A 136,629-nucleotide genomic window follows, 5' to 3' on the forward strand; every position below is an offset into this window, starting at 1 on the left:
ACATGAGAGATATACAGAGATACAGAAGACAGATATGTAGATACACAAAGATAGATAGATACGTGCATACATTTAAGGCATTTGCATAATTTAGAATATATTCTCTGCCCATAACAGAATTAAATTGAAAAGCATGGCCAGGCGCGGTGGCTTAAGCCTGTAATCCCAGCACTTTGGGAGGCCAAGGCGGGTGGATCACGAGGTCAAGAGATTGAGACCATCCTGGTCAACAAAGTGAAATCCCGTCCCTACTAAAAATACAAAAATTAGCTGGGCATGGTGGCACGGGCCTGTAGTCCCAGCTACGCGGGAGGCTGAGGCAGGAGAATTGCTTGAACCCAAGAGGTAGAGGTTACAGTGAGCTGAGATCTTGCCATTGCACTCCAGACTGGATAACAAGAGTGAAACTCCATCTCAAAAAAAAAAAGAAAGAAAGAAAAGAAAAGCAGTCAACAATTGAATATTTCTGGAAAATCTTCAAGTGTTTAACATAAATAATCCACTTCCAAGTAATCCATGAGTCAGAGAAGAAATGACCAGGAAGACTGAATAAGAATGAAAACACAGTATGTCAAAATTTGTGGGATCTAAAAATGAATGACACAGCTAAAGAATACAATCAGTGGACCGAAAAGGTGGCTACAGGGTCTGCTTAAACAGACCTGATTAAGCAGAAAAGTCAGCAAACTCCAAGACAGCTCATTTAAAATTATCTGGTTAGAGGAGCAAATAATAATAATAATAATAGTAACAGAAAGGACTGAAGAGGGCCAGGCGCATGGCTCACGCCTGTAATTCCAGCACTTGTGGGAGGCCGAGGTGGGAGGATTGCCTGAGATCAGGAGTTCAAGACCAGCCTGGTCAACATGGTGAAACCCTGTCTCTACTAAAAAAAAATGGAAAATTAGCCCAGAGCGGTGGCAGGCACCTGTAATTGCGGCTACTCAGGAGGCTGAGACTGGAGAATCGCTTGAACCCGGGAGGCAGAGGTTGCAGTGACCCCAGATGGTACCACTGCACTCCAGCCTGGGGAACAAGAGTGAAACTCCGTCTCAAAAAAAAAAAAAAAAAAAAAGAAAAAGAAAAATTAAACAGGTATAAAGAAAGCCTAAGAGAATCCTAGAACAGAGACAGAAAGGGGCAGAATGCTTAAAGAAATACTGCCCTTAAAAAAAAAAAAAGAAAGAAAGAATACCTTAAAACTCCCCAAATCTGGGGAGGCAAATGAACATCTAGATTTGTGAAGTGTAGACGGCCCCCAGGAAGCTAAAGCAGCGACGTCTACACTGAGACAGGTTAGGATCAGATTGTCAAAGGCAGAGGGAATTCTGTAAGCAGCATGAGGACAGTGACGAACGTGGGAGCTCCAATCGCATTGTCGGGGGCTTCTCAGCAGAAACCTTGCAGGCCAAGAGAGAGCGGGATAGTATTTTCAACGTGCTGAAGGAAGAAGAACTGCTAACCAAGAATCTTATTCCTAGCAAAGCTTTCATTTAAAACAAAGGCAAGATGGAGACTCCCAGACAAAAGCTGAGGGAGTTCGTCACCAACAGACCTTCTTTACAAGAAATGCGAATGGCATTTTCCCACCTAACAGCAGAGCAAACACGAGCAGAACTAAAGGAAGAAATAACAACACGAGAATAGTAAGAGATTTCAATACCCCACGCTCAATAATGAACAGAACAACCAGACAGAAGATCAATAAGGAAACAGGAAACCTAAACATTAGACACCAATGACAACTAACACACGGACAGCCATTCCACCTAACGACAGCAGAGGACACACTCTTCTCAAGCACGTACGGAGCATTCTCAAGACCACGCTGGGCCACAAACAAGCCTTAATAAGTTTAAGAAGATTGGAATTGCCTCACAAACATGCACACACCTTACTACAGAGTCTCAAAATCCAAGAGGCAAAAGCTGTCAGAACTAAAGGGAAAATGGACAATTCAACAAGGGCTAATGATTCCAACAGCACTTCCTCAATAATGAACAAAATAGCTAGAAAAAATGAGCAAGAATATAGAAGAGTCACAAAACACTATCAGACAATTCCGCGAAACTGACACCTATAAATGTTCTGTTTGCTTTTTTTTTGAGATGGACTCAGCTCACGCCACTACACTCCTGCCTGGAGGACAGAGCAAGACTCCATGTCAAAAAAAAAAAAAAGAAAAGAAAAAAGAAAAACAGAAAGCAGAAAAAGGCTGGGCGCAGTGGCTGGTGCCTGTAATCCCAGTGCTTTCGGAGGCTGAGGTGGGAGGATTGCTTGAACCCAGCAGATCGAAGTTGCAGTGAGCTATGATCATTGAGACTCCAGCCTAGACAACAGAAAGAGACCCTGTTTCACACAAGAGAGTCTGGGCACAGTGGCTCACACCTGTAATGCCGACATTTTGGGGAGGCTGAGAAGGGAGGGTTACGTGAGTCCAGGAATTTGAGACCAGCCTGGGCAACATAGAAAGACCTTGTCTCTACGAAAAATTTAAAAACTAGCTGGGTGTGGTGGTGCACACCTGTGGTCCTAGCTACCAGGAGGCTGAGGTGGGAAGACTGCTTGAGCCCACACAGTGAGACTACCTGCAGTGAGCTGAGATGGCACCCCTGCACTCCAGCCTGGGCAGCAGAAGGAGATGCTGTCTCAAAAAAAAAAAAAAAAAAAAAAAAAGGCCGGGCGCAGTGGCTCATGCCTGTAATCCCAGCACTTTGGGAGGCTGAGGCGGGTGGTCACGAGGTTGAGAGATCGAGACCAACCTGGTCAACATGGTGAAACCCTGTCTCTACTAAAAATACAAAAAATTAGCTGGGCATGGTGGCGCGTGCCTGTAATCCCAGCTACTCGGGAGGCTGAGGCAGGAGAATTGCCTGAACCCAGGAGGCGGAGGTTGCAGTGAGCCAAGATCATGCCATTGCACTCCAGCCTTGGCGATAAGAGCAAAACTCCGTCTCAAAAAAAACTGTTACAAAAAGGGTGGTCGGGGGAGCCGACTCTGGGCTGGGAAGGGCAGGGCAAGCACAGGGGCCTGGGGCACAGCAGGCACAGAGCTCCAGGCTGGTGCCAGGAGGCCCACTCAGGCTCACAAGTGGCTCTGCACCGCCTCCCCAAGACGCCAGGGTTGCCCCAGTGACCATGGGCACCTAGGAAGGGCGAGGGCGCAGGAGGGAAGAAAGCAAACGGGGCGTGAGGGGCCTCTCTGGATGCCTGGAGTGCATGGGGCATGGGTGTGGGGTGGCCAGAGGCTCCAGGCACTGCTAACACAGAGGCACTGGGCTCCGTGGCCACCAAGGGAGTAAGGGGATGTGGAGCTCGGGCGACCCATGGGCCCTGGTGGGGTCTGAGTTCGCTGGGAGGCTACAGGTGCAGGGGGCACTGGATGCACAGAAGGAGCATGCGGTGGGAGAGGGCAAGACGGGGACGGTGTGGGGTGAGTTGAGCATTGGGGTGCAGGGAACTCCAGGGGCACTGGAATGGTTGGGTGCTGCACAGGTGGGGCTGGGCCCCCTGCACCCAGCTCTCAGGACACTGTGGGCACTCCAAGGGTGGCCAGCTACCGTCGGGTCGGCACGGCAGATGCAGAGGAGGACATGGACACGTGGCCTGGACGACGACTGGCTTTGGACCATGCCAGATGGTGCAGGGGCAATGTACTGCTGGGGTTCAGGGGAGCCCTTGGCTCCCCTGAGAGGACTTTTCTCCAAGGTTCTTGGTCCCTTGTGCTCTCAAGAACGAGAGAGGAGACTACGGTGCAGTGCGCTCATAAATACCGAACCCCAAAGTGTTTGCAGAAAGTGATTGCAGAGAGAGAGAGAGAGACAGAGAGACAGGGAGAGAGACAGCAAGAGAGAGAGGGAGGAAGGGGACCCAAACATGGAGTCCGAAGGGGTGTGGAAGAAGGGGACTTTTAACCTGGGAGGAACCCCCACCTTCTCCAAGACCCCTGGCTAATGAAAGAGTTCCTTACAGCTTCCGCTGGAGTGACTGACTTTTGATTCTTCCCGCGCCCGAGAAAATTAAAACGAAGACCATTAAATCTCCCGGATGGAGACGGGAAGGGAGCCTGGTGCTGGGAGGTTCTTGCCCTTAAAACTACGCCCCCTTGTGGACCCGGAAAGACAACACCATCCCTCAGTATGCACAGCCGCCCAGAGCTGGCCCCACTGATGCACTGATGAGGGTCTCATCTCACTCATGACCTAATTACATCCGCAAAGCCCCATGTCCTCGTAACATGAACTTGTGGTGAGGATTTCAACATAGGAATTTGTGGGGACCTAAATATTCGGTCAACTGCATTCAGGAGACTACTCACTAAAGCACGATGGAACACAGGAATCATTTACCAGGTCATCTAAAAAAATTCCTGCAATAGCTCCACATAAGAAACGTGCACGCACACACATACACACACACACACACGCACACACACATACGCACACGCACACACACTTTTTAAAATTGAGTTTCACTCGTCACCCGGGCTGAAGCGCAATCTTGGCTCACTGCAACCTCTGCCTCCCGGGTTCAAGTGATTCTCCTGCCTCAGCCTCCTGAGTAGCTGGGATAACGCACCCGCCACCACGCCTGGCTAAATTTTTGTATTTTTAGTAGAGATGGGGTTTCACCATGTTGGCCAGGCTGGTCTTGAACGCCTGATCTGAGGTGATCTGCCCACCTCTACCTCCCAGAGTGCTGGGATTACAGGCGTGAGCCTCCACGCCCGGCCAGAACATGTATATTGGGGCAAAGAAAGCAGACAGCCCATCTGTGACTCCTCAGTGCCTGGGCGTGGGAAGCAGCTGCCTGTCCCAGCCCCCACGCTGCCCAAGCTTCCTGCCTGCCCCATCAGCAGCCTCCCTGGGGCCCTGCCCTCTGCTGGGTACAGTGGGCACCCGCTGTTGTCCTAGGCTAAGCAGGCACCGTCAGGATGACTTGCAGATAACAGCCGAAGTTTATTTAATGTGGGGACGCTGACAATAGAGCAGTACCATGAGGACAAGGAAACCCCAACCCAACACGAAACCCGGCTCCTGGCATGCTCTGTATGCTCCAGACTCTGGGTCCCTCCTGCTCCTCCCAGGGTAAGGGGACTACGAGGCTAGCGGCCAGAAGTGCATATCCGAAAGCAGCAGCTGGGATCCTGGGTCCTCAGGGGCCACCAGAGACCAGGGAAGATTTTGCAAGGGCAAAACCCAATGGTGACAGGCCCATGGAAGCTTCAAGTCACAACGTGGGCCTGCAGATGACATTTCTGACTCTGCTCTCTCCTCCAGGCCCACACACCTGCTCAACAGGCATCTGTGCCCGGGCACCTCCCAGAAGCCCCTTTATTCTGGGACATCTACTCTTGGTTCCTGTCCTCACTGGCTCCACCCACCATCTCTCTGAAAACTCACTGGGGCCGCCCCCTAATTGTTCTGAAGCAGCCCCACCCAGGACTGACGGGCTCTCAACCACTATGGGGCCACAGACAGGGATGGGCTGGCTCCCATCCCAGCTGCCTCCCCCAGCATCTTCAGAGGTGGGGTGCACAGGACTTTTGGGGGTTGGCCAGGCTGCAGGAGCTGTGCTGCTTAGGTGGACCCTGGATTCTGCAAGCTCTGGGGGAGCTTTTGCAGCTTCTGGAACCATAGGCCAGAGCCACGGAGGCCATGGGTTCCCAGCTTTGGTGAGGGCTGTTGGCACTAAGTGGCACCCGGTGGCTGGAAGGGTCTTCCGGGGAGGGCGAGTCTGCCCCACACTCTCTCATGGGTTCCAGGAGTGCTAGAATTGGGGTTCTCCCACACAGGCTCAGAAAGGCACCAGGAGTTCCTCCTCTTATTCAAAGGGCACACACTCCCTCCTCCCAGGTCCTCCAAGTGGCCAGAACACTCCGTGGCCTAGAGGGCAGGAGGCGACAGGACTTCTCCAGGAGTCACTGGGGAGCCAGGGCATCCCCAGACCCACCTTTCGGCCGGCAGATAGTCATCGGGGTTGGGCTGCTGGATAGGGGCGAGAAAAGGGGCCGCAGCGTCCCCGAGAAGGGGATCTCGGGGAAAATGAAGAGCAGCGACCCGTCAGCGGCACTGTAGAAGGAGAGATGTCCGGCCTCATAGTCCAGAAAGATCCCCACGCGCTTGGGCGGGTCCCGGAGTGGAGCCAAGGCCCGTTCTGGGGAGTTGTAGTAGCTCCCCAGGAAGACCAGGATCCAGAAGCCGTTGCCCGCGGATAGCTCGCCCTTCTCCTTCCGGTTCACGTTCTCCCTGCACACACCCAGGGCCCAGCTGCTGCGGTCCCCGACCTCCACCTCCCAGTAGTGGCGGCCTGAGGTGAAGCGCTCCCGGCCCAGCACGCAGGGGCCAGGGTCGAAGCGCTCCGGGCTGTCCGGCAGGGCCTGGCGCAGGTCACCGCGCTGCACGCTCCGCCTGTCTTCAGACAGGACCAGCTCAGGGTTGGCGGTGTCCGGGTCCAGGGTCACGTCCCCTGCAGAGAGAGGCCCAAGGTCACCCAGGCACAGCCAAGGGCCAGCTGGGGCCACCTGCCCGGGTCCTGGGTGTGTGCGTAGGGTCGTCCCAGCCGGACAGCCTCGGCTGTCTGCCCCAGGGTCCTGTATCCTCACCACTTCTGGAGCAACTTACTGTCCAGGCAGACACCCCCTCCCCAGAAAAAACCCACCTAACCACGTCCAGTTGCAACTTACAATGTCCTAGAAATTGGACCATGTTTTGCCTCCAGAGGTCAAGAGGAAATCTTGGTTGCTTTTTTTTCTGAGATGGAGTTTTGCTCTTGTTACCCAGGCTGGAGTGCAGTGCTACGATCTCGGCTCACCACAACCTCCACCTCCCGGGTTCAAGCCATTCTCCTGCCTCAGCCTCCCGAGTAGCTGGGATTACAGGCATGCGCTACCACGCCCAGCTAATTTTGTATATTTTTAGTAGAGACGGGGTTTCTCCACTTTGGTCAGGCTGGTCTCAAACTCCTGACCTCAGGTGATCTGCCCGTCTCAGCCTCAGCCCTGAAAGTGCTGGGATTACAGGTGTGAGCCACTGCACCTGGCCGGTTGCTTTCTTTTGTTTTTTTAAAGAGGCATGGTCTTGCTCTATGACCCCAGGCTGCAGTGCAGTGGTGAAATCATGGCTCACTGCAGCCTCGACCTCCTGCGCTCCAACGATCCTCCTGCCTCAGCCTCCCCAGTTGCTGGGATTACAGGTGTGTGCCACCATGGCTGGCTCATTTTTTAGTTTTTTATTTGTAGAGATGGGAGTCTTGCTATGTTTCCTAGGCTGGTCTTGAACTGCTGGCCTCAAGCAATCCTCCCACATGAGCCTCTCAAAGTGCTGGGATTACAGATGTGAGCTATTGCACCCAGCCCGTTCTTTCTTTCAATCCCCAAGTGAAGGACGTGAATTAGGGTGGCTGTCCAACCCTGACCATGCCCAGATTTCAGGTCTCTCCACCTCTGGAGGCCTGCACACAGCTCCCACGACAGGCAAGGGCTGAGGACAGGACTTTCTCTGGGCAACTGGGATACAAGAAACAGATGCGCGTTTTGTCCCCAATTCCTGGCCCGGAGCTCACAGAACCCTGAGTGACAGGAGCACCTCCTGTTATTGTAAGACGCTCCTTTCCATCACACCTGAGGAGTTGACACCACTACAGTGGCTGAGGTGGGGACCCAAGAAAACCCAGCAGAGGGCCAGCCACCAGAAGGACCGATCCTGTGAGCAGAGGGCGGGAACGCTGAGCCCTCGCTGAGCCCTCGCTGAGCCCCAGCCCCGACCTCAGGAAGGGGAAAGGGGCCTGAGGTTGAGCCCCATCACCAATGACAATGATTTAATCAATCCTAACCCTGCCATGGACCCTCCATGAAGACACTAAACAGCTCTTGGGGCTCTGGGAGCTTCCGGCTGAAAACGTGGAGGTGCTGGGAGGCTCTGTGCCCCTTTCCGGGTGGAGGTGCTGGGAGGCTCTGTGGCCCTTTCTGAGAGGAGGTGCTGGGAGGCTCTGTGCCCCTTTCTGAGTGCTGTCCTTCACAACAAACCCCCGACGGTGAGTCAAGTGCTGTCCCAAGCTCCGCAGGCTGTACCAGCCACTGCTCACACCTGCAGAGGGGCCGGGGGCAGAGGCAGGGGCAGCCCCAAGAAGCTGTGACGGGCATCTCAAGTGGGCAGTCCCATGGGACTGAGCCCTTAATCAGCAGGGTCTGTAGTAACTCCTGTAGTGCCAGCTTTGGCAATCCCGCTCAATGCGGAATGGAAGCCTTGGATACCCACTTAGTGCCCAGGAAGTTGTGAGCCGAGGACATTCTCCCAATGACCCACCAGCACGACACTATGAGTCTGGAGCTGGCAGCGGCAGGGCACAGAACACATGACTGGCTGCTTGGGGGGGGCCCAAGGTCCTTGGGGGGATCCCCTCCTGGAGTCATCTCCCCACCTGGGGCCTCCGCACCCACCTCGAAACCTCTGCAGTGTCTCCACCAGTCCCGAGACCCTGCACACAGTCCTCAGCTCCATGGGCACAACTTCTGGGGGCTGTAGCTTCACATCCTGGACCCTAGAGGGGACAGCCCAGGTGTTATCCCCATGGCCAACAGCCAGGCCCCCACCCCACTCCCTCCCACCCCCCATCCCTCCCGCCCCAACCCCTGCGAGAGGCTGGGCTCGTACCTGCGCAGGGCGTCCTTGATGTCCTATGTGGGGAGGAAACAGCACACTCGGTGTCAGTGACCATCACCTGCTCCTGGAGCCCACCTCCACCCCAGGAGCCCCACATTTGAGTCTCAGGCAGCAAAAAACACAAACAAGGGGCCAGAAACCACCCGCAGCAAGGCTGAGTCCCAGGAATGCTGGAGGCGGCTTGGGCATGCGTGCCAGGAGGCCATCACCAACAGGCGCAGCCCAGCTTTGTGGACCAAGCCCCACTTCTGCCTGACAGCTGGACGCAGGGCATCTGGCTGTTGGCTCACTACCCAGAGCCCCAAGGGGCACCCCAGGTGCTAAGGCAGGACAGGCACGAATCCCAGCCTCCAGCTAGGGGTGCCTCCACCCAGGGGTGCCTCCACCCCAGCTGGAGCCCAGTCCCACGGCTGCACTGCTCCCTCGGCCAGCTCCACCGGGCCCGCAGGTTCTCTGCTCTGCCCTGCCCTGCCCTGCCGTATGCCCTGGCTGCCTCCTTCCTGTGTCGATGCCTGATCCGTGACAGCATCTGACTCCGTGTTAGGGCCTGAGTTGTGTCCACCCCACCAAATCTGTATGTTGAAGCTGGAAACTTCAGGACCTCAGAACTAGACCATTGGGAAAAACGGCCTTTAAAGAGGAAATGATAGTAAAATGAAGCCATCAGGGTGGCTGTAACGCAACAGAACTTAGGTTTCATAAGAAGGGGTGACGGGCAGACACCCACAGAGGGCTGACCCTGTGAGGATACAGGAAGAGATGGCGTCTACAGGCCCAGGAGACCCCAGGAGGAGCCGGCCTTGACCTCAGCTTTCCAGTGTCCAGGACTGGGAGATAATGTCTCAGCTGGGGAGGCCCCCCCCGCCCGCCACCGGTGGTAGTCCAGGTGGTAGCCGGGGCTGGCGTGACACACCCAGAACTGGAACATCAGCTCCTGGGAGGTACATTCTTGTGCCTCTACAACAGTCTTCCGTGCACTGCAGGGATTTAACCCACACTGTCACACAGATGACCCCACACCCTGTTCGTTCTGACACACGTCGTGCCAGATATCAGGGCAGGTGCAGAAGTGAGTAAGACACACGCCCAGACAAGGTTTCCTTGCATACGGGAGAATGGGCAAAGAAGATTTCCACACATACTAGTAGCTAATTCTGTCTGCAACAGTGTGTTGAAAACAACACACTCTAGCCCCCCCAAAATTTTACTTTTTCATTATTATTATTTTTTTGAGATAGAGTCTCGCTCTGTCACCAGGCTGGAGTGCAGTGGCACAATCTCAGCTCACTGCAACCTCTGCCACCCGGGTTCAAGTGATTCTTCTGCCTCAGCCTCCCGAGTAGCTGGGACTACAGGCGCCCCACTACATCCGGCTAATTTTTGTATTTTTAGTAGAGATGGGGTTTCGCCACGCAGGCCAGCACTTTGGAGGCCGAGGCAGGCAGATCACTTCAGTCCAGGAGTTCAAGACCAGGCTGACCAACATGGTGAAACCCCATCTCTAAAAAAATTGTTTAAATTAGTTGGACTTGGTGGTGGTAGTCCTCGTGCCTGTAGTCCCAGCTACTCGGAAGGCTGAGGCAGAAGAACAGCTTGAACCCGGGTCCCAGCTACTCAGGAGGCTGAGGTGGGAGGGTGGCTGGCACCCAGGATGTTGAGGCTGCAGCGGGTCATAATCACGCCACTGTACTCCAGTGTAGGCGACAGAATGAGACCCTGTCTCAATAATTCATACATAAATGAATAAAGAGAAGACTCTTGGTAGAGTTCTGAAGCCCAAGGAGAGTTGCTGGTAGACACGGGAGTGTGCAGGACAAGGGAGGGGCGGGCACAGGCCACCACTGAGTACCTGGGACTACAGTGAGCAAGGCAGCTGGGAGCAGCACCACCTTGGCTATTCTACCTGGTGGGGGGGGCCGCCCTGGGGTCATCTGGAAACAGGCGGTGGCTATCACAAGGCGGGAGGCAGGGTGGCAGGAGAGGGGCGTGGGGGTGGAGGACAACCTTGACCTCCAGGAGGGGGATGGTTTCTGCGCAGCATTGATGAACAAAACCACTCCACGGCTACGAGCAGGGCCTGCCGCAAGCCAGGACCCAGGGTCTGAAGCAGCCCGGGAGCCACTCAAGCCTTGTCCAGCGGGCCCGGGTGCTGGGAGCGTGGGCTGGGCCTCCCCAACCCAACTGGTGGCAAAGGGTGCAAACCCACCCCACCTCTCCCTCTCAGACGGGCACACAGCCCACGCCAACACAGAGCCCTGGGGCTGTTCTCCTGTGACCCCCATGTGGGGACCCCACCGCACATGCCAGGGCAGCTCTGGGCCGGCAGGCTGGGGGGACAGGAGGGACCTCCTGAAGCCTCGTAGCCAGGCCAAACCTGGGCAGGCAGCTTGGCCAAGGCATGGACAGGCAGGCCGCTCAGTAAGGTGAATGCAGGCAGGCATGAGACCAAGACCCACCCACATGCCACAACGTTGCAGCCAAGAGCCCAAACCCCTCTTCACACAAACTGTGGGTCCCGATTTCCAGGTCAACTCCTTCCTTGAAACCCTCCCTAGCTTCCCCGACACCTGCTCTCCCTGCCTCCCTGACGGCGTCTCCTCAGTCCCCTGGGTACCTCCCCGCCCCATGATTTACGGACCCCAGGACCCTCTCCTTAAGTGTCCCTCCCTCTTCCCAGGCTCAAGGCCAGTTAATGTCCAAGCGGGTGCATGCAGAGTGGAGGGCAGACGCTGCACCCTCGGAGGTGGGTACAGCGTGCAGCTTCAGGTGACGGTTACACTCCGGCTGCACTCGCACCCCTAAATCCACAAAATCATATACAGAAAACAGCTCACGACAGAAATGACAAACGAAACCAGGAGCCTGGTCTGACGCTCTGCTCGCCCAGAGGCTGGCGACGGGTCACCTCCTGTGCAAAGCCGCCCAGCCACATCTGCAGCGTTGTGGGCTCCGCCTGGGTCCGGTAGCCCTGCCCCACCAGTGGCCGAATTCACTCACACGGCCTCTCTCCTCTGGAAGAGCGGGAACTGCCCAGGGCCCCCGTTTCCTGGGAATCTTCGGGCCCCTTGGGTCTACACATGCTGGGTGCGGAACACGTTCTCCGTTTTGTGGGACCAATGTCTGGCTGAACCCCACAGGAGGGCGTCAGCAGATACCCCCAGCCCACACGGGGCCTGTCAGCACGGGAGTGTCAGAGCACACTTGCCAAGCAGGGAGAGCTGACGCCAGGCCAGAGGGCAGGGCACTGCTGGTTCTGGTTTGGGGCCGCACCTAGGGAGGCCCAGGCCCAGGAGGACCGGCTCTCGGAGTGGAGTCTCCCGGAAGCAGAGGAGGATGAGACCCCTCGGCTGGCGGAGTGGAGCCCCACGTGGGGAAGGAGTCTCCTGAAGCAGAGGAGGACGAGACCCCTCGTGATGGAGATGCATGGGGCGTGCGGTGGGGACAGAGAGAAGGGTGAGGACTTCCTGCTGGGGACGCCTGTGGGAGGCCTACGGGAGGCCCCAGGTGGTCCCAGGCAGGGAGGGCAGGTCAGAGCCTGTGGGAAGGGGGGTCAGCAGCACCAGCTTGCGCGTCCTGCCCCAGGCGGGCTGGCAAGCACACACTCTCTCTCGGCTGTGCCCACAGGGAGCAGCGACATTGGTCAGGCCAAGATGGCGTGACTTCACGTAAGCACTTAAGAGATACCACCTGTGTACGTCTACAGAGGAAAATCGATAGTGCCTTTCTTGGCACATGGGTTTTGGGGGTGGGATGGCTGTCCTGCTGCTGACTCAGCATTTCAAGGGCAAGAGCCGGGCACATCCAGCCAGGCCATGCATGTCTCCACCCAGACAACCTCCATCCCGGCTTCTTGCGCTTTCTGGTTCTCCCTCCTCCGGCAAGGCCAGACTGAGCCCCAGTGGCCACTGAGGCTGCCTCCCAGCCGCCCCATCCAGCTCACCTGCAGCAGGCCCAGCGCAGGCAGCCGGCAGCGGCCCTCAAGCTCGGCGATGAGCTCAGCCAGGTGAGCGCTCTGCTGGCCCAGGCGGGCCGCGCCCTCCCGCAGACGGGGCAGCACCTCCAGCTCCTCCTCCTCCAGCCTCTGCAGCAGCTGCTGCTCCTCCTCGGCCAGCAAGCGGCGAAGACGCTCAAACTCCCCCAGCACGTTCTGCCGCTGGCTTTCCACCATCTTCTGCAGGGCCCAGAGAGGACAGCTAAGGCCAGACCCCAGATCCACCTGTGGCACCTCCCAAACCCCAAACCCACCCCTCTGGGACAGTCAAATCCTATTTTACCACAAGCTGAAACCTGCCAGACCCCAACTCTAATACCACAAACCACCTAGTCCTCCCCAACTCCCGAACCTAGCCCTTGCTTTGGGAGAACCCTGTATCCACACCTGGAGCCAGCTGGACCCCGAATCTACCACCCAGGGTCCCTCCTGACCTCCAGATTCTCCCCTGGGACTGCCCAGACCCCAAATCTACTCCTAGGGATAGCTGAATCCCATCATCTACTGCCTAATCACTCAAAACCTCCAAATTCACCTCCAGGTCCACCTCAGAGTTGCCACACAAGCATGCTGGAACCACAGGGCAGGGCCCTTGGGGTGTGGTATCCCACGCCCGCCCGAAGCGGGCAGGCCCAGCCTCAGTGGGCTCGGTGGGGCTAGGCTGAAGCAGTAACTGGTCATGGGGCACTGAGGGCAAGTGTGCCCGGCCAGCACCGCCCCCGGGGTCCCTCGTGCAGGACCCTCACCCCCTGCCCCACCACCCAGGACCCTGGGCGCCCCAGCACCTGCCTGCCACAAGGCGCAGGTCTCATCCGCCTGGGCTTGGAACAGCAGCGCATCCTGCATCTGCTTCCGGAGGTGCTCCAGTGACTTCTCCAGCTTTACCTGCGGGAGAGGCCAGGCAGGGCCATGAGACCTCAGTCCCTGGGCACACCGGACCTTCTGTCCCACGTTCCTCCTCAGAGACAATGGGCACAAAGTGAAATCTGCCCGGAGCATGAGCGAGCTTGATGCCCTCCAACGAGTGTGCCCTCGTGGTGGGTGGGCAGGCCCACCTCTTGCCAGAGGCTGACAGCCCCGGCCGGCCGCCTTCTTTCCTTTTTCTCAGACGGGGCATCTTTCTAGTTCTTGATCTTGCTACCCTACCCCAGGCCTCTTCCTGCTTTGCAAAGCTGCCTCAGGGACTCCGGCTGCCTACCCTGTCCATCCCCAAGACAGCGCCCTTCCTCCTCACCTGCCAGCTCACACAAGCACACAAGGTCCTGGGCCAAGCCTACGCTGGGGTCCAAAAATTCTGCCCCCCCCCCCCCCCAGCAAATTCACAGCTTGAAATCCCAACCCCCAGGAAGATGATGCAGCAGGCAGGGCCTTTGGGAGCTGATTAGATCAGGAAGGTGGAGCCATCGCGATAGAATTAGTGTTCTTTTAAAGGAACCCTCACCGCTTTCACCTGAAGCCACAGTGAGAAGGCGCCCTCAGCACACACTGAACCTGAAGGCCTTGATCTTGGACTTCCAGCGGCCAGAGCTGCAAGTAGGACACATCTGCCACGTGCAAGCCACGGTGTTTTGGTAGGACCGTCGGCATCGACAGACACCTAGCTGCCCGCCCCATCTTTCCTCCAAGCCACCCAGGACCCTGTGCATTTTCAGCTTCACCCGCTGTCACTGTAATAAGCCCCCAGCTGGGCACACTTGCATTCTGCTTTCTCGGTCCTCAGTTCTCATTCCCACGGTTCTCCAGGCTGTGCATACCGGGAAGCAGTCAGAATCCTACACACAAGCCCGCAGCACCTCATGTGCTTGGGGTGCCGGCACCCCACTCCTAGAAGGGTCTGTTCACTTCCACCCCATCCCCATCTGACAGCCTCATCGGCAACGGGCCTTGTGCTGGCCACACCTCTTGGCTTCTCAGCCACCCGAGGCTATCACCTCTCTGTCCATGCTCTGGAAGGACAGAGGTGCTGGGAGGGTCCAGAAGTCTGCCCAGGTAGCGGAGCCAGGGCATGAGCTCAGTTGCCCAGCTCCCGGTGCTCACTTTGGTTCCACACCCGACCTCACGATTTGCGGATTCGAGGAGACTGCCTGGCACCTCTGGAGCACCACCAACATGTCCAGCTGCTTGTTGGCTCTGCCTGGCTCAGCTCCCCAGAAGCTACAAGAACCCCAGATGGGTGTCCCTGTCCCCAGGCCTCCCTCCTCACCGCTGTCGGCCTGCCACAGAAAACTCAGGCCTGGCCCCTGTAACCCAACCCCACCTCAAACACTTGGCCCAGCGCCTCTTAGCTTCTCCCTCGATGCTTCAGTCCCTCTGATATTTTGCTTTCTCTTTTTTCTTTTTTTTTTTGATATGGAGTCTCGCTCTGTCCCTCAGGCTGTCAGTCAGTCAATCTTGGCTGACTGCAACCTCCACTTACTGAGTTCAAGCGACTCTCCTGCCTCAGCCTCCCAAGTAGCTGGGATTACAGGTGCCCGTCACCACACCCAGCTAATCTTTGTATTTTTAGTTGAGACAGGTTTTTGCTATGTTGGCCAGGGTGGTCTTGAACTCCTGACCTCAGGTGATCCACCCACCTCAGCCTCCAAAAGTGCTGGGATTATGGGCATGAGCCACTGCGCCCAGCTAACATTTTCAGGTTTCAACACTAAGGTTACAAACAGCATTTGAACAGATGGAATGGGCTGTCAAGCAGCACAATGCACCCAGCATGGCAAAGATCTCGCATTTCAAGTACACACATCTTTGTGTCTCTTGCCAGATGAGAATGGAAGCCTCTTACCCTGCATGTAGTCAGAACTGGGATGCTGGGGCTTGGTGCGGGCCTGGGATCTTCCCCGGCCTCCTCCCTCCTGTGGCAAACCCCTCCCCCCACAAGTACCATCGGATACACAAACCCAGAGAGAACTGGGGCTATGTTCTCTTTCCCATGTGCTGATTCCTGGAACTGGAACTTGCTGGGACTTCCCTGTCTACCAACTACGGGCAAACCAGCCTGGGGCTGTTCAGCTGTTATGACTGCAGGTCAGCGCCAGGTGAGGAGTTAACTTGTCACGGAGCTCGTGGGCCGCAGCTCTGGACACACAGCCGCCCCATGGGGAGGACGGAGCTTTCTAGGGCCATGGGGCAGGTAAAAGCAGTTTGCTATGGTTAACATCACACAGGCCCTCATGCAGTGGAGAGGAACAGGACATGTCACCCCCCATATGCTGCTGTGGCAGGAGGGATTCTGGGTAAAAGCAGGTACAGAAGAGCTCTCTGTAGTCCTGTCTGCCTAAAAGCAGGGTATTCATTCTCCATGAGAAAGGCAACCCCTCTACCAGGAACAAGAGAGCACTCTAAGCCCAGGAGAGAGTCTGTGAAACAGACCTCACTACAAGGACCATTATCTTGTGTTGCTTCTTCCCATCTATTTCCTAGTCACTTTCCCACCACTTATCGGCCCTAGAAGCCCAATGTCCTTTTTCTGTGTCCAGTCACTTCTCCACAATTTACAGTCCTTTGCTGAAATGGTACAAATATAACCCCCAGAATCTAAGAGCTCTTGTTTGCTTCTTTTCTATAAAGTTCTTGTGCAATGAAACTTAAAATATGAATAAAATTGTATGCTTTCTTTTCCTGTTGATCTGTCTTATGCCAGTTTAATCTGCAGCCCACAGCCACTGAACCTAACAGGGTAGAGGGAAAATTTTTTCTTCATCTACAAAAGAAAGGGCTAAGTGTTAGCCCATGAAACTTCATCAGGTCAACTCTGTAGAGCTACTGGGTGCACTCTGCACCCATCAGGGTAATTGGTGTCAGGAGGGTAATCCTGCTGGGCTAATATGTCTGAGGTGTAGACATTCCTGCACAGATAAAGAAAACAAAACCCACAGGAATCCGTGTCTAGACAAGCCCAGGGATATGGCTCTAAGCCACTTTTCTGCTAAAATCCAGAGCAGAAGGGGACAGATTCAGATTTATTCTAGTGTCCCATAAATTTGCTCTGTGACAGGGACAGATTGACTCAGTACTGATTCTAACACTGGCTTAACTGCTAGTCTGGCACACACAGGTGACCGTGATGCCACACGAAAGGTACAATCGAGGAAGCTCCAAAGATGCTGCCATTTGCCCCATACCTGGGCTCCCAGGAGCACAGTGCAGCAGGTCAGCGAGGAAGATGACAGTGGGAGGGAGGGCAGGGCAGGGAAGCGTGTGCCCCAGGCCCTGAAGCTCCGGGTTTGTTTGGGTTTTAAGCAACAAGACAAGGAGAGAGAAGGCGGGCTGGGCCCTGGCATCTCAGATAGCAGAGGCGGCTCCCAGTACCCCACCCAGAAAGGCAGGGTGGCCTGGAGGGGAGGTGAAAGAGGAGATGAGTCTGCCCCACTCATCCTGCCCAGCCGCCACCTCTGAGCTTCTCCCACTTTCCTCTGATCCCGGCCCCTTCCTGGCCAGTGTACGCTCACACAGTGCACGGTCAGTGCGTGCTCACATGGTGTACGCTGAGTGCACGCTTACATAGTGTACACCCACATAGTGCACGCTCAGTGTACACCCATAGTGCACGCTCACATAGTGTACACCCACATAGTGCACGCTCACATAGTGTACGCTGTGTACACCCACAGTGCACGCTCACATAGTGTACGCTGAGTGCACGCTCAGAGTCCATGCTCACATAGTGCACGCTCACAGTGCACTCAGTGTACACCCACATCGTCCACGCTCACATAGTGTACACCCACATAGTGTATGCTGAGTGCACGCTCACATAGTGTATGCTCAGTGTACGCTCAGAGTGCACGCTCACAGTGTACGCCCACATAGTGTACACCCACATAGTGCACGCTCACATTTGCCTTGCCTCCACGCCACCACCTTCCACCTTACCCTCTTAGCCTCTATCTACGGGAGGTACGCCCCTCACCCCCGAGAGCAGGGTCGCATTGGCAGCCATTGCCCCAAGGGACCTGCCTGAAACAGGCTGTCATAAGCCCCCACGGCCATCCTGCGCGACACCGCCCTCACAGGCCCAGGGCAGGCTGCATCTTGAGCTACCCGCCCTAGACAGAGACAGATTAGGCCGGGAGCAACCAACCCCCCAATCCCCCCACCCGCCCAGGCCTCCCCAGCTCCCGGCTCCCCGACGCCCCTGCTCGCTGCCCCCGCCCGGGCGCACCTTGAGGTCTTCGGCCGCGTCCTGCAGCGGCCGCACGCGGTGCGCCCAGTGCTCCCCCGAGCGCTCGCAGGCCGCGCACAGCAGGCGCAGCTCGTCCCCGCAGAAGGCGGCCAGGGGCTCGCGGTGCGCGGGACACACGCCCTGCGGGACGGGCGACGGTGGGTGCAGGCGCCGCGCCATCTCGGCCATCTTGGCAAGCGGGCGGTTGGGCCGTAGGTTCCTCTGCGGGGACAGCTCGCGGCACTCGGGGCACGCGTACGGGCCCTCGGGCTGGCCCCAGCAGCGCCGGATGCACTCGCGGCAGAAGTTGTGACCGCAGTCGGTCATCACCGGGTCCGTGAAGTAGTCAAGGCAGATGGCGCAGGTGGCCTCCTCCTGGAGGTTGGTGGACAGGTCGGGGGCGGCCATGGCGCGGGCCGGGGGCGGAACGCTGTACTGTCCGCGGGGTGGCGGCGGGGAGACGCGGGGGATCCGGCTGCGGGGGCGCGGGCACTCTGGGCGGGGCTCGGACTCGCGGGGGCTCAGGCTCCGAGGCGCGGGGACTCCGGGGCGCAGGATATTGCGCTTGGGTAGCGCTGGGCGCGGAGGCTCCGGGCGCTCGGGGGACGCGGGACGTAGGGCACCCGGACGCCGGCAGGAAGAGGAGCGCGAGCCGAGGCGGAAGCAGGAAGCGACTGGGTGGGTTTTTTTTTTTTTTTTTTTTTTTTTTTTTTGGAAGAACGCGCTTTTGCCTCCGATTGGCCGCTGCCCGTCACGCGGCCCGCGGGCAGGACGGAATTAGAGAACATTCACTCACTGACCCGGCGTCCCCGCCGCTCGAGTTGGTATGGCGTAGTCTTTACCTTGGCCCTAGGAAGGAATGAAGCGCCGGGGAGGGATGGGGGAAGAGGGCGGGGCGCAGGGGAGGGATAAGGGCAGGGGGCGGGGCGCAGGGGAGGGATGGGGGAAGAGGGCGGGACGCAGGGGAGGGATGGGGGAAGAGGGCGGGACGCAGGGGAGGGATGGGGGAAGAGGGCGGGACGCAGGGGAGGGATGGGGGAAGAGGGCGGGACGCAGGGGAGGGATGGGGAAGAGGGCGGGGCGCAGGGGAGGGATGGGGGCAGGGGGCGGGGCGCAGGGGAGAGATGGGGGAAGAGGGCGGGACGCTGGGGAGGGATGGGGGAAGAGGGCGGCGCGCAGGGGGAGTGTGGGGGAAGGGGGCGGAGGCTCGGGGAGGGCGGGGGCGCACGGAATGGGTTAGCGGGGAGAGGTGGGGCGAGGCTTGGAGAGATGGGCAGAGGGCCGGGCACACAGTAGCAACTGCAGGGACTCAGGGAACCCGCAGCCTGGGGCAATGGAGCCTCTCGGCCTACCCCGAGTGCGTCCTCACCCCTCAGCCCGTGCGTCCCAGGGCGGGCACCCTCGGGAAGGCCGGGCCCACACGGCCTCAGCAGGCCAAGGTCAGAATCACCAGAGTTGGGGGATGGGACCGGATTGTCCCTCCAGGCCCAGCTCTGCAAGAGGCGCACATTCTCTCTGCGGGAACCACTCCGAAGGGCGCGTTGTTCCTGGCAGCCCGTAGCGCAGACTCCGGCTTCGTCGGAGTAGGAGTGCGCTGACTCCGGAATTCTGTCGCGCTGGTGATTGACTCGGGCTGTTAAAGTGCTTGAGGCTGCAGGGGTGGGTGGGGGTCCTTGGAAAAGGGAAGGGCGCTGTGGAAAGGAGGTCCCTAGATAAAACCTAACCTCTTTGGGATTTTGCACCTGCTCGTGCAACTTTGAGGGTCGAACGGGATGGGAGTGGGCAGCTCTGAGGCTCTTTAGGGGTTCGGCCTGTCGCATTTTCCCTTTCGAAGGACCCGATAGGATGCATACGGCATTTCCGCGGGTAGCCTGGGACCATCCCTGGCAGAGCAACTCACCACCCGCCCCCCACCCCGCAATAGGATGCATACGGCATTTCCGCGGGTAGCCTGGGACCATCCCTGGCAGAGCAACTCACCATCCGCCCCCCACCCCGCAATAGGATGCATAGGGTATTTCTGCTTCTTTGACAGAGTAACCTAAACCGCTGGGGGGGGGGGGCGGCGGGAGCCACGGATTCGTGTCATTCCAAAGTGAGGGTGGGGGCACGTGTTCCTGCTGTGCAGGTATGGATTTAGAAGTCAGTCAACTCAGAATGCGGGGGCTTTCAAGTTTCCTCTAGGAAGCATCTGGCAATACAGCCTCTTAATGTTTGACGGTTTTAATCATGGTTGTAGACTTTGAGAACCCCCCCTGCATGGCTATTGGCTGCCAGCGTGATGCCAGAGATCCCTGGCAGGTGGCCTGCAGTGAGCAGAAGGCCCCGCCTTCTCCAGAGCCGGGGGCAGTGCCAGAGTCCCCCGGCCTGGTATCTATTCCTTCACCCACATGGTGACTGTGGAGATGACCATCTGACCAGACTTCGGCGCCCCCAGGCAGAAGAAAGGCTGCAGGGGGCCCAGGAAGGTGGCCTGGGAGTAGGTGTGCAGGTGGGACCCATCGCTCACACTGTAGAACGACACCTCCCCGGCCTCAAAGTCCAGGAAGACGCCCATGTGGCTGGGAGGCTCCCTCAGCATGACAGGGGTGGGGGTGGGGGTGGACATGGCAGGCAAGTACTTGGTCCCCTTGGACAGCTGCACCACCCAGAAGCCGTTTTCGGGGCACTTGGTGACCCTGTCTTTCCGGCTCACGTCATCTCTGCACACACCCAGGGCCCACAGCGCATCCCCAGTGAGGTTCAGGCCCACTTCCCAGTAATGCCTCCCCGAGGAGAAGGTCGCCTGGCCCACAGCACAGGGGTAAGCGACGAATCTGTCTTTGGTGCAGAAGCCGTGTTCCTCTGGCGGAGAGCCCAGGTAGCACCTCTGGCGGCCCTCATACAGGAGCAGGTAGGGGTATGCGGAGCTGGGGTCCGGCACCACCTCCTCTGTAGATGGGCGTAGCCAGAGAGAGAGGAGAGGTGTGGGTGTTCAGGGTCAAAGGTGGGAGCGCCCGGGCCCTAGCGGTGCATGAGACCAAATGGTCCCCTAACTCCCTAGAGGTCTCTCCTGCCATGAATCTGGGCTTACTTGATGCTCCCACGCCCTAAATGTGTGTGGGTATTGGGGGCGATGAGGAACCAGGGCCCAGGTGGAAGGGTCACTTAAGCTTCATCCCATGAATTAAAACCCCCAGTAACGCTGCCCTTCGAGGGCACAGTGAATAACCCCTGACTGTCAACAGGCAGTGCACTCGCAGACCCCCCAGTGGTGGCTTCCAAGACTGGGGGGTACAGTGGGTTGCTGCCAAGAGATCCTGGGTGAGGGGTCCCGTCCCTGGGTGCCCACTTACCTAGGAAGCCTCTGAGCACTTCGATCTGTCCGGGAACCCTGCACACAGTCCTGGGTCTGGCTGGGAGGGCGACCTCTGGGCACTGCACACTCGCATTGTTCTTCCTCCAAGGGGGTGCAGTTTTACTGTCCTCCTGCTCCACCATCTTATTGTCCCCCACCTCCCCTCCGCTGCCACCGCCTCCACCTTCGGGGACCACATACCTGCTCAAGGGTTCCTTCATGTCCTGTAAAAGACAAGGATGGAGGCAGGGACTGGGCCAAGCTCCCAGCTCACCTCAGTGTCCCCGCTCCCTTCTTGTCCATGTCTTAGGGCAAGACCCGTCCTGTCCCCTGGGCATTGCTTCCTGCAGATGACCTCACAGCACTCCTGAGCTGTCCCCACTGCCTCGGCTCCCACTCCCACCAGAGCCCCCAGTGCCTCAGCGAAGCTGAGCTACCCTGTCAGCCCACAGTCAGCAGAGGCAGAGGGAGCCCTTCTGGGCAAGTGGCCACTCGACACTGACCCTTCCGTCCCATTTTAGGTGGGTGCAGCCCACCCAGCAGGAATGGGGTGGGGGTGCAGTTTGGGAAGGGAGGGGGCGGGGAACAGACTGAGCCACCTGGGGATTTTCTGTAGCCTCTAGGGGTTCAGAGTTCCCTGAAGAGATCACTGTTCACTTCTCTGGCCCAGAAGCTACAAGGGACTTCTGTTTTCCAAAGGCCACTTTTCTGTTTTCTAGAGTCCAGGGCGTGAGCCTAGCTCTTGGCAGGGACTCCCATGCAGGTGGCGTGCTTGGCCCCCTGCTCCCAGGAGCACCTTCTCCCGGCTGCTGGGGCTCCTCCCCTCAGTGGGGCGCAAAACAACGTAGTGGGTTGTGAACAGGCAGCTTTGCTTTCCTTTTTGTTTTTTTTTGAGATGTGATCTCACCAACACCCCCGCTGGAGTGCAGGCACAACAGCTCGCTGTGGCCTTGAGCACACAGGCTCTAGAGATCTTCCTGCCTCAGCCTCCTGAGTCCTGGGAGCACGGGCACACACATGCCCTGCTTGTATTTGTAAATTTTGGTAGAGATGAGGTCTCGTCAGCCATCATCAAGCCTCCTCTCCAGGGCCATGGCAGGCTGGCCTGGTCACCTCCCCACTGCCATTGCGATCAGGTGCTGCCACGAGACTCACTCCTGGTACAGTGCACCTCCCACACACTGAGACATGGAGTCCCTGTCCCAAAGCTGCACCTGGCTGCCAGGTGTCCCAGGCCACCTCTCTGGACTTGGAAGGAAATGGGGATACTGTCTCAGGTTGGAACCTGTTAGGGACTGACTTGTGTCCCCACAAATTCACAGGCTGAAGCCCAAACCCGCAGGACCTCAGAGTGTGACTGTGTTTGGTGATAGTTTCTTTAAGGAGCAGGTGTTACTGGGGTGGCCCTAATCCAGTCTAACTGGCATCTTCATAGACGGAAATGATGCCATGAGGACACGGGAGGAGACAGCGTCTTCAGGCCCAGGAGAGAGGTTCAGGAGGGATCAGCCCTGCCCACCTTGGCCTCGGCCACCCAGCCTCCGGGACTGGGAGCTAACAGCCATTCCCTGTCTGCTGCCCCTTCCCCAAGTCTAGTGGCCCCTGCCCATGCCTGTCCAAGCTCACGTCCCACCCCAGCTATGAAGCCCACTGGCTCACCTGCAGCATCTGGAGGGGCCCCTGTGTACTCCGCTCCTCCAGCTGCAGTAGCAGCAGCTCCAGGGAGTGGCCCTGCTGGTCCAGGTAGGCCACGCTGTCCTGGAGCCTGCTGGTAGTCTCCTCCTCCTCCCTCTCCAGAGCCCAGAGGAGCCTCTGCTCTTCCTCTGCCAGGTAGAGGTTCATCTTCTCAAACTCCAGCAGAATGCGTTCTCTCCGCTCCTTCACCTTGCCCTGCAGGAGTGGAGAAGCCCAGCGTGTTGCCAGCAGGTGGCTTGGCCCCAGGAATGCTGGCAACTGTCCCCAGGGCCCCGGCAACCCACAGATCACCAGTGACTGGAGATTTAGTTGGGGACCAGGAACTGTGACAGAGACCCCCACCCCCATTACGCTGTCAGTGAGTGTAACCCTCTGAGCCCCAAACTGCAACTTCCACACATCCAAACACACATGCACCCTTGCTCTGAGGAGGTTCAGAATGTCCACCCCGAAATAAGCCTCTTGGGCATGTCAAACAAAATTTGTGGATGGCTGTTGTTTTTTTGTTTTGTTTTGAGACAGGGTCTTGCTCTGTTGGCCAGGCTGGAATGCAACCTTGCCCTCCTGGCCCCAAGTGACCCTCCCACCTCAGCCTTCCAGGTAAGTGGGACTACAGACATGCGCCACCACCACCATGCTCAGCTAATCTTAAAATGTTTTTTAGAGACAGGGTCTTGCTATATTGCCCAGGCTGGAGTTCAGTGGCATGATCATGGTTCACTGCCGCCTCAGACTCCTGGACTCAAGTGACCCTCAGGGGCCATTGTTTTGAACTGGAACACTGTGCTAGGTCCCAGAAGAACAGACCCCACCAGAATCGAGTCACTGGTGCTAATGCAACCCAGCAATTCATTGATCAGGTCAGCCTGCCATGATTGCTTTTTATTATTTTTTCCTTTTTCCATGAAGCCAAAGGCTGTGCCCCTCACTGCTGACGCTCGGCCTTCACTGGCTGCTCTACAGATGATACGCAGAGATCACATGCGACTGGTTGCTTCGGGAGCGTGGGGCAGCTCCTGTCATGACGGAACTGGCTGAGACCATCTGCCCTTCAACTGGACCTATGCCAGTGCCCGAGGTGGCCTTTTGATGTCGGAGGGCCAAAACCTCCAACCTCAGACCATGCTAACACTGCCACTCCCGGTGCCTGTGTCCTGTGAAATGCCAAGAACCCGACGACACCTGCACAGAATGGGCCTGCTGGACCACCTGCTCTCTAGCCCATAAATACTCCTAAGCTGAATCACTAGGGAGGCGGGTTTAAGAACTGTTCTCCCTCCTCCTCACTCAGCGGCCTCGAAAATAAATCTCTTCTCTTGGCTGGACACAGTGGCTCACACCTGTAATCCCAGTGCTTTGGGAGGCTGAAGTGGGAAGACAGTTTGAGCTCATGAGCTTGAGGCCAGCCTGGGCAATATAGCAAGACCCCGTATTTCTACCAAAAAAAAAAAAAAATTAGCCAGTCATGGTAGCAAATGCCTGTAGTCCCAGCTCCTCAGGAGGTTGAGGCAGGAGGGTCACTTGAGTCCAGGAGTTTGAGGCTGCGGTGAGCTGTGATCACACCACTGCACTCCAGCCTGGCCACAGAGCAAGAAGACTCAGACTCAAGAAAAAAACAAAAAGTAACAAAATTAGGGTGAACTAAAGGCCATTGAGAACCTGCAGAAGCAGGAAAACCTGTTTACTTCTCCCATTAGCTGCCTTAAAAAATAAAGTGCTTGGCCAGGCGCAGGCACTCAGACCTGTAATCCCAGCACTTTGGAAGGCCAAGGCAGGCAGCTCCCCTGAGGTCAGGAGTTCAAGACCAGCCTGACCAACAATAATGAAACCCCATCTCTACTAAAAATACAAAAGTTAGCTGGGCATGGCGGCAGGCACCTGTAGTCCTTGCTGCTTGGGAGGCTGAGGCAGGAGAATTGCTTGAATCCAGGAGGCTGAGGTTGCAGTGAGCTGAGACCACACTATTGCACTCCAGCCTGGGCAACAAGAGCGAAACTCCACCTCAAATTTTAAAAAAAATTAGAAGAATAAAAATAAAGTGCTCTTTCACGAAGGAAATTTCCAATGGTGACGGAATCTATGCCAGGAAGAGCATTCCAGAAACAACTCTTTTCACCTGAGACACTTAACCAGCATCACCTGCCTCCCAGCCCAGAGGCCGGCCCCAAGCCCTCTTCCCACTCTCTGGCTGCCCCCTTTGTGGCACTGAGCCCTCACCCACCGTCTGCCTCTCTGACTCTCATTTTTGAGGTCCCTTCTCTCCAGCCTATGAGTACATCTGTAATTTAAAATTGCCTTTGTTTGTTTGTTTGTTTTGAGACAGAGTCTTGTTCTGTTGCCCAGCCTGGAGTGCAGTGATGCAATCTCAGCTCACCACAACCTCCGCCTCCCAGGTTCAAGCAATTCTCCTTCCTCAGCCTCTTGGGTAGCTGGGACTACAGGGTCGAGCCACCATGCCTGGCTAATTTTTTGCATTTTTAGTATAGACGGGGGTTCACCGTGTTAGCCAGGATGGTCAATCTCCGGACCTCATGATCCGCCCGCCTCGGCCTCCCAAAGTGCTGGGATTACAGGTGTGAGCCACTGCACCCGGCTAAAATTGCCTTTTTATCTTTTTCTCTGCTGTTCATCTGTCTTAAGTCAGTTTCATTCAAGGCCCAGCCATGGAACCTAGAAGGGTAGAGGCAACTTTCTTCTTCCCCTGCTGCTGAGGCAGCATACCCCCACGAACAGACACAGACGTGTAAATGCAGAAAGATGGAGCAGCAGCAGGAAAAGGGACCGGACGGCCCTGGGCACCCACCTGCCACTTGGCTAAACTCTGCTCCTCCCTGGCCTGCAGCTTCCCCATCCTGGTGATCTTCTCCCGTAGGTACTCCATGTTCTCCTCCAGCTTCAACTGCAGGACACAAACTGCAGGATTTGGAGTCAGCAGTCCCACCACCTCCCGCCCAGAGTCCAACTGTGCTGACTGAAACTGCACCCCCACTGACGACCCTCCTCAGGAGGGGCAGGGCATCACAATACAACACCAGAATGTGCTGCTGTGGATTATTTTCAGCTTAAGGCACTTAAAGAAGGGCAGGTGCAAGAATCACTCTGACCCTCGGCCTTCCTAAGAGCCGGAGGCACAGCCCACCATGCCAGAGAGGCCTGCCCTAGGCCAGGAGGAAAGCCACGTTCTTACCAGGGCCGGGAAGCCAAAACCAGGAGAATCTGTGCAAAGGGACCCTGCTAAGCTAACCCTCCTCCTCAGCTACGTGGGCCTCCGGATCCTCGGGAGGGACTCCCCGGTCATGAGAAGCTTATGGTGAATGAATTTCAGTCATTTGGTTCTGCTCATCCGCCTCAAATCAGTTCAGTTCTCAGGGCCACCCAGAATAAGAGAGTGGAGGTCTGTAGGGCTGTGGGGGCCCCACAGGGTGGTGGGGTGTCCCTTGTGTTGAGATGCAGAATCCAAGAGGTAAAGAGACAGGACACTGAAGAACTGGTGAAGAGCATCTGGACTTGGGGGGTCACACCACCTGTGAGTGGAGATCAGCGACGGCCCCCAAATGCCCCAGAGCATCTGTATTTATTAGGTTCAAGCAGGGGCAGGGTCATGAGTAACGTCATCATCTATAGGCTTAGTAATAGGGCATATATAATCATGTGAGTCACAAGCGAGGGGACCACCCCATTATGTCACCTGGACAGAGAGGTGGGCCGTGTGCGGCAGGGGACCGTGCCGTGCACAGTAGTAGAGGGTCGTGTACAGAAAAGCGGTCCACCCCCATTAGGTCACCAAGGCAAGGAGGTGGGCTGTGTGCAACAGGTGTTGTGTACAATACTTCTTATCCAGGGGCTGGAGACTACAAAGGGTTTCTAACAGAAAGATACTGTAAGCTTAATGCAGTGGGAGCTGACAGACTTGTGCTCTCAAGATATTTATGGGAGGATTCTTTGAGCTAGCACAGAAGTGAGAAAAGACTGATGGGGTGTACAGCTGCTGTGACTGGTCATACCAGAGGGGTTCTTCTCCCTCAGTTATTTGAGGGATCTCAGGCCTGAGGCCTACTTTCCACAGAAACTGGATGCAAGGTACCACAACTCCTTTATCAGGAGAAGAGGCTCCTGCTCCAAGCCTGCCATACAGCGTGTGCCCTTTCAGGCAGGGACGCCACCGCTTGGGTCTTTGGTTCTCGTCCTGGTCTGGCTGTTTTCCCATGTGCTGCTTCTGTTCTGTGACTGCTCTAGGCATTCCTCCTACTACAAACTACTATATGGTTATATAGAAGGATTCTATAAATCAGCACTAAATGTGTCCGTACAGCTCCAACTACAATACCTATATGATTATATAGAAAGATTATATAGAACTAAGTATGCTAGATACTAAGTATTAAGTATGATTGTATAAGCTAGATATATGTAAGTAGTAAGTTACACTTCAGGCACTATTTCTATAAACTAATATATGATTATATATGAAGGATTACATAAAGAAAACAGCTGAGCAATGACACTATCAACTAAGATATTCTTCAGGCACCAATTGTGCCTGGGTCTGGACAGTTCTTCCTCAGTGCCCCTGGAGGTGTTAACCACAGAGGTCAGATTTTCCGATGCCTGCATCATACAGCGTAGGTCCACCTTCTCCCCGTGGACACCCCTCCCCAGCCCCAGACCTGGGCCACCTTGTCCCCCTGACACCTCCTCCCTCCCCCAGACCTGGGCCACCTTGTCCCCCTGACACCTCCTCCCTCCCCCAGACCTGGGCCACCTTGTCCCCCTGACACCTCCTCCCTCCCCCAGACCTGGGCCACCTTGTCCCCCTGACACCTCCTCCCCAGCCCCAGACCTGGGCCACCTTGTCCCCCTGACACCTCCTCCCTCCCCCATGACCTGGGCCACCTTGTCCCCCTGACACCTCCTCCCCAGCCCCAGACCTGGGCCACCTTGTCCCCCTGACACCTCCTCCCCGGCCCCTGACTTGAGATACTTTGTCCCTGGACACCTTCTCCCTCCCCATGACCTGGGCTACCTTGTCCCCTGGATGCCTCCTCCCCAGCCCCTGACCCCGCCCCTGATGTGGCCCACCTTGTACCCCTGCACTGCCTCCTCGACAGGCAGCACCCGGTGCAGCTGGTGCTCCCGGGACTCCCTGCACACCACGCAGATGGGGCTCCGGTCCTCCTGGCAGAAAAGCTTGAGGGGCTCCTGGTGCTCCTGGCACAGGTCCCGCTTCTCTAGGCCAGGGTGCTGCCGCGCCATCTCAGCCACCTTGGTCAGCAGCCGATTGGGCCGCAGGCTCTTCTGCAGGGACATCTCTCTGCACTCGGGGCAGGGGAAGGAGCCCTTCCGCTTGCGCCTCCTCTTCTTGCCCTGCGCCTCCTCCCAGCTCAGCTGGATGCAGGCGCGGCAGAAGTTGTGGCCACATGCGGTCATCACAGGGTCCGTGAAGTAGTCCAGGCAGATGGAGCACGTAGCTTCCTCCTGCAACTTTCTGGCGAGTTCCACAACCTCCATGGCTCCTGGGAGACACGATGGGGGGTACCCGAGTTGAGGGACTCTGGAGAGAGGTGGCAGGGAGTGGCCCGATGCTCTGGGTGCTGGCAGTGTGCAAGCTTCCTGTGCAGCCTCCCTTTACGGGAGGGCTAGGACTGCGGTCCAGTTAGAGGGTCCAGAGCCGTCATTTTTAGTCTCGTCAATAACACATCCTCCCTGACCATTGCTGGCCAGGCCCCTCTGTCCCTCCTCTCCACTGGGCCTGGACCCTGCTGTCCCCTTACGCCTGCTGCTGGCCACCCCAGCTCCACACCTCAGCAGCTCCTCCTCCCCCACCTTTGCTTGCTAAGCCTCCAACCTGCCTTCCCGGAGAAGCCCCTAAGCTTGGAGCCTTCCCTTAATCACTTTCTACCTACCGGCCCCACCCAGACCCCCACTCCATTCTCCTCTCCTCCCTGGCGGTCTTTGCTGGGATTTGCGCCCCATCTCCCCTGGGACAAGCAGCTTGACTAAGGAGCCTTTCAACAAGCATCAGAAGAATTTTTTCTTTAACAAAACTCGGAAAACCAAAGGAAAAAGGGACGCACTATCAGAAGAAAAAAGCTCTGTTCCATTCGGCAGTGAGGTGCAGCTGGGGAAACCATACATGCACAGACGAACATACACACCCATGCATGCATACAAAAGTGCCCAGGCACACACAAACACAGGTGCATACACGCACAGACGAACATACACACCCATGCATGCATACAGAAGCGCCCGGGCACACACAAACACACGCACACACAAACAGGTGCATACACGCACAGACGAACATACACACCCATGCATGCATACAAAAGTGCCCGGGCACGCACAAACACGCACACTCACGCATACGCACCACACACAAATGCACACGCACAAACACGTACGCACAGAAACACGCATCCACAGACACAGCACACACAGGCACAGATGCACAGACCTGTAAACATGCATGCGTGTACACAGGGACACATGCGCCCACACACGCGCAGGCACGCGAGCGTCAGCGCACAACATACACAGACGCCCCTGCAGTCTGAACACTCGCGACCCCAAGCAGCGGAGATCCATAGTCTTCCGCTAACGCCACGGGGTTGCTATGGGGACGGAGGTGCAGAGGGATTTGAAAATCACGCCTATACTGCAAGCAGGATCCTCCCCTTCCGTTCTGCCACTCCCTAAAGCGAGGGCGTTGACAGGTCTCAGAAGTCCCCGGTCGCGTCCCACGTCCATTTTCTAGCAACTTTCTACACCCCCTGGTGCCAGCCCCGCCTCGCCCCAGGAACCCTAAGGGAGGCAGCCTGGCCCACCCGGACCGAAGCGAGGCCTGGGCAACAGCCTCCTTACAGCTCTGGTCCGCTAGGGCGCCGGGAGAGTTCCCTAGTGGCAGCGCGCTGGCCCTGGGCTCTGGACTCCCACCTGGAACCCTCTCCAGGGACGCGGCGGAGGCGGGAAGGCGGGCGATGGAGAGCGGGGAAGACCAGGTTGGGCTCAGGTCGTGACCCAGGCCTGCGGACGGGTACTCAAGCGGAGGGGCCCCGCACCGCGCCTGGCGCAGCCGGCAGAGGCTGGGTCTGCCCCACGAAGCACAGGAGACCGCGGCCTGGCCCGGGCGTGGGGGCAGACGGCCGAGGGGCTTTGTGGCGTCAGCGGGGGGAGTGCTGGGCGAGGGGACGGGCGGTGGTCGGGGCGGGGATGGGGCGGCGCCTCTTAGAAGAGGTTGGGGGTGGTTGTGGGGGCGGAAGGAAGGCGGCAGCGGATGGGAGGATCTGGACTGGCCAGGGGCGGGCGTAGCGGGGAGCTCGCTGGGCGGCGGGGAGGATGTGGTCCGCAGCCCAGAGAGGACAGGAGTCTCAGTGGCCTGGAGTGGGACTATTAGGGAAGATTAAAGGAGTGTGGCGGGTGGGGAGTTGGGGGTTACTTGGGAGTGAGGAGGTGGGGAGCGGAATGGGGACGGCTGGCGGGGCAAGGGGCGAGCGGACGGGCAGGTGAGCCTGGGTGGGGAGTGGGATTTGAAGAGGTTTCTCAACCCGGGTTTGGAGCTGCAGGAGGGCAGCTAAGCCTCAGGCTGGAGGGTTGGGGTAGGGAATGGAGAGGCGTTTGCTGGGGCTGCAGTGGGAGTGAGGCAGCAGGGACCATTGTGGTTGATGGAGCTTGAAGGGGGTCCCGGGGAGCAGCGAGCCCTAAGATCTCTAGTGGGCGGTCAGCATCAGGATGAGGGTCCAAAGAGGGGCATCCCAATCCTGGGGCGTCAGGTTGGAGGGACCGACTGGAGGGTCAGGTCCCCTGGTGGGGGGCAGGCTGGGTCTTGCCGCCAGCCCAGGTGGTTTCATTGCCAGGAACAGGTCCTGATCCAGACCCCCAAGAGGGGGTTTTGGATCTTGGGCAAGAAGGAATACGGGGCAAATCCATAAAGTGGAAGCAAGTAAAGGAATAGGCCAGGTGCAGGGGCTCACGCCTGTAATCCCAGCACTTTGGGAGGCCGAGGCAGGCAGATCACAAGGTCAGGAGATTGAGATCATCCCAGTCAACATGGTGAAATCCCATCCTTACAAAAAATACAAAAATTGGCTGGGCGTGGTAGTGTGTGCCTGTAGTCCCAGCTACTTGGGAGGCTGAGGCAGGAGAATCGCTTGAACCCGGGAGGCGGAGGTTTCGTTAAGCCGAGATTGCACTCTAGCCTTCCTGAATAGGATTAGTCCCTTAGAAAAGGGACCCCAGAGAACTCCCTTGCCCCTTGTACCACGTAAGAACACAGTGAGAAGGCCCCGTCTGTGAACCACAAAGCAGGATCTCACCAGAAGCTGAATCTGTTCACAACATGACCTTGGGCTTGCCGGCCATCAGATCCGTGAACCATAAATTCCTGTTGCTTATAAACCACCAAGTCCATGGCACTTTGTCCTAGCAGCCTGTATGGGCTGAGACAAAAGAAGACAGATTAATGGGAGAAAGCAGACACGTTCCATTTTTACATGAACACGGCAAAATGATGACCTGGAGTGGTCAGGCGTAAGTGCTCATCCCCTGGACTGAACAAAGGGTAGCTAATTGTGAGAAAGCAACTGGAATACCTGGGGAGGCTGGAGGAAGATAAGAGCTATTTATTGTTTGTTTGATACAGAGTCTCACTCTGTCACCCAGGCTGGAGTGCAGTGGCATGATCTCGGCTCACTGCAACCTACACCTCCTTGGGTTCAAGAGATTCTCCTGCCTCTGCCGCCCAAGTAGCTGGGACTACAGGTGCACACCACCACACCCAGCTAATTTTTTTGTATGTTTGTTTTAGTAGAGATGGGGTTTCACCACGTTGGCCAGGCTGGTCTGGAGCTCCTGACCTCAGGTGATCCACCTGCCTGGGTCTCCCAAAGTGCTGGGATTACAGGCAGGAGCCACTGCCCCTGGCAATAAGAGCTATTTTAACAAAGTCTGTTTGTACACATTTCTGCTGTGCTTCAGTCCACATGCCATCATGCTGTATCACCCCCCTGGTAGAGGGAAGCACCTTTCCCAGGGAGGGTTCACCTCCTGCTTTCAGGAAAAGGGGTCAAAGGGCCCTTCTTGCACCTGCTGCTCTTCAAGTGCCTTCAGCTCAAAATAATTCTTATATCAAACATGCATATTTTGGGGAGGTATATTCTTCTATCTCTTAATGCCTAGCTCTCCTTTCTATTGTTGATTTCTGGGATTTTAACCTTTGGTTATTTAGAACCACTCATTCCACTTCTATAAACACTGCACACTCAGGCTGCCTCCATAGTGTATGTGCGCTCAGAGTTGAGTACAAGTTGAACAGATGTCCATGTTGCAGTTAATATCCCACATCGTTAGGAGCCGCAGGACACAGAAGCAAAGGCTCTGGCTCTGTCGCCCAGACTGGAGTGCAGCGGTGGTGTGATCACACACAGCACTGCCATTGTAACCTGGAACTCTTGGGCTCAAGCAATCCTCGAACCTCAGCCTTCTGAGTAGCTAGGACCACAGGCACACGCCACCACGCCCAGCTAATTTCTATATTTTCTGTAGAGACAGGGTCTTGCCATGTTGTCCAGGCTGGTCTTGAACTCCTGGCCTCAAGAAATCTTCCCATCTCAGCTTCCCAAAAAGCTGGGATTACAGGCATGAGCCACCACACCTGGCTGGAAAGGCTTCCGTGAGTACCCACTTACTCAACCCAGAGAGACTCGGGTTAGTTTCTTCCTAGGTCCTCAGCTGTCAGCTCTGAGATCTGTGTAGCCTTGTTCTGTCTTTATAGGACATGAATTGGTACACTATTCACCCCATTAAACAGTTAAAACAAGGAACATATGAAGCCAACCTCTGGGTCTTTGTTTCTTTTTCTGACAGGGTCTGTTGCTCAGATTGGCCTCAGAAACTCCTGGGCTGAAGCTATCTCGCCTCCCGAGTAGCTGGGATCACAGGCACGTGCCACACTGCCCAACTTAAACTCTGTCCTTTTTACAAAGACCGAATGACAGGGAGCTGCTCAGGTGGCTTGGTCTCCTACGGAAGGCAAAGCGTGATCATGATCCTGTCAAGAATGAGTTATCTGCATCCAGTTCCCCCAAATGTAGCTAACTGCCCAAATTCCTGCTCCCTCCAGGCTACCGAGCAAGATCATCAGCAAGGTTACACAGGGTTAGCTCTCCGCCCCTGAGCAAGACTTTGTCAGGACAAGGGCTTCGTAAAGCACAGAAGACTTGAATTTTACCTGCGTGGGGAGGCCGAGGCAGGAAGATGGCTTGAGCCCAGGATTTTGAGGCTGGCGCTATGCTCATGTCTGTGAATAGCCACTGCACTCCAGCCTGGGCAGCATGTCAAGACCCCATCTCTGGGGGGGGGAGGGGGAAGAGAGAAGACATAAATTTACCCCAAGGGAGTCTAGTATTGAAAGTCGGAGCTGACTTTAAAAACCAAAACACAGTTGTCCCTGAATATTCTAGGCTTTTTGGATAGCTCTCCAAGAATCTGTCACTCGTAAGTTTAAATACATGCTGAGAGTTAAAAGCTATGATGTTCGGTTGTGTGTGTACTAGTGAATTGATAAAGCTTTTCACTCGAGTCAGTAGGCTATAAATTAGGTCCAAAGAGACTTACAAAATCCACTGTTGTCTGTTGACAGCATTTCATGCATACCCCTTGCTATGCCTAAGAATGCCCGTTACTGTCGTTGCTTCTACACACAATACAGGCTCCCTCCACTCGAGCAGAGTGGGCAGTGGCCACAGGACATGGATTTTATTCCCTCCATGATCAGAGCATCCGGTAGTGCTTGGCTTCTTTCAGTTTAATGAAGCCTTTAACAAGTGGTTGCAAGCTGTACCAGAGGGAGACAATCCTCACAGCCGTCCTCAGGTGTTCCTGACGTAAGTCTGCCGTTGCGTCTGTGGCCTGCTGCCCTAGCTGTAGGGTTTCTCAGCAGGTTGTTGTGTCTTGTCCCCAGAGCACTACTAGTCTACTCTGCAGCGCTGGGAAGCCTGCTTCAGTGGGCTGCCCATGTCTGCTAAACTGGAACAGTGCCCTCCTTGGGGTTTACCAGTACTGATTTCACTCAGGCTGTTACAATACACACGCCTCGTGGGCCCCTCACACACAACTAGCCGAACAGTAGACTGAGTTCTAACTAAATGGGAGATTGGGTATATTAACACCTACGATGATGTGCACCTCTAACCTAACCGGAGATGGGCCAACACCACAGCTACACACGGGCGCACTCACATGCACTCCTAGCCAGCCTTCTAACCTAACAGGAGACAGTCCAAGTTAACATTTACAACTAGCCAGCCTCCTAAGGTAGGCCAAGTTCACATGCAAGTAACTGGACTTTCTGTTTTAAGATGGAGTCTCACTCTATCACCCAGGCTGGAGTGCAGTGACACGATCTTGGCTCATGGTAACCTCTGCCTCCTGGGTTCAAGCAATTCTGCCTCAGCCTCCTGAGTAGCTGGGATCACAGGTCCGTCACCACATCCGGCTAATTTTTGTATTTTTAGTAGAGATGGGGTTTCACCATGTTAGCTGGTCTGAACTCCTGACCTCAGGTGATCCTTGCTGTCCTTTTAACCTAACAGATGGGCTGCCATTGGTAACCTCACTTGAAAGCAACTGCCATGTATACACACACACACACACACACACACACACACACACACACACGACTTGTAACCTAATTTGAAAGCAGCTGAGCTGAGAACACCCAAGACCAGCCAGCCTTCCAGCCTAACTGTAGATAGGTTAACACACACAACTAGCTTAGCTAAGCTTGTTACCTAACTGGAGATAGGGTTTTCTGGCAGATGGTTATCCCCCAAACCCTGTTCCCCGAATTCATTCCCCCATCCCCCCAAACCCTCTTCCCCCATTTCACACCCCCATTCCCACAGACCCTCTTCCCCCAACCCCAAAACCACCCCCGATTCTTTTGTAAAGGGATAGGCCAAGAGCACCACCACTAGCTGGTACTTGTATCTGGAGACAGGATGGGCGGTAGCGGGTGAGCTGACCTAAAGGGACAGGGAGAACTGCACAGGACTCGCTAGCCTCCCACCCTACTCAGAGGTGGGCGAGCCGGCACCGGCCAGCGGAAGGAATCCCGCAAAGTCCAAGAACGCCGCTTGCTGCAGCCACTTTTCCGACCAGATGGGTGGCTCTTAACAGAGCCTTTGAGGCGAGTCGCGCAGCCTCAGGTGGTGTGACGGCCCTCCCAGGCCCGCTCCCCGCGGATACGGCGCACCAGCTGGATGTCCCTGGGCATCATGGTGATCCGCTGGGCGTGAATGGCACACAGGTTGGTGTCCCCGAGCAGCCCCACCGGGTAGGCCTCGCAGGCCTGCAGCGCCATCACGGCCGAGCTCTGGAAGCGTGGATCAGCCGCTGGAAGGGCAGCTTGTGGAGCAGCAGCTCAGTGGACTTCGGGAAGCAGCGGATCTCGCACAGCGCCACTGTCCCGGGTCGGTAGCGGTGCTTGGTTCGGGCCATGGAGCCAACACCTCCCTGCGGCCGCTTCTACCCAGACTGCCCAGCCCTCAGCGAGTTGCCTTTTATATAGCTTACCACATTCCCATTGGCCGGCCTCAGGCGGCGTGATGGCCCGCTGCTCTCTGATTGGCCCACAGGGTGCTCCCACCGACCGCCTCTCCCTTATATTTGCACCTGTTGGTCGCAGCCACCAGACCTGGCACCCGGCTTTTGAAGGGCAGATGTGGGTAGGCCAGGTGATGAGGATCGTCTCTCTTCAGCACAAGCGTCCTCGTGTTTTCTCTGCGCCCCTCTTCTCCCTTCCCCATCACCTGGTAGGAAGAGACTTCCAGAAGCCAGCACGTGGCATTCCACTTTATTTTGTATTTATTTATTTATTTTTTCTTGGAGACAGAGTCTCATTCTTGTTGCCCAGGCTGGAGTGCAATGGCGTGATCTCTGCTCACTTGCAACCTCTGCCTCCTGGGTTCAAGCAGTTCTCCTGTCTCAGCCTCCTGAGTAGCTGGGATTACAGGCACCCGCCACCACACTGGGCTAATTTTTTGTATTTTTATTAGAGACGGGGTTTCACCATGTTGACCAGGCTGGTTTCAAACTCCTGAGCTCAGGTGACACACCCACCTTGGCCTCCCATAGAGCTGGGATTACAGAGGTGAGCCAGCACGCCCACCACCATGCTTCTTGTACAGCCTGGAAGACCATAAGCCAAATAAACCCTTTTTGTTTTTTAAATAAATCATCCAGCCCCAGACTAAGACAGAAGCCAAGGGAAATCTATACAAACAAACTTGCAAGGCCTGTGGTCTTATCAAATCTCAGAACTAACTAGTGTTTGTCCACCTCTGTATATAAGTGGCTCTAACTGCCTATTTGCATCATTTTCTTACAAGGGCTCCCATGCCACATTAAATTTGTATTAAATAAATGTGTGTTTTTCTCCTGCTTATCTGTCTAATGCCAGTCTAATTCTTGGGCCCAGCCTGGACCCTAAACGATGAAGGTGGAATTCTGCCTTCCCTACAGCACCCATTGTCTTGGTCTGTTTTGCGTTGCTGTAAAGGAATACCAGAGGCTGGGTAATTTGTCAAAACATTTTTGGCTTATGGTTCTGCAGGCTGTGCAAGAGGCAAGTGAGGGATCTGTGAGGATCACTCCCGTGTGAGGTCCCTAGGAAATGGGCCTTGCCATACGGTGAGCTTGAACCTGGACACAGATCCCCAGTTGGGGGAGTCGAGCTGAGGGAAAGCAGGAACCGAGAAAGGGAATATGCTATTCAAAATAGTTAACAGACATTACTTTATGGATATGAGGACTTGGGAGGCATTATGTCCACTTTCAGCTTCTTATGGTTTTATTGCTTGATTGTGTTCATTTTGGACCCTTGTTACCTTCATTGTAAAATATTAACTTAAGTATTTACACTTGGTAACTTACCGTAACTTACTGGGTGTAACTGTAATTTACCGTAACTTACTGGGCGTAACTGTAACTTGCTTACAATTGTTAAGTACTTACTGGGCGTAATTTACCGTAACTTACTGGGCGTAACTGACTTACTGGGCTTAACTTACTTACTGGGCGTAACTTAGTGGGCGCCCAGTTACAAGCAAGTAAGTAACTTGCTTACTGTAACTTAAGTATGTTGATCTGGCGTAAACAACATCAACTTCAGAAAAGTATATAATGAAACGTATTGCAAAAATAAAATTGCTGCTTGGACATAGCCTAAGCCAGCCCTCCAGACTCCGCTTTTCTATTTTCTTTCACTTCCGCACTCTCTCCCTCGGGTTGAATGAGACATCTACGTTGGCGGTCTCGGGGACTCCTGCAGGTCGGTAGTCCCCCCCTCCCCCCAGACCCCAACATCTGCGGGAAGGTAGAATCCTGTCTTTGGGCCTGGCTGGCTAGCAAAGCCAGATGGCCTCATCCGATTGGTCTGGAGCCCCCGCGGGCCCCCTCTCCTTCCTCTAAGACGCCCGCCACCCCTGCGCAAATTAGAACGGGGCTGCTCTTTCCTGACTGCAGCCGGCTCGGAATGGAAATGTTTTCACCGCCTTAATGTCCCGCTTTATCTTCGTGTTAACTGAAAAATCACAGGATCTATAAATTGGAAAAGCAGATTCCATTTCTGGTAAAGGGTTACAGCCTGCAAGGTGGCGGTCCCTGGGACAGGGAAGCGCAGCCTCGGCCAAGCCCAGGGGCGGGCACTTCGGGGTAGGGAGGGGTTGGGGCAGGGGCTCTGCGCTGCCGGCTTTGCCACACACGCATATTCCACAGGCCACGGGAGGGCTGGGAGACCTGTGAGGGCGGCCCTCACACGTGTGCCGGGAACACACACACACGTGACCAGTGACGGACGCTCACCTTGGGCTGAGGCTTCACACGTGACTGTATCCAGCTGAGTCTTTCCAGGACGCAAAGGTGCGCAGGCCCACAGCCTGGGTGGCTCGGCCAGGACCAGCCCACGGCCGCGGTCTCTCATCGGGAGGAAGCTCCGGAAGTCAGTGCCCTGTCAAGTGAAGGCTGCCGCCGCGGCTGGTGAAGCAGCGGGTGGGAGAGGTCGCCTCTGTGAGCTAGGGAGCGATGGTCTGAACTGCTTGGCTGGAGGCCGGAGCTTGTTTAGCTGCTGGAGAAAAAGGCTGGTTTATTCTTTAAGTGTAGGGTGCTGACTTCACTCTTAGATCTGCTTTGTAATTTGTCACTTTATTGCCACAAGACTCCATCCTGTCTCTGTGTTTTTAAAAAAATTCTCTAAACCTCACCTGGACTGTCTGTGTTAACACGAATGCTGTCAGTTGTGTCTAAACCTCAACAGAAAGGGGTCTATGAGATGTGTCTGATTCCCACCCTATCATGGCCAGAAATTGTTTTTAAGGTTCTGCGGGGTCCCCTGTACCAAGAGGGTGTCTGTGCGGTTGGTTGGGGGTGCTTAGGATTTTATTTTTGGTTTACAGTCTGTAAATCAGGAGACACAGACAGGCCGGCCTATTTGTAGATCTGCCAGTTAGCTTGCAGTGGAGGCTGGCCCCGGGTTTATGTGAAATGAGGAGGGTGGGGGCTGGCCCTGGGTTTATGTGAAATGAGGAGGGTGCGGGCTGGCCCTGGGTTTATGTGAAATGAGGAGGGTGCGGGCTGGCCCTGGGTTTATGTGAAATGAGGAGGGTTCGGGCTGGCCCTGGGTTTATGTGAAATGAGGAGGGTGCGGGCTGGCCCTGGGTTTATGTGAAATGAGGAGGGTGCGGGCTGGCCCTGGGTTTATGTGAAATGAGGAGGGTGAAACCCCAGCCTGCAAGGCCTTGGCCCAGCCTGCAGTAGCAACAACGTGAAATTGCTGCACTTTACATAAACAACTCGTGTGGATTACTTTCCTCCAACTGCTTGTCATAGCAAGTGTGGAAGACCCACCAGTACCTGTGGGCAGAACCACACTTCTGTTTTCAGAAATGTCTCTCCTTTCTTTCCACAATAAATGTTTGTGTCAGAGAAGTGTGAACCAAAGGAACTCCACCTTGAATAGGGGCTGAGATGTGCTGGGCTGCATTCCCAGGAGGTTAAGGAGGTTAGGCATTCTAAGACACAGGACCAGATACAGGTTATAAAGGCCCTGGGGTGAAACAGATTGCAGTAAAGAAGCCGGCCCAACCCCATCAAAACCAAGATGGCCATTAGAGCGACCTCTGGTCATTCTCACCGCTACACTCCCACCAGTGCTATGACAGTTTACAAATGCCATGGCAACATCTGGAAGTTACCCTATATGGTCTAAAAGGGGAGGAACCTTCAGGTCTGGAAATCACCACACCTTTCCTGGGAAACTCATGAATAATCCCCACCTTGTTTAGCATATAATCAAAAAATAAACATAAAAACGGACAACTGATGGACCATGCCACTACTCTGCCTATTGAGTAGTCATTTTTTATTCTTTTACTTTTTTTTTTTTTTTTTTTTGAGACAGATTTTGACTCTGTTGTCCAGGCTGGAGTGCAATGGCGTGATCTCGGCTCACTGCAACCTCTGCCTCCTGGGTTCAAGTGATTCTCCTGCCTCAGCCTCCTGAATAGCTGGGATTACAGTCGCATGCCACCATGCCTGGCTAATTTTTGTATTTTTAGTAGAGATGGGGTTTCACCATGTTGGCCAGGCTGGTCTCGAACTCTTGACCTCGGGATCCACCCGCCTCCGCTTCCCAAAGTGCTGAGATTACAAGCATGAGTCACCACCGCACCCAGCGACATCAACTTCTTTAGTTTCCACACAGAGTGAGATTATGTGGTGCCTTGTCTTTCTACATCTGGCTTATTTCACTTAACATAATGTTCTCATTTCACCATGTTGTCCCAAAGGAGGGAATTTCGTTGTTTTAAGGCTGGAATAGTATTTCATTGTGCACCACATTTTCTTTGCCCATTCATCGGACAATGGATACCTAGGTGAGCTCTATGTCTTGGTTACTGTAAACGGTGCGGCAGTGAACATGGTGCAGCCCTCTCTTCTGGATACGGATTTCATTTCCGTTAGCTGTATCCCAGCAGTGGGGTTGCTGTATCGTTTGGGGGTTCATCTGGAATGTAATAATGTGTTTCATAATAACTGTACTACCACTGTGATTCTGAAGATCAATATATTTCCACAGGGTAGACACCTACATTATCATTAAAAAAAAGAGAACAGTGAACATGCAAGACAAGCGTAGCTCACCCCAGCTTTTCAATTTTGTCTGCAATGCTAATTTTCACGGAGAGCCACGTGAGCTCCCTGGAGTGCAGTTAAGTCCATATCTTGAGTCAAAAAGGCAAAAATTAAAAACAAAAGAAGACAAAATCCCATGCTAGATCTGAAATTTTGTCAGAAAGCAAAGATGGGCTGGGCGCAGTGGCTCATGCCTGTAATCCCAGCACTTTGGGAGACTGAGGTTGGAGGATGGCTTGAGCCCAGGAGTTCAAGGCCATCCTGGGCAATATAGAGAGACCCAGTCTCTAAAAACAAACAACAACAAAACTAGGTAGGCACCGTGATGCTCACCATAGTACAGCTACTTGGGAGGCTGAGGCAGGAGGATCGCTTGAGCCAGGAGTTGAGGCCACGGTGAGCCTGATGACGCAGCAGAGCTAGACCCCGTCTCAGCAAAACAAAAACAAAAGCAAAGATGCTTTCAAGAATCAGGGTGACCCTAAAAGGATACAGCAACGTTTTGCAAACACCGCCCCGGGGCTGCAGTGTGGCCATTTCAGCATGAAAAGCAACCGTACAAATGGTTAATGAGAATATGCCTCATTTATAAACGGAGAGAAGTTAACATACACATTCCTAATAATATAACAGCAAAATGATGGAAGTAACATTGCGTTGAATTTTTATTGATTTTGGTAAAAAGGAGCGCGTTGACACGCATGGGGGTTTTGTTTCTTTAAGCTCATGTCTGTCTACATAACGTTTAGGTCTGGGTGTGTGTGTGTCTGTCTGTGTAGGCAGGAGAGAGTGAACAAAATCAAGAGCCCGGGACAAACGCACTTGAGAAGGGACGATGGGAGGGCCAGGCTCGGCGGGCTAGTGCTGAGGATGGGGCGCGTCCCACCCAGGCGCGCCCGGAACAAAGGCGCCTGTCACCAGTCTCTCCCCACGCGGGCTGGCTCTGGAAAGCCCACGGGAAACAAGCCTCACTTTGGGAAGAGGAAGCCGCAGCCCTTGGATCTAGGGGACACGCGATGCTGCGAGAAACCAGTGGCGTGTGTGAAACCAGGAGCCCGAGGAGGTTCTGACCCGGGGGAGGAGCAGACCCCCGCGCGGTGTCAGCGTGCGGACACCCGGAGGGCGGAGTCTGTCCCCAAGGCAACCAGACCCAGAGCTTTTGAATTGACCAATTGGGAGACGTCCCCGAGCTTGAAACTGGGCCTCAAAGGCTTAGCGTTTCACGCAGAGTCGCAGCCACCCAGCGCTGGGAACCGCAGCCACCCAGCGCTGGGAACCGGAGCCTGCACAGCCCACGCTACCCTGGCCCCCCAAAGGCGCGCGCGAGAGAGCGCCCGCGACCGTCCCCTGCGCCCCGCACCTCAGTATCCCCGCTCCTCCGCAGCGGTACACCCCCCAGCCCCGCCGTCCGCTCCATCGCGCAGGTCTCCGGGACAGACCCCGGCTTGGAAGGGCTCTGCGGCCCTGGACCCGTGCGCCATGGAGGCCGGGCGCATCGTCTTCCTGCCTAAGGACCCCGCCCCCTACACGCAACCTCGGGTAGCCAGCCGGAAACGGCGTCCCGGGCTCCACATGACATCTCTTGTTACATTTCAGCACAACAGCCGCTCACCTTCTCCCAGAGGAAAATGCCCGCTCCCTCCAGGTCCCGGAGCAACTGCTGGGACGCATCTCAGAGCCTGCGCGGGGCGGAGGAGGGGCGTGGGCCACTAATTTTCTTTTCTTGGAAACTTTCTTCCAGTCCAAACCGGAGTCAGCTCCTCTTACCCTAGTGGAAAAGGATCCGGAGGGGCGGGGCGGGGTGGTGGGGAACAACGCGCGGGGGCAGCACTCCACCCTCCCGCCCTTTGTTTTGCTATTGGAGTTCAATGTCATTGCTTCTCCGTCCTCCATTGACCAGACTGGAAAGGAATCCTTCGAATTTTTTTCAGGGCCATCAGATACCCATTTGGCATCTACTGTGTGCCCGGCGTAACTGTTCGTACACTTGGGGTCAACGCGTCAGATGAAAACGTGCCTCCCCAGAGCTTGCAATTTCGTGGAGGAGGCGGTGAGGGTAAGCGTGAGGTGATGGCGCGGTGTTGGAGGGGTTTCCACGAGAGGCGGAGGGCGCCAGGAGGCCGGTGGTCGCGCAGGACTGGGGAGGCTGCTGGAGGAGCAGCCGCGGACGTCCCAGAGGGCAAAGACACCGCGTCTGAGGTCAGCAGAGGCGACCTGGAGCTGGCGGGTTGGAAGGAGCGCGGTCAGAGGAAAGCGGAAGGAGGGCTCAGAAAAACTGGACCTTGTTTTGAGTTTTTGGAGGAACCTCCGTCCTGTTTTCTGTGATGGCTGCACGGGTTTACATCCCCCGCAGCAATATGCGAAGGTCCCTTTCCCCACATCGTCACCAACACTTGCTGTCTCTTCTCTTTTTGATATGAGCCATTCTAACAGCTGTTTGCAGACATTTTATTCTGATCCTGATTTGCATTTTCCTGCCTTTTTCTTTGTGCGACAGGACCTCCCTCTGTGGTGGAGGGTGGAGTGCAGTGGTGCAATCTCGGCTCACTGCAGCCTAGACTTCCCCGGCTCAAGGATACTTCCGCCTCAGCCTCTGGAGTAGGTGAGACCACAGGCACCACCACGCCCGGCTAATTTTAAAATTTTTTCTTGTAGAGACGGATTCTCCCTGTGCTGCCAGGCTGGCCTCCAACACCTGGGTTCTAGCAATCCTCCCACCTCAGCCTCTGATTACAGGCGTGAGCCACGACTGGCCCTCCCCGATTGGTAATGTTGACCTGTTCACACACCCCTTGGCCATATGTATGTCTTCTTGGCAGAAATGCCTATTCAGGTCCTTTGTCTATTTTTAAAGTTAGGTTATTTGGTTCTTGTTTTGGTTTTCGTTTTTTGCTATTAAGTTGTAGGAGCTCTTTATATACTTTGGGTATTAACCCCTTACAAAATGTATGGTTTGCAAACGTTTTCACCCACCCATAGGTTGCCTTTTAATTTTGTTGATTCAGCCGTCTCACTTCTGAGTATTTGCCAAAGGAAATAAAATCTCTGTCATTAAGAAAGAGTTGCATGCCCATCTTCGTTACAGCACTATTCACAATAGCCGAGATACAGAACAACCTCAATGTCCATCAGTGAACGCATAAAGAAAATGTGGTATAGATACTGTCACATGCTATACTGAACTATAGTAATAAAAATTATCCAGCTATAAAAAAGAAGGAAATCATTGTCAGTTGCAACAACATGGAATCCAGAGGACATTATGCTAAGTGAAATAAGCCAGGCACAGAAAGACAGATAATACCGCATGAGCCAACTCATATGTGGAATCTAAAAAAGTCGAATCATAGACACAGAGCGTGGAATGATGGTTACCAGGGGCTGGGTGACAAGGGAATGAGGAGGTATCGGTCAAAGTGTACAAAGCTTCAGCCATAAGACAAATAGTTCTAGAGACCTGAAGCACAGCATGGAGACCCTAGTCAATAATATATCATGAAATTCACTGAGTAGATTTTTTTATTTTTTTGAGATGGAGTTTCGCTCTTGTCACCCAGGCTGGAGTGCAATGGCACGATCTCGGCTCACCACAACCTCCGCCTCCTGGGTTCAGGCAATTCTCCTGCCTCAGCCTCCTGAGTACCTGGAATTACAGGCACGCACCACCATGCCCAGCTAATTTTTTGTATTTTTAGTAGAGACGGGGTTTCACCATGTTGACCAGGATGGTCTCGATCTCTTGACCTCGTGATCCACCCGCCTGGGCCTCCCAAAGTGCTGGGATTACAGGCGTGAGCCACCGTGCCGGGCCTCACTGAGTAGATGTTACATGTTGTCACCACACACACACATGTAACCACGTGAGGTGATATGTGTTGACTCAGGTGTGGTAGTCATTTCACCACGAATGTACCAAGACATCACCCTGAATATGTGTGAGCTTTATCTGTGGATCATACCATCAGAAGCATTTCAGCAGCCAGAGCAACTGCATCTTGAAGCCAGGGGCTGGGTAAAATAAGGCTGAGACCTGCTGGGCTGCATTCTCAGGAGGTGACGCATTCTAAGTCACAGGATGAGATAGGAGGTCGGCACAAGATACAGGTCACACAGACCTTGCTGATGAACCAGCATGCGGTCGAGAAGCCAGCCACATCACACCAAAACCAAGATGGCCACTAATGTGACTTCTGGTCATCCTCACCACTCATTCTAATTATAATGCATTAACCCTATCATTAATTATAATTACAAGACACTCCTACCGGTGTCATAACAATTTACAAATGTTAATGGAAACATCAGGAAGTTACCCTATATGGACTATAAAGGGGAGGAACCCTCAGTTCCAAGAATTGCTCACCCCTTTCCTGGGAAACTCATGAATAATCCACCCCTTGCTTAGCATATAGTCAAGAAATGACCATAAACATGGCCAGCCAGTGGCCCTCAGGGCTGCTCTGCCTCTGGAGTGGTCATTCTGTTATTCTTTCACTTTCTTCCTTTTTTTCTTTTAATGGTGAAAAGATATACATCTCTTTAGAATTAGCCACCTGGACTCAGTTCAGATGATCCCGATTTTGCTGGCGAAATCCAGAGCATAGTAATGAGCAGCCAGTGGAACAGGGGCCTTTTCTCTCCGTTGGGCTGATCAGGGTGTCGACCTTGGCCGCATCAGTGCCGCAGAGCTTCTTCTTCACAGCCTGTGGATCTGGGGCTTGTTGGCTTTAATGTCCACAGTGAACACAAGTGTGCTGTCTTCCATGTTCTTCAGGGTGGACTCGGTGGTCAGCGGAAACTTGATGGCGAGAGCGCGGCGGTCAAGCTGGCTTCTCCTGGGCGCTCTGCCGAGGATGCCTGTGCAGCCTCCGGGGTCGCGGCGTCTTGGGCCTGGAAGGTGGGTGACAGCGGATCCTGTTTTTCTGTGGCCGTGGGCGCCTCAACACTGCCGTCTGGGCCTTCAAAGCCTTCGCTTTGGCTTCGGTTTTAGGAGGATCAGGAGCTTCTGTGCTTTCAGTGCCATGTTGTGAAAAGCTCCTTTACTTTCTTAAAAAACTTGCGTTCACTTTATGGATTCACCCTGAATTCTTTCTTGCGTGAGATCCAAGAACCCTCTCTTGGCGTCTGGATCGAGACCCTTTCTGGTAACAGCTCCTCAGTAAAGCTGGGAAAAAATAAAAATAGACCAATAAAGCATTCTCAACAACAAAGAGGGTGGGGCTTTCCCTGTGCAACCTCTGGGGGATTTCCAAGAAGCAAGGGCTTTGAGACTGTGCAGGTAAAGCTCCTGGCGTTGGAAATGTGACAGTTTTATAACTGCGATGATGGGGCCAGGCACAGGGGCTCAGGTCTGTAATTGGGAGGCCAAGGCCAGAGGAATGCATGAGCAGAGGTGTTTGAGACTAGCCTGGGCAATATGGTGAAACCCCTGTCTCTACAAAAAATACAGAAAACTAGCTGGGTTTAGGGAGCCTGCCTGTAGTCCCAGCTACTCAGGAGGCTGAGGTGGGAGGATCCCTTGAGGTCCAGGCAGCAGTGAGCTGAGATTGTTGCCACTGCACTGCACACCAGCCTGGGCAACAGAATGAGACCCTCTCTCAAACAACAAAAAAAGAAGTTTTTTTTTGTGCATGGTAAGTCTATCATGCACAAGCACGCTGCCCCACACAGCAGGGACGGCCCCACTGGTGGCACTGGTCGGCTGTGCAGGTGTCCCTGGAATGCAGCCAGGCAGGGTTTCTCCTGCCCTCCCAGAGCTCAGCTTGCGGCAGTGGACAGTCACCCACTCAGTGCCACAAAGGAGGAAAAGTGGTGATTGGACGGAAGGTAGTGTGTCCAGGCCCCCTCCCTTGGGGTCGCCTCCAACAGCTTCTGTGCCTGAGGGACTCCTGAAAAATCACCTTGAGGCTACAGGTTTTGGCATGGAAGGGCTCACAGACAATTTTAGAGTAAGAGTGTCACACCTACCCCAGGTAAGTCAACTTACCCCTCTCCACTCCCCGATCCTGGGTGCAGGTGTCCATAGGTGTTGCCTCTGTCTGCTGTCAGACTTTTGCCAGGATACAGTCCTGCTTACGAAGACCAGGCCTCAGGGGCGAGCACGAGCGCTGGGGCAATGGAACGCAGGTGTGGCTACAGGGGCACAGGCTGTCCTGGCCATGCTGCAGAGAAAGGTGGGCCGGAACGGTGATCCCAATGGCAGAGCCTCAAGTGCACCAGGCCTGTTTAGCGTACCCTGAATATTCAGTGCCTACTGTATACTTAGTGTTGTCTTGAATATTTAGTGCCTCTGGCACGTCTAGTCATCCTAGATACCTAAAGCCTCATGTTTACCTTAATATTTAGTGCCTCTTGTGTACCGCATTAACGTCTAGCATGTACTGCATCTTGTATATTTAGCGGTCATAAGTATTCAGTGCCTCTCATAAATTTAGCAATCCTGAATACGTAGTGCCTCTTGTATACCTAGTCACCATGAGTATTTCCTGTTTAGAGCACTCTGTATACCCAGTGATCGTGATACTTAGTGCCTCTCATGTATTTACCAATCCCGGATTTTCAGTGTGATCCTGAACACTTCATGATCATTAGTATTTAGCTCCTCCCGTGTGTTCAGTGAACCTGGACAGTTTGTGTCTCTGGTGTATTTTATGGCTGTGAGTACTTAGTGCCTTTCTGAATAGTTAGTGACCCTGCTACTAAGCCCGGCTTGTGTACTTAGCAACCATCAGTGCTTAGCGCCCTGAGGCCTTCTGTTTACTCATCATCTCCTGCATATTTAGCATGTTGGTCTTGCCACCGCCTTTGCTTTTAAGACCCAGAAGCTCTACTTACAACTTATCTCCGGATCTTGTACTCCAGCCTCCAGAGCTGGGAGCCCTAAACCCTGTTGTAATTTTTGCAGGCTGTGGTGGGTGCGTTGTTACAGCAGCCCGCATGGACGTTTGTCTGTTTTACTTGAGTGACCAGAGAAGGGTGGAGCCCATTCCTGGCTGGGGAAGTCTCAGTGTTCGGGTGGGGCTGGGGCATGGAGAACCTTCTGTGGGATTCTCAAGGGGTTGAGGCCACTGCCCACAGGGCAACAAAGGCTGCCTGGGGCCCAACGGCAGCTTCAGAGTCTGGAAGCCAGGTGGTGCCATGGACTTGGAGTCCCCAGCCACCTGCACAGAAGCAGCTGCCACAGGCGGCAGTGGGACAGACATGGCCTGCATTCCACTGCAGCGGACACTTGGTGTGAGGCCCACAGGAAACTAGAGACTCTTCCAGGCAGGCACAAGGCCAACTCTGGAAATCGGAGTCAGGGCCCCTGTGGGACGGGATAACACACAGACAGGGACGAGTTTGGCACAGCCCATATTGGACATGGGTCAGAGCAGGTGCCCCAAACTGTTTCCCTGAAGGACAGACACCAAACACTTCAATGCAGCATCTCGGGAGAGGAAGAAATTGCAGGGAGGAGGGGGTTAGGCTTTTTTGTTTTGTTTTTTAATTGGGAGGCAAGCATTTTGGCATTGACCATGTGGTAACTGACCAGCTGGGGATGGGGAGAGACCCACGGCTGGCAGAGAGGACAAGAGGGACGTGAGACACAGCCGAGCTGAGAGTTCTGCAAAGTTTAAGCTCCTGGGAGCTGTGGTGGCTCTGGTCAATAGTACTGGTGCTCGAGGATGTGAGGTTACGTGTTCGAGGCCAGCCTGGGCAACATAAGAACCTCTCACTCAAAAAAATAAAGGTTAAAAACTGCAAGCTTACTTCTGAGGCTGGCATCAGCTGCACTCTTCCTCTGAGACATATCTCTTCTCTTCCTCGGGATGTGTGAAGTGTGACCAGGAAACTTCCACCGACCGTGTGTGCATGTTGGGGACGCAGTGGGCAGGGAAAGGTCCCACTGCATCCACGGGACCCTTTAGAAGGGTCCCACAGAAGCCCTGCAGAGATTAGCTGCCCACAGCCACCAAGAGGACCCTCTTCTCTCCACGAGGTCCCCGAGTGACGGTTGCCACTGCACCAACGGCAGTCCTTGCCCCCATCTTTATACCTGGGGTAGGCCAGTGGCCTCCTGGAAAGTACCAGGAGGGGCCACTCTCCTCCTGGGCATCTGGGACCCCAGGCTTTCTTGCCTTTCCTTTTTGCTCTCCTGGTTACGGTAGTGATTTGGTACATTAATATATTTGGTTCAGATTTTTAAAAAAAATTGAGCAGTGAAATTCACATGACACACAAAGCACCACTTTAAAGTACACAATTCAGGGGCATTTAGTACATTCACAATGTTGTGCAGTTACCACTTGTCTAGTTCCAGAACATCCTCATCACCCTTAAAGGAACCCGTCTCAGACAGACACTCCCTCCTCCAGCCCCTGGCAGCCAAGTCTGCCTTCAGGATCCATGGATTTGCCTGTCCGGAACATTTCCTAGCAATGGATTCAGACAATCTGTGGTCTTCGTGTCTGGCTTCACTGAGCAAATTGTCAGGGTCCATCCCTGTAGTAGCATGTCAGTGCTTCGTTCCTTTTCAATGACTGAATATTTCACTGCAACTGGATAAGACCCCAATCTGCTTATGCATTCCTCGGTCGATGGACATTTGGGTTGTTTCCACCTTTTGTATTTCAGGAATAATGCTACCGTGAGCATATGTGTACACATTTGTGAACAAATGTATATTTTCATATATTTTCTCTTGGGCATATGTACCTAGGACAGGGATTGCAGGGCAATAAGGTGATATGGTCTTTATGCAAGAGTCTGATGAAGCTGGGTGCTTCACTACACTCATGCCTGTAATCCTAGCACTTTGGGAGGCCAAAACAGGTGGATCACCTGAGGTCAGGAGTTCAAGACCAGCCTGACCAACAAGGTGAAACCCCATCTCTACTAAAAATACAAAAACTGGCTGGGCACAGTCGCGTGCGCCTGTAATCCCAGCTACTCAGGAGGCTGAAGCAGGAGAATCGCTTGAACCCAGGAGACAGAAGTTGCAGTGAACCAAGATCGCCCCCACTGTACTCCAGCCTGGCAACAGGGCAAGGCTTTGTCTTAAAAAAAAAAAAAAAAAAAAAAGTCTGATGAGCTTTCTCTTACAGAAGCAGGCAGCACTGGGTAATTTACATTTCTTAATCAGATAACCTGAGAGAGGACCAGAGCTTAGACCAGAGCTGTCCACTAGAACTTTGTGATAATGGAAACAGTCTGTATCTGTGCTAACACAGTATCCCCTGGCCACATGTGGTCGGGACGACTGAGGAACTACATCTTTGTATTAAATTTGAATTTTCTGAAAATTAAAGAGCCTGTGTGGCTCCTTACTGTGTGTGGAAGAGCATAGCCTGAGATGACAAACGTAGCTGCCTCATAGTGGCCCTCCCACCATGCTGCCTCCGGCCTCACAGCCCATTTGAGGACCTTTTACAAAACCTGGAAATCCAGGGTGATACTTGAAACACCTAAGTCCCCAGCCCCTGCAAAAACCTTAAATACCACCAAAGGGTATTTGAAGAGATATAGTGACCTACATACATACATAAAGACAAAATCCAGCTAAAAATGAATGCTTCCACAGGAAAACAATAAAAAGATCTCTGGACGCTACGCCCTCTCCTGGCCAGTCCTTGCCGTTTTGCTTCACTGAAATGTGCCCACTCATGACATACAGTTTGTGAATACCATGCTGTTTAGATCCACACTGTCGGACCAGCTACTCACCGATTTTTGGTTCAAATAGTTTCATAGCACTGGGATATTTTCTAAAACAGCAGATTTGTGGTTAGCTGGTGTCCAGGAAGCCCTGGCTTGAGTAAATTCAGTTTTAGTAGGGTAAATATAAATTACATAATTTACTGAATGAATCATTTTACTGGCCTGTACTATTACAATAAACACATAATTGCTAATGACCCTGCTCTAATAATAAATGTATCAAAATATCACTACATACCCCACATAATATACAATCGCTATGTGTCAATAAACCAAATATTACATTGGGGATTAAAGAAAAAATAAAGTAGGAATCATCCATATTTTGAGAAATATATTCATGAAAAAGGTACAAATAACAAAAGAGTTAACACCTTCTGAGCTGATTTTGTGGCAGACATTTTTTAAGGATTATCATGGATTTAATCAATGAACCCCTCTCCTCTAGGACAGCCATTTCAGTTAATTCTCCCGGGAGTCTCCAACGCTCTTAAACCCTCCTTTTTATAAGGAAATGTGTCACCTTCCTGAAGTCCCATGTATCATCATTCCTCTTGTTCTAACAATACTCATTGTACATTTTCTTACAAACTTAGTTTTCCTTTTCAAAAATCAATGTACAAATTATTTTGTTCTCTGATTTTAGCAATCAAGGGATCTTTGATTAATGTTTGACCAACCTAAATTAAACAAACTCCTTTAATTATCCTATTCAAAATTAAGTTCTCAAAAGCTTTACACCTTTCAGCATCTTCTACTCTTTCTTTTTTTTAAGTACTGAACCTTTCCCATGACCTTTAAAATTCCCAGCCAAATAAATTCTAACTCTGGTGGAGCTCATATTCTGTTAAGACTTGGCAATTGAAAGAGAAATCTATAGACTTACCCATCAGAATTAAAGTACGAAGTATTTAGAGATTATAAGTAACTTTTAATATCAGATAAATCGATAAGAAAATGCATTCTGTATTGGACAACCACACGGGATCTTTGCCGTAGACAAGAGAATTTGTCCCTATTAATTATGAAGACACCTCTATGGTGAGTGTATTAAAACCCCACCAGAGGTTTTGGGTGGGACTCAAGAGCAAGGGGTAACCACTTGTGGGCAAGGGTTTCCTGCCGTTAACGGAACACGTTGCCCACCTCGAGAGTATGCAGCCCAATCAGTCCCCAGGGTCTCGGGTTCCGCTGCGCCCTTCCCCATGGCCAACTCGCTCATTCTCGAGCCGAAGGTGACCAGGCCTCTGGCCTATAAAGAACTGCAGGCTCAGTGCGGCTCTTTTCTCGAAACGATGGGTGGCTCTGAAAAGAGCCTTTGGTGTCCATCAAAGGGTCCCCGGGGGCGGCGGGTGGCCTCACTTGCCCTTGGCCTTGTGGTGGCTCTCCGTCTTCTTGGGCAGCAGCACGGCCTGGATGTTGGGGAGGACACCGCCCTGCGCGATGGTCACGCGGCCCAGCAGCTTGTTGAGCTCCTCGTCGTTGCGGATGGCCAGCTGCAGGTGGCGCGGGATGATGCGCGTCTTCTTGTTGTCGCGCGCCGCGTTGCCCGCCAGCTCCAGGATCTCGGCGGTCAGGTACTCGAGCACCGCAGCCAAATAGACCGGGGCGCCGGCGCCCACGCGCTCCGAATAGTTGCCCTTGCGGAGCAAACGGTGGACGCGGCCCACAGGGAACTGCAGCCCCGCGCGCGACGAGCGCGACTTGGCCTTGGCACGCGCCTTGCCGCCCTGCTTGCCACGGCCAGACATCTCGAACTCAAAGTCAGAAGACGACAAAAACCGAAAGGCGAGACTGAAAACAAGAGAGCGGCAAAGCCCAGCGAGCCCTTATGTATGGTACAGAGGTAGGCTAGACCGCGGCGTTCGATTGGATGGCTATGGCAGCCAATCACATAAAGAACTGGACACTCCTAATTTGCATATTCTTTCCCGGCAATGACGTAAACAACGTTTGGTCCAGTCAGAAGTGAGAAAATCCTGAGCCTTCATTTGAATACCAAACGTACAAATAGAGTTACTCCGAGCGCAGCGCTTTTCTGTTTGGAGAGATACCCCCATCATGCCAGACCCGTCCAAGTCGGCTCCTGCTCCCAAGAAGGGCTCCAAGAAGGCAGTCACCAAGGCGCAGAAGAAGGACGGCAAGAAGCGCAAGCGCGGACGCAAGGAGAGCTACTCCATCTACGTCTACAAGGTGCTGAAGCAGGTGCACCCCGACACCGGCATCTCGTCCAAGGCCATGGGCATCATGAACTCCTTCGTCAATGACATCTTCGAGCGCATCGCCAGCGAGGCCTCCCGCCTGGCGCACTACAACAAGCGCTCCACCATCACGTCCCGCGAGGTGCAGACGGCCGTGCGCCTGCTGCTGCCCGGTGAGCTGGCCAAGCACGCCGTGTCCGAGGGCACCAAGGCCGTCACCAAGTACACCAGCTCCAAGTGAGGCGCGCCCCGGCGCCCCGAACCCAAAGGCTCTTTTCAGAGCCACCCACAAGATCCAGAAAGGGTTTTGAACACGGTTAAAGGTTATGTAACCTAATATATCCCCGTGCACCCTAGCCGTTGCCGGGTGCGGCCCCGTCTGAGTCGAGTGTGTGTGTGTGTGTGTGTGTGTGTGTGTGTGTGCGCGCGCGCGCGCGCGCGCTGGTAGAGAACGAGAAAAACTGCTCATTATAGAAATCCTGTAATGTTGGGAGGCGATCAAGGACCCCCTCTCCACCCCCGCCTTCGCGCAAAGCTATTAACACACTACGAATCGAAGTAGGACTCTAGTTCCAAATGTCTTTTATAAGCAAGAGATGCATTCCTGGGTGTTGAATGCTTGTGCCGGGTTCAAGGCCGGGTAGAACTGAGCTTGACGTGCGCCGTGCAGGTGAGGGATGCGGGTCACCTCCCCCAAAAGGACCCGTGCCAACCTCCCCATTCCTACCCGCACCCCATGAGGTGAGGCCGGACGTGGCGCAAGACCGCGGGCTCTGAGGCCATCAGTGTTGTCACGTTCGCCTGGCGGTGGTGCCTGGCCCTGCGTTCGCTTAAGACTTTTCTATCCCCGCCTGGACCAGACAGACATGTTTAGATTTAAGCGATGAGCATTCCGGGAGGATGTTTTCCTGGCAGGATACTGCGATGGCAGGATGTTTGATACCGAATCGAACCACCGCGACAAAGCAGCGCTCTGCGCGCGGGAGCCGGATGTGATAAGCGACCCCAGCTGACGGTAGCTTTAACCTTTATGGGAGTGGGGGTGGGGAAAGGGATTAATTTAGGAGGAAAAGAATTCCCTTTTTCCGAGCAAATGTAGCTACCTCCCTCTTCAGCCACATTCTTTTCTGGGAAGTGTTAGCAACACAGAATTCCCTTCCCCCCGCCTCCAAATTCATGGCATTTACTTGGGGAGTGCCATTTCGGCGCAGGAAAGCTCTTTGGCATGAAAAGTGTTCATTCTGGAAAGGGTATCGTCTACCTTTTCTTGACTCGGCTTTTCTTGTGTAGGAAAACGAGATTTCTAGTAATTGCTTCCTCAAACCGTTGTGAAAATTACAAGTATTGAGCATTTGTGTCACCGTTTCCAGTAGGGAATAAAAATTCAATTAAGTTAAATGAGAAATAATTTTTTAATAAAATTCAATGAAAAATGATTTTTCCTCCCAAGCCATCTCCAAATGGAACCGTCGCGAGCCTGGGATCGGGAAGGAAACGTCACCGCGAACATCCTCGACCAGAGCGGCTTTGTCCCTACTCACCACCTTTTTTCCTGCATGGGTTTTCTAAAAGAATCTTTGAGAACCTCGCGTGTTTTACAACTATCTAAAATATTTTTATTTTTAGTTAAAATAGTGGCAAAGATTCAAATCCCAACATAGGACTTTTTAAAAATCAAAATCCTCACATCATTCTTTTAAAGATGCCTTTTGGAATATCAATATGATAGTAGAATCAGTTCATAAAATACATGACCAAATTTTTCTTTGACAGTACGATGTTTCAGATGATTTTTTTCTTCCTGAATGCCTATTTGCATTCCCCATTTGCCTTGCAGTTTCACCCTACCACAATTTATCTATTGTATGTTTAATAGCGTTTTGTCATCCTCTTTAAAAACAAGTCTACATTTGAAATTTAAGCATAGCTTTGGCTAGTCTCTCAGTGTTTAAGAAAAATCATCTCGCCAGTACACAATTGTTCAAAACAAATAATTTGATAGATTATTATCAAACAGATAAACTTTTAGTGAAACTGACTATTTTAATGAGCTGGATGGTGTACCCATCTTCTCCGCTTTCCTTTCTGTCTCGATGACTGATGCGTGCGGTGTTCATATGGTTACAGCGTTAGCAGGGATGGGTCATTTTCATACGATTACAATGCTAGCAGTGCACAGGATCATTTCCACTCTGTTTTCTTTTGATATATGCTCCAAGAAATATTTACAAAAAATACATAGGAATGGTAATTTGTCATAGGCATTTTATTCAATTCTTTGCAACCCCAGTTATAATTCAAATATTAAACAGTGATCCATCATCAAAAGTGGGACTTGTCAACACCCTTAGTACTTTCAAGAAATGCAGGATTTGTGTGAAAAGCTATCAAATCCAGTCCTCTCCACTTTGAAACAGGTGCCTAATGACTGGAACCTCCAAGCCCTCAGCCTCCCACCAGCATAGATTGGAAGTCAATACCTTAAACATTTGCACTTGTGAAACTACTCTCACAGACCCATGTAGTTCTCCACCTTAATGAACTCAAAACCGGTTTAATAAAGTGAAGCCAGTCTCCAGCGGAAAGAGTGAGTGTGTTAGCACCAGGCAACAGCACTGGTTAGTGCCAGAGATCGAGGCACAAGACGAACATTTCATGACCATTTCCAAGTGTAATTCTCTAAGAAGGCATTTTGTGATGAATAATGGCAAATGTCAGTCAATTCATGTCTCAGGCCTTCTGATTCCCTCGGCACAAGTTTGAAGTAAAAACAGGCTGTCTCTTGCTGCAGCATTAGCACCCCCAGGCCGAGAATGGATGGCATTTGTCCCTCTCTCCTAGGACAGGAATCTGTTAAGGGAGAGACAAAGAAGGTAAAAGAGGATCCCCGCTACTGAGGTTTTATAATGGAGAAAATTCAGAGCAATTATTTCCAGACTCCATTTCGCTAATTACAGTGTTGCAACAGAGAAAAACAAATGTTAATGATAAACGAAGGCAGTGCACACCAAATACGTGAGAATCCACAGAGTCTAAGGAAATTGGGACGCACTCAACAAAACGGAAGCATTTTCTGGGTTGGAGAGACACGCCAAGATTCTCAAACTAAGCCAAATTTCTAAACTCAAATCACCTATCTGAGATGAGTGAGCGACAATCACTTAAATACATTTCAGACTGGGTGTCTACAAAATCCCTCCAGTCTGGCATACAATCTGAAATGTATTTCAGACATTGCTCCTCACCCATCTCAGATGGAAATTTAAAGTCAGATTTATTAATTATTCAGTCAATAAAATAATTTGGAGGGAATCACCTCCAATTAAAGTGACTGATTAGAAAAACAACAAATGTTGGTGAGAACGCAGGGAACAGGGATGCTTGTACACTGCTGGTGAGAATGTAAATCAGTACAGCCGTTATAGAGAAAAGTATGGGCATTCTTAAAAAAACCTAAAACCAGACTTACCATATGGTCCAGCAACCTCGCTGCTGGGTATATACCCACAAGAAAGGAAATCAGCATATCAGAGATGTCCCCCGTCTCATGTTCATTGCAGCACTATTTACAATAGCCCAGATACGGAGTCAACCTCAGTGCCCATCAGTAGGTAAATGGATAAAGAAAATGTGGTATATTTATGCAGTAGAATACTAATGACCATAAAACTTAATGAAATCCTGTCATTAGCAAGAACATGGATGGATCTGTAGGACATTATGTTAAGTGAAACAAACCACACACAGAAAGACAAATACTGCATGATTTCACGCATAAGCGGAGCTAAGAACATGCATCTCATGGAGGTAAGTTGACTGCTAGCTGGGAGGACAAGATGAAGTTGGTAATGGGTACAAAAATACACTTAGAGGGAACAGTAAGGTCTAGTGTTGGCTTGAACAGTAGTAGGGTGACTGTAGTTAACGATGATTAGTTGTATTGCTAGAGGAGAGGAATTGGAATGATCTCGACCTAAAGAGGGGGTGAATATGATGATGGATGTCCCAATTGCCCTGGTTTGGTTGTTGTATGTATGCATATATCAAAATATCATATGTTCCCCCAAAATATGTACAACTATTATGTATTAATAATAAAAAAGGTTATCACTCTTAAAAAAGTGCCCCAAATAATAAAGCCTATTTACAAAAAATAATTTGGAGGAAAGAAAACTCCCTTTAAGAAGACATTCCTGGCCGGGCACGGTGGCTCAAGCCTGTAATCCCAGCACTTCGGGAGGCCGAGGCGGGTGGATCACGAGGTCAAGAGATCGAGACCATCCTGGTCAACACAGTGAAACCCTGTCTCTATTAAAAATACAAAAAATTAGCTGGGTGTGGTGGCGCATGCCTGTAATCCCAGCTACTCAGGAGGCTGAGGCAGGAGAATTGCCTGAACCCAGGAGGCGGAGGTTGCGGTGAGCCGAGATAGCGCCATTGCACTCCAGCCTGGATAACAAGAGTGAAACTCCATATTTGGGGGGGGGGGGCGGGAAAGACATTCCTGTAATCCCAGCACTTTGGGAGGCCAAGGCTGGTGGATCACGATGTCAGGAGTTCAAGACCAGTCTGGCCAATATGGTGAAACCCCCTTTCTACTAAAAATACAAAACTTAGCTGGGCATCGTGGGGCACACCTATAGTCCCAGCTACTCAGGAGGCTGAAGCAGAAGAATCACTTGAACCCAGAAGGCAGAGGTTACAGTCAGCCAAGATCATGCCACTGCACTCCAGCCTGGGCAATAGAGTGAGATTCCAACTCAAAAAAAAGAAAAAAGAAAAAGAAAATGGATATACTTTATGAGACCATAGAGGTTAAACGTTGGTAAATTCGTGGCTGTCACTGCGTGGGGAGTGTGCAGTGGGAACTGAGCCTGGAATCCGAATTCCAATCCCAGGCAACATTTCTGCTCTTACAGGGTGGGTGGCTCCCAGGTATTCATGTTGGGGTGTCACCGGTATGGGGTGTTTTTAGCGGGAGGACAGCCTGAGCCCCAGTCAGGCCAGCATGCCTTAATTTTTACTTAATGTGTCATGCAGAGATCATACTTATTTTGCCTATGATTTGCTGAAATTTTTTTTAAAGTACTATATTTGCATTATTCAAAATAATCTTCCACTATTTACTAAGCGTACACACACATTTTTGGTATAAAAGATCTGAATCCTTTATTGGGGAGATTCTAGTTGAGTGATAAGGAAATCTGTGCGCCTGTTTTGATGCTTCAAGCAGGAAGGCGTGGCATAAAGAGCTACTTAGGCGCAACGCTGCTGAAACGGTTTTTGCTACAAGCTCACCGAGTCTAGTTGTGGCTGAGGAGGGGGCGGGAGGACAGCCCCAAGCGCGTGCGCCCGGACTGCGAGATAACCTCCCCACCCCCATCCCCGGACCTCAATGAGCACGTCCTCCAGCCTCAGCCGCCAGGAGGCACTGGTGGTGGGGAAGTGGCACAAGATCTTCCTGGAGGTGACCCTTGCTCCTCACGCGCAGGGCGTACACCGCACGCATGTCTTTGGATGGGATCCATGGCGCGATCGCCTGTGCTGCGCCCTCTCCGACTTTGTGGCGAAGACAAGAAGAACACAGCAAACCTTTCTAAGGGAAATGTGCCATTAGAACAAGAAGCCTACCTTTATTTCTAGGACTTGCGTCCCCACCGGGTAGTCTACTTTCCACCCCACACCCCAGCTGGATCACCGGTCACAACCAGACCAGGTGGCACGCTCCTTTTTGAGCTTGGAGGTGGCTCTGAAAAGAGCCTTTGGGTTCGGGGCGCCGGGGCGCGCCTCACTTGGAGCTGGTGTACTTGGTGACGGCCTTGGTGCCCTCGGACACGGCGTGCTTGGCCAGCTCACCGGGCAGCAGCAGGCGCACGGCCGTCTGCACCTCGCGGGACGTGATGGTGGAGCGCTTGTTGTAGTGCGCCAGGCGGGAGGCCTCGCTGGCGATGCGCTCGAAGATGTCATTGACGAAGGAGTTCATGATGCCCATGGCCTTGGACGAGATGCCGGTGTCGGGGTGCACCTGCTTCAGCACCTTGTAGACGTAGATGGAGTAGCTCTCCTTGCGTCCGCGCTTGCGCTTCTTGCCGTCCTTCTTCTGCGCCTTGGTGATGGCCTTCTTGGAGCCCTTCTTGGGAGCAGGAGCCGCCCGCGATGGCTCTGGCATGGCTAGGTGGGGAGAGCGCCTAGACGAACGCGGAGGCGGGGCGGGCAGGGCTATTTGCCGTCTGTATATTCAAATGAAGGCTCCAAATCTGTAGTGTCTGATTGGACGACCTGACGCCACAGCCGCCACTGGGAGGAATTCATGTAAATAGGAGAGGCCGGTTCTTTTTTCCTATTGGACGGGGGTGCAACCAATCCCAAGGCACAGCCGCCGCCCGCCGGAGCTGAGGTTGCGCATCTTTGTTCAAAGTCTTTGTTTTACACCTGGAGGAGATGTTTGTGTCCGCAGCAGATCTGGACGTAGCTAAAAAGGAGCTGAAAAGGGTTGCAACCCCAAATCTCGGTCTTCTCTGGCTGTGAGGCACATGTGGGGGGCATTTTATTCTGAGGCCCACAGCTATAGAGGCTAGCCCTTATTTAAAAGGGGAGGTGGGGGTGGGAATGGCAGTTTGCAACGACCTTAACCCTTTATTTCTTTCCCTTCCCCACAGTCCTCTAAGGATCAGAGATGCGTTTCTCTCAGAATTAAGTTGTAAATCCAAACGGTTCGTTCGGACATACGGAAAACAGTACAGAAAACATGCTAAGGGTACTTCAGTTGGAATGGTAGTCACGGGGCAGATTTTTAACTGGGGAAAGATACTGAAGGTTTTCAGATGAAACCTGGTCCTTGCTATTGTTAAGATCCCTCCAAGCCCGTTTGAAGTGACAGCTGTAATCCGAAGGGCTCGCTCTGCGCAGTCTCATTTGTCTCGCAGTGTCCCTGAGAGCTGTGTACTGCGGTGGCTTCACGAAGGCCCTGTCTCCGACTGCACCCCTCTCCCCGCACTGTGTTATATTCACGCATTGGGAGTTACATTAATATCAATGAAGACATGTAAGATGTTGTGTATTTCAGCTTGGGCTGAAGAGTTGGTTAAAAAAGCGGAATCTCGGGGCCCACTGGAATCGGACTGAGTCAGAATTTGCATTTTAAAAGGAGTTGTGTGCACTTTACAATTTGAGAAGCCCTGGAAGCCCTGGTCATCTGCCCTAGCTGGGGCGACAATTTACCTTTCCACACCTCCATACACTCATTTGTGAAATGGGGCTGTCAGTGCTTACCTGACAGTGTTGCTGAGCTTTAATGAGTGTGAGGCGGCAGGCAGGGTGTCCAGCATCTGTTTTGTGCTTAATTCCAGTTAGTGCCTTTCCTTCTTAGGAATGATCCAGCCATAAGCAGCTTGGGCTACCTCAGCAGAGCTTGCTCTATGCCCCGGGCAGATCCATCACATAAGTAGGTAGCACGAACCTTTCTGTCTCCCACCAGCATGCTGTCTAAGCTTAATTCACAGGGAAGGATGTGGCTTTCACGTCTGAGTCTCCAGGGCACTGAGCAGGGGCCCAGTCATTACCTGTCTCCTGAAAAAGCCTGTGAGCTGAGGCAGTGCCCTCCCTCCGCATTCAAGTCTGTCCTCTGAGGTCTGGGCCTCTTGAGACTGTGGGTTCCAGGAGTGATTTTGGGCATACACAGCATTAGGCACTTTATCTGTTTCCTTTTGAAATACATGGTAGATTTAACAAGCATTTCTAGAGTGCTCACTAGGAGCTGACTAGGTAACCATTTAGTAAGTACTTAATTCAATTTCATTCTCAAACAACCCTTTGACAAAAATGCTCTGCTTGGCCAAACTCTGGTCAGGCTCCAGAACCTTCTCCTAGGTCCATCTGTGCACTTTCTTGTGAAATCCAGTTTTAGGGCTGGGCACAGTGGTTCACACCTGTAATCCCAACACTTTGGGAGGCTGAGGCAGGCGGATCACGAGGTCAAGAGATGGAGACCATCCTGGCCAACATAGTGAAACCCCGTCTCTACTAAAACTACAAAAATTAGCTGGGCATGGTGGTGTGCACCTGTAGTCCCAGCTACTGGGGAGGCTGAGGAAGGAGAATCACTTGAACCGGGGAGTGGGAGGTTGCAGAGAACCGAGATCGCGCTACTACACTCCAGCCTGATGGCAGAGCAGGAATCTGTCAGAAAGAAAGAAGGAGAGGAAAGAAGAAGGAAGGAAGGGAGGGAGGGAAGGAAATCCAGTTTTAGGAAAGTCCCACTCTGTCAGTTTCATCAGAACCCCTGATTCTCAATATCCGATCGTCCTCTGTGGTATCTGATGGGGTTCCTCATCCACCTCCATCCCCAGGTGATGTCTGACCACCCTTCGTGCAGCAAGAGCCCTGTGAGGTTTAGCCAGAATCCCCCTCACCTCTGATGTCTCCTCTTTTTTTTTTTTTTTTGAGATATATTCTCACTCTGTCGCCCAGTGGCGCAATCTCAGTTCACTACAAACTCCGCCTCCTGGGTTCAAATGATTCTCCTCCTGAGTAGCTGGGATTAGAAGCATGGGTAATAATGCCAGGCTAATTTTTGTATTCTTAGTAGAGACAGGGTTTTGCCATGTTGGCCAGGCTGGACTCAAACTGCTGACCTCAAGTGATCCACCCACCTCAGCCTTCCAAAGTGCTGGGATTACAGGCAGGAGCCACCGTGCCCAGCCCTGATGTCTCCTCTCAGTACTGTTCTATCCACTGATCCACCCTACTCCTGTCTATAAATTTCCACTTGCCAGGGTGGTACTCAGAGCTGAGCCCAGTCTCTCTGCCCTGAGGTGGAATCCCACTGTAGTGGTCCTCCTCACCGTACTTTAACACGTGTTATAAATATCCATATATGGCACCGCTTGCCCTGGTCCTGCCAGCCCAGTGAGAAGCTGGTCTTCCCACGGGTTCTTCCTAAGGCTTCCTGGCTACCGACTGATGTGGGAAGGTTTGAATCAAAACTTGGAGTGGGACAGGAGGTCGGCATTCTAAGGACTTTGGGTAAGAATATGTCTTTCAAGGGCTAAGGTTGAGGATTCGCTCTCCCCACCATATGGCAGCTGTTTGGTGGTGTCAGGAAATCAGCCCAGGTTCTCATGGGTAATTGCTAGGGACTCAATGTTTGTATTCCCTGCACATTCCTAGGTGGAAAATCCGCATCCCCAGGGTGATGGTGTCAGAAGGTGGGGCCTTTTGGGGATGATTAGGTCATGAGGGTGGAGGGGCATGGTAGGGCTCATGTCCTTATAAGAAGAGACACAAGACAGCTTGCTTTTCTCTTTCTCTCTGCTGCAGGCCCCAAGGGAAAACTTTTTCATCACCCTCTGAAGGTTCACTAAAAATCCACTGACAAAAGGCAGATTAAAAGAGAGAAAGCATACAAATTTATTTCATCATAGCTTTATGTGACACAAGAGTATTCAGAATGAACACAGAGGAAGCTGTCAGTTTAATGCTTAGGTTCAGCAAATATGGACTGCTGTGGAGAAACAGGATCCGGCGAGATCTGCTGATCCACTGGGTGGCGACGCCCAGCAGGCCCGCGTGTCTAGATTCTGCTTGGCCTCTCTGCGCTGCAGTCCTTCCTCTTGGGTATAAGACAGGACCCTCTTTGGAATGAGAGTCTTATGACCTACAACCAGACAGATAGGCCAGAGAATTTATGGTCAGCATTTGCACAGAAAGGCAGGAGTTAGAGTAGTATTTTTAGGATTTGTGGCTGGCTTTGGGGAAAGGGGGTTGTGGTTTTTATGACCTGCCTTGGTGAACAGAGATTCTAGTTTCTATGGCCAGCCTGGGGGAGAACGGGACTCAGGAAGGCAGGAGGTCTTCATTTTAGGATATCACTTTCTAGCACCTACATGGCCTCTTGAGGACACAGTGAGAAGGTGTCTGGGTGCAAACCAGTAAGGGTAACCTCACAAAACCCAACCCTGCTGATACCCTGATCTCGGACTTCCAGCCTCGGATAATCAGCATTCTTTGGGGGGAAATAACCATACAAAATGTATGTGTTGTGTAACTGTAATGGGCAATTTGTATTAAATGCCTTCTTCTTAAGAGACAGGGTCATGCTCTGTTGCCCCGGCTGAAGTGCAGTGGTGTGATTCATAGCTCACTGCAGCCTTGAACTTCTGGGTTCAAGAAGTCCTCCTCTGTTGGGGTCCGGCACGTCTGCCGAGGGGCTGCCGACCTGCGGGAGTCCTTGAGACCGCCAACGTAGATGTCTCGTTCAACCTGAGGGAGCATGTGCGCGGAAGTGAAAGAAGAAAGAAAAGTGGGGTCTGGAGGTCTGTGTGACCCTAAGTCAGGCAGCAGCTTTATTTTTGTGGGTTACAGCTTTTATACCTTTTTTCTCGTTACATTTACTTTAGCTCAGCAGAAAAGGGGGTAAACAAAAAAGGGAACAGAAACCACGGAAAAATAGTTATAAGGGGCTTGAGATAACAGCTCACAAAGCAGTTTGAAGGGGCTTGTGTAACAGCTTACAAAGCAGTTTAAAGGTTAATAAATGTTTTTTAAGAGTACACAGTGCAATCAAACAATGGTGTCCTCATGGTGGCTTGTTAACTATGTTTTCCATCAGGAGGTAGAGCAAAGGCTCAGCTCCTGAGAAAATATGGGCAGGGGTCCTTGCCCCTCTCAGGCATCTCAATTGCAGCAAGTCCGTTGCTTACACAGAGATTAAAGGGGATATGAAAGCCGTCAGCACAATGCAAACCGCAGGCCCTTGCTCTGTATCTTGTTTTTGCCTCAGTGGCTCAGCCTGCGACCCTTGCCTCAACTCGAAAGCCCTCGAGAGCGGTGGGGAGAGCAGATAGGTCCAGCAGCCAAGACCGGGGGAGTAGCTAGCTGTCTCAAGCCTTTGGCGCGAATGCTGTACTCCTCTCTCAGCATCCTGAGTAGCTGGGACAATAGGTGCGTGCCACCATGCCTGGCTAAGTGTGTGTGTGTGTGCACACGCACGTGCACACGCGCACAGAGACAGGGTCTTGCTGTGTTGCCCACACTGGTCTCCTTTCCCCCAAAGACCTGGGTCAATTTCCGTTGTTTAGGTCTCCCGTTCTGTAGCATTTTGTTAGAGCAGCTGGGCCAGCTGGGACAGGGTTTCGGATCAAGGCCAACACGAGGCAGATGCAGCACTAGGAGTGCATGTAAAGCTTTCCTCATGTGAGAAAAGGGCAAAAGAGGGGAGGGAAAGAAGGAAAAGAAAAAAGAAAGGGAGAAGAAGGAGAGTGGGGGAGACAGGGAGGGACAGAGAAAGAAAAAGAAAGGAACAGTGGCCCCTACCTTAGCTACCAGGTTTAGATGATTAAGCAAAGTCGTAAACACTTTCCCCACCCCCGCACTTCTTTAATGGTTCTAGAGCACAGCGCCTGGTGCTGGAGGCCAGTCCGCGACGAGAGGAATGAATAACCGAATGCATGAAATCAGCCCATCTTTACACCTTAGATTTTTGTGCAGCTCTGGATGAGGTATCTTCTACTGTGAAGCCCGGACCCTTTAAGTTCACAAACGAGGACTTAATACAGGTGGGACCAGAGGCTCAGCCCTGTAATCTCAGCAGTTTCGGAGACCGAAGCAGGAGGAACCCTTGAGTCCAGGAGTTTAAGACCAGCCTGAGAAACATAGCGAGACCCTGTCTCTATTTTTTTTAAACATTTAATAAAATTGCACATTGCAATGGCAAATGCACAGGCTCCATCCAGACCTGGTAGGGCGGGATCAGCGTGGGGGACAGCAGCCTGCAGATGGAAAGATGACAGACTTCAGGCCTCCCAAGGACTAGAGGGAACCTTGAGGGACAAGTAGGGAGGCGGGGGTGGCTGAAACGACAGGGTGTGCTGTGGAGTTCTGCAGGGAACACGGGGCCTCCCTTCATGCTCGCAGGAAAGGCGTTGGGCAGCCTTGCGCTTTGCAGGCTTCCAGCCGACGTCCTGCGGACAAAAGCCTTCCTGCCACGGCCAGGGCGCGTTTCCCTCATGGGCGACTCTTGGGGCGCGCGACAGCAAACACCCCCCCCATCCCGCCCCGCCGCTTAAAGGCTCTAGGTGGCACCGAGGGCTCCCCAGCCCAGTGCGCGGAGCACTGGGGACAAAGGCCGGTGCCCCCGGGGACGTTGCGCCCGAGAGGGCCGGCGCTCTGACCAAGGTGAGGAGGCGCACCAGCTGGTTCTCCGCGTCCGCACAGGCAGCTTTTGTGCTCACTTCCGTTGCACCTCAGGACTTAGAGCTGCAAATGCCAGCGACAGGTCGGGTGGGTGCGGAAGCAGGAGCGTGAAAGCGGATCTTGAGGCAGCGGCGAGGCCCGGGAGAGGCCACCAGCCTGGGAACCCGCGGCGCGCTCCCCGAGCAGCGGGTCTGCAGGTACCGAACCGCACCGCAGCCTTTGGCGGCCCTGTCCGCCCCTCGAGGCCGCTCCTGCCTGCAGTAGCTTTTGGCGAAAAGTTCTTCAGCGCCAGGGATCTCCCCGCCCCAGCTAATGTTCTACCATAGATTTCTTTTCTTACCTGCTGCTATTAAATATCGTGAGCGGTGCTGACAGTGAAGCTGGTGGCTTCAAGCAGCATTTGGAGAAGACAAGGGAACTGGCAACGCACGGATTACAAGACATAAGGGAATTTTACAGGAATAATTTGGCATTATTTAACCAGGAGAGGTGCTTTCCACCAGGGAAGGGAGAGCGGGGGTCGAGGGATGGGGGTGTGTGGGAAGGGGCGAGGAGGGCTGACGGGGAGGGGCTCTCAGATAGGAGGGGGGGGGAATCGCTGGTAGGAAAAGGGGTGGGGAAGGTGGGGGGTGGGGCACCATCCACGGGTGAGTGGGGCTGTGCCGGCCTCCTCCACCCCGCAACCCCCGAACAGCCACATCCCTGTGCCACACGGGTGTCGGGAAACCTTGGTGACTATAAAGACTGGGGAGAAAACTTTGAGGCGCAAACGTGCATAAAATACAACAAATTCCAAACTCAGAAACAAAACTGAGGGTTGCATTAAGTTTTGGGGGAGTCCGGTTATATGTGGAGGCCAGGCACCATGGTTGTTCACGCCTGTAATCCAGTGGTTCACGCCTGTAATTCAGTGCTTTGGGAGGATTGCCGGAGGCCAGGGGTTTGAGACCAGCCTGGGCAACAGAGCAAGATCATATCTCTACAAAAAATAAAAAATTTACCTGGGCATGGTGGCTCATAACTGTGGTTCCAGCTATTTGAGAAACCGAGGCGGGAAGACTGCTCGGGCCCAGGAGATCGAGGCTGCAGTGAGCTGTGATTGCACCCCAGCCTGGGCCCAGTCTCTTTATTTTTTTAAACATTTAATAAAATTGCACATTGCAATGGCAAATGCACAGGCTCCATCCAGACCTGGTAGGGCGGGATCAGCGTGGGGGACAGCAGCCTGCAGATGGAAAGAGGACAGATTGCAGATGGAGAGAGGACAGAGTGAGAGTCCAACTCAAAAAAACAGTTGTACTTGAATTTTTTTTTTTTTTTTTTTTGAGATGGAGTTTCACTCTTGTTGCCCAGGCTGGAGTGCAGTGGCACAATCTTGGCTCACTGCAACCTCTGCCTCCCGGGTTCAAGTGATTTGCCTGCCTTATCCCCCAAGTAGCTGAGATTATAAGCATGCACCACCACATCTGGCTAATTTTGTATTTTTAGTAGAGATGGGGTTTCTCCATGTTGGTCAGGCTGGTCTTGAACTCCCGACCTTAGGTGATCCGCCCACCTTGGCCTCCCAAAGTGCTGGGATTACAGGTGTGAGCCATTGCACCCAGCCCCAAGATTTAAAAACACTCCTCAAAGGCCCCAGCCTCAAGCTGAATCTTCTACAAAACTGAACTCACCTTCTCACCTCAGTTCTGCACCCCAGGGACACACACCACATGGAAGCCTGGTGGCAGCATCTCACTCTTCCCGTTTCCAGCCAGTGGCCACACTTCTCGCCCTAGCTCAGCACCATGGTGCAGCTCACACACAGGCAGGCATTCTAGAGGATAAAGGGGACGTGTGTCCTTGGCTCCTAAGCTGCCTACCCTGTTGATCAGGAACAGGACACACCAGTAATGTCCTGATCCTGATGCCCCTGTGCCCTACCTTTCTAGATCTGTGCAGTTAGCCCACATCTTATGATGTCCTATGTCTAGAGAGAGGGCTGTCGTCGACAATTACCTCAGAGGCACACGAACCCTCAGTCTAAGAATCCAAGTATCCCCACAGGGCCAGCCAGTCCCGTTCAAACAGGCGCTGCCAGGAAAGCTGGCTGGGGCTCACCTGCTTGTTGGGGTAGGGGGCTGTTAGAAAGTGAATTATGTCCCTTGAAATTCACAGGTTGCATTCCTAACCCCAGGACCTTAGAATGTGGCTGTGTCTGGAAAGAGATCCATTAAAGAGGAAATGAAAATATAAAATTAGCCAGGTGTGGTGGCACATACCTGTAGTCCCAGCTACTTGGGAGGCTGAGGCAGGAGAATTGCTTGAACCCGGGAGGTGGAGGTTGCAGTGAGCTGAGGTCACGCCATTGCACTCCAGCCTGGGTGACAGAGTGAGACTCTCCTAAAAAGTTCCTATAATTAGAATCGTTTCTCTTCTACTCATCCATTTTCTGGTTGTTTCTGTTGCCTTAAAAAAAAAAAAAAAAAAAAAAAGATTGGCCGGGTGTGGTGGCTCACGCCTGTAATCCCAGCACTTTGGGAGGCCAAGGAGGACAGATCACCTGAGGTCAGGAGTTTGAGACCAGCCTGACCAACAAGGTGAAACCCTGTCTCTTCTAGAAATATAAACATTAGCCGGCGTGGTGGTGGGTGCCTGTAATCCCAGCTACTTGGGATGCTGAGGCAGGAGAATTGCTTGAACCCGGGAGGCGGAGGTTACAGTGAGCCGATATCGCGCCACTGCACTCCAGCCTGGGCAACAGAGTGAGACTGTGTCTCAAAAAAGACTTTATCATACTCTTAGAGAAAATATTCACGTGCTTTTGTGGTTGCCAGTGAAATCCCCAAACATTTTAACGTTCATCAATTGAAACTATCACCCTGAGAAGATGATGGCTGAGCAACAGCATGGTTTTCGCGAACAGTGTTCTTATTTAGCTCTTTGATGCAAATGCAATGGGAATTCAGGAGCCCCGAGGCATCCAAGACTCAGCAGTGCTCTTCTGTCTCTGTTGCGTCTATGAGATGACACGCTGGGAAAAAACTAACAGAAGAAACCCAGTGCCCACTCCCATCGTGTCTCTGATCAGAAAGTGGGAGCTTCAATTTTCCAAACGGTCCACGAGGCAGATGAGGAGGGAGGAGTACTCCTAACGCACCTGAGTGCTCAAATGGCACCAGCTCAGTCTCTGATCTGGAGCGGGGAGAGGAGGGAGGCTGGACAGAGAAGTGCCGGGCAGCTCAGAAAACAAGACCCAAAGTGAAGGCCTCCTAAGCAGCCTCAGAAGCAAAAAGTTTTCTCTGACCTTCTCTGGCCCTCCTGTCTCTCGCCCCTCATTCTCCCATCTGGCCATGGAAACTAGAATCTGTCTTCCCCAAGGGGGACCATAGAAACCAGAACCTAAAGCCATCAAAGCTAAAAATAGGTCTCTAATTTCCCTCTGCCTTTCTGTGTAGAACCTGGCCATGAAGGAATAATCTGATCCACCTTGTTAGGGTGTAGATCCTAAGATCCTCACTCCAGAGAGGGTCCTGGAAAGGAAGGGAGGAAGGGAGAGAGGGAGAGAGGGACAGAGGGAGGGAGGGAAGCAGGGAGGGAGGGAGGGAGTGAGGGAAGGAGGGAGGGAGGGAGGGAGTGAGGGAAGGAGGGAGGGAGAGAAGCAGGGAGGGAGGGAGGGAGGGAGTAAGGGAGAGAGGGAGGGAGGGAAAGAGGGAGGGAGGGAAGGAGGGAGGGAGGGAGGGAGGGAGAGGGAGAGAGGGAGAGAGGGATGGAGGGAGGGAGGGAAGGAGGGAGGGAGGGAGGGAGGGAGGGAGAGAGGGAAGGAGGGAGGGAGGGAAGCAGGGAGGGAGGGAGTGAGGGAGTGAGGGAGAGAGGGACAGAGGGAGGGAGGGAGGGAGGGAGGGAGGGAGAGAGGGAAGGAGGGAGGGAGGGAGAGAGGGACAGAGGGAGGGAGGGAAGGAGGGAGAGAGGGACAGAGGGAGGGAGGGAAGCAGGGAGGGTGGGAGGGAGAGAGGGAGGGAGAGAGGGAAGGAGGGAGGGAGGGAGAGAGGGACGGAGGGAGGGGGGGAAGGAGGAAAGGAGGGAAGGAGGGAGGGAGGGAGAGAGGGAAGGAGGGAGGGAGGGAGAGGGACGGAGGGAGGGAGGGAGAGGGACGGAGGGAGGGAGGGAGGGATGGAGGGAGGGAGGGAGAGAGGGAAAGAGGTAGGGAAGGAGGAAGGGAGGGAGAGAGGGACAGAGGGAGGGAGGGAGAGAGGGAGGGAGGGAGAGGGAGGCACGGAGGGAGGGAGAAAAGGAGGGAGGGAGGGAGAGAGGGACAGAGGGACAGAGGGAGGGAGGGAGAGAGGGAGGGAGGGAGAGGGAGGCACGGAGGGAGGGAGGGAAGGAGGGAGGGTGGGAGGGAGAGAGGGAGAGAGGGATGGAGGGAGGGAGGGAGAGGGAGGGATGGAGGGAGGGAAGAAGAGAGGGACAGAGGGAGGGAGGGAGGGAGAGGGAGGGATGGAGGGAGGGAGGGAGGGAGAAAGAGAGGGATGGAGAGAGGGAGAGAGGGACAGAGGGAGGGAGGGAGAGAGGGAGGGAGGGAGGGAGAGGGAAGGATGGAGGGAGGGAGGGAGGGAGGGAGGAAGAGAGGGAGGGAGGGAGGAAGGGAGAGAGGGACGGAGGGAGGAAGGGAGAGAGGGAGAGAGGGACAGAGAGAGGGACAGAGGGAGGGACGGAAGCAGGGAGGGAGGGAGGGAGAGGAGCTGCTCAGAGAGGCCAAGAAGAATTTAGACAGACAGGCCTGGCCGCCTCAAGGGACAGGCCTTGTCCCCACTCAAGCCATTCTCATTAGATCCAACCCGATTTGCCCAATTCTATTTCTGCATGCTGTCCTTACTTTGCAGAACCTCAGCATAAAAGGGAGAGGATTTCCCCCCATCTTTAGGTCTTCATTTTGAAGGCTCCCATGTACACACAGTAAATAAATGTGTCTGCCTTTTCTCCAATTGATCTGCCTTTTGCAACATTTCATCAAAACTTGAGAGGACCAAGGGTTCCCCTTGGCACCTACACCAGTCACCCTGTCTTTGGAAGTGGCAATGCTGGCACCTCACAACGTGGATTCTGCTGGTAGTAAGGGAGAGACACTTCCAAGCAACAAAGCTCGCCAGTGTCTACTTCCAAAAGTCTCTAATGTACAAATATGCAAGTTCATGGCTGCTACCATTTGCTAAGCCATGCCCCCAGTATTGGACCTTCAAGGTGTTTTTTTTTCCCTCCCCAATGAATAATGATATGACATGCATTTCTCTGCCTTTCTTCTCTTTCTTTCTACTCTCTCTCTCCCTTCCCATCTTCCTCCCTCCCTCCCTTTCTCCTCTTTTTCTTTCCTTCCTTCTGCCCTCCCTTCCTTTTCTTACTTCCTTTCTTTCTTCTCTTTCTTTTCCCTCCTTCCCTCTCTCCTTTCCTTCCTTCCTCCCTCCCTTCCTCCCTTTTCCTTCCTTCCTTCCTACGTCTCTCCCTCTCCCCCCACCCCTCCTCCTCTCTCTCTCTCTTTTCATGTTTTTAAGACAGGGTCTCACTCCCTGTTTTTAAGACAGGTCCATCACCCAGGCTGGAGTACAGTGGCACAATTACGGCTCACTGCAGGCTCAAGCTCCTGGGCTCAGGTGATCCTCCTACCTCAGCCTCCCACAGGCGCATGCCACCACACCCAGCTACATTTTAAAACTGTTCTGCATAGACAGGTTCTTGCCATGTTGCCCAGGCTGGCACTGAACTCCTGGGCTCAAGTGGTCCACTCACCTCAGCCTCCCAAAGTGCTGCAGTTTCAGGCGTGAGCCACCTCATCCGGCCACTTTTCTAAACAACAAAACAAAACAACCCAATTTGTATTATTTTCATTTTCCATTTTTTTATAGTTTGTTTTTTAAGAAAAGGAACTCCAGTCAGAAAATCCTTAATTGGTACTGCTACATGGATTCCAAAAAGCAGGATTTTTGAGACAGAGTCTTACTCTGTCGCCCAGTCTGGAGTGCAGGGGTGCAATCTCAGCTCACGGCAACCTCCACCTCCTGGGTTCAAGCAATTCTGCCTCAGCCACCCAAACAGCTGGGATTACAGGCATGTACCACCACGCCTGGCTAATTTTTGTATTTTTAGTAGAGACGAGGTTTCACCATGTTGCCCAGGCTGGTCTTGAACTCCTGACCTCAAGTGATCCATCAGCCTTAGCCTCCCAAAGTGCCGGGATTACAGGCGTGAGCCACCGTGCCCGGCCAGTTGATATTTTCTCATTCACAAGATTAGTTCATTATGAAGTTTGCTCATTTTTGTATTTTTTACTTTTCTCTCCAGCAAGTTCCTAGTTGACCCAACAAATCAGCAAGGCTCAGCTGGAAGGCTCCTAACCTTTGCAACACAGAAATGACCTCAGTGTACCATTCACATTTCCAACTGACACCTAGTGCTTTTCCACGTCGATTAAAAAATCTTCACAAAGACAAAAACTAATACCTCATTAGATCCTGCGCTTGTATGGAATAAAGATTAATTTTTTTAATGTAAAATTTGAAGTTTTAAACCCCACCTTTTTTTAAACCTTGCTTGCTTATTTTCAAAATAATTTAAAACAAACAAAAAGCAAGATTGCCGTTCCCAAAGGCTTCTTTCTTTCCTTTAAATTTATTTTTTATTTTTTAAAGAAAAGCTAACAGCCGGGTGCAGTGGCTCACGTCAGAAATCCCAGCACTTTGGGAGGCCGAGGAGGGCGGATCACGAGGTCAGGAGATCGATACTAGCCTAGCCAAGATGGTAAAACCCCGTCTCTACTAACAATACAAAAATTAGCTGGGCGTGGTGGCGCGCGCCTGTAATCGCAGCTACTCCGGAGGCTGAAGCAGGAGAATCGCTTCAACTTGGGAGGCGGAGGTTGCAGTGGGCCGAGATCGCGCCACTGCGCTCCAGCCTGGGCGACACAGCGAGACTCCGTCTCAAAAAAGAAAAGAAAAGCTAACACATGCTCCTCTGCCACGCATCATCGCAGAATCCATGAGAGCTAGCTTCCCAGGGGCCAGAAGGGAGGTCGCGCGGGAAGAGGTCCCGCGGGATGGGTCCACGCAGGGAGATCCCACGCAGGGTGGGCGTATACAACGTGTGTCCACGTCTGGAGGGCCCGTTCAAGGGCAGGTCCCTGAAGGATGGGTGCACGCAGGGCACGTCCACACGGGAAGGTCCCTGCACGACGCGTGCTCGCAAGGGCCCGTGCACTCAGGAGTACCCACGCAGGGCGGGTCAGCGCAGCACGAGAGCAGCGGAGGAGGCCCACGAAGGCCGTCCCCGCCCCGTCCCCAGCCCACGCGGGCGAGCCACCGCGGAGGTACGCGCAGCTCAGATCCTAGCAGCTTAAAAAAACAACCTTTTAAAAATGGAAACTTCAAGTAATAATAAAACTTAGTTTCCCTCTTTCAGAGGAGTTACTGATGTGGGACCGGATAGTCCCAGTAAGATTTCAGGATACGACGACCGGGGTCCGCGGGCAGGACTGTGAATCGCGCAGCTGCCAGGACTTGCGGGGTGACGTGCGCAGCTGCCAGGACCTTGCCGGTGGAGCGCACAGTTGCCAAAACCAAGGCGGAGGAGCGCACCGCCGCCAGGACCCGGGCAGAGGAGCCCCCCGCGGCCAGGACCTACGGGTGCAGCACAGGGCTGCCGGGATCTTGTCAGTGGAGTGCATCGCGGCCAGGACCTGCGGCTGCGGCACACCCCTGCCAGGACCTCGTCGGCGGAGCGCTCCACGGCCCGGACCCCGCCCCGTGCGCGTCCCCGGCGTTGGCGTCGTCGTCCGGGTGCTGGTCTCCGTCCCGTCGCGGGTCTCCTCGCTCCCCGGGCCGCCGCAGCCGCTTCCGCGCCCTAGCCGGCCCCGCCGCCTGCAGCCCTGGCGCTCCCCGCGGGCCCCGCCGAGGCCGCCTGCGCCCTGTGCCAGCGCGCGCCCCGGGAGCCGGTGCGCGCCGACTGCGGCCACCGCTTCTGCCGGGCGTGCGTGGTGCGCTTCTGGGCCGAGGAGGACGGGCCCTTCCCGTGCCCCGAGTGCGCCGACGACTGCTGGCAGCGCGCCGTGGAGCCCGGACGGCCCCCGCTCAGCCGCCGCCTGCTGGCGCTTGAGGAGGCGGCCGCGGCGCCCGCGCGCGACGGCCCGGCCAGCGAGGCCGCCCTGCAGCTACTGTGCCGCGCCGACGCCGGGCCACTGTGCGCCGCCTGCCGCATGGCCGCGGGCCCCGAGCCGCCCGAGTGGGAGCCGCGCTGGAGGAAGGCGCTGCGCGGCAAGGTGCGCGAGGCGGGGTCCCGGGCCCCGCAGCTGACGGTGCCTCGCGCTTCTCCGCCCCCGCCCCGGTCCCCCTGAGCCCTGGGCCCTCCCCGCCCCCACTACCCTTGTCCCGGGGTTGTTCCCCTCACCTCACCCCCACGGATCCCCCCTCCAGCGTATGTTGGGCCCTTTCCTCCCACGGCTTGCTTCCCCATGTTTCCTGCGTTTCTGCGGAGTCTGGTCCCTCTCCCATCTTGGGGTCCCCTGCTGGGCGGTGCCTTATTATCCCACCCCCTTCCCCCATAGGAAGCCCTCCCCACCCCCCCGCGCCTATCTTCGTGCTCTGCTTCAGCCTCATAGACCCTTTAGCTCCCACAGATTGACCCCTCTCCCACTCAGTGTCCACCTGGGGGAGTCATCACTTCTCTCGCCCCCCTGTATTCCACTGTGTCCACAGGCCTGGCCCACCTTCTCGTTGGCTCTCGGGCCACCCAGCCCTCACCTGGCGCCCACCCCCTCCCTTCACCCATCCTTCAGAAACCCGCTCTGAGGGTCTGGAGCCTTGCCCATGGCGGGTTGGTGTGGCACACAGAGTAGGAAAGAGTAGCCTACTGGGGTCCCTCTCTTGGATACAGGGGAAGGAAGGCCAGCCAGTCTGTGCCCTGGGCGCTCCTCCTGCAGCGGGGGCTCCTGTCACCCGGCAGAGCCACCCCCATCCGGCTCAGACAGAGCAGGGCTCAGGCCTTTGGTACAGACCGAGCTCATACTGAACAGGGCCGCTTGCAGACACAGAACTCCTAAACCCGCCCAGGCAGCCCCCTTACCCGGCGCCCGGTTCCTTCTGAGTAGGTATGAAGCCCAGGAAACCTTTTGACTGCTCGTCCTGCCCTAGGCAGCAGAGCTTCAAGGTTATCTCTGGGATGGTCAGACTGTGTAGTCAGCTGGCGTGACGTCCCTCAGGACTGGGCCGGGGTGGGGGACCCAGACCTTCTGCCCACCCCTGGTGACCTTTCTCTCTTTCCAGGAGAACAAAGGGTCTGTGGAAATCATGAGGAAGGACCTGAATGACGCACGGGACCTGCACGGCCAGGCAGAGTCAGCCGCTGCGGTGTGGAAGGCAAGTGGGGGCCTGGAGCAGCCTCGAACGAGGGGACCTCGGGCTCCGGCTCTAGACAGAGGGTCCCCCAGGCAGGCCAAGCAGGCCAGGCCTCTGAACTGCTCAGCTGGTTGATTGGAGGAGGGGTCTCTGGGCTTTATTGGGCTTCAGGGTATTTTTCTAGGACGTGTCTGCATTTCCCAGATAGAATCTAGCAGAGCCAGTGGAAGCTTCTTTCTCCTCCCATTTGACCTGTAGGCCATTGCAGCATCACTCTTACTTTTTTTGTTGTTTTCGAGAGACAGAGTCTCATTTCATCATCCCGGCTGAAGTGCAGTGGCGTGATGGTAGCTTGAACTGGCCTTGGACCATCCTCCCACCCCAGCCTCTGAGACCGTAGGCATGTGCCACCACACCTGGCTAATTTTAAAATGCTTTTCTAGAGATGAGGGTCTTGCTGTATTGCCCAGGCTGGTCTCGAACTCCTGGGCTTAAGTGATTCTCCTGCCTTGGCCTCCCAAAGTTCTAAATGTTTGTGTTTTTTTTTTTTTTCTTTTAAAACACATTTGTAACTTTCTGTAGTCATTTGGTTCTGATCTGAGAGTAGCTCATTAGGTTTTGGAGGCTGTAAGTCCAAGATCAAGGAACCAGCAGATTCCGTGTCTGGTGAGGGCACTTCCTGGTTCATAGATGGTGCCTTCTCATGGTGTCCTCACATGGTGGGAGGGATGAGCGGTGCCTTCTCACAGTGTCCTCACACGGTGGGAGGGGTGAGGGTCCCTCTGGGGTCCTTTGTATACAGACACCGATTCCATTCTCGACAGCTCCACCCTCAAGACCTCACCTCCCAAAGGTGCTGCCTGCTAACACCGTCACCTTAGGGGCGAGGATTTCAGCATGGGGATTTGGGGAGGACACAGTCATTCAGACCACAGCAGCGCTACCTATCCCAAGGGGACATCCCACTAGAGTTCTTTTAGGTTACCCCCCAGTAAAGCTTTTCAGTCATTTAAACTTTCTTTGGTGACTTTTTCCTCATGTGTAGTAAAGTCTTTTCCATTTTCTCTGGGTGTCATAAATTCCTGCCTCCGAGAGAGTGCTTTTCCAAGCTGCAGCGTTGGCTGCACCTCAACGCTGAGGCCCGAGTACTTCGCCAGCTTGAGGCTGAGGTGGGTGCTCTGCCTCCTGGTGCAGCCCAGCCCTTGCCTGCTCTCCACAGACCTGAGTGCAGGCCTCCCTCAGTCAGTGACAGGTGGTGCAGGGGTTCCTGATGCCATTCGGCATCTTGGGGCTGCTCTGAACTTCTCCCTGCCTTGTGAGCAGTCCACACTGCCTGGTGCAAGTGAGGCTGGAAGGCTCTGGGGACCTCCAAGTTTTCAGTAACCCTGTGTTACCCCCAAGGGACTCGCTTTGCCCACAGATTTCAGCAGGTTGGAGCTCTTAATCTGTCCTGTTTTGGGGGCTGGTGGCTTAGATGCTAGGGTGAGAGCAGCTGCCTAAATTCAGAGGAAGGAGTTTGCAGCCTGTGGCATCAGCCAAGCAGCACACACCAGCTGTCGTTTGCCTTTTCTCTCAGCAGCAAAAGCCTTGGCCTCTCATGACGATGGCTGTCACCTGCCCTCTGTGGCCTGGGGCCAGGTGGAAGCCATGCATGGGTCTGAGTAAAGTGAGAGTAGCATCCTGGTTAGGGTTGGCTGCAAACCAACTGAAGAGCGGCAAGCGTGAGCACTTGGCTGAAGGTTGATGGGGTGGTTTTCGGCCCTTGGGGTTCCACTGTGGGCACAGCAGGGACAGTCTCACTGGCAAGATGGATGTGTGTCCAGCCCAGACAGTCACATGCCTGATAGGCTCGAGACCTAGCAGGGCCACTCAAGGATTTACTGTCCCCTTGGCCATGGGAGATGGGAGAGGGACAGTCTTCACGTGCAGCCGAGTACTGTGCAGTGTAGGGGAGAAAGAACTGTACCTCTCCCCTTTTAGGGGCCAGGCTGGGCCAGAGAATTAGTACATACGATAAACACATAAGATAAGCTGACGGGGCAGTGCTGCGTGCCTGTAATTCCAGCAACTTGGGAAGCTGAGGTAGGAGGATCACTTGAGGCCACGAGTTTGAGACCAGCCTGGGCAACATAGTGAGACCCCATCTTACTATGTAATTTGCGTTGTCTCTCTCAGCAGCAAAAGACTCCAGCCCAAAAGACCCTTTAATTAAAAAATTAGATGTGGTATTTCACATATGTGGGCCCAGCTACTTGCGAGGCTGAGGTGAGAGGATCGCTTAAGCCCAAGAGATTGAGGCTGCAGTGAGCTGTGGTGGCACCACTGCATTCCAGCCAAGGTGACAGAGCGGAGCCCTATCTCAAAAAAAAAGGAAGATAGATTAACGGAAGAAAAGCATAGGAATCTTTCTTTGTTTTTTTGAGACAGAGTCTTGCTCTGCCGCCCAGGCTGCAGGGCAGTGGCACCCTCTGGGCTCACCGCAACCTCTGCTTCCTTGTTCAAGTGATTCTCCTGCCTCAGCCTCCTGAGTAACTGAGACTTGAGGTGTGTGCCACCACACCTGGCTAATCTTGTATTTTTAGTGGAGATAGGGTTTCACCATGTTGACCAGGATGGTCTCGATCTCTCGACCTCATGATCCTCCCGCCCCAGCCTCCCAAAGTGCTGCGGTTACAGGCGTGAGCTGCCGCGCCCAGCCGATGATGTCAGTTTTATCTGACATGGGGAGGGCATCTTTCACATCGGAATTTCATTTGCTTTTAAGAAGCAGAATGCAAGGGTGATCTTGCACCGTTTTAATTTTTTTTTTTTTGAAACGGGGTCTTGCTCTGTGGGCCCAGGCTGGAGTACAGTGGTGTGATCATAGCTCACCGCAGCCTCTGCCTCCCGCGTTCAAGTGATTCTCGATCCTCTTTCTTCAGCCTCCCAAGTAGCTGGGACCACAGGTATATACCACCGTGCCTGGCTAAGTTTTTTGATTTTTAGTAGAGACAGGTTTTCACTGTTGACCAGGCTGGTCTCAAACTCCTGGGCTTGAGTGATCCTCCCGCCTTAGTCTCTCAAAGTGTTGGGATTACAGGCGTGAGGCACTGTGCCTGGCTCCTTGTGGTTTGTTTTGTTTTGTCTTTTTGAGATGAAGTCTGGCTCTGTTGCTCTGCCTGGAGTACAGTGGCACAAGCTGGGCTCACTGCAACCTCTGCCTCCCCAGTCTAAGCAGTTCTCCTGATTCAGCCTCCCAAGTAGCTGGGATTACAGGCGCATGCCGCCCTGCCCAGGGAGTTTTTGTATTTTTAGCAGAGCTGGGATTGGTCAGGCTGGTCTCAAATTGCCGACCTTGTGATCTGCCTGCCTTGGCTTCCCAAAGTGCTGTGATTACAGGCGTGAGCCGCTCCACCCAGCCTAACGGTTGACATGCCTGGACAGCATGTTTTGGAGCCCCATGTTCTTAACTCCTTAAACAGTAAACAGGTTCCCTTCCCTGGAGAGGCTGGGCCAGGACAGGTCTTTTCCTGCCACCTGCCTGCAGGGACACGTGATGGACCGTAGGAAGAAGGCACTGACCGACTACAAGAAGCTACGGGCCTTCTTTGTGGAGGAGGAGGAGTACTTCCTGCAGGAGGCTGAGAAGGAGGAGGGGCTCCCCGAGGATGAGCTGGCCGACCCCACGGAGCGGTTCAGGTCGCTGCTGCAGGCAGTGTCAGAGCTGGAGAAGAAGCACCGCAACCTGGGCCTCAGCATGCTGCTGCAGGTGCGGAACCCACCGCGTCTGCCCCCGTCGGGTCTTCCCCTGGGAGGCCAGGGTGGACGCAGGCAGCAGCGAGCCGCTGGGGGCCACTGTCTGAGGTCAAGGCTTCACAGCCCAGCCTGACTCCCACTGCCCTAGCCTTGCAGGGCTGAATTCTGGGGATGGGTCGGTGGTCAAGGAAAGCGATGGGAAGGGGTTTTAAGCTGAGGAGCGTCGGAGGTGTCCCTGACCCTGAGTGCCAGAGCACAGAAGGCTCCTGCCTCCCCCTGGGGTCCTGAAGGCAGAAGTGGCCAAGAAGCCGAGCTTCAGGGCTTTTCTCCAGCCTCTGCCTAGGGCCCAGCCTGAACCCCAGACCCCGCGGAAACCCAGACGGCTTGGAATGGTTCAGTTGCCTGTGCCAGCCATAGGTGACAAGGCTTTGGCCCTGGGGAGACCAAGTGTGGGTCAGGCCCTGCATTTGTTGTTCGCAGAACAGTGTGGGGAGCTCCCTCATGTGAACGCTCTCTCTCTCCCACCTGCCCCCTCCCCTTCTCTCCCTCTCTCTCCCCCACTCCCCCCACTTTGCCTCTGTGTGTCTCTTTGTCTTTTCGTCTCTCTGTCTTGCCCTCTCCCTCCCATGCAGTGATGGCACCAGTGCACCGCCATCCCGGAGCTGGAGGCAGGAGGATGGATCCTCGTCTCTGTGGGAAGTGTCAGCGCGTGGCTGCTGGGGAAGTGTGGTGGGCACCCAGCCTTGGGTCCATCTGTGTAGTTGTGTGTTTGAACAGTGTCCATTTATCCTTCACCCCGAGGCGTGAGTGTTTTGGGGGCTACAAACGCCTCCCGGTAGAAGCTGGACCTGGAGACCCTTCCCACCTGTACCCAAGCCCTCCTGAAGTCCTGGCCACAGCCCATCCTCCACGAGTCCCGGCAGCCCCGGGCCATGCCATTCCTCATCAGCCATCAACCCCTCACCTTGTCATCCAGGGACCCAGACCCTGCACCTTCCATGTGGGGCCCCAGATCCTTGGCAGGTACGCGAGGCATGAGGCACACCATTGAGGGTCAGAAACAAGAATGCACATGAGGCCGTGAGAAGGCTGGAACTCAGGCTGCAGGGAAGAGAAGGAAGACGATGGCACCTCGAGGCCTCCTGAGGAGGGGCCCTGCTCTTGGGGTGGGTGTGGGCCCCGCTCAGCCTCATCCACCTCCCCCTCCCAAGTCCCTCCTCACTCCTTTGGCTCCTGGGAGCCCTGCCTGTGCTCCACCTGCCTCCACAGAAGGGACCCTCTTTTCCCCAGGTGAGGGGCTGGCAGGTGGCTCCAGGCCCCGCGGTGGTGTCTCATCTTGCTGTTATCTCTGGCTGTCATTTCCTTTAGTAGTTGAAGTTTGCAAAGCTCGTAGCAGTAGCTCCATTGCCTGCAGCATCCTTGTGTGTAGATAAATTAGTCTAGTTGACAGAAACTCAGCACTGGGGACAGGATTGCAAAGTCGGGGACATAGATGCAGACAGATGTTCAGATGTGGGGCTGGCTGGGCCTGTGAGCGGTGGTGCCCGTTTCCAGAAGCCTTTCAGCCCTTCCCATCTCTGGCCTTGGTGCGACGTCTGTGAGTTTGACCTGCCCAGTGCCTGGACTGGCTCCGTGCTGAATAAAGTGTTTGCTTCAGCCCGTTTGCTTCGTCTCTTTGTGTCCACCTGGCCGCTTCCCCCTGCCCTGGCCACCCTCCGGTGTTAAAGGAAGATTCCTCCTGACACTTGGTGAGGAAGACTTTCACGGGGACTATCAAGATGGATGTGGGGCCCTTGCCTTGGGGCCTTGGGAGAGATGGGGCTCAACCGCTACACAGCAGGACAGGGTGGGTGGAGATGCCGAGGAGCAGTGTGGGGCCAGTGGGTGGGAATGACTAGGAGATAGGAGGGGTGAGAGTGCTCCAGCTAAACCCGCCTCACAGGATCCTTGCTGCAGGCGGGCAGGGTGAACAGCTGTCGGCTGCAAACGATCTGAGGAACCCAGTCAGATACCATTGAGGGTGGACATTAGTTAAACCAAATTACGGTTCTTGCTAAAACTGGATTTCATAAGAAAGTGCACAGAGAGGGCCCTGGGAGAAGGTGCCAGACCCTGGCCAGAGTTTGGCCAGGCAGAATCTTTGTCAGGACACCAACAACCTCCGAATCCCGAGACCTCCAGTTTGTCGTTCTCGGCATCTATGCCCACTGCAATTGTCCCAGCACCCCGTCCTACCCTGCCCTGTACACCTGCGATGCTCGCCCAGCGGACCCTCATGACAGAGTCCACCGCAACACCAGACTCCACATCACCAGGTCCCGATCACACAGCCCCCCGCAACACCAGACTCCACATCACCAGGTCCCGATCACACAGCCCCCTGCAACACCAGACTCCACATCACCAGGTCCCGATCACAGCCCCCCGCAACACCAGACTCCACATCACCAGGTCCCGATCACACAGCCCCCCGCAACACCAGACTCCACATCACCAGGTCCTGATGACACAGCCCCCCACAACACCAGACTCCACATCACCAGGTTCTGATGACACAGCCCCCCACAACACCAGACTCCACATCACCAGGTCCTGATGACAGCCCCCCGCATGATGACACAGTCCCCCACAACACCAGACTCCACATCACCAGGTCCTGATGACACAGCCCCCCACAACACCAGACTCCACATCACCAGGTCCCGATGACACAGCCCCCCACAACACCAGACTCCATATCACCAGGTCCTGATGACACAGTCCCCCACAACACCAGACTCCACATCACCAGGTTCTGATGACACAGCCCCCCACAACACCAGACTCCACATCACCAGGTCCCGATCACACAGCCCCCCCGCAACACCAGACTCCACATCACCAGGTCCCGATCACACAGCCCCCCGCAACACCAGACTCCACATCACCAGGTCCCGATGACACAGTCCCCCCGCAACACCAGACTCCACATCACCAGGTCCTGATGACACAGTCCCCCCGCAACACCAGACTCCACATCACCAGGTCCTGATGACACAGCCCCCCACAACACCAGACTCCATATCACCAGGTCCTGATGACACAGTCCCCCACAACACCAGACTCCACATCACCAGGTTCTGATGACACAGCCCCCCACAACACCAGACTCCACATCACCAGGTCCCGATCACACAGCCCCCCGCAACACCAGACTCCACATCACCAGGTCCCGATCACACAGCCCCCCGCAACACCAGACTCCACATCACCAGGTTCTGATGACACAGCCCCCCACAACACCAGACTCCACATCACCAGGTCCTGATGACAGCCCCCCGCATGATGACACAGTCCCCCACAACACCAGACTCCACATCACCAGGTCCTGATGACACAGTCCCCCACAACACCAGACTCCACATCACCAGGTTCTGATAACACAGCCCCCCACAACACCAGACTCCACATCACCAGGTTCTGATGACAGCCCCCTGCAACACCAAACTCCACATCACCAGGTCCTGATGACACAGCCCCCCAAAACACCAAACTCCACATCACCAGGTTCTGATGACACAGCCCCCCGCAACACCAGATCACATCACCAGGTCCCGATGACACAGCCCCCAGCAACACCAGACTCTCCGTATCACCAGGTCTGAGTGGCTTTACCATCCTCACCTAGCCGGCCAACAACATCCCACCGTGTCAATCGAAACCTCTTTCTGTTTAAAACAGTGATGGATTTCTGGGGCACAGTGTGATGCTTTGATACCTGTATACTGGAGTGACAGAGGCAAGCAGATTAATGTATCTGTAAGAACATTTGAAATCCATACTTGGCAATTTCAGATACAGGCATCCCTCTGAGTCCGAGGGGGATTGGTTCCAGGACCGATTCATAGATACCAAAATCCACGGATGCTCAAGTCCCCTGCAGTCAGCCCGCCCTCTGCAGGTATGTGGGACACTGAGACACAGAGGCTGACTGCACACAGTACACGGTTATCCTCTGGAGTCACCATGCTGCACAAAGGCCTTGAGTTATTGTAAACAGGAACTCTGTACCCTTTGACCAGAATTTCCCCAGACCCCTGGTCCCAGTCCCTGCTAACCACTGCTCTCTCTCTCTCTTTCTGTAAATCAGTATTTTCATTCCACATGTGGGATCATGTGATATTTGTCCTGTTCCCAGCTCATTTCACTTAATGGACTCCACATTCACCCGTGTAGCAAATGGCCGAGTTTCCCTTTTTCTGGCCGCATAGTATTCCACGGTGTGTATACACATTTTCTCCATCCACTTTGTCCCTTTACCCACTGGCTTCTAGGCCACGCGTGCTGATTTATAACTTGGCTGCTGTGAAACTGCTGGAAGAAACAGAAGTCTGGGTATCTCTTCCACTCATCTTCTTCCGGAAAATGCTTAGTACTGAGTACCAGCTCGGCCGGGAGACCCCACCCAGGCAGCACTGAACCAGTGAGAGGCAGACACCAGACAGAACAGCAAAGTGGACCTATCTGGGGGGAGCAGCCTACCCAGCTGAGAGCCTCAGGGGCTGACAGCACGCCAGGCTGAAGGCCCGGAGCAGATTCTCATCCAGAGTCTCTCTCAACAGGTAATTATTATTAACAAACAGGTGTTCTGTGTTTTCTCATAACTCAAAAATATACCAAGCAGGCAGCTGTTACCCACTTACCCCTGACTACAGACAAACTGAAAGGCGTTCTCCACGAGGGAGCCCCGGGGGCAGGGCCAGATATCTCAAAGCATTGTTTTAACTGGTGGGTGATAGTTCTACATTGTCCTGCCACTTTGGAATGCCCCAAATGGCTTTCCACTTGTTGGGGGGGTCTGCTAGGTTTTCCGTGCCATCGTTCTTCCTAGCAAGCAATATATTCTATTGTACTCTCAGCATGCATCAATATTCATAAACTCGGTATTTCTCAGTAGCTTAGCGGTAGGATTGCTGGGTCACAATTCTTTCTAATCTTTTTAGTAACCTCCGTATGCTTCTCCATAATGGCTGTACTAATTTACATTCTCGCCAACATTATAGCCTTTGAAATTAGCCGTTCTGCTCCCTGAGCTGCCCCTGCCTCCTTTCCCTTCTTGAAAAAAAAAAAAAGAAAGAAAGAAATGAGCTACTCTGAGAGGTGTGAGGTAATCCCGCGGTTTGGTTTGGTGTCCCTGGTGATTGGTGATGCTGAGCGTGTTTATATACCTGCTGGCCACTGGGGGGTCTTCTTGAGAAACGTCGGTTCGGGTCCTTTGGCCGTGTTTATTCGCTTCCCTGCTATTCAGTTTGAGTTCCGTGTGTATATAGGGTATAACCCCCCGCCCAATGTATGGTTTGCAAATATTCTCTCCCGACTTGTGAGTCGTCTTCACTCTGCTGCTGATTTCCTTTGCCGTGCAGAAGCTTCTGAGCTCTATGCAATCCTGCATGTGTATTTTCCTTTAGGGTCATATGCAAGAAATGGTGTGACCCAAAGCCTCGGCCAGTGTCCTGGACTTTCTCACCTGTGTCTTCTACTGGCTTGACAGTTTCAGGCCTTACAATGAAGCCCTTGTCTATTTGAGTGGATTTGTGTAGGGACATTCCCTCAGTGAGGGCTTCTGGCTTTGCCGATGCTGCCCGTCTGCCTTGCCTCCTCTCCACTCTTTTCATGTGGAAGGACTCTTGGCACCCTCTTGTGATCTCTCTGTTCTACCCAGACCCCCATGGTGACCTCACACTTGCCTCTCAGACGTGGGTCTCTCTCCCAAACCCTCTCCCAGGTCCAGTCACTGCCTCCATCTCAGACTCGAGCAAGGGGCTCAATCCCTGCAGTCCTCAGAGAGACATCTCAGAGCTGTCTCTGAGTCCTTTTCTCTCACAGTCCATGGCAGGTCTGCAGAGAAATCCTGCAACTCTTCCTGTAGCCACAGACTTGTCCTCGTCTTACCTGCTCCCCGTGCCCCCCTGAACCCCTGCTGGCACTGTCCTCTCCTGCCTAGGAGACCTAGGAACCTCACGTCCTCTCCCTGGTCCAACAGTGCACTCCAACCCAGCAGGTAGACGGGTTTCTCCCTTAAAATATGTAGGAGATACAAAGCACAGTGCTTCAAAAAATATATATGTAGGAGGAACCGGTCTGGTGATCCAACGTACAAAAGGAGGACTATAGGTAAGAGAATTGCGCTGATCTGGGAGTTCCTGCGAAATGACTAGACTTCAGCTGCTCTTGCCAGGAAGTCCTAAAAATGCTGGCCTCTGGGAGGTGATGGGAATGTTCATTGCTCCCTGCAGTGACCATTTTGCTGTGTGTACCTTGTAACAGTATGTCACATACCTTAGATATACACAATGAAATGTATTAAAAGAATAAAAATCAGAACCAAGGCACAGCCTGCCCCCGCTGTACTCGAGGCCCTGCAGCAACTCAGATTCCTTCAGGGAAAGCTTCCCAGTGGCCTGCGGGCGCTACATAATCCACCCGGAGCCGTTTCTCCCTCTGGTCACCACTGCGCACCTGCTTGCAGTGGACCCAGCACGACGGCCTGTCTGCTGCTCTTCAGTGGGCCCTGCCTCGACCTCTGATCTCCGGGGAACGTTTCTCCCCGACACCTGTGTGGTCGTTCCCGTCTCCTTCTGGTCTGTTCCCGCAGGGCGTGTTACAGAAACGGCTTGAAACAGAGGCCCCTCCTCAGCCCTTGACCACGGGAGCTCTGAGGAGCCACTTGTGTCCCTGTGGCTTTGTCTCTCTGGTCAAGGGCAGCCCTGGGCAGGAGGGTGTCTGAGCCTGGCCATAGGGAGTGGGTGGCACATGGAAGGATACAGAGGCCAGGCACTGTGTAGAGAAGTGACAATTTGTTCGCTGGAAGGTAGGGGACACAGTCTCAAGACATGGATGTATTTGCCCAGTAGCTCACTACCTTTTTCTCAATTCCTATCAGAGCTTAGTGGGAAAGCTGTGGATAGCTGGGACCCGAATGAAGCTTTCAGTTTCAGGATCCTGTGGCCAAGAGAGGAGATAAAAATGTTTGGGGCCATTTTACCTTCCTCTCCTTTTTTTTTTTTCGAGACAGTCTCACTCGGTCACCAGGTGCCAGGCTGGAGTGCAGTGGCGCGACCTCGGCTCACCACAACCTCAGCCTCCTGGGTTCAAGCAATTCTCTTGCCTCAGCCTCCGGAGCAGCTGGGACCAGAGGCGCGCACCACCACGCGCCGGCAATTTTTTTGTATTTTTAATAGAGATGGGGTTTCACCATGTTGGCCAGGATGGTCTTGATCTCTTGACCTCACGATCCACCCGCCTCGGCCTGCCAAAGTGCTGGAACCACAGGCGTGAGCCACCAGGCCCGGCCGGGGCCATTTACCTTCTACTTACCTAATTGAGTAGCTCTTGGTTAATTCATGAGGTTGGCAACAGCAAAATATAAGCAGATGCTTAAATCTTTAGTAACTGGAGAATCAAAACCACAAGATACTGCTTTAGCTCAGGGAGTGGGGCAGGGAGGTGATGGGAACTGCAGCACCAGGTGATGTGAAGTCTGAGTGACGATGGCACATAGGTGAGCCCAGTGGTGCTGTGGGGAGTGTAGAATGACGCCCTGCTGTGGAGGGCGGTCTGGGGCCAAACCAAAAGGCATAGCTTGGAGAAACCGTGAGTTTGCTTCTAGACCACTGCAATACAGCAAATACTGCAATAAAGCAAGTCCCACGAAATTTTTGGTTTCCAGGTGCATATAAAATGCTTTTACAGGCTGTCTAGTAAGTGTACAGTAGCATTACGTCTAAAAAAGCCAATGTATGTACCTTAATTTAAAAATACTTTGTTCCTAAACAGTGCTAATGATCATCTGAGTTTTCTTTTCTTTTTTTTTTTTTTTTGAGATGGAGTCTCGCTCAGTCCCCAGGCGCCAGACTGGAGTGCAGTGGCGCAATCTCGGCTCACCACAACCTCCGCCTTCTGGGTTCAGGCAATTCTCCTGCCTCAGCCTCCTGAGTAGCTGGGATTACAGGCGCGCGCCACCACGTCCGGCTAATTTTTGTATTTTTAGGAGAGACAGGGTTTCACCATGTTGACCAGGCTGGTCTCTATCTCCTGACCTTGTGATCTGCCCGCCTCGGCTTCCCAAAGTGCTGGGATTACTGGTGTGAGCCACGGCACCCCGCTCATCTGAGTTTTCAGTAAGTCACCATCTTTTTGCTGGTGAGGGTCTTGCCTTGATGTTGGTGGCTGCTGACTAATTAGGGTGGTGGCTGCTAGAGGCTGGGGTTGCTGTGGCAATTTCTTTCTTTTTTTTTTTAAGATGGGGTTTCACCATGTTGGTCAGGCTGATCTTGATCTCCCAACCTCAGGTGATCTGCCCGCCTGGCCTCCAAAGTGCTTGGATTACAAGCATGAGCCACCACGCCCGGCGACAATTCTTAAGATAATGAAGTTTGTCACATCAATTGACTCTTCAAAATACTTCTCTGTAGCCTGTGATTCTCCGTAGCCTGTGATTCGCCGTGGCCTGTGATTCTCCGTGGCCTGTGATGCTGTTTGATGGCATTTAACCCACAGAACATCTTTAAAAATTAGAGTCACTCTTTTCAAACCCTGCCACTGCTTTACCCGCTCAGTTCCTGTCAATTCTAAATCTTTGTTGTCATGTCCACAACGTGCACAGCACCTCCACCAGGCACAGATTCCATCTCAAGAAACCACTTTCTCTGTTCATCTATAAGAAGTAAGTAATCATCCATTCACGTTTCTCAGGAGGCTGCAGCAGTTCAGTCCCACCTCCAGGCTCCACTTCTAACTCTAGTTCTCCTGCTGCTCCCCCACATCTGCAGCGACTTCCTCCCTGAAGTCTGGAACCCCTCAGAGCCACCCACGAGGGCTGGAATCAGCACCCTCCGAACTCCTGTTCACGCTGCTGTTTGACCCCCTCTCATGAATCATGAGTGTTCTGAAGGCATCTAGAATGGTGACTCCTTTCCAGCAGGTTTTCAATAGACTTTTCCCAGATCCATCAGCGGAATCACTGTCTGTGGCAGCTGCAGCCTTATGAAACGTCTTAAACAGTAAGACTTGAAAGTGAATTCGCAAAGTTAACTTGAAAGTTAGTAAGACTTGAATGGTGCATTAATTGGCTATTTTAACATTTTAATGGGCTTAAATAGTGAACCATGCAGGAAACAGACGTGCTGTCATTTAGGGTTTGCTGTTTCATTTACACAGCACAGGCAGAGTAGAGTGAGCATAATTCCTAAGGGCCTTAGAATTGCTGCAATGGTGACTGAGCAGTGGCTTTAACTTGAAGTCACCAGCTGCACAGAGTCGCTAAGAGAGAGTCACCCTGTCCTTTGAGGCTTTGAAGCCAGGCGTTGACTTCTCTCTGGCTCTGAGAGTTCTAGTTGGCACTTGCTTTTAATAGAAGGCAGTTTTGTGTGCATTGAAGATCTGCTGTTAGCGTGGCCCCTTCATCTGTGGTCTTAGCCGGATCCTCTGGAGAACCTGCCGCAGCGTCCATCAGCCCTTGCGGCTTCACCGTGTGCTTTTAGGTTACGTAGCTGGCTTGTTTCCTTAAACCTCAGGAATCAGCCTCTGCTGGCTTCAAGCTTTTCTTCAGCTTCCTCGCCTCTCTCACCCTTCCTAGAATTGAAGAGAGGATCTTGCTCTGGATTAGGCTTTGGTTTAAGGGAATGTTGTGGCTGGTTCGATCTTCCATCCAGACCATGCACAGTTTCTGCATATCTGCAATAAGACAGTTTTACTTTCTTATTATTTGTGTGTTCACCAGAACACTTTTAATTTCCTTCAAGAACTCTGCAGTGACAGCACGCGTGACTTTGGCACCCTCTGTCTGTTTTGGACGTGCCTTCCTCACTAAGCTTAATCATCTCCAGCTTTTGTTTTCAGGTGAGAGGTGTGTCTTCCTTTCGGGGCCATTGTGGGGTTATTCATTGGCCTAATTTCAGTATTGTATGTCAGGGAATAGGGAGGCCTGGGGAGAGGGAGAGAGACCGGGGAATGGCTGGTGTGTGGAGCAGTGAGGGTGGATGTGGCGGTTTTCTATTTAGTTAGCTGTCTTGTATGGACGCATTTCTTGGCATCCGTAAAGAATTTCAAAGGTAATATGAAAGATCCTTGATCATAGATGACCAGAACAAAACTGGCAATAACAAAAAAGCTTGATATATTGCAGGAATTACCAAAATGCGACACAGACACCAAGTGAGCACACACTGCTGGGAAAATGCCACTGGCCGGCTTGCTCAACACGTGATTGCCACCACCCACCTTCAATTTGTAACAAATGCAGTATCAGAAGCCACTAATGGGGCTTAGGCTGTACCTGAGAGGGAGTTAGACCAACCGGACGCTAGGAGGAGCCAGTCCCCAACGCCGGGCCCATTTCTCAGCACCAGCCGGGTGTCTGCGGGGTGAGCTGTTCCCCAAACCACCTCGGGTTCTATAGCGCACTAGAAAAGCCCCAGAGGTGGAACTGGGGGACCCAAAGGCCCCTATCCCACATCACATCAATGCCGCTGGGCTTGGCTTGGGGACTCCCACCCCCAGTCACAGTGTCCTCTTCAGTGTGGCCAACCCACCCTACCCCACATGATGGGACTGTCCAGTGTGACCCAAGGCCACCAGGCAAACGCCCTCCTATCAGGCCTGGCATCCCAAGGGCTTCGAGGCCACTTCCCAGCAGTGGCGTGCAAGGGCAGGGTCTCAGGCAGGGCTTGGCTGTGGGCGAGGCAATGTGCATGCCACGCTACGGTCTGAAGGCGTCCCACCTCCACAGTCACATGCTCAAATTCTCTCCTCCAAGATAGCGTGTTAGGAGGTGAAGCATTTGGGAGGTTGTGTGGCGTTCGCGCCAAGGGCTTGAGACAGCAGCATGACTCGCCCCATCTTGGCTGCTGGACCTATCTGCTCTCCCCCGTTTCAAGGGCTGTTGAGCTGAGACAAAGGCCACGGGCTGAGTCACTGAGGCAAAAACAGAATGCAAAGCAAAGGTCTGTGGTTTATGAGGACATTATGCTGTCTGCTTTCATGTCCCCATCAGTCTCTGTGTAAGCAATAAATTTGCTGCAATTGAGATGCCTGAGAGGAGCAGAGACCCATGCCCATATTTTCCCTGGAGCTAAGCCTTTGTTCTACCTCCTGATGGAAAACAGGATCAACAAGCCACCTTAAGGCCCCACTGTTTGCTTGCACTGTGTATCTTTGAAAAACAAACTGCTTTGTAAATTGTTATCACAAGCCCCCTTAAACTGCTTTGTGAGCGGTTATCACAAGCCCCTGATAACTATTTTTATGGAGTTTCTATTTCCTTTCTGTTTACCCCTTTTCTGCTGAGATAAAGTAAATGTAACAAGAAAAAAGGTATAAAAGCTGTAACCCACAAGAATAAACTTGCTGCGTTTTGACTATAAGTTACGCAGACCTCCAGACTCTGCTTTCCTATTTTCTTTCACTTCCGTGCACTCTCTCCCTCAGGTTGAACAAAACATCTACGTTGGCGGTCTCGGGCACTCCCACAGGTCGGTAGCCCCCCGGCAGACGTGCTCGACCCCCAACACCAGGTCTCACGTCCTCCCTGTAGCCCCTGGAACTGAGGTTACTTACAATTGGTGTGGTGTCCCCTACAAGGTGTGTCCTATTGATAAAAGAGGAACAATTATGGATGGCTTGGGGGACAGTCATGCACTTCCTTGAATTCAGCCATGACTGAGGTCTTCAGCGTCTGCCTTTGGCTCTGCGCTAGGCAGAGCAGATAAAGCAGAGGACAGAACTTGGTAAACAGACCACATCTTCCTTCTCCAGTTACCTGTTAATGGGAACTTAGATTGATTCCATATCTTGGCAGTTGTGAACACGGGCGTGCGGGTGCCTCTTTGAGATCCTGATTCAATTCCTTTAGATACACGCCCAGCAGTGGGATTGCTGGATGGTATGGTAGCTCTATTTTTAGCTTTTCAAGAAGCCTGCACACCGTTCTCTGGAGTGGTTGTACTAATTTACGTTCCCACCAGCAGTGTGCAAGGTTTCCTTCTGTCACACCCTTGCCACACCTACCTTCTGTCTTTTTGATAAGAACCATTCTGACAGATGTGAGGCGACATCTCACTGTGGTTTAGACTTGCATTTCCCTGATATCCATGGTGTTGAGCACCTTTTCATGGGCCCGCTGGCCCTCTGTATCAGTCAGGGTTCTCTAGGGGGTCAGGACTAATAGGACAGATGTAAATATGAAGGGGAGTTTTGTTTTGTTTTGAGATGGAATCGTCCTCTGTTGTCCAGGCTGGAGTGCAATGGTGTGACCTCGACTGACTGCAACCTGCACCTCCTGGGTTCAAGCAATTCTCCCACCTCAGCCACCCGAGTAGCTGAGATTACAGGTGCCCACCACCATGTCCAGCTAATTTTTGTATTTTTAGTAGAGACAGGGTTTCATCGTGTTGGCCAGGCTGGTCTCGAACTCCTGACCTCAAGTGATTCGCCCACCTTGGCCTCCTAAACTGCTAGGATTACAAGCATGAGCCACCACGCCCTGCCTGAAGGGGAGTTTATTAAGGAGTATTGACTCGCACAATCACAAGGTGAAGTCCCACAATAGGCCAACTGCAAGCTGAAGAGCAAGGAAGCCAGTCGGAATCACAAAACCTCAGGAGCAGGGAGGCCAACAGTGCAGCCTTCAGTCTGTGGCTGACGGCCCGAGAGCCCCTGGCGAACCACTGGTGTAGGCCCAAGAGTCCACAAGCTGAAGAACTTGGAATCTGATGTCTGAGGGCAGGAAGCATCCAGGATGGGAGAAGGATGGAGGCTGAAGACTCAGCAAGCCTGCTCCTTCCAACTTCTTCTGCCCCCTTTATTCTAGCTGTGCTGGCAGCTGATTGGATAATGCCCACCCAGATTGACAGTGGCTCTGCCCTTCCCAGTCCTCTGACTCAAATGTTCATCTCCTGTGGCAGCACCCTCACAGACACACCCAGGAATAAAACCTTGCATCCTTCGATCCATTCAAGTTGACACTCCGTATTAACCATCACACCGTTCATCCATCTTGGGAGAAATGTTTATTCAGGGCTCTTGCCCATTTTTAAATCAGGCTATGATTATTAGTTGCAAATGAGTTGTTATTCGGCCTGAGAAAGAACGCAGTCCTGCCATTGTGACAACGAGGATGAACCGGGAGGTTGTTATGCTGAGTGAAATAAGCCAGGCACAAAAGAGCGAGGTCAGCAGCAGGACCTGCTTAAGGGAGCCATGCACGGTAGTCAAACTCCTAGAAGCAGAGAGGAGAAGGCTGGTGGCCAGCGGGGCTGGAGGGAGGAGGGAGAAGGGAGACGGTAGTCCAGGGTTCAAAGGTGCAGTTGTGCAGGGCGCGCGTGTCTTGCAGATGTAAACCGAGGCCAGTGCCGTGGCTCACCAGGTGATTTTGTAGAACTAAAGTTCCTAATAGTATAGGTCTTATGGTGTGTCCTTACCAAAAAAAAAAAAAGAAAAGAAAAGAAACAGAAAACAAACAAATTTCACAGTAATACTATCAAGGGTGGGAAACAGTCTTGGAGGAGATGGGTAGGTTTACAACACTGATGGTCACAGCACCTTCTCAGGCGACACCAAAACTCACCAGAGGGTCTGTATGAAGTATCTGCAGCCTTTTATATGTTAGCCACACATCAGTAGAGTGGTTCAAACAAACAAACGCAGAAAGAAAGGAAACTTGTACGATTCTGTGAGCTGCGAGGGACTCGGAGACAGGACTGTTCTGGTGGCTTGTGTGTGTTTGCACGACCCGCACGGGCGACCGTGGCCTCCCTAAGACGCAACTGCACGTGGACTCTTAACCATCTCAAAGTAGAACGTTTAATTAAAAGTGTCACCTCCTTTTGCAATGGTAAAAACAAAAACAGACCTGGAAGAACTGGATAGCTATGCTTAAAAAGTGAACCTCAGGCCAGGCGCGGTGGCTCATGCCTGTAATCCCAACACTTTGGGAGGCTGAGGCGGGCAGATCATGAGATCAAGAGATCGAGACCAGCCTGACCAACATGGCGAAACCGTGTCTCTACTAAAAATACAAAAATTAACTGGGTGTGGTGCCTGTAGTCCCAGCTACTTGGGAAGCTGAGGCAAGAGAATCACTTGAACCAGGAGGTGGAAGTTGCAGTGAGCTGAGATCACACCATTGCACTCCAGCCTGGCTACAGAGTAAAAAAAGCGAACCTCAAACATTACCTGACACTGTACACAAAAATCAACTCAAAATGGATCTCAGGGCTAAGTGTAAGAGCTACAATGGCTGTTCTTCTGGAAGACAGCACAGGAGAAAATATCTGGACATTGAATTCAGGAACCATTTTCTAAACAGGACAGCAAAGCAGGTATTATAATAGAAAACAATGAAAAAAAGATTTTTGCTCTTCTTTCGGTAACTGAGCAATTCAATTTCCCCCCAGCTTTATCAAGGTATAATTAGCAAAGAATATATACATTTAAGGTGCACAGCATGTTATGATATATGTATACTTTGTGAAGTGATTGCCACAGTCAGGCTAATTCACACGCCCGTCAGCTCACAGTTACCCTTTTCTGTGGCGACATTACCTAAGCTGTACCCACTAAGCGAATCTTAAATACACAGTGGAGCTCATTAACTAGTCTCCACGCTGGCATCAGGCCTCCAGAACCATCCACCTTAGAGCCCAGGCACTGCGTGCACTGAAACATCTCCTCGCCCCCTTGCCACAACCTCTGCTTTCTAGAGGCGTAGTTAAGGCAATGAAAATGCAGGTCATGGGCAACGCGCAAAATACGTGCTCAGTAAAGGGCTTGTGTCCACGCATATGAGGAGCTCTGAGAATTCAATCGTAGGACAGGCAACCCTGTTTATTGTTTACTTTTTAAATCACTTTTATTTTTTGCCATCAACCAACTTACCAGACAACCCTATTTAAGAAATAAGGGGCAGAATTGGACACACCTGTGGTCCTTCCTACCTGCTCGGGAGGCTGAGGTGGGAGGATTGCCTGAGCCCAGGAGTTTAAGAGCAACCTGGGCAACGTAGAAAGACCCCATCTCTCTAAAAAAAAATAACCAGAAGTGGTGGCATGTGCCTGTAGTGCTGGCTTCTTGGGGCGCTGAGGTGGGAGGATCACCTGAGCCCAGGAGGTTGAGGGTGCAGTTAGCTGTGAGCGTGCCGCTGTGCTCCAGCCCGGGCAACAGAGTGAGACTCTGTCTCTAGAAAAAAAACACAAAAACCAAAACACAAAAAACAAAAAGATAGACAAAGGACTGGAAGAGCTACTCCCATCCTGTAAAGAAGATACACCAATGGTTAATAAGCACATGAAAAAATACTCTTGCTTGTCACCAGCGAAATGCAAAGTGAAACCAAAAAACTATACCAATACATGTGTGTGCGTGCACACACACACAGGCACACACGCACAGACACACACACTATATGCATACACACACATGCACAGGCACACACATGCACACAGGCATGCACTTACACAGACACACACTATATGCATGCACACACACAGGCACACATGCACAGACACACACTATATGCATACACACACACATGCACAGGCACACACACGCACACAGGCACACATGCACAGACACATACACACTATATGCATACACATACACATGCACAGGCACACACGCACACAGGCACGCACACACACAGACACACACTATATGCATGCACACACACACAGGTAAACAGGCATACACGCACAGACACACACTATATGCATAGACACACACATGGACAGGCACACACACGCACACAGGCACACACACAGACACACACTATATGCATGCACACACACAGGCACACATGCACAGGCACACATGCACAGACACACACACACTATATGCATACACACACATGCACAGGCACACACACGCACATAGGCACACACGCACACAGGCCCATGCACAGGCACACATGCACAGACACACACACTATATGCATACACACACATGCACAGGCACACACGCACAGGCACACACACACTATATGCATACACACACACATGCACAGGCACACACACACTATATGTATACACACACATGCACAGGCACACATACGCACACAGGCACACGCACACAGGCACACACACAGGCACACACACACTATATGCATACACACACATGCACAGGTACACACACACAGGCACACACGCACAGACACACACACTATATGCATACACACACACACAGGCACACAGACAGAGGCACACACGCACAGGCACACACTACAGTGGCTGAAATTAAAGAAGATACCAGTGCCATCGTGGTGACATCCAGTGTGGGTGAGGACATAGTGCAGTATCTGTAGTGAAATTACACAACAGTGCAGCTTGTCTGGAAAACCAGGTGGCCGTTTCTTATCAAGTTAAACATGAGCCTGCCACTCGTAGGCATTTATCAAGGAGAAAGGAAAGCATAAATGTGCTCAAAATCATGTTGGTGGATGTTCACAGCAGGGGAGGGGACAAGGCTGTCGCTTGGGCCCCTTGCATTTGCTGAAAAATCAACTTGCAAAAGGCAGACAGGTTTAAGCATGTAGACGGGGGCGGGGGGGGGGGGAGCTTCAGAATGAAGACCTAAAGATCCAGAGGAAGCTGTCCATTTTCCTTTTTGAGATGGCGTCTCACCCCAGTTGCCCAGGCTGGAGTGCAGTGGTGTGATCTTGGCTCATCGCAACATCCGCCTCCCAGGCTCAAGCAATTTTTGTATTTTTAGTAAGACAGGGTTTAACCACGTTAGCCAGGCTGGTATCGAATTCCCGACCTCAGGTGATCTGCCCGCCTTGGCCTCCCAAAGTGCTGGGATTGCTACTCAGCAGCAAAATGCACCAGATTGTGACCACAGGCAGTGATGTGCCATGCCAGGGACAGACGTATGACCACAGGCAGTGGCGTGCCATGCCAAGGGACAGAAGTCACACACAGAAGATGCACTGTAGACTTTCATTTATTTGAAATTCCAGATAACAGGCAACGAGGGATGGGAAACAATACAGACGCATCCAAGAGAAGAGCTGGAGTAAGACGGTGCTTATGGGCCCAGCTGCACCAGGAAGGTTGCTGGATTTTAACAGACTTGTTATCCCAAAGAAAGACCAAGAGTGAATTCAAACTGTAGAGGGCAGATCAGTGGTCGCTTGGGACAGGGGCTGGGGAGAGTGGGTCGGTTACTAAGGGATTGGGGGGAACGTTTAGGGAGGAAGTGTTAATCTCCTGCAGGGGGTGTGATTATACACAAGGGTCAAAACTCATCCAACTGCACACTTAAAATGGGCACACTTTCTTATGTATCAGTATTATCTTAATAATCAGGAAAGAGAAATAAACTTTTTTTACAATTGTGTGTCAGCCTGAGGCTGAAGGAAGTCACCTGCAGAGCTTGGTGGTGATGGGGGAGCTGCCAGTGGGGAGGGCAAAGGCTCTGTCCGATCCTGTTTCCACCCACACCCATTCTACCCTCTCTCCAGAGCCCAGCTCCGAGCCCACCTTCTTCCATGGCGATTTCTGGCCACACCGCTAACCGCGCTAGTGCTCTGACGGTGGACTCTGAGAACTGGGAATCCGGAATACCTTTATAAAATGGATTTCACCTTTGTCCAAGGCACTTTTCTCTCCCAAAGGCTGACAGACCCCGACAGGGTCCTGGTGGAGTCCGTTGTTTTCTGGGAGGTGTGAGGGTCATTGAGACCTCACAACTCACTGTACTGGGCTGAATGGGGCCCCCCAAAATGGTACGTCCAAGTTGTAGTGCCTGGTATCTGCGAATGGGCACCCTATTGGAGAAAGGGTCTCAGCAGATGGAATTAAGATCCCTTCTTGTGGCTCTGAAGATGAGACACTGCTGGCTTAGGGTGGCCCCAAGGCCATTGACTGCATGTCCTCATGGGGAAAGGGTAGGGCGATTTGAGATGCAGACCCATGGAGAGAAGAGAGCCGCGCGTGACAGAGGCAGGGGTTGGAGCGGCGCTTCCACAAGCCAAGGGGGCCAGCAGCCACCAGGAGCTGGGAAGGAGCCTTCCTCAGAGGGTTCAGGAGAAGCCAGCCCTGTGACTCTGATTTCAGACGAGGTCCCCAGGATTGGGAGAGAATACATTCGTGCCGTCGTTTTTTGTTTGTTTAAATTAGAGACAGTCTCTCTGTGTGGCCCAGGCTGGAGTGTGGCACCATGATCACAGATCACTGCAGCCTCAGACTCCTGGGCTCCAGCGATCCTCCTGTCCTAGCCTCCTGAGAGGCTGGGACCACAGGAAATTCACATGGTTTTAAACCCCCAGGTGTGCTGAACTTAGCTGGGCAGCCTCAGGGCGCTCCCAAGTGCTCCCTGGCTGGGTGGAGACAGGCCTGCAAGGCTCCCATCAGCTGCTCCCTATTTGACCCCGCAGCTGGCGGCCAGAGGGCGCGTTCAGGGGTCAGTCCATCCTCGTCCCGCCCAGGGTTGTCCAACCTCACAGTGTGTGACCAGTTTGCATTTTCCCAGCCGCACTGGGGGCCCCTCACCTCCGAGGGCTCCTCCCCTGAGCTGCCTGCCTTCCCAGCCATGGGGTGGGCGCTGCTTCAGGAGCTGAGCGCTAGCACCCTGAAGGACAGTGTCCTTGTCGTCTGGGTTCTCCGATGCCTGGAGAACACTTCTTTCTGGCTCATTCTCTCTGTCAAACTGCTGGTGTGGCTTCTGCTCAGATTTGATCCTGACTGATGCCAAGGGTAAGTCAACAAGGCCTGGGACCTTTGGCCTCTGGGTGGCCCTTTGATAACACATCACGGGGAGGGAGGGAGAGCAGATCGATTCCAGGAAGACCAGACATCTGGGGGACCGTCAGGGGGATGAGGAAGGGGGAGGAGTGGAGGAAGAAGAGGAAGGGAAGGAGGGGGAGGGGAAAGGAAATGGGGAGGAGAAGGCAGAAGGAGGGAGGAGGAGGGGGAGGAAGAGGAGGAGGACTGCTGTTTATGGAGCAGCAGAGGGCCCTGGGCTGCTGGTTCTGCACGTGCCCCAAGTTCTGCCTGTCACAGAGGAGCCCAGGGGTGTACTGACTGCTCTTTATTATTAATCTGCCTGGGCCTCGGTAACAAAGGACGGCAGGCCTGGCCTAAAGGCGGACACTGACCTTCTCCAGTCCTGCAGGCTGGTGGCCGAGCCAAGGCGTCTGTTGGCAGGGCCGTTTCCCCTCAGCCTCTCTCCTGGGCTTCTCCGCAGACCCTCCCAGGGCCAGGCCTCTGTGCCTGTGACCTGACCTCCCCTCTGTGGAGACACCAGCCCTGTAGGATCAGGGACACATCATGACCTCCTTTGACCTCAGTTCCCTCTCTAAAGGGCTTATCTCCAAACACAGCCACATTTGGAGGTCGCGGGGTTAGGACTTCAACCTTCGAAGGGGCACAATTCAGTGCCTACCACAGCGCCATCATTTTACAGGAGAAGTGTGGAGCTGGGACGGGGGATCGCGGCCCTGGGCCGCACCCTCAGACACAGTCCTGTTGAGCTTCAGGGGCTGCACGTTCCTCCCGGTGCTGGACAGGGCTGGGCGAGAATGTGAGCCTCGCCCGGGGAGTGTCCTTGTCTTTCGAGGACAGTGTCTCCCCCACTGGAGTTTCCCGGGGAAGGCCAGAGGTCTCTGGGGTCGGCAGTACCTTTCCCGGTCTCTGGGCCCACTGGGCAGATGATCAGGGGACAGGGGTCGTGCGTCCAGAGACAGAAGAATGGCCGCAGGGGCCCAGCGGCGAGTCCAGAGAACGTGTAGAGCAGGGAGCCGTCCGTCCCGCTGTGGAAGGAGACGCTGCTGGCGTGGCAGTCCAGGGTGACGGCCACCCGCTGGAGGGGCCGGGCCAGCTGGAGGCGCGTCCTGGGGTAGGACAGGGCCCGGCAGCGCCTCCCGTACAGCTCCAGCGCCCAGACTCCGTGCCGCGGGGCCTTGGGGATCCTGCCCTTCCGCGGCAAGCCCTCCGCACACACGCCGAGCACCCAGGCCCTCCTGCGGCCCACCTCCACCTCCCAGCGATGGCTCCCCGTCCAGAAGCGCTCCCGGCCCAGGACGTAGGGCTCCGGCTCGAACCTCCCGGGGCCGGGGGGCAGGTCCTGTGGGAACAGCAGCCGCCACACGCTTCTCCCATCCTCCGACAGGCTGAGCTTGGGGCTCGCGGTGTCCGGGTCCAGCTTCAGGCTCACTGTGGAAAGGCAAAGTCATGTGTCTGGGGCGTGGGGTGCCTCCCTTGCAGGTCGGGAACCCCGAGGCTGGTCTCCCACACTGGGGCGTCCCCCTCCATCTCCAGGAGTCCCTTCATGGTCTCTGTATCTTGTCCCTAAGAGAGCAGGGCACAGGCAGCCTGGGGTTGCCAGCGGGATCCTGGCAGAAGGTCCAGGGAGGTGAGTGGGGCTGGTGTGCGGCGGCCTGGGCCACCTCCCCGGGGGTGCACCCACTGCCTTCACAGCGTTGTGCTGGTGGGCGGGGTGTGTGTGTGAGAGCGAGATAGAGACAGAGAGACACACAATGAGAGAGAGATAGAGACAGGGAAAGAAAGAGAGAAAAAAAAAACAGAGACATAGAGACAGAGACAGAGTCAGAGAGACACAAAGAGACAGAGACTGAGAGAAGCAGAGCTGAAGGGAGGAGGCAGAGCCCCAGCCAGCACCTCTGGAAAGCCCCAGAAAGGATCCCAGCAGTCCCGATGCCGAGACAAAGGTCTCCCCAAATGCCCACCTCTGCGGGAAGCAGTTCTCTCTGCTTTGCCCCAGTCCTTGTCCTTCTTCCTCAAAGGCCACCCTTCCTCTGCTGAACCTCCGTTCACGGGTCCCCTCTGTCTTGCCTGCTGTCTCAGGGTGCCACCCTTTGGGGCATGACCTGGAGGTGGAGATCCATCTGCACTCCACCTCCCTAAACGAGAGGCGGTAAGGGTAGCCTGGGCACCTGGCTGCTCCAGACACACCTTTCTGACACCTGGAACCAGCACTAGGTGGCCTGCCCTGCTCCTTCAGAAGCCCTGTGCGCCACCGTGCGCTTGGTCCCCATCACAGTCCCAGGCATACATCACTGCCTGAACCCTCATCCCCAAGGGCTTGAGAGGATCCACGCTGTCCATTATCAAAGACGCAGCCTCCCCACTCAACGCCCCTGCCTCCTTCCTGCAGGGCAGCCCTGCTCCTCCTTGCTTTTGTTTCTTTATTACCCCCACACATCCCCGCTGCTACCTCCTGCCTTTCTTCTGCCCACCCAGTCCCCTGCTCCTTACACCCGGGCTGTGAACGGGGCTGTTCCTACCGCATCTCCCCCACAGCCACTGCCAACCCCCAGCCGCCTCTTCCCTCACTGAAGAATTAGTCCAGCTCTTTGCGCTTCCCTCCATCCCACATGCTCTCATTCAAGGAAATTTCTTATTCATATTGAAATGATTCCAGATTTACAAAGAGTGACAAAAAGCATAAAGAATACGGCATATGACAACATCTTCATAGCTGTAGTAAAATGGCCAAAACCAGAAAATGGACGTGGGCGTAGCGCTAGGAAACAGCTGTTTTGGAATCTGCAGAGCTCGTCCACGTTTTGCCAACTGTCCCTCCCAAGTCCTCCCACTGGCCCCATCTCCTGCTCAGCCAGTTTTGCCTCCCCTGGTCCTCACCTCTCCCTTTCCACAGGGACTCTTCTCTCTCTCTCTCTCTCTCTCTCTCTTTCTCTCTCTCTCTTTATGTGTGTGTGTGTGAGACGGAGTCTTGCTCTGTTGCCCAGGCTGGAGTGCAGTGGCACAATCTTGGCTCACTGCAACCTCTGCCCCCCAGTTCAAGCAATTCCCCTGCCTCAGCCTCCCGAGTACCTGGGATTACAGGTGCCCACCACCACATCCAGCTAATTTTTTTGTATTTTTAAAGAGATGGGGTTTCACCATATTGGCCAGGCTTGTTTCCAAGTCCTGACCTCAAGTAATGTGCCCCCCTTGGCCTTTCAAAGTGCTGGGATTACAGGGGTGAGCCGCCGCGCCCAGACTCTTCTCTGTATTTCGTGAGATCATGTCCAGAGGTAAAAAGTCAGATTTCCCTGCTGTCCATGGTGACTGCATCCCCAGAGCTCCCCATCAGGAAAGCAGAGACCCTCTCAGCATCTCCCACATGTAAGACAGCTGTGGCCATGGACACTCCATGCCTGCCTCTCCCAGTGTTCCAGGAATAAAAAAGGAGCCCAGGCTGGGCACAGTGACTCACGCCTGTAATCCCACACTGGGGCATCCGGTACAGCGCCAGCGCCCAGACTGCATGCTGCAAGGCCTTGGAGAGCCTGCCCTTTCTATCCAAGCCCTCCAAGCACACACTCACACATGCATATGCACATATTCACACCCATCCACGTGCACACACACATGCACACATGCAGCACACAGTCATGGAAATGGATATATATGCACACAGTCATGCACACACATGCATACACATGTATTCACTCATCCACATGCAAACATATGCACACATGCAGCATGCACTCATGGAAACGGATATACATGCATACATTCACACATGCATACACATACACATTCACACTCATCCACATGCACGCGCATGCACGCAGGCAGCGTACACTCACACTCACAGAAACACAGGTATACAGGCACACAGGTATGCATACATGAAGACATACATGTACACGTACATACCCATCACACACATGCACACACATTTGCACATGCACACACACACACAAACACGTGCACATGCATACACACTCATGCACACACCCACACATGCATACACAAGCACACAGGCACACTCATGCACACACACATGTATGCATGCACACATCTGCACACAGATATGCAGAAACAAGCCTCAGAAGGCAGACTGAAGCCAGAGACAGTCTGGGCTTGCCTCCAGGTGGCCCTGGTTCATTCCTTTCTCACTCTCCTGCTGAGTAAGTCTGGACTTTTCTTACTTCCATCAGAATGAGTGTGTGGGGGACAGAAACCAAGACCTATATGTCCCTGAAGGAAGGACTTCCTGCCCTTTCCTTTACCCCTGACACCAGCTCTAATTTTGGGGTCCCTAGAGCAAGCGCCCTTTCATCCCTGCTCCATGGAATTAGATCTGTGCTTCCGGCTCCCTTTGCCTGTGGGACCCTGGCTGCAAAGGCCCCACGCCTCCACATGTGGCTCTCACCACAGGTGACGTCACTCTCCCGCCAACTTGCAATGAAGCAGAGAGGAGGGAAATTGTGAGGTGCAGCACATCAACATGGGGCCAAAGCTCACACCGCGATGAGCCCAACCAAAGGAGAGCGCTCCTGACTTAGCTGAAGAACACGTGTGTCTTTCATGTTCAGTAAAATAACATACGAAGGAGTCTCATTTCTAAGAACAGCTGTTTAAGTCCCATAGGCCGTTGGCCCTGTCCTCCTGCAACCTACGTAAGTGTGTCATGATGCTGACTTTTATTTTCTTTTCCGAGACAGAGTCTCACTCTGTTGCCCAGGCTGGAGTGCAGTGGCACCATGTCATTGCAACCTCCACCTCCTGGGTTCAAGCGATTCTCCTGCCTCAGCCTCCCGTGTAGCTGGGATTACAGGCGCCCACCACCATGTCCGGCTAATTTTTGTGTTTTTAGTAGAGATGGGGTTTTGCCACGTTGGCCAGGCTGGTCTTGAACTCCTGTCCTCAAGTGATCTGCCCACCTCGGCCTCCCAGAGTGCTGGGATTACAGGCGTGAGCCACCTCGCCCTGACTTTTCTCTTTCTTTCCTCTCCTTCTCTTCTTCTCTCTCTCTCCATTCCTCCCTCTCTCTCTTTTCTCTCTCTCTCTTTCTCTTTCTTCCTTTTTTTCTCCCTTCCTTCCTTCCTTCTTCCTTCCCTCCTTCCTTCCTTTGCTCCCTCCCTCCCTTCTTTCTTTCTTTCCTTTCTTTTCTTTCTTTCTCTGGCTCTGTCACCCAGGCTGGGTGCAGTAGCACAATCACAGCTCACTGTAGCCTTAAACTCCTGGGTTCAAGCGATTTTCCCACCTCAGCCTCCTGAGTAGCTGGAACATCAGGCACACGCCAGCATGCTGGGCTAATTTCCTTATTTTTTGAAAAAATAGGATTCTGCTATATTGCCCAGGCTGGTCTCAAACTCCTGGCCTCAAGCATTCCTCCCACCTCAGCCTCCCAAAATGCTGGATGGCAGCTGTGAGCTGGCACGACTGACTCTCATAATGCAGTCTTTGTAACCAGCCAAGCACCATCCCTACTATCCAAACGGGCTCTGCAGTCTAGGGACAAGTCCTCAGCTCCTGAAATGCACAGGAGGAAGGGAGCGAAGTGGACAAATGGACACAGTCAATATTGAGAATAATCACAGTGATGGCACCCACAGACTCTCCCCCACACGGCCCCTGCCCTGGATGTGACTCTGTTGGTCACCACAGCACTCTTGGAGGATGGTGTCAGCACCCGCAGCGGACAGAGTGGTTCAGGGCTCACACCAGGTCCCTCAGCTCCCTCATCAGCCTTGGGGTTCAAGCTCAGATCTGTTTCCAAGCAAGAGTGCAACCACCCTGCCCAAAATCAGCCAGTGAAGGCTGACCGAAGGACTGCTAGGAGACAGATGTCTCACTGGGTAGATCTCAATTGGGCAATTCCAGAGCGGGGGCTCCACTGGCCACCCTGTTCCTAGCGTGTTGAGAACGCATGGAGGAAGCCTCAGCTCAGGGCTTCGTGCTAGGTTTGAGGGGCGGGATGTGCCTCGTCAGGGCTCCCTGCTTACCGCGCCATGGCTCAGCCTCACCGCTGCCGGTGGGCGGCTGCTGCTCCTCTTCTCTTCGCTCCCTCTCTTCTTCCAGCCATCTTTTATTCTTTTCCCTTTGACGTTTCCAGAAGATACAGAGGCCTCCAGCTATCAGGAGTCCCACTGCAACGAGGATCAGAGGCAGAGCTGCTTTCCATGCCGTGAACCCGGAGCTTCTGGAAAAGGTAGCTGGAGAAGATTCTGGAAGCCAAGAATGTTGGGGTGAGAGATCATGGGTGTTCTGAGGTCAAACTCACTAAAGGGTTCACGGGTCTAGGGGCATCATATTCGCAAACTACTGTGAAATAGTTTCAAAAAAAGTATGTATCTGCGCAGGTGGCGCTAGGGACTGAATGTGTCTCCCAAAGTTCCCAGGTTGGAATCCCACGGTGATGATGTTAGGAGGTGAGGCCTTTGGTAGGTGATGAGGTCATGAGGGTGGATTCCCCATAATGGGTATGATGGGAATGATGCCTTCATAAAAGGGACCCCAGAGAGCTCCCTCACCCCTTCCACGCAGTGAGAAGGTGCCACCTATTACCAGAAGGCGACCTCGCCAGACACCAAATCTGCCACGCCTTGATCTTGGCCCTCCCAGCTCACAAAACTGACAATAACTATCGCCTTTCTCAGCCACCCGTCTGTAGTATTTTGATATAGGAGCCAAAATGGACCAAATAGTTGGGTATAAATATATGCATAGGAAATGGATATCAGACAGACCTAAGATATACACATAGGAAACAGAGATCGAACATGCGTAGGAGACATGTCAGAGGCGGGCGTGGGAAACGGACCTTAGATGGAGGCGTGGGAAACGGACCTTAGATGTCTATTTGTAGAAAGACAGAGAGAGAAATGATAAAAAGAAATATGGCATGAAGGTAAAAATGCGGTGGACGTGAGTAAAGGATGCACAGTCAACTTCTCTATTACTCTTGCAAATTTTCTATAGGTTTGACATAATTTAGAAGAGTAAGAGTGAACGTTTTTGTCAAAAGGTAAATCTGGAAGCAACCAAGATGTTTTCCAGTAGGTGAATGGACCAATAAACAGTGGCACGGTGGCTCACAGTGTAATCCCAGCACTCCGGGAGGCCGAGGCGGGCGAACCATTAGGTCAGGAGTTCAAGACCAGCCTGACCAACATGGTAAAACCCCGTCTCTACTAAAAATAAGAGAATTAGCTGGGCATGGTGGTGTGCACCTGTAGTCCCAGCTACTCCAGCAGCTGAGGCAGGAGAATCGCTTGAACCTGGGAGGTGGAGGTTCAGTGGCTGAGATCACACCACTGCACTCCAGCCTGGCAACAGAGTGAGACTCTGTCTCAAAAAAAAAGTCTGTTTTTTAAAAAACCATTGATATCAGGGTGTACATTTCCTGTTACCCCAAAGGCAAAGCTGTCCCCAGGGCGTCTGCACCCTCATCTCTGTTCCAGTTCAGTAATCAGCACCCGTGCAATACACATCCCGGGATGCCCCAGCCAGGTGAGGACACGGACCTGCCACCTGTCCCCTCCTGCCAGTGTCCAGGGCCACAGACTCCTGTGCTCAGGGATTGTGAGGACAGACCTGAACAGAGCACTCACCGGGCAGGCGGCTCTCAGCTACCTTCCTCTGCTCAGGGAGAAGGGGGCTGGAGATGGAGCAGGAGAGACCCTCCACAGCCCTGTCCCAGAGGGTCAAGCTGGACGCCACAGCCCAGAGCCCAGTGGTGGCTGAAGCTGAGAGATTTGTCACAGCGGGCCTCGCTTGGCCCCTGAAGTCTCTCCATTCCACCCAGGGCTTGGGGAACCAGCCAGCCGACGTGCAGTCTGCCCTGACTCCATCCTGCCCAGCCGTCACCTGGATTCTGGGCTCCGTGCCCAGCCCTGAAGGAAGAGACAGCGGCTTGAATCTCTGCAGCCATGGCTGCTTCTACTTAAAGGGGGAAAAAAAAACAGTCTTGAGAATTTCCAGTGTATTTTTGGCAGTTTCACAAACTGCCTACCCTGTGTCACGTGCCATCCCTAACAGAGTGCCCCCATTTCCCAGACGAAAGAGAGGAAGGCAAAGCAGAAGGCCCAGGAGGACTGAACACGCATCCTGTGTCCCGGACGTAGAATCCAGGTCACAGATGGGACCCAGGCTTGTCTGCTTCCAAGCACAAGTTCTGAGTCACCCAGGAAACCTCCAGGATTTCAAGGCTCTCTTCTCTCTCCCGGCCCCTGTCTCCTGTCACTTCCTCTCTCTCCCTCCCTCTCTCTGTTGCTTACTCTTTCTCATGTTCTCTCTTTCTCATTCTCTTTTACTGTCTCTGTCTCTACCTCCCTCACTCTTTCTGTCGCCGACTCTCTCTCTGTTTCACTCTCTCTGTCTCTCATTTTCTCACTCTGTCTCTCTCCATCTCTGTCTCTCTGTTTCACTCTCTCTGTATCTCTCATTTTCTCATTCTCTGTCTCTCTCCATCTCTGTCTCTCTGTTTCACTCTCTGTGTCTCTCATTTTCTCATTCTCTGTCTCTATCCATCTCTGTCTCTCTGTTTCACTCTCTCTGTGTCTCTGTTTCTTGTTCTCTCTGTCTCTTTCCATCTCTGTCTCTCCTTCCTTCATTCTCTGTCTCTGCCTGTCCCTCTCTCTATCTCTCCCTCCCTGTCTCTATCATTCTCTCTGTCATTCTTTATCTTTCTCTGTCTTTTTCTCCATCTCTCTTTCCACCTGACTGTCTCCCTGCCTCTCTCTCATCCTCTCTGTCCATCTCTGTCTCTTTCATTCTCCACGTCTCTCTCTTTCTCCTCCTTTTCTTCCCTCCTTTCCAGTCCAGTGGTGCAAGGAGGGAAGGAAGATGAGGAAGGTGGCCCTGCCTTCATAGCTGCGCTTCTGGGGAGCAGTGCAGGCCGGCACAGCAGCTGGGAGGGTTCACTCCTGCCCCCCCGAAACCCTCCACCTGGACATGCTGGGCCCGGAGGTTGTGCCCAGAAGTGGGGCTGACAGCCAGCTAGCCGCCGGCCTCACCTGCCACCTGCACCTGCACCACGGCCTCCCCAAACTCAGCGCCGTCCTGGAAGCGGCAGCAGTACGTCCCATTGTCGAAGGCGGTGACGCTGTGAATCCTCACGGTGGCCTTGCCGCCTGCCACGTGGTCATTCACGAAGGTGGTTCTTCCCCTGTACTGTGGCACTTGCTCTGCATCCATGTCCATCCCTCTCTCATGCACGTGCACAGCCAGGGAGGGCTGGCACCTGTACCACCTCAGCTCCATGTCCTCGGCGCTCACACTGGGGAACAGCTGGCACTGCAGCTCCACCTGTCCCCCAGCCATGGCCAGAATAGGAGCATGAGGCCCAATGACATCAAAGTTGGCTTTCCCTGGGGGAGCAGATCAGAAAGGGCTGGGTTAAGCCATGTGTGGGGAGGCCGGGGGGTTTCCCCCGCCTGTCCCTCCCTCATCTCGGAAGCTGGGAGGACCCTCTTGAGCCCTGCGCTGCCAGGGAGAGGTCTCAGCTTCCTGCCATGCTGGACACCTGCCTCCACTTGCACAGGGGTCTGTCCAACAGTTTTGACAGATGCTGGCCAGTGGAAGCTGCAGGAAGACCAGGGTGACAAAGGGCTGGAAGGCGTCTGGAGCACTCATCACTGCCATTCCTGCCGGCAGGAGCCACGCACTGTTACCGGAAGAGGAGCCACCACCAGGTGGAGCACCGCTAACAGGTGCAGAGGAAAAACGCCCTGAGAGAGAAAGAAGAGAAAGGTCATTCACTCCCAAGAAGTTGTGAATGCTAGAGATGGAGATACAGCAGCCTCGCCTGGTGTGCTCCTGTGCCCATCTCCTCATGGGGACGCACCTCTCACCCCAGTCCATCTGCAGAATTCCACAGGGACATCCGGGAGCGGAGGGGTTTGATTTTCTCACCTGCTCGTGAAGGGCCATGGCCCGGCCTCTAGCCGGTGACTGTCACAAAACACCAGAATGCTGGGGGAGAAAACCCAGGCTCGGATTGAGCAAAGTCGAGGTCAGGACGACATCAGGGGTTTCCCTTAATGTCCCTTGCTTTCCTGCTGTCCCCACGGGGACTTCTACACTCAGGGGCTGGGGGCTGGGCCCGGCCCTCAGAACTCTTCAGCAGGGATGGGCAGGCTAAGACCCTCATGAGTCTCCCGGGAGCACTTCCTGTCCCTCGGTGTAGAGAGCAGGTGTTGGGAAACAGGTGTGTGGCCTTGGGTAGCTCTACCCGGCACAGCCATCCAGGCTGGGCATTTATCGTGTGTGATTAGGGAGTTATGTGGGCACAGGCTCTTGTCCTGTTTGGTTGGGGCCTTGCAGGAAGGTCCCTCTGCTCCTTGGGGATAGGTATAGGGTGGCAGAAGCAGACACTGAAGAGCAAACAGTATCCTGACCATAGGTAATACTCACCTGGGCTGGGTGCAGTGGCTCATGCCTGTAATCCCAGCACTTTGGGAGGCCGAGGTGGGCAGATCATGAGGTCAGGAGTTCGAGGCCAGCCTGACCAACATGGTGAAACCCGGTCTCTACTAAAAATACAAAGATTAGCTGGGCATGGTGGCACACACCTGTAATCCCAGCTACTCAGGAGGCTGAGGCAGGAGAATCACTTCAACCCGGGAGGTGGAAGTTACAGTGAGCCAAGATCGTGCCACTGCACTCCAGCCTGGGCAACAGAGCGAGACTCCATCTCAAAAAGAAAGAAAACGCTCACCTGGCACTGAGGGTGGCTGCAGCTTCCTGGAAGTCCTGGCGACTTTGCGGGAATGAACTTAGTTTCCTGCCAACTCCAGGTGGGGTGTGACCCAGGCCAACCACGCTGTCTCCAGGCGGCAATGTGAAAGTCAGCCTGGGCATCTGGCAAAAGCCACCAAGACTCCCAGTTTCCAGAGATCCTTCCTTTTGTTTGTTTGGTTTTTTTTTGCAAAAATATGTAACGGTGTCTTTTTGGCAGTTGCAGCAGAAAGAAAATAAAAGGCTTCCTGAAGAATGTGGTCCCCCAGTGTGGAGCAGCCTGGGCTGGGCAGCAGGAGATACGCCCGCCCTCGGGGAGGAGGCGGCTCAGGCCGGACCCAGGCCAACCGCAGGAGCTGCAAACGCAGATAAAGCCCACGGTATCTGGCGGGGTGCAGACCCAGCTGAGCTAGCCCGGGTCCTTCGGAAAAGGTGTTTATGGTCATGCTGCAATGGCCTCATTCCTGTATTGTCCTGGGGGAACATTCAGGGCTCCCCTTCCCCAGCCCTTTGCTGCCCGCCGTGACTGTGGGGTCCTGGGTGTCTGTTCTTGCTGGCAACCTCCCTGGCCCGGCTTAGAACCTTCAAGCTAATTTTCAGCACCCAGCGGCCAGGCCCCTTCCCTCCTGGCCTTCTTGTTTGATGACTCAAAAGTCTGGGCCGTTTTCTGGGGGTTTTGGTGAGAAAGGAGCCCAGGGAGGAGCTGCCTTGATTTCCTGGAGGGAGGGGCATCATCTGAGCTCCGCAGAAGGGTGCTGAGCACTCCCGTGCCCACGGGCACCAGAGGAATCCACCTGCAAGGTCCTCCCTATGTCCCTCCTCGGGGAGTATCCCTTAGGTCAGCCAGCTGTTCCCCCTTTTATATGTCACCACATAAGAATTATGTCATCCTGTGATCTGCTTTTACCAGACTATCACCTAAAACTCAAATCACTTGTTCTTATTAAAAAATTAATTGGCAGGGCACGGTGGCTCAAGCCTGTAATCCCAGCACTTTGAGAGGCCAAGGTGTGTGGATTGCCTGAGGTCAGGAGTTCGAGACCAGTGTGGCTTACATGGTGAAACACCATCTCTAATAAAAATACCAAAAACATTAGCCGGGCATGGTGGCTTGAGCCTATAATCCCAGCTACTCGGGAAGCTGAGGCAGGGGAAGCACTTGAACCAGGGAGGTGGAGGTTGCAGTGAGCCGAGATCGCGCCGTTGCACTCCAGCCTGGTGACAGAACAAGACTCCGTCTCAAAACAAGAAAAAAAAAAAAAAAAATATATATATATATATATATATATAGTTAAAGTCAGCGTCTCCCTCTGTCACCCAGGCTGGAGTGCAGTGGTGTGATCTCGGCTCACTGCATCCCTCAACTCCTGGAATCAAGCGATCATCCCATCTCAGCCTCCCAAGTAGCTGGGACCACAGGTGCACCATCACGTCTGGCTAAATTTTGGGTATTTTTGGTAGAGATAAAGTCTGGCTTTGTTGCCCAGCCTTGCCTCGAACTCCTGGGCTCAAGCGATCCTCCCACCTCAGCTTATCAAAGTGCCGTGGTTACTGGCATGAGCTACTGCGCTGCGCCGAGGTGCACCTGTCGTGATGACTGGCAAGGAGGACTAGGGTTTGAACAACCTGGAGAGCTGCTGGGATGCCCAGAGCATGCGGTGTGGAGAGCAGCTTGTGATGCCTGCTGTCGGACAAAGACTGTCACAAGCACTGGGAGAAGCTACGGAGGAGAAAGCTGTCCTGGAGGTGTGGGCTTTCAGCCCATGGGTGGCTCACCTGACACGGTAGTCCTTCTGTGCATGAGCCCACGTGTGGCCCAGAGCCTCTCAGGTGGGCAGCCAGGGCTCCTGTAGATATGTGCAGCCCAACCCACCTCAGGTGCAATGTTTAAAGTTCAAAGGCAAGGAGAAGACAGGAGGTCACACACTGCGTAATTCCCTTCATGTGAAATGACCAGACAGGTAAATGCAGGGACAGGAATAAAACTGTGGTTGTTGGGAGCTGAGGAGAGGGGGGAGGTGGAAATGGACATGAGGAACAACTGTTTAATATTTTTGGGGTTTTATTTAGAGTTTTATTTATTAGATGAAAATATTTTGGAACTAGATAGAAATGGTGTTTGCAAAACACTGGGAACGTACTTATACCTTAAAATGGTCAATTTTGGCCCAGTACAGTGGCTCACGCCTGTAATCCCAGCACTTTGGGAAGCTAAGGTGGGCAGATCATGAGGTCAGGAGTTCAAGACCAGCCTGACCAACATAGTGAAACCCTGTCTCTACTAAAAACACAGAAATTAGCTGAGCGTGGTGGTGGGCACCTGTCATCCCAGCTACTCAGGAGGCTGAGGCAGGAGAATCGCTGGAACCCGGGAGGCAGAGGTTGCAGTGAGCTGAGACGGTGCCACTGCACTCCAGCCTGGGTGACAGAGTGAGACTCCGTCTCAAAAACAACAACAAAAAAAGGTCAATTTGATATTATGTAAATTTTATGTTGTTACAAAAAAAAGAAAGAAAAACACTTAAGAAAAAGCAGAAAAATGGGGTCCAAAGTGGCTCCGGCCAGATGTCGTGGCGCTTGCAAAGGCAAGGTCATGAGTTCAAGGCTCACACTGATTGGCAAAAAAAAAAGAAAAGAAAAGAAAAGAAAAAGCAGAAAAAAGAAAAAAACAAAAACAACAGAGGATGAGAGAGGAGAGAGAAAACAAAGAAAAAGAAAGTGTTGGCCGGGCGCGGTGGCTCAAGCCTGTAATCCCAGCACTTTGGGAGGCCGAGGCAGGTGGATCACGAGGTCAAGAGATCGAGACCATCCTGGTCAACATGGTGAAACCCCGTCTCTACTAAAAATACAAAAAATTAGCTGGGCATGGTGGTGCGTGCCTGTAATCCCAGCTACTCACGAGGCTGAGGCAGGAGAATTGCCTGAACCCAGGAGGTGGAGGTTGTGGTGAGCCGAGATCGCGCCATTGCACTCCAGCCTGGGTAACAAGAGGGAAACTCCATCTCAAAAAAAAAAGAGTTACACGTCCCCCGATCCTGTGGATAGGATTATAGCCTAAAAGCAAACAAGAAAACCCCCAAATCGCAACTTTGTTAAAAATTGGGATTGTCCGGCCTCTGGCGCCCTCTGCAGAAATGTGTGTCGGCGCACCAGCCTCTCTTCCCAGTTCTCTTTTATTTTCGATTCGGCAGGTACAAGTGCAGGTTTGTCGCACAGCTTTCCTGTGCGAGGCTGAGGTTTGCCATCTCAGAGATCCCACTACTCAGGGAGTGAGCAGCGTGCCCAGTAGGTTAGTTGTTCAGCCCTTTCCCTCCCCCTTTCCCTCCGCTCCAGTGCCCAGCGTCTCTTCTTATCTTTATGTCCACGCCTGCCCAGTGTTTGGCCCCCACTAATGCTAAGTGAGGACACATAGCATTTGGTTTTCTGTTCCTGTATTAAATTCACTTAGGATAATGGTTTCCGGCTGCATCCGTGTTTTTGCCAAGGACATAATTTTGCTTTTTTACGGCTGTGTAGTATTTCGTGGTGTGTATGTACCACATATTCTTTATCCAGTCCCCCAGTGACAGGCATCTAGGTTGATTCCATTTCTTTGCTACTGTGAATGGTGCTGCAATAAACGTGAGTGCATGTTTCTTTCTGGTAGAATGATTCCTTTTCCTTTGCGTATATACCCAGTAATGGCATTGCTGGGTCAAACGGTAGTTCTACTTTTAGTTCTTTCAGAAACCTCCGCACTGCTTTCCACAGTAGCTGAACGAATACACCCAGACAGTATATAAAGGTTGCCTTTTTCTCTGCAAATTTGCTGATATCTGTTACTTCTTCGACTTTTAATAATAGCCATTCTGACTGGCGAGGTGGTGTCTCATTGTGGTTTCGATCTGCGTTTCTGATGGATCGTGACGTTGAGCGTTTCTCACGTTTGCTGGCTGCATGTATGTCTTCTTTTGAGACTCATCTGTTCATGTCCTTCTGTTGTGGTCACCCCGAGGACCTAAAAATGGTGCGTATAGTGGAACTGTATGTGACCTGGGGGTTTCCAAATCTGAAGTCTGTCCAGGAACTCATTTTGAAACGTGGACAAGCCGAGGTCAAGAATGAGACCATCCCTCTGACAGACAACACGGCGATCCAGAAGCACCTGGGGGAGCTTGGTGTAGTTCATGAAATTGCCTTCCCGGAGAAGCATTTCCAGGAGATCTCATGGTTCTTGCGCCCTTTCCACCTCTCAGTGGCCCGTCAGGCTACCAGAAATAGAGTGCACTTCCTCAGGGAGATTGGCATACCTGGCTATTGGGGTGAATGCATCAATCGGCTCATCTGCCAGCTGAACTAGGCCCAGGTGCCAAACTGCAGGAAATGTTTATCAATGAAGTGGAAGCATATGTTTTTGTATTTTGGGGAATTTTTATCAAGTATCTTCAGAGATTATTTCCTGTATTATCTTCAAAAACTGGAAAGGAAGGGTCAAAAAAAATACAGTAGGTGGCCAGTGTGGTGGCTCATGCCTGTAATCCCAGCACTTTGAGAGGCTGATCACCCAAGAATCAGGAGTTCAAGACCAGTCTGACCAACATGGCAAAATCCCGTCTCTACTAAAAATACAAAAATTAGCCAGGCATAGCGGTGCATGCCTATAATCCCAGCTACTTGGGAGGCTGAAGCAGGAGAATCGCTTGAACCCAGGAGGCAGAGGTTGCGGTGAACTGAGATCGTGCCAATGCACTCTAGCCTGGGCAATAAGAGCGAAACTCCATCTCAAAAGGAAAAACAGTAGCTTATATTCATGGCAAGCACCTCTCATCGCAGCCCAGCTCCAAGGAAAAATTCCGGTGTTTCTACATTGGCTGCCTGTTCTCCTATCCTAGGGTTTACTGTTGGTAAATGAGTATCTCTAGCATTTCTATAAGGCTCCCTAAGACTCCTGCAGCAGCTGACCAAGCTCAGGGACATAACTGAATCTGCAGATTCCGGAGGCCTTCTTGTGACACATAGGAGGAAAGGTCCAAAAATAAATGTTCATTTGTCTCTGCAGAAAAAACAGAACGAAGTTGGAAGTCTCAATGTTCTTGATGAAACCTTACTGAAAGTTTCAGTAATCAAAACAGTATGATGCTGGCACAAAGACACACCCACGTGTAGAAGAGAGAGCCCAGGTGGACACCCTCACATATCCGATAAAATGATCTTGAAGACTGTGCCAGCATCACTCAGTGGAAAAGGAAGTATCAGAAAAAACAGGGCTGGGAACCCTGGCTGTTCACACGTAGAAGTATGAAGTTAGACAGCTACCTTACACCACACACAAAAATGAAATCCAAATGGGTCAAAGACCCGAAGGAAAGTGCGAAAACTGAACAGCTCCTAGAAGAAAGTACAGGGCAGATCTTCGTGACTTTGGATTCTGAGATGACTTCTTGCACATGCCACCACACACTCAGCACCAACCAAAAAGGACAAGTTTGATTTCGTTAAAAATTTAAACTTTTGTCCCTCTGGGCACCTTTAATAGAGTGAAACGGCTACCCACACGCTGATAGAAAACACCTGCGAATCATACAGCTGGCAAGGCTTTATACCCAGAACACATTTTCGTGCGGCTTTGTTTGCGACAGGGTCTGGCTCTGCCGCCCAGGCTGGAGCGCCGTGGTGTGGTCACAGCTCACTGCCATCATGCCACCTCAGCCTTCCACGTAGCTGGAACTGGAGGCGCACTCCTCCACGCCCAGCTAATTATTTGTATTTTTTACAGAGACAGGGTTTCACCATGTTGTTCAGGCTGGGCTCAAGCGATCCACCTGCCTCGGCTTCCCAAAGTGCTGGGATTACAGGTGTGAGCCACTGCGCCCGGTCCAGAAAATGCTTTTTAAAAAGCATTTTCAACACCCCTTCAGGATGAAAACACTCAATCAACTAGGAACGGAAGGGACCTTCTACAGAAGTAGAACAGGACCAGGATTTCCCGGCCACTCTCATGGGATGCTTTAACCACACTGGCCCCTCCACTTGAGCCTCCCTGGACTGTATCACCGAGGTCCAATATCTGTTCCATCCTTGGACCTTGGAGGGAAAGGGCTATCCCTGCTAGAGGGAGGGGAAGCTGATAGCCCAGTGAGCTGAATGGAGCAGAGAATGCAGAAAGATAGTGGAGGGAGACCATTCAAATCAGAAGGCCACTGGATTGATGATCTCTGAAATCTGGAAGCCCCCAGGTACTTTCTCCAGGTTCCAGATCGTATGATGCTGTCTATACAACGGGGAAGATCAGACACCTGCTGGAGTGGCATGCCGAGACTCAGTCTGATTGGATTCATTCACTCAGTAACCTTATATAAAGTTCCTGTCTTCTAAAAGGTTATACCTGCTCTTGACCCCCAGAGGGCACCCTGGAGACTGCTAGGCAGTCTGTTAAGCGCCATTACTGGTCAGCTTCCGGGGTAAGTGAAACTTCTAGAAGCAGCTGGGGTTGTTACCCGTGGTGGGCATCCGAGTTACCGGCAGCAAATTCGTACAGGTCTGCAGTGACCTCCTACCCCATGGCAGTTGAAGGCAAGGTCTTAAATACGAGTCTGTATAATTCATCTACAGAGCTCCTTCTTACTCTTGTCTTATCAGACAGGGTCTGCCATGTCACCCAGGCTGGAGAGCAGTGGCTATTCACAGGCACGATCATAGCTCACTGCAGCTGCCACCTCCCTGGCCCAAGCGATCTTCCCGCCTCAGCCTCCTGAGTAGTTGGGACCACAGGCATGTGCTAACTCCTTGTTATTATTTTTTGTTTGGTTTTTTTTTTGAGATGGAGTCTTACTCTGTCGCCCAGGCTGGAGTGCACAGGTGCAATCTCGGCTCACTGCAACCTCCACCTCCCAGGTTCAAGCAATTCTCCTGCCTCAGCTTCCCGAGTAGCTGGTATTACAGGTGTGCACCACACCCAGCTAATTTTTTTTGTTTTTTGAGACGGAGTTTTGCTCTTGTACCCAGGCTGGAGTGCAATGGTGCAATCTCGGCTCACTGCAACCTCCGCCTCCCGGGTTCAGGTAATTCTCCTGCCTCAACCTCCCAAGTGGCTGGGACTATAGGCACGCGCCACCATGCCCAGCTAATTTTTGTATTTTTAGTAGAGATGGGGTTTCAGCATGTTGGCTAGGCTGGCCTCAAACTCCTGACCTCATGATCCATCTGCCTCAGCCTCCCAAAGTGCTCAGATTACAGGCATGAGCCACTGTGCCCAGCTAATTCCTTATTACTCTAAAGTGATTTTTTTCTTTCCTCCGCTTCTAATTATCTCTCTTACCTGAAATGATATTTAAGAGCTTGGTTTTAATGTTGAGTGATTTTTGCAAGTGACTAAGTGTGGTGGGGTGAAGATTTGGCTGGGATTTCGACAGGAGATAGTGATGGTGACTTTGATGGTCTTGCACTATGAACTTTTTAAAAAAATGTTGTCCAAAGAAAATTGAACCCCAGTAACTTCTCTTGAGGAAAGGATCTGTGCATTTTATTTTAATTTTCAGTTTATAATTTACATGTAATCTTTATTTCCTCCATAATTTTTAGGCAAAAATCTTTGAAGATGTATCTTCAGCATTTTGTACAAGTTATTTCACTGTTTTTTTCTTTCAGAACTAAATATACAATAAATTTGCTCACAGCCAATACTCATTTGAGGACAAAGCTTGTGTGATAATTTCCGGCCTTATTGGAATTGCTTTTCCACCAAAACTGGCCTTTACTTAAAAATAATAAGTGCAGTAACCGTAAAATGTTCAAAAGTTACAAAAACTTGGCCAGGCACAGTGATCCATCCACCTCAACCTCCCAGAGTGCTATAATTCCAGCACTCTGGGAGGCTGAGGTGGGTGGATCACCTGAGGTCAGGAGTTCTAGACTGGCCTGGTCACACGGCAAAACCCCATCTCTACTAAAAAATACAAAAATTAGCTGGGTGTGGGGCCCGCACCTGTAATCCCAGCTACTTGGGAGGCTGGGGCTGGAGAATCCCTTGAACCTGGGAGGTGGAGGTTGCTGTGAGCTAAGATCGCATGACTGCAATCCAGCCTGGATGGCAGAGTGAGACTCTGTCTCAGGAAAAAAAAAGTTACAAAAACTTAGAACCCAGCTCGAAAGCATTCTGGGCTTAGTTAAGGATTTTTGCCGGTAAAAAGCAACCACCTTCAGGACTGTTAATGCTACAGGCTGTCGCTGTTACTTGGTGTTTGCTCAGATCTTTTTTCTGAAAATTGATATCTGTGGGTGGAACTGGGGAAACTGTAAATGTCCAAGTCATCTGAGAAAGATTCGGAGGCAGACAGCACAATCAGAGGGCAGACGGAAGAGCCAAGGACCCATAGGAGGCAGACAGCACAATCAGAGGGCAGACGGAAGAGCCAAGGATCCATAGGAGGCAGACAGCACAATCAGAGGGCAGACGGAAGAGCCAAGGACCCATAGGAGGCAGACAGCACAATCAGAGGGCAGACGGAAGAGCCAAGGATCCATAGGAGGCAGACAGCACAATCAGAGGGCAGACGGAAGAGCCAAGGACCCAGGATACTGCAGCTACCCCAACAACAAGCCACTGGAGCTACTGTCAATCGTAAGGGACAGAGCCTGATGGTGGAGTGTCTTACCCTTGGTGGCATCTCTGGCGCCACGTCATGCAGCCCCTGGTCCAGCACACGGCGTAAGAATTGAGCCTGTTTCCTCACGCAGATCTCTCTTTCCAACTGGATGCCATTTGTTCATATATTCAACGAGAATGTATTGAGGCTGGGTGGAGGGGCTCACACCTGCAATCCCAGCACTTTGGGAAGCTGAGGCTGGAGAAACCCTGGAGTCCAGGAGTTCGGGACCAGCCTGGGTAACATGGCAAAGCCTCATCTCTTCAAAGAAAAAAAAATAGCTGGGTGGGTTGGTCCGAGCTACTTGGGAGGCTGAAGTGGGAGGATCGCTTGAGCTCAGAAGGTCACGGCTACAGAGAGCCATGATCACGCCACTGCATTCCAGCCTGGGTGATGGAGTGAGGCCTCATTTCAGAAAAAGAAAAGAGTCATTAGGCGGGCTGCCTCTGCGTAACGAGGAAGATGAGGTCATAGGTGAGCAGGACCAGGCCTCATTATACTTCAGGAGGAGAGCATCCGGGCAGAGGGAAAACAGGTTTAACACCCAGCAGACAGGAAAGGGTTTTCTGGTAAAAAGAGTGGGGCAGCTGAAGAACAGTGGTGAGGAGGGGAGCTGTGCAAATATGGTTGGAAATTAGCTGGAGCCGGATCATGGTTTAGCGGAAAGAGAGAAATACTTCTAGCTATTTTGTTTTATTTTTATTCTTTGAGGCAGGGTCTCACTGTCGCCCAGGCTGGAGTGCCATGGTGTGATGAGGGGCTCCCTGCAGCTCGACCTCCCGGGCTCAAGCCATCCTCCCACCTCAGCCTCCCGAGTAGCTGGAACCGGACCTCACAGTCTAGGCTGCACCTGGCTGGCTAACAACTTAAAACTTTCCCAAATAGGTAAAGGCAGAGGAGAACAAGGAAAAGAGGAAGTCACTTGAGGAACGCTTAGAGAGGCAAAAGTACTTCTAAATAGGGAAGAGGAATAAGCTGTGATCTAAGACTTGCCTGGGCTTGTCCAGGATGTCAGGAAAAATATCCAGGTTAGAGTGTAAGAATTAAAAACACTGGATACACGTATTTCTTTATTATGACTAACGGCTACTCAGGAGTATTAGCAAAGGGTCTAGAGGAAATTCACTTTTAAGAAGTTATTATTTATAACAAACTAAAAGGGAATCTTTGAAAAGGAACTTGTATTTATTTTTATTTTCTACATCAGGAAGCTGAGGTGAGAGGATCCCTTGAGCCCAGAAATTCAAGGCCAGCCTGGGCAACATACTGAGACCCCATCTGACAAAAAGGAAGAAACAATTTCAGATTAAGTAGGGAAATAATTTGACTGCACATCTCTCAGGTTCTTCTGGTAAATATTATTCTGACGATCAAACTTTTGATATATAGTCTTAGAGGTTATACTTTCCAAGTAATGTCTGGATTGCCTGGCATATAGTTGTTGTTCAATAAATATGTTTTGAATAGATGAGAGTTATTTTATGTTACTGATTAAGAACGTATCTTTGTGCTTTAATTAGAGGTAGGACACCTGACTAAATTCAAGTCCAGGGCACAAAGAAGGGCCAAGGGAGTGTTCATAGGCAAAGCGCACATTATTTTGGAAAATAGCTCTAAGTTTGTTCAGCATGGAACAAATGTGTGATTGAAGCCCAAATTTCTATGCCATGAGGCATGGTAATGATGACTTTTGCTTAGATTTTTTTTTTTTTTTTTGAGACGGAGTTTTGCTCTTGTTACCCAGGCTGGAGTGCTATGGCGCGATCTCGGCTCACCGCAACCTCCGCCTCCTGGGTTCAGGCAATTCTCCTGCCTCAGCCTCCTGAGTAGCTGGGATTACAGGCACGCGCCACCATGCCCAGCTAATTTTTTGTATTTTTAGTAGAGACGGGGTTTCACCATGTTGACCAGGATGGTCTCGATCTCTTGACCTCGTGATCCACCCACCTCGGCCTCCCAAAGTGGACTTTTGCTTAGATTTTAAAAATATGAACATTACAAATGCTTGAGCAACCACCATAAAGTCTCAGTGAAGTAGCCCTGGAACATCTAAACAAAATGAATTCTCTGTGTATGTCCAGGTGACTTTCTAGACTCCATTCTGTTCCGTTGCTCTCTGTATCTCTTTATGACTTTATCTAGATTTAGAGTAAATAATAAAATCTTGTAGGTTGAGTCCTCTAACATTTCTTGTTCAGCTTCTGATTATTCTAAAATTTTGCATTTCCACATAAATTTTAGTATCAGCCTATCTTTTGGGATTTTTTTTTTTTTGAGATGGAGTCTCACTCCGTCACCCAGATTGAAGTGCAGTGGCACAGTCTCAGCTCACTGTAACCTCCACCTCCCAGTACAAGTGATTCTCCTGCCTCAGCCTCCCAAGTAGCTGGGATTACAGGTTGCCACCATCACACTCAGCTAATTTTGGGTTTTTTTGTTTTCCTTTATTTTGTTTTTAGTAGAGATAGGGTTTCACCATGTTGGCCAAGCTGGTCTTGAAATCTTGACCTCAAGTGATCCACCCTCCTCAGCCTCCCAAAATGCTGGGATTACATGTGTGAGCCACGGTCCCTGACCCTGTCTGTTGGGATTTTAATTAGGATTGCACTGAATCTGTGAAGTAATTTGGGAGGAAATTGACATTTTTGACAATATTGAATCTTCTAGTCCATAAACAAATTACATCTCACTGATATTTTAGATCTTCTTCAATTTCTCTCAGCAATGTTATGTTGTAGAGGTCAGCTCAGATTTTGTCTAATTATTCAATGGGGTACTGATGAACCTGCTCTTCGGGTGAGGGTGGTTAGAAAGCCCTAATTTGTGCTATTTGTTAATTTCTGTGATGTAGATACACCATGATAAATAAATGTCAGGCTATCAATGTAATGTCATTAATGAGTTTAGAAGAGATGACAATAAATTTCTGTGTGAGCCACTTCCAATACACATTGGATATATTCCTAAATATTTCATGGTTCTGGGTGCTATTTTAAATAACTTCCTATTGTAAGTGTTATGTTGTTGAGTGATTGGCTTTTACTGTCCTTTGTTTTCTGTTTTTGAGATAGGGTTTTGCTCTGTCGCCCAGGCTGGAGTACAGTGGTACAATCACAGATCACTGCAGCCTCAACTTCCTGGGCTGATCCTCCGGCTTCAGCCTCTCCAGTAGCTGAAACTATGGGCACTGCCACCGTACCCAGCTAATTTTTGATTTTTTTTTAGAAATCATTTCTCATTATGTTGCCCAGGCGGGTACTATCTTCCTTTAAAGAGTATAGAAGTTTGTTTTGTTAGGCGCTTAAGTTACTTGCAGAACAAGATGATCCTCTTGAGTCTCTTTAAAACTTTGTTTTTAGCCCTTCTACTAAGGCCCGACTCTTCTGAGGTCCCTGCTCCTCACCGCAAGTCTTCAACGAGGGCTCTCCACTCTGCATGGCAGGAGCTCACATTGACCAGCCCCGTGTCCGCTTTGGGAATCCTTTAGCTTGTAGATCCCCATCCGTTCATTGCTCCGTGCCAGGCTTGGGGAGTTTCACCCTATACATGCCAGGTTAGTATTCATGCCAAGTCTCAAGAGGACTCGGTATGCAGATTTCTGGAGCTCTCTTTACATAGTTTCTTCCTCTGTAATGCTCTGCCTCACAAAGTGCAAGTTGCCTGAGCCGTCCCCACCGCCGGTCTTGCTCTCCTCAGCTCAGCAAGGTCTCCTGGGCTCCGATTCCTGCCCCCTACACAACTCGAAAACTGCCTTCAGGCAAAGAGCTGGGGCGATTGCGGGGCTCGCCTTCGTTTTCCTCCTCTCCGAGCTCCCCGTTTACGCTACCTGCAGTCCCAGCATCTGAACGCGGTTGTTTCACACATTCTGTCATTTTCTGGTTGTGTGTGCCCCAGAGGAACATGTGTCTCAGTCACTCTTTCACTGTCAGAAGTTACTGGTTTGTTCCTAACACTAGTTGATTTTGAGTTAATGCAGAAACCCTTGCGTTAAATGAGTTGCTCTCTGTACTAAGTGCTATGATAGCGATAGAAACCACGTTACAAGAGAACCAGAGTGTGTAACCTAAGTGACAGCAGAGAACTGCAAAGGCGGCCGGGCGCGGTGGCTCAAGCCTGTAATCCCAGCACTTTGGGAGGCCGAGGTGGGTGGATCACGAGGTCAAGAGATCGAGACCATCCTGGTCAACGTGGTGAAACCCCGTCTCTACTAAAAATACAAAAATTAGCTGGGCATGGTGGCGTGTGCCTGTAATCCCAGCTACTCGGGAGGCCGAGGCAGGAGAATTGCCTGAACCCAGGAGGCTGAGGTTGCGGTGAGCCGAGATTGCGCCATTGCACTCCAGCCTGGGTAACAAGAGCGAAACTCCGTCTCAAAAAAAAAAAAAAAAAAAAAAAAAAAGAGTGAGAGAATTGCAAAGGCTTTTAGGAGAAAACGTTCAAGTTGAGTCATTAAGTTTCTCTAACTTTACAAGGCCACACGGTTTGGCTCTCTGTCCCCACCCAAATCTCATGTGGAATTGTAATCCCCAATGCCGGAGGAGGGGCCTAGCGGGAGGTGATTGACTCAGGGGGTGGACTTCTCCTTTGCTGTTCTCGTGATGTAGCAGGATCTGCAGGTAACAAACCTCTTGAACACCAAACTGAGAAACGAAGTGGTTTTTTATTCAGCCAGGAGCTGAGCTCCCTGAGAAGCAGCCTTTTTTCCTTTTTAAGGGCTTACAACTCTAAAGAGGGAGCAGAGGTGAAACTGTATTATTGCCCTTTGGCTGGGCAGCTGACCTCACAGTTTTTGGCTTTTATTAATTTGCAATTCGTATGCAGCACACATGGGAATAGTCAGGGAGAAGGTTTACGGAGACAAGACAAAGGCAGTAAATCATTAGTTGGCAGAGGTGTTTCCAGGAGGCGGCCTGGGTCATGCAGACATGGATTTCCAGGAGGGGCCTGGGTCATGCAGACATGGATTTCCAGGAGGGGCCTGGGTCATGCAGACATGGATTTCCAGGAGGGGGCCTGGGTCATGCAGACATGGATTTCCAGGAGGGGGCCTGGGTCATGCAGACATGGAGGACGTGACCCACTGCCGGGCTCTAGTCGGTAGGGAAAACATTCTTTGCAACACTTCAAGGTTTATACATAGCAGAGATGCTGAGAACTGAAAAGGGAGTTATCTTCCCAGTCCTCGGGCCTCACTATGGCCTGGTCAGTGGCACCAGCAAGTTGCTTGACCACGGATTCCAGGTCTTTGGTATTTTATCTTTCTTTACCCTCCTCCTCACCTGGAGGGAGGAGGTGGAGGCCTGCGAGGAGGAAGATGGGGAGGGGGTCTCCCCTCTCAGTGATGGTAAGTTCTCACAAGATCTGGTTGTCTAAAAGTGTGTGGCACTCCCCGCTTTGCTCTCTCTCTCCCAGCAGCCATGTGAATATGTGGGTGCTTCCCCTTTGTTTGATTGTAGCTTTCCTGAGGCCTCCCCAGAAGCAGAAGCCTGTACAGCCCACAGAACCATGACCTAGTTAAACTCTTTTCTTTACACATTACCCAGTCTAGGGTAGTTCTATAGCAATGTGGGAATGAACTAACACAGAAAACTGGTACCAGAGAGGTGGGGCATTGCTACAAAGACACCTGAAAATGCGGAAGCGACTCTGGAACGGCATAACGGGAAGAAGTTGGAGCAGTTTGGAAGGCTCACAAGAAGACAGGAAGGTAAGGAAAAGTTTGGAACTTCCTAGAGACTTGTTGAATGGTTGTAACCAGGATGCTGACAGTGATATGGACAATGACGTCTAGGCTGAGGAGGTCTCAGATGGAGATGAGGACCTTATTGGAAACTGGAGGAAAGGTCACTCTTGCTTTGCTTTAGCAAAGAGATTGGCGGCATTCTGCGCCTGCTGTAGGGATCTATTGAACTTTGAACTTGAGAGAGATGATTTTTTTTTTTTTTTTGAGACGGAGTTTCACTCTTGTTACCCAGGCTGGAGTGCAATGGCACGATCTCGGCTCACCGCATCTTCCGCCTCCTGAGTTCAGGCAATTCTCCTGCCTCAGCCTCCCGAGTAGCTGGGATTACAGGCACGCGCCACCATGCCCAGCTAATTTTTTGTATATTTAGTAGAGACGGGGTTTCACCATGTTGACCAGGATGGTCTCAATTTCTTGACCTCATGATCCACCCACCTCGGCCTCCCAAAGTGCTGGGATTACAGGAGTGAGCCACTGTGAGAGAGATGATTTAGGGTATCTGGCAGAAGGTACTTCTAAGTAGCAATGCATTGAAGACGTGGCCTGGATGCTTCTAACAGTGCACACTCATATTTGTGAGCAAAGAGATTATCAGAAACTGGAACTTACATTTAAAAGAGAAGCAAACTATTAAAGTTTGGAAAATGTGCAGCCCGGCCATGTGTTAGAAGAGAAAAACCCATTTTTCTGGGAGGAATTCAATCTAGCTGCAAAAATTTGTATAAGTAAAGAGGAACCATACATTAATAGCCAGGGCAATGGGAAAAATGCCACCATGGTGTTTCAGAAACCTTCGTGGCAGCCCCTCTCATAACAGGCCTGGAGGCCTAGGAGGGAAAAACAGTGTTGTGGGTCAGGCTCAGGGCTCTACTCCCTGTGTCCTAGCTGCTCCAGCTCCAACCATGGCTAAAAGGGCTCCAGATATGTTTCAGGCCACTGCTCCAGAGGGTGCAAGCCACAAGCCTTGGAGGCTTCCAGATGGTCTTAAGCTTGCAGGTGCTCAGAGGGCAAGAGCTGAGGCTGGGAGACTCTGCCTAGATGTCAGAGGATGTAGGGAAAAATTGGATGTACAGGCAGAAGTTTGCTGCAGGGGCGGAGTCCTCGTGGAGAACCTCCACTAGGCCACTGTGGAGGGAAAATATGGGGTTGGAGCTCCCACACAGAGTCCCCACTATGGCACATACTGCCAAGTGGAGCTGTGAGAAGAGGACCACTGTCCTCCAGACCCCAGAATGGTAGATCCATCAACAGCTTGCACTGTGTGCCTGGAAAAGCTGCAGGCACAGAAGCAGAGCTGCCCAAGACCTTGAGAACATACCCCTTGCATCAGTGTGGCCTGGATGTGAGACATGGAATCAAAGGAGAGTGTTTTGGAGCTTTAAGATTGAATGACTGCCCTGCTGGATTTCAGACTTGCATGGGGGGCCTGCAACTCCTTTGTTTTGGCCAATTTCTCCCTTTTGGAGCAGGGGCATTTACCAATGCCTGCATCCTTACTGTATCCTAGAAGTAACTAACTTGCTTTTGATTTTACAGGTTCAGAGGCAGAAGGGTCCTTTCTGAGTTAATGCTGAAATGAGTTAAGACTTTGGGAGACTGTTAGGAAGGCATAATCGTGTATTGAAATGTAAGGACATAATATTTGGGACGGGTCAGGATTGTAATCCTCAATGTTGGAGGAGGGGCCTGGTGGGAAGGTAATTGAATCGTGGGGGCAGACTTCTCCCTTGCTGTTCTCATGATAACGAGTGAGTTCTCATGATATTTGGTTGTTTAAGGTATATAGCATGGTATTCAGAGACAAGAAAAATAAATGAAGTAAGTAGCACCTCCGCTTTTGCTCTTTCCTGCCAGCCATGTGGACATGAGCTTGCTTCCCCGTTGCCTTCTGTCCTGGTGGTAGGTTCCCTGAGGCCTTCCCAGAGCAGGAGCCTGTATAGCCCACAGAACCATGAGCTGATTTAACCTCTTTTCTTTATAATTACCCAGTCTCAGGTGGTTCTTTTTTTTTTTTTTTTTTTTTTTTTTGAGTTGTAGTCTCACTCTGTCACCCAGGCTGGAGTGCAGTGGCCTGATCTCAGCTCACTGCAAATTCTGCCTCCTGGGTTCAAGCAGTTCTCCTGTCTCAGCCTCCCGAGTAGCTGGAATTACAGGTATGCACCACCACACTGGCTAATTTTTGTGTTTTTAGTAGAGGCGGGGTTTCACCGTGTTGGTCAGGCTGGTCTTGAACTCCTGACAGGTGATCCACCCACCTCAGCCTCCCAAAGTGCTGGGATTACAGTCATGAGCCACCGCGCCCAGCCAGGTGGTTTTTTACAGCAATGTAAAAACGTTAATACACAAGGCCAAGTTGGAACTCCTGATCAGGCTCGGAAACCTGTCTCTGCAGGTCTTCCCCCATATCAGCGAATGGCCTGAAACCTGTCCCTGCAGGTCTTCCCCCATATCAGCGAATGCTCTGAAACCTGTCCCTGCAGGTCTTCCCCCATATCAGCGAATGCTCTGAAACCTGTCCCTGCAGGTCTTCCCCCATATCAGCGAATGCCCTGAAACCTGTCCCTGCAGGTCTTCCCCCATATCAGCGAATGCCCTGAAACCTGTCCCTGCAGGTGTTCCCCCATATCAGCGAATGCCCTGAAACCTGTCCCTGCAGGTCTTCCCCCATATCAGCGAATGCTCTGAAACCTGTCCCTGCAGGTCTTCCCCCATGTCAGCGAATGCCCTGAAACCTGTCCCTGCAGGTCTTCCCCCATATCAGCGAATGCCCTGAAACCTGTCCCTGCAGGTCTTCCCCCATATCAGCGAATGCTCTGAAACCTGTCCCTGCAGGTCTTCCCCCATATCAGCGAATGGCCTGAAACCTGTCCCTGCAGGTCTTCCCCCATATCAGCGAATGCCCTGAAACCTGTCCCTGCAGGTCTTCCCCCATATCAGTGAATGGCCTGAAACCTGTCCCTGCAGGTCTTCCCCCATGTCAGCGAATGCCCTGAAACCTGTCCCTGCAGGTGTTCCCCCATATCAGCGAATGGCCTGAAACCTGTCCCTGCAGGTCTTCCCCCATGTCAGCGAATGCTCTGAAACCTGTCCCTGCAGGTGTTCCCCCATATCAGCGAATGGCCTGAAACCTGTCCCTGCAGGTCTTCCCCCATATCAGCGAATGGCAACTTCATCCTTAGAGTTTCTCAGGCCCAAAGCCATGACATCATCCTTCTCGTCTCTTTTTCTCTTTTATCCCCCATGCAATCCCTTAGGAGACCCCATCTGACTGTTAAGCTCTGTCCAGAATTCAACTGTCTTGCCACCTCCACTACTGCCACTCTCATGGGACCACCAGCATTTCTAGCTTGGGTTTTTCCAGCAGTCTCCTAACAGGTCCGCCTGCTTGCACCCTTGTCTCTCCATAATCTATTCTCAACCCAGTGGCTTTCTAATATATATAATCCTTTTAATATGTAGCTTTCAATATGATTCGTTTAATATGTAACTCCTCTGTTCAAACCTTCCAATAACTCCTCGTCTCACTAGCTCACTTAGAGTAAAGCTTTGCAGTGGCCCACAGGGCCGCCCCTGGATTTTCTCATTTTGACTTTTTCCTCCCTTAAAGACAGGGTGCTGCTCTTTGCCCAGGCTAGAGTGCAGCAATGTGATTATAGCTCACTGTGACCTTGAACTCCCAGTGTCAAGTGATCTCCCATCTTAGCCTCTTGGGTAGCTAAAACTACAAGAGTGTGCCACCATACCTGGCTGAACAGAAAAAAGAATTGTAGAGACAAGTTCTTGCCATGTGGCCCAGGATGGTCTTGAACTCCTGGCCACAAGTAATCCTTCTGCCTCAGCCTCTCAAAGTGCTAGGATTACAGGTGTAACTCACTGTGCCCTAGTCTCACTTTGAATTTTTTTTGGGTGGGGGATGGAGCCTTGCTCTGTCACCCAGGCTGAAGTGCAATGGCACAATCTTGGCCTACTGTAACCTCCACCTCCCAGGTTCAAGCAATTGTCCTCCCTCCACCTCCCAAGTAGCTGGGATTACAGGCACCTGCCTCCACACGCAGCTAATTTTTGTATTTTTATTAGAGATGGTGTTTTACCATGTTAGCCTGGTTGGTCCTTGAACTCCTGACCTGAAGCCATCTGCCTGCCTCAGTCTCCCAAAGTGCTGGATTACAGATGTGAGCCACTGCATCTGGCCACTCAATTTCACTTTTTTTTTTTTTTTTTTTTTGATGGAGTCTTGCTCTGTTGCCAGGCTGGAGTGCAGTGACACTATCTGGGTTCATGGCAACCTCTGCCTCCTGGGTTCAAGTGATTCTCCTGCCTCAGCCTCCTGAGTAGCTGGGATTACAGGCTCACACCACCATGCCCAGCTACTTTTTGTAATTTTAGCAGAGATGGGGTTTCACCATGTTGGCCAGGATGGTCTCGATCTCTTGACCTCGTGATCTGGCGCCTCAGCCTCCCAAAGTGCTGGGATTACAGGCGTGAGCCGCCACAGGCCCTCCAAGGTGCTGGGATTACGGGCGTGAACTGTCGCGCCCGGCCCCACTTTGACTTTTGTTGGGGTCCGGCACGTCTGCCAGGGGGCTACCGACCTGCGGGAGTCCCCGAGACCACCAACGTAGATGTCTCGTTCAACCTAAGGGAAAGAGTGCGCGGAAGTGAAAGAAAAAAGAAAAGCGGAGTCTGGAGGGCTGGCTTAGGCTATGTCCGAGCAGCAATTTTATTTTTGCAATATGTTCCATTATATCCTTTTCTGAAGTTAATGTTGTTTATGCCAGATCAACATACTTAAGTTACAGTAAGCAAGTTATGCCCACTAAGTTACACCCAGTAAGTAAGTTAAGTCCAATAAGTCAGTTACGCCCAGTAAGTTACGATAAGTAAGTTACAGTTACACCCAGTAAGTTACGGTAAGTTACCAAGTGTAAATACTTAAGTTAATATTTTAAAATGAAGGTAACAAGGGTCCAAAATGAACACAATCAAGCAATAAACCATAAGGAGCCAAAAGTGGACACAATGCCTCCCAAGTCCTCATATCCATAAAGTAATGTCTGTTAATTATTTTGAATAGCATAGTCCCTCTCTCAGTTCCTGCTTTTCCTCAGCTCGACTCCCCCAACCGGGGATCTGTGTCCGGACTCAAGCTCACCGTATGGCGAGGCCCGTTTCCTAGGGGCCTCACACGGGAGCGATCCCCACAGATCCCTCAGACTTTCATTCACTCTGTTGTTCACTGTCCTCAGGCCGTCTGACCTTTTCCACTTCCTCGCACATTTGAAGTATGCCTCTGCCTCAGAGTCTTTACCCTTATCCTTAACTTTTGTCCTAATATTTTCCTACAAATACTCACATGGCTGGCTTGCTCCTTCACTTTCTTCAAGTCTTTGCTCAAATGTCCCCTCTCCTTGAGGCCTCCCTGGCTACCTATGATATTGCAATTTATAAAAAGAGAGAGATATATAATACATATTTTTTAAATTTTCTGGCTTAGTTTGTTTTCTCTTGCTTACATCAAAATACCTGAAATAAGGTAGGTAAAGGAAAAGGAATTTATTTTTTACAGTTACGGAGGCTGACAAGTCCAAGGTTGAGAGGTGCTCCTGGTGAGGGCCTTCTTGCTGTGGTGACTCTGGAGAGTCCTTTTTTTCTTTTTTTTTTTTTTTTTGAGACTGTGTCTCACTCTGTCACCCAACCTGGAGTGCTGCCAGGCTGCTGCACACGTGGAGGAGGCTCCATGTCCCTCCCTCATACCTTGCCCAGTGCACCTCTCCCATCTGGACCTTCATCCATATCCTTTGCAAAATCTTTTCTAATAAGTGGGTAAACATGAGTACAGTGGTTTTCTGAGTTCTGTAAACCACCTGAGCAAATTATCAAATCCAAGGAGGGCAAATTGTAGCCTGTCAGTCAGGAACACGGGTCACAGCCTGGGGCTTGTGACTGGCATCTGAAGCAGGGCAGTCTTGTGGGACTGAATCCTTAAGCGGTGGGATCTGACTCTAACTCCAGGTAGATAGAGTCAGAATTAAGTTAAATTGTAGATCGTCCAGCTGGCACTGGAGAATGGGTCAGTGTGGGGAAATCTTGTAGATCGCCCAGCTGGTGCTAGAGAATGGGTCAGTGTGGGGAAATCTTGTAGATCGCCCAGCGCACCCATCTGGTGCTGGAGAATGGGTCAGTGTGGGGAAATCTCCACACACATTGTAGCAAGCAGAGAGGAAGTATTCTATGACAAGCATGACTGTCCAAGAGAAAGCAGCTGGTTTTTCCTACTACACCCCACTCCAGTGAAATGGCAATAACCTCCGCACCTGCCCTGGCATCCCAGCTTAATTATTCTCCATGGTACTTCTCTCCTTCTAATCTAGTGTATAATCAACTTGTTTATTTGGTTTGCTGTTCCTCCCCTCCCACCACCATCTCTACCACCAGAAGGGAAGCTCTACAAGTCAGGAAGTGTGTCTGTTTTATTTGTTTGTTTATTTATTTTTTGAGATGGAGTCTCACTCTGTCACTTGAGCTGGAGTGCAGTAGTGCTATCTCAGCTCACTGCAACCTTCGCTTCCTGCATTAAAGCGATTCCCCTGTCTCAGCCTCCCAAGTCGCTGGGATTACAGGTGCACGCCACTATGCCCAGCTAATTTTTTGTGTTTTTAGTAGAGATGGAGTTTCATCATGTTGGCCAGGCTGGTCTCGAACTCCTGACCTCATGATTCACTCACCTCAGCCTCCCAAAGTTCTGGGATTACAGGCGTAAGCCACCGTGCCCAGCCTTTATTTTCATTTTTATTATTTTTTGTAAAAGCAGAGTGAAACTGTTACCTAAGTTGGTCTCCAGTTTCTAGCCTCAAGCAATCCTCCTCCCCCAGCCTCCCAAAATACTAGGATTGCAGGCATGAGTCCCGTGCATGGCTGGTTTTGTCTGTTTTATTCACTGATGCCCAGAACCTAGAATAGTGGCCGGCACACAGGAACGTTTAGTAAACATATCGTGGAAAAGTGAAAGCTGTGGCAGGGGTGAGATGGTTAGGGAAGGACGGCCATTTCCGGTGAGGGAATAGCATGGAGAGCACTAAAGGCAGAAAGAATGTGACATGAACAGGAAATGGACATGGGCTGAATACAGCTGGAATGAAGGGCAGGGAGAAAGGTGGCCAAAACACAGGGCTGGGCTGCCTGCTCAGGTGTTTGAACTTCAGCCTAAAGGCAATGAGGAATCATGGAAAGGCTGTGAGCTGGCAGAAGGGGGTCATAGAGGTGGTGAAATCGATGTTAATAATTTAGAAAGATCACTCTTGGTCTGGTGCAGTGGCTCACGCCTGTAATCCCAGCACTTTGGGAGGCCGAGGCGGGTGGATCACGAGGTCAAGACATCGTAGACCATCCTGGTCAACATGGTGAAACCCTGTCTCTACAAAAATTAGCTGGGCATGGTGGCGCATGCCTGTAATCCCAGCTACTCGGGAGGCTGAGGCAGGAGAATTGCCTGAACCCAGGAGGCGGAGGTTGTGGTGAGCCGAGATCGCGCCATTGCACTCCAGCCTGGGTAACAAGAGTGAAACTCCATCTCAGAAGAAAAAAAAAGAAAGAAAGATCACTCTTGCAGAACACATCAGTTTAGCGGTGAAGAGCTAGCCACAAGAAAGCCATTTGCTTCTCATTTGAGTAATTTTAGCAGCTCTGATGATCAATGGTGAGGGCCTGGATTTAGTCAGTGGCCGGAGCCACTGAGAGGTATTTAAGCAGTAAGATCTTTATGACTCAGTAAACGGACTGGTTGTGAGGTGTGAGGCAAAGCAACGGGCTAGGATGATAACCAGGCTTCTTGCCCGGGGGGCATGAGGGATGTGATGCTGTTTGCTGAACTCAGGCGTGAGGCAACTGTGCTGCCCTACTTGCCATATTCCTGTTACTGGGTCGTGAGGGCCCAGTGGTGATGGGGCACAAAGCCCAAGCCATTCACCACCATTCACCACGTGTGCCAGCCCAGCTGGGGACAGGAGTCTGACCTGAGCACCATTGTTCAGTCGTCTGTCCTTCATCAGGAAAGAGCGAGCCTATAATAGAAGCTTTAATTTGCCAGCCAGGGCTTTGTGGCTTCTTGCCCCACCTTGACTGCCCTATGAAGCCACCAGAGAAGGAAATTACACATGGATTTCCTTAAAGAGAAGTTCAGATTTGTCCAAGGTTAAAAGATACAGGTAGCAGGGGTCATCGCCACCACCTGGCAGGGGTCATCGCCACCACCATGGCAGGGGTCATCTGCCATGACAACGAATACTTCTCCAAAGCACAGTGCCCTTGAGGTGCTACTCTACGCCTCTGCCTTCTTGAGATCTTTTCCCATAATTGAATGATGAGGGGAGGGATGAGGGAGGCCCTTTGCTAACCAGCCTGGTGAACACTGAAGTCAATGATCACAGAGTCAGATCGCCCTTCCCGCTAAGTTCAAGCTATCTGAAGCCCCTTCCAGAATGGGAATGAGGCAGGCTGCCGGCTGTGGAGCCAAGAGCAGCACCCGAGAAAAGAGTCTACCGCATCTGTCGCTTATCTGAGGGAACAGGCCGCTGGGTGACAATAGGGTCTGAAGCAAAGACTATAATAAGCAGAGGCAGCAAGAGGGAGCAGGTGCGTTCAGCAGAGGGGAGGGGAGGCATCCTGGAAAGGTTCCCGAGTGTCGTGGGGAGGGAGGCAGAGCCTTCCTGTAAGTATGAAGAGGGCTGTTAAAGCTCAAACTTAAACTCGAGCAGCTTATGTGACAATGGCCCTGCAGTTTATGGAACGGAGGCAGCAGGGAATAGTGAAAATGGGGGTGAGGATTTCAGTCCATGCGCTGTGGGAGGCGGAATGTTTGCGTTCATTCATTTTAAAGCCTTTAATGGGTACCTGCGTGCACATGGAATAAGAGGTAGCCATGTAAGATTGTCACGTGAACAAACAGCTTATCAGAGGCTGGTGCAGCTGGAGGTGGCTTTTGTCGCATGCAGAACGTCTAATGAAATGCTACGCCTAATTGGAGGAGTAACATGTATATAATTGTTTAAACGCTGCTGCTAAAGATGAGACATTTGAGTTAAGGACGCGTTATTTGATGTTAAGACTTATACCCGGTGATTGTGAAACAGCTAAGTTTCTCGGTCTTCAACTGGCCCTACTGTAAATTTCAATGAGTGAATCAAGTCAGGAGGCCCACCTTCATAATAAATATCTTTTAAACGATGATTGAAAGAAGACATTTTTGAGCTGAAAAGGCCTTCACAGATTCTTTACTCTTGCAGTTATCTGTACCCTGCTTGTGTTGCTTTTGATTTTTGTTTGTTTGAGACAGGGTCTCACTCTTGTCACCCAGTCTGGAGTGCAGTGGCGTGATCTCAACCAGCCTGGGCTCAGGTGATCCCCCCACCTCAGCCTCCCAAGTAGCTGGGACTACAGGTGAGCACCACCATCCTCAGCTAATTTTTATATTTTTGTAAAGACAGGTTTTGCCATGTCGCCCAGGCTGGTCTCGAACTCCTGGACTCAAGGGAGGCCTCCCAAAGTACCGGGATTACAGGTAAAAGCCAACATGCCTGGCCTGTACCATTCTTTGAAGGATAGATAGCTGTCCTGAACTATTAAGAAATTATCTGAATTTGTATACAGAAATGAAGAAAAGAACCTGTCTTGCATGGCCAAGTAGGTCTTGTGTAAGCCCATCACTCTGAATGGAGACAAATGGTTCTCTGGGGCATATACAGAGAGAGAACATGTGGTAGGTGGTAGTGCTCCGTACTACTACACAATACCAACTTGTCTTTACTTTTACAGGTCTGGCAAACAGCATTGGAGAAACTAGCAAGCCACCCCCAAAAAAACCCACTATATGTAATACACATTTTTCCCGAAACTGCAATCCTATCAGTCTGCTTGAGTACCGCAAAATGCATCTAGGTTACAGGGAAGTCTTAGGGTGGCAGCATTGTTCACTCTGTAAACACGTTAGTGTTCCACATTAAACTATGCTTCCCTTTTTGCTGATATGTTTACGATTTCTTTGAACAGAAAAAAGGAAGTATTACAATATGAGAAAGTTTCCTTAGATGATGATATGGCAAAATATGTGAAATCTGACAGGAAAAGCAAGCAATTATAAGTAAATTCTTCATGCAGCTTCTCAACTGGGGTTTTCAATGAGACTATTTCCAGGAATACACTGTGAAACGTATAATCTAACATACTTAGAGGAACTGAGGTTCAATGAACTTGACTACTGCACGAAGACAGCAACCTACCAAAATATCTAACCAGAGTTAGGAAAACCCATGCATTGCCGCGAAGCTAATGGATCAAAAACACTGCAGAGCTTTTGCTTCTGAGGAAAACCGTCCGCTTTCACCACTTATCTCAGAACTGCCACTGAGAGGGAGAACTAAGAACATCTAGCGGCTAACTTCGCGTCTTATTGGCGCAGAATGTGGCACGCCGTAAGAAAAGTTACAAGCTCAATAGTCTTCTAATAATATGCCCATTTGGGGCTTCTCTAGAATAAGCAGATAACATGTTTTCAAGATTTAAGTGCTTCTTTCAGAAGAGAAAATATGCATACATATGAGACAGGGTCTCGCTCTGTCACCCAGGCTCGAGTGCAGTGCAGTGGTGAGACCATGACTCTGCAGTTTCAAACTCCTAGGCTCATGCAACCCCCCTGCCTTGCTCTCCCATGGAGCTGGGACTACATGTACACGCCTGGCTACTTTTTAATTTTTTTGTAAAGACAGGGTCTTGGTATGTTTCCCAGGCTTGTCTCAAACTCCCGGCTTCAAGCAATCCCTCTTTGGCCTCCCAAAGCGCTGGGATTACAGGCATGAGCCAATGCACCTGGCCGAGATACAGTATCTGATTCGCTGACATCTGAGGAGATTAATGATAGTTTACAGTACATTTCCTCTTCCCCATGAGTGACACTCAATTTCGTAAGTCAATAGCAAACATACCTTCCCCCTTAGAAGACTTCACTGTCCCAATGTGTTACTGTGGCTGCATAACAAATTACCCCAAAATGGGGTGGCTTAAAGTAAAATAATCATGCATTATGTCATGTAGTATCTCTTACTGTTTCCACGGTTACAAATTCAGACCAGGCATAGAATGGACAGCTGATTTCTGACCTACATTGTCAGGGGTATCAGCTGGAAGACTCAAAGGCTGGGCCCTGGCATATGAGGGATCATTCACTCACGATTGTGACAGCTGATGCTTGCTCATGGCTGGGGACTAGGTGAGGATGTCAGCCAGAATATCCTCACTAGACCTCTCTGGGTGGCCTGGGGTCTCCTTGCTGTGTGATGGCTGAGTTCTAAGGGTAAGCATCCCAAGAGAGGGAAAAAAATAAATGGAGGTTGTTTTGTTTTTATGACCTAGCCTTCGAAGTCACATATTTTGTGACTTTTTGCCAAATTTTAATGCTTGGGACAATCACAAGACAAGTCCCTGCCTAGATTCAAAGCAAAGAAACATAGATCCCACCTCTCTGTGGGAGAAGCGTCAGACTCGTAGGAAAAGCATATGGGACGCATGTAGGGCTAAACACACAGGTGCAACCATACTTAGAAAACACAAGGCTGGGTGTGGTGGCTCCTGTCTGTAGTACCAGGAGTTCAGGACCAGCCTGGACCACATGGCAAAACCTGTCTCTACTGAAAATACAAAGATGACCCAGGCATGGTGGTGTGCACCTGTAATCCCAGTTTCTCGGGAGGCTGATGTGAGAGAATCACCTGAGCCCAGGAGGTCGAGAGTACAGTGAGCTGAGATCATGCCACTGCACTCCAGCCTGGGCGACCTGAGTGAGACTCTGTCTCAACACCCCCCGCCAAAAAAACAAAAAAGAAATCTGCCACAATGTGTTTCTAGAAAGGTATTGGAGATTCATCTCACAGTTGCTATGTAATTTGAATTTTAATATATTTTATTATAAATATCTACTTACATGGAAAATTTAGAAAAAGATGAAAAGAAAAGAATAGTCCAATATAGTCCTGCCACCCAAATTAACCAAAATTAGAGAAGACTCAGGTTTTCATATAGTCATATGTACTATTTTCTACTGTGGTTTCTCCCGTGACCTGTGTTCCCCAATTTTTAATGAAAAACTTGAAAGACTAGTACAAAGAATGCCATTTATTCTCCATATAGATTCAGTTAATACTAACATTTCATTAATTCAGTGTTTGCCTTATCTCTTTTTCTCTTATTGAACCAATAGGAAGTTCATTTCACATACCATGATGCTACCTGTAAATACTGCAATTTCAACATGCGTCTCCTAAGAATAGGGACATTATCCTGAATAATCACAGCAATATTATCATCGTAGAAAATAGGCCCAGCATAGCGGCTCATGCCTGTAATCCCAGCACTTTAGGAGGCAAGGCGGGAGGATCACTTGAGTCTGGAGTTCAATACTAGCTTGGGCAATATAGCAAGACCACATCTATACAAAAATAAGAATAAAAAGTAACAATAATAGTTTCATGATATCTAATAATACAGAATGGGCAATTATCTCATGATCTTTTTTTTTTTTTGGAGGCAGAGTCTCACTCTATCCCCTAGGCTGGAGTGCAACGGTGTGATCTCGGCTCACCACAACCTCTGCCTCCTGGGTTCAAGTTATTCTCCTGCCTCAACCTCCTGAGTAGCTGGGATTACAGGTGTGCACCACAATGCCCGGTTAATTTTTGTATTTTTAGTAGAGACGAAGTTTCATCATTTTTGCCAGGCTGGTCTCGAACTCCTGACTTCAAGTGACCCGCCTGCCTCGGCCTCCCAAAGTACTGGAATTACAGGCATGAGCCACCGCACCCAGCCCCCATGACTATCTTTCATGGATTTTTTAAAAATAATGATCCAATCCAAGTTAATATCTGGCATGTGGGCATCTCTGGTTAATTTCCTGATCTGGCCTCAGTACCTACATCTGTCAAATAAGGGGTTAGTGATGAGATCCTCATCTACCCATGGGGTTCTCGTGAGCATCATACCTTCTTCAGCTGAGACTTACGGAACACTTCTGTGTGCTGGACGCTGTCTGGAGGACAGTAGTGCTCTTAGGAGCTTACATTCTGGAGAGACAGTAGAAAGGAATGGACTTCGAAAAGTTAACATTGCTAGGTAAATATAGGGGGTTATCCTTTTAGGCTAAAGGATTAAAGCAAATCTTGGGGAAAAAAACTCTTGCGTGCAAGAAAATGGATTTAGATTAAAATTAAATTAGTTCTGGTTAATTTGGGAGGCCAAGGCAGGTGGATCACGAGGTCAGGAGATCGAGACCATCCTGGATAACATGGTAACACCCTGTCTGTACTAAAAATACAAAAAAAAATTAGCTGGGTGTGGTGTCATGCACCTGTAGTCCCAGCTAGTCAGGAGGCTGAGGGAGGAGAATCACTTGAACCCAGGAGGCAGAGGTTGCCATGAGCTGTGATCGCGCCATTGCACTCCAGCCTGGGCGACAGAGTGAGACTCCATCTCAAAAAAAAAATTAGTTCTGTTTTGTTATGTGGAGGTGTTTGTTTACAAGCTGAATGAGATCAGCAATACTGAATAGGATGATGATTTTAGAGTTTAGATTATATCCAAATACTGTAGGAGAGCTTCTTCTCTTAATTAAATAAAATTAAGTATATACATTTTGTCACATAATAGAGTTAAGCACCACATAATGGCATTTCAGTCAATGATGCACCTCATGTACGACAGTAATCCTCTAAGATTATAATGGAGTTGAAAAACTTCTATCACAAATACTCACCATTGCATTACTATTTCCTTATACTATTCAATACAGAAACATACTTTACAATTTGTAGCCTAGGAGTGATAGGCTTGTGTTGGTCTATTTTCATACTGCTATGAAGAAATGCCCAAGGCTGGGTAATGTATAAAGAAAAAGAGATTTAATGGACTCACAGTTCCACATGGCTGGGGAGGCCTCACAATCATGGCAGAAGGCAAAGGAGGAGCAAAGGCATGTTTTACATGGCAGCAGGCAAGAGAGAGCATGTGCAGACTTATTCACTGCCATGAGAACAGCATGGGAAAAACTCACCCCTATGATTCAATTACCTCCCACCAGGTCCCTTCCATGACACATGGGGATTATGGGAACTACAATTCAAGATGAGATTTGGGTGGGGACACAGCCAAACTGTCTCAAGGCTCTACCCTGTAGCCTAGGTGTATATAGTAGGCTGTACTGTGTAGATCTGTGTAAGTACACTCTATGATGATCTCACAATCACAAAATCATCTAACCACATATTTCTCAGCATGTATCCTGAGGTGACTGTATGACTGTATTTAATTTTTATTTTCTCAGTTATCATTTTCCCAAAAACTGAGTGAGCAAGAAAACCTCATAAGAATACAGACATTGTGAGGCAAAGTTTCAAGCTGGAAGTGGCCTGAGAGATCATCTGATCCAGATTCCACGTTTTTACAGATGATCTGATCAGTGATCATTTTACAGAAATTTGCATGACACTTAAGGCTCTAGACACACGTGGTTTCCATATATAGAAGCCCAATTTCAAATCCTGCACATTAGATAAGACAATCAGAATCTTGTGTTATTCTGATCTTTATTCTTCATCTTCCAGTTACATGGATTTTCTTGACTGTCTTGTGAGAGGCGAAATAACAGTATCACCTTTGTGGAATGTGACTGCCAGTCTGTGCATCAATCTTAGGCCACTGGGAGGTTGGTGGATCTTCTCCAGCAGTATAGGCTGAACACAAGCAAAGCTGAGTCTAAGATCAGTTTGGACCCTTTCCCCTGGAACAGCTGGCAGGCATTGCTTGGCTTTCAACTGCTGGGCAGTGTGGTTGGGGAATATGTGCCAATACTTGGGGCTTTACTCTTCTGGTTCAACAGTTCTTACTGCTGTTGGCTCTCAGGACAAGCCCGACTGGCAAGACCGTCTGTCCAGTCAAGGACGAACTGATGTCATTTGTCCATGCATATGCCAGTGTCCTTGTGCTCAGAAGCAGCTGTTTTAAGGATGGCAAAATAGGATACTTCAGGATTTATGATAATACTGAATGGCCATCCTCTAGGGCACCTCTGAGTCTTAGCAGAGTCCCAAGCTCTACACTTACCCTGAGTGTTTTAGGTTTCTTGGTTTTTCATTTTGTGTTTTTTTGCTTGTTTGTTTTTTTGAGACGGAGTCTCACTCTGTCGCCCAGGCTGGAATGCAGTGGCATGATCTCAGCTCGCTGCAACCTTCGCCTCTCCAGCCTCAGCCTGCTGAGTAGCTGGAATTACAGGTGCCTGCCACCACGCCCAGCTAATTTTTGTATTTTTAGAAGAGATGGAGTCTCACCATGTTGGCCAGGCTGGTCTCAAACTCCTCACCTCAGGTAATCCACTCGCCTTGACCTCCCACAGTGCTGGGATACAGGCGTGAGCCACTATGCCTGGCTCATTTCTTTGTTTTTATTAATGGGGTTATTCTGTAGGTAATAAACCATCAACATCTAGGTCCAAATTTACAATTTTTAATGGCATTCCAAAATTCATCAATTAATAAATCAA

General features: G+C 52.1%; 8 protein-coding genes and 4 long non-coding RNA genes across 27 annotated transcripts; 5 read left to right on the top strand and 7 right to left on the bottom strand.

Moving 5' to 3' along the window:
• Positions 1 to 4,938: 4,938 nt before the first annotated feature.
• Positions 4,939 to 18,461, bottom strand: TRIM11 (tripartite motif containing 11). The gene is made up of 6 exons (XM_008985799.5): positions 17,813 to 18,461; positions 13,444 to 13,539; positions 12,604 to 12,834; positions 8,655 to 8,677; positions 8,441 to 8,541; positions 4,939 to 6,468 (listed from the first exon to the last, which is right to left on the bottom strand). The coding sequence occupies exons 1-6, from the start codon at positions 18,218 to 18,220 to the stop codon at positions 5,921 to 5,923; spliced, it is 1,407 nt and encodes a 468-aa protein (XP_008984047.2). The 5' UTR covers positions 18,221 to 18,461; the 3' UTR covers positions 4,939 to 5,920.
• A 64-nt stretch (positions 18,462 to 18,525) lies between these two features.
• Positions 18,526 to 23,885, top strand: LOC108589201 (uncharacterized). 2 transcript variants are annotated; one of them, XR_013529928.1, is made up of 4 exons: positions 18,526 to 18,636; positions 20,644 to 20,705; positions 23,367 to 23,444; positions 23,754 to 23,885. It is a non-coding gene; the product is annotated as an uncharacterized LOC108589201 (long non-coding RNA). The 2 variants fall into 2 exon arrangements; XR_008478007.2 differs by lacking the exons at positions 18,526 to 18,636; positions 20,644 to 20,705 and adding an exon at positions 21,545 to 21,670.
• Positions 20,020 to 42,489, bottom strand: TRIM17 (tripartite motif containing 17). Of its 11 annotated transcripts, none has more exons than XM_078357139.1 (10): positions 41,647 to 42,489; positions 37,707 to 37,965; positions 31,160 to 31,282; positions 27,924 to 28,357; positions 25,648 to 25,743; positions 24,723 to 24,845; positions 22,809 to 23,039; positions 21,351 to 21,373; positions 21,148 to 21,251; positions 20,020 to 20,743 (listed from the first exon to the last, which is right to left on the bottom strand). In XM_078357139.1, the coding sequence occupies exons 4-10, from the start codon at positions 28,350 to 28,352 to the stop codon at positions 20,187 to 20,189; spliced, it is 1,563 nt and encodes a 520-aa protein (XP_078213265.1). In that variant the 5' UTR covers positions 28,353 to 28,357; positions 31,160 to 31,282; positions 37,707 to 37,965; positions 41,647 to 42,489; the 3' UTR covers positions 20,020 to 20,186. The 11 variants fall into 11 exon arrangements, with proteins under 11 accessions (XP_078213265.1, XP_078213266.1, XP_078213267.1 ...); XM_078357140.1 differs by lacking the exon at positions 24,723 to 24,845 and adding an exon at positions 33,073 to 33,192; XM_078357141.1 differs by lacking the exon at positions 24,723 to 24,845.
• LOC144580426 (uncharacterized) lies at positions 29,566 to 37,083 on the top strand. The gene is made up of 2 exons (XR_013529926.1): positions 29,566 to 29,845; positions 32,709 to 37,083. It is a non-coding gene; the product is annotated as an uncharacterized LOC144580426 (long non-coding RNA).
• Positions 40,859 to 45,244, top strand: LOC103789331 (uncharacterized). Of its 2 annotated transcripts, XR_013529922.1 has the most exons (4): positions 40,859 to 41,679; positions 41,966 to 42,090; positions 42,690 to 42,800; positions 44,809 to 45,244. It is a non-coding gene; the product is annotated as an uncharacterized LOC103789331 (long non-coding RNA). The 2 variants fall into 2 exon arrangements; XR_013529920.1 differs by having other exon boundaries at positions 40,859 to 42,090.
• Positions 45,245 to 50,053: 4,809 nt separating this feature from the next.
• Positions 50,054 to 51,535, bottom strand: H2AC25 (H2A clustered histone 25). Its single transcript, XM_008985676.5, has one exon. It carries the CDS (start codon positions 51,482 to 51,484, stop codon positions 51,092 to 51,094), a length of 393 nt encoding a protein of 130 aa, XP_008983924.1. The 5' UTR covers positions 51,485 to 51,535; the 3' UTR covers positions 50,054 to 51,091.
• A 238-nt stretch (positions 51,536 to 51,773) lies between these two features.
• On the top strand, positions 51,774 to 56,055 carry LOC100390342 (histone H2B type 3-B). The gene is made up of 2 exons (XM_008985677.5): positions 51,774 to 52,949; positions 53,385 to 56,055. The coding sequence occupies exon 1, from the start codon at positions 51,795 to 51,797 to the stop codon at positions 52,173 to 52,175; it is 381 nt and encodes a 126-aa protein (XP_008983925.1). The 5' UTR covers positions 51,774 to 51,794; the 3' UTR covers positions 52,176 to 52,949; positions 53,385 to 56,055.
• Positions 56,056 to 57,094: 1,039 nt separating this feature from the next.
• Positions 57,095 to 58,132, bottom strand: LOC100390706 (H2B.U histone 2). Its single transcript, XM_002760839.6, has one exon. It carries the CDS (start codon positions 58,101 to 58,103, stop codon positions 57,723 to 57,725), a length of 381 nt encoding a protein of 126 aa, XP_002760885.1. The 5' UTR covers positions 58,104 to 58,132; the 3' UTR covers positions 57,095 to 57,722.
• A 3,186-nt stretch (positions 58,133 to 61,318) lies between these two features.
• Positions 61,319 to 73,294, bottom strand: LOC108589203 (uncharacterized). 4 transcript variants are annotated; one of them, XR_013529930.1, is made up of 6 exons: positions 73,214 to 73,294; positions 69,890 to 69,946; positions 66,388 to 66,574; positions 65,800 to 65,942; positions 63,669 to 65,351; positions 61,319 to 61,589 (listed from the first exon to the last, which is right to left on the bottom strand). It is a non-coding gene; the product is annotated as an uncharacterized LOC108589203 (long non-coding RNA). The 4 variants fall into 4 exon arrangements; XR_013529929.1 differs by having other exon boundaries at positions 62,077 to 65,351; XR_013529931.1 differs by lacking the exon at positions 73,214 to 73,294 and adding an exon at positions 72,539 to 72,655 and having other exon boundaries at positions 62,077 to 65,351.
• On the top strand, positions 71,905 to 78,876 carry RNF187 (ring finger protein 187). Its single transcript, XM_035280725.3, has 4 exons — positions 71,905 to 72,410; positions 73,414 to 73,506; positions 77,012 to 77,233; positions 77,853 to 78,876. The coding sequence occupies exons 1-4, from the start codon at positions 72,348 to 72,350 to the stop codon at positions 77,853 to 77,855; spliced, it is 381 nt and encodes a 126-aa protein (XP_035136616.3). The 5' UTR covers positions 71,905 to 72,347; the 3' UTR covers positions 77,856 to 78,876.
• A 15,297-nt stretch (positions 78,877 to 94,173) lies between these two features.
• Positions 94,174 to 104,234, bottom strand: LOC103787278 (butyrophilin subfamily 1 member A1-like). The gene is made up of 4 exons (XM_078356422.1): positions 104,225 to 104,234; positions 103,559 to 103,840; positions 101,951 to 102,172; positions 94,174 to 97,403 (listed from the first exon to the last, which is right to left on the bottom strand). The coding sequence occupies exons 1-4, from the start codon at positions 104,232 to 104,234 to the stop codon at positions 96,724 to 96,726; spliced, it is 1,194 nt and encodes a 397-aa protein (XP_078212548.1). The 3' UTR covers positions 94,174 to 96,723.
• Positions 104,235 to 104,945: 711 nt separating this feature from the next.
• Positions 104,946 to 105,387, bottom strand: LOC128930208 (putative butyrophilin-like protein 10). The gene has a single exon (XM_054248055.2). The coding sequence runs from the start codon at positions 105,267 to 105,269 to the stop codon at positions 104,946 to 104,948; it is 324 nt and encodes a 107-aa protein (XP_054104030.1). The 5' UTR covers positions 105,270 to 105,387.
• Positions 105,388 to 136,629: the final 31,242 nt, after the last annotated feature.

The sequence above is a fragment of the Callithrix jacchus genome, chromosome 19, assembly GCF_049354715.1.
Source record: "Callithrix jacchus isolate 240 chromosome 19, calJac240_pri, whole genome shotgun sequence".
In the NCBI taxonomy this organism is placed as follows: Eukaryota; Metazoa; Chordata; class Mammalia; order Primates; family Cebidae; genus Callithrix; species Callithrix jacchus.

What these genes read in the sequence shown, in the direction of transcription:
- H2AC25 (XM_008985676.5), bottom strand. Translation starts at nt 51,484, where the DNA reads ATGTCTGGCCGTGGCAAGCAGGGCGGCAAGGCGCGTGCCAAGGCCAAG.
- TRIM17 (XM_054248299.2), bottom strand. Translation starts at nt 29,335, where the DNA reads ATGTGTCCCTGTGTACACGCATGCATGTTTACAG. An exon ending in AGAGTTTAGCCAAGTGGCAG is followed by an intron (nt 24,846 to 25,647) that starts GTGGGTGCCCAG and finishes TTAAAATTTGAG; the next exon opens with GTGGAGTTTCGCTCTTGTTG. An exon ending in AGTGCTCAGAGGCTTCCTAG is followed by an intron (nt 20,744 to 21,147) that starts GTAAGTGGGCAC and finishes GCCCATCTACAG; the next exon opens with AGGAGGTGGTGCCGGACCCC.
- LOC100390706 (XM_002760839.6), bottom strand. Translation starts at nt 58,103, where the DNA reads ATGCCAGAGCCATCGCGGGCGGCTCCTGCTCCCAAGAAGGGCTCCAAG.
- TRIM11 (XM_008985799.5), bottom strand. Translation starts at nt 18,220, where the DNA reads ATGGCCGCCCCCGACCTGTCCACCAACCTCCAGGAGGAGGCCACCTGC. An exon ending in ACGCGGCCGAAGACCTCAAG is followed by an intron (nt 13,540 to 17,812) that starts GTGCGCCCGGGC and finishes CCTCTCCCGCAG; the next exon opens with GTAAAGCTGGAGAAGTCACT. An exon ending in ATCAAGGACGCCCTGCGCAG is followed by an intron (nt 8,542 to 8,654) that starts GTACGAGCCCAG and finishes TGTCCCCTCTAG; the next exon opens with GGTCCAGGATGTGAAGCTAC.
- LOC100390342 (XM_008985677.5), top strand. Translation starts at nt 51,795, where the DNA reads ATGCCAGACCCGTCCAAGTCGGCTCCTGCTCCCAAGAAGGGCTCCAAG.
- RNF187 (XM_035280725.3), top strand. Translation starts at nt 72,348, where the DNA reads ATGGCCGCGGGCCCCGAGCCGCCCGAGTGGGAGCCGCGCTGGAGGAAG. An exon ending in GGAAGGCGCTGCGCGGCAAG is followed by an intron (nt 72,411 to 73,413) that starts GTGCGCGAGGCG and finishes CTCTCTTTCCAG; the next exon opens with GAGAACAAAGGGTCTGTGGA. An exon ending in CAGCCGCTGCGGTGTGGAAG is followed by an intron (nt 73,507 to 77,011) that starts GCAAGTGGGGGC and finishes ACCTGCCTGCAG; the next exon opens with GGACACGTGATGGACCGTAG.
- LOC128930208 (XM_054248055.2), bottom strand. Translation starts at nt 105,269, where the DNA reads ATGGCTGGGGGACAGGTGGAGCTGCAGTGCCAGCTGTTCCCCAGTGTG.
- LOC103787278 (XM_078356422.1), bottom strand. An exon ending in AGCTGAGAGCCGCCTGCCCG is followed by an intron (nt 102,173 to 103,558) that starts GTGAGTGCTCTG and finishes CTTGGCTTCCAG; the next exon opens with AATCTTCTCCAGCTACCTTT. An exon ending in TGAGGCTGAGCCATGGCGCG is followed by an intron (nt 97,404 to 101,950) that starts GTAAGCAGGGAG and finishes GCCTTTCCACAG; the next exon opens with TGAGCCTGAAGCTGGACCCG.